Genomic DNA, 144,179 nt, shown 5'->3' on the forward strand with positions numbered 1-144,179 from the left:
CACCAGCCAGCTCCAAGGGCACAGGGCAGCAGGGAGCACTGCAGCCTGAGGCTGGCTGCTGATGCCTCAGGATTTTAAATTTTATATTTTTCATGTATTTGTAATCCTGCAATTCTTTAGTGTAGAACTCTAAACTCCATACACAGTGTGAGCTGCTGCTTTCCCATTTTGGTCAGACACAATTCCTCTCCAGGCTGGGAATCAAGGACACCTCACTGCCTCAGGCCCTGAGAGATGGAAACAAAAGTGAGTTGGGGGGAATAAATTTGGGGTAAATGACTTCATTACCTGGAGCTGTAATTGGAAGATTAACCCCCAATGTCCAAATGGACCAAATTCATAAAAGTGTGATAATCTGTGACCTGTCATGGATTTTTGGGTGCAGCCCTGGGGGGCTTCATCTTCCCAAAATGTACCTGAAGGCCCTTCAATAAATATAACTGCTTTTTATTCCCTTAATTATGTCTGGCCTCTGTTTTTAGGTAGTCCCAAAAAGGCATCACTACCCTGGCATGCACTGCTGAAAACAGAAAATCTCCTTTCTGGGCTGAAATATTTGATTTACCACTTCTTTCAGGCATGGTTTTTATGCACAGAGCAAAAATTTATCAATATTAGAGAATTTCTTGAGAAAATATTAATCTGAGTATAATTACACAATTTTTATATATATATAATATATAATATATAATATATAATATATAATATATAATATATAATATATAATATATAATATATAATATATAATATATAATATATAATATATAATATATAATATATACATACATACATACATACATATATACATACATATATATACATATATACATACATATATATATATATATATATATATATATATATATACCTTAAAGTGTCCAGGGTGGGCTGGGGGCTGGTAACAAGGGTCAGCAAGGCCTGGAGGCACAGGCAGTGTGTTCTAGTGGTCTCCTTATTCCAACATTCTGATGGCATCCATGGTGGAAATTAACTCAGCTGTAGCAGAAAGGATTGGGCAATCTAGGAACAAGCCAACAATTGCATAAGATTAAAATAATTTTTCTTCTTTTGTAAAAATAAAAATATTTTAAAATGCTAGTAAGTTAATTTTCTAGCAGTTTTTTTTTTTAGGCATGATGACACAGTGTTTCTTGCATTTACAGGAAGCAGAGACACAAGAAACAAGTTTCTGTTTCCTGTCCAAAAGTAAAACCAAAGGAAAGGAAAAATGCAATTATGAGATTTATAAACTACTTGAGAGATATTTCCATGGTAAACTCTTGAAAATCTTTTGTAGCACAGATATTTCTACACACTCAAATAGTACTGAGCTGTTTATTTGCCTAATAAACAGTGAGACAATAATTTCACAATCTGTCAAATGTAGAAGCAAATAAAACCAAACTGCTTGTTGAACCAATAGAGAAATCAACTGTGAACATCACTAATTTTGGCTTCTTTATTCTGTCAGGCTTTAATATGTGATCACTTATTGCCAGGATATTTCAAAGCAAAACATAAGGAAATCTACTTTCTCCTATCTGTGGGACAGCAGAAACCTGTGCAGGATTTTGGGAAGGCCAAAACTGCAGTTTGTGGAAGTTAATGAGCACATTAACTGGGCTCCACACCCACAGAACACTGACAGACATCTCCAGCTCCAGGGACAGGGAATGAGCATCTTCAGCAGATCTGATACCAATTCTTACTTCATTTTTAAAGCATTTCTGAACTGTTCCAGTCTCTGGTTTGATAAATGCCTTTCCCTCAGATCCTCCACCATTCTTAACCCCTGGGTGGGAAGATTGTTTCTTTTGGCAAATTAAACGTGTTGTGGGTTAAGACATCCTCGGTTTCCCCAAGAACTGACTGACCTTTCTATTTACAGCCACTACTATTTTTGGAACCAGCACTCTGAGCCCTGGAAAGTGAGGGCTGCTTTCTCCTAGCATCCTATTCATCCCATGAAAAACTTCATTCCTTTCCCAGCATGACGTACCATTTGCTCACAAGATGGAGGCTTACCAAAGAAGGGGTTAATTTCCCATAATTATTTTTGTTTAAAGCAACTCAGCCAAACGTTGAACTAACCCCTGATAGATTGAGTAGATGCACAATGCATGAAATTTAAATAATGATGTTTTTCTTAAAAAAAAATTCCCTTGAGTCGAGAGAGGTCATTGTCAGAAACTGTAGCTAATGCAGCAAAATGGGAGAGCATCAGAGGAAGGGAATGGTCCTTGGCAGCTGTTTAATGCTGCCCCTCTGCTGCAGCACTCAAGGATGACCAGCTCTGATTTTGCTCCTGATCTGTCACTCCCTCTGCTCTGCTGTGACTCAGCCACTGAGCCCCCTTAGCCTGCAGCACAGCTAACTGTGATTCACTCACTGGCTCCCAGAAAACAGCCTGAAAAGTTAAACATTGTGAAAATAGTCAGTCTTAGCATGGAGGATCCTTTGAGGTGAAGCTCCTCCTTTGCTGTCCCTCTCTTTTCCCCTTTCAAAATGACAGCTACTGAGAAACAGAAGGCTAAGTGTCCTTACCCAAATTTAATATGGTTAAATTAACTCTGGAATCAAGCATTTCTTTTCTTTGGACTCTACCTTTTAATTTATATCTTCATAACCCATTCCTAATGATTCTAGGCCCAGTGGTTTCTTTCCCCAAATCTGATAAGCAGGAACTGATGTTTTATTCTCCATATGCTGGGTGACCTGCAAGATGTGTGAGTGTTTTCCTGCTCAAGGCTTGCTTTGTTAGAGTAGTTTCCTCCATGGGTTGTAACCATATTTTTTTGATTTTTAAACATCTAATCATCAGGAAGATGGCTGAAGCATGAGATCTCTGCTCTGTGTAATGGTTTGAAAACAAAACCAGTCAGAGACTACAAGTCAGAAATACAATTTAATATGGGGGGTAAAAAAAAAAAGAGAAAAATAAAATACATGCAATAGTACAATAGAAAGACCACTGACAGAGTCAGAATACAACCTGACACCTGCTAGTTAGAGTGGTGATAGCAGTGCAGATGAAGTGGTTTTGTTGAAGCAGTGATCCTGTAGAAAGGTCTGGCAGTTCTTGTCCTCTGGAAACCAGTGGGTAAAAGCAGCTTTGGTGTTCCAAATTTCAGTTTTTATCTAGGTAGGAAAGGCTTGACTCCTCCCCTGGGTGGAGCATCTCCCAATGGGATGATGTAATTTTATCAGTCATGCACTGGGACTCAATGGCCCATTAACAGGAGATATTTTCCTTGAGGAAGGATGGGTTGTGGAAAAGATAAAGATGATTGCCCCACCTGGTTTTAACATGTGGCCCATTAGCAGAGGATATCTCCCCAGAGATAAGGATCACTGCCCCACCTGGTTTCAGCCGATGGTGATAGAATACACACTTTTGGGCACAACTTTACATTGTAACCCAGGACATCTTGCCATCAGGCCATGGACTCCCTTCCCAACTTGCAACAAACAGTCCCAGAGGGGAATGGACCTGTTTGGGAATGGTGGTAGGAGAGGGAATAGCTGTTTTCCATCACTTTTGTCCTCTACTGCAAATTTCAGAGCTGATAAACAGGCCAATACCTCACCAGGGTGAAGGAGCTTGCAGGCTGCCTGGGGTCTGGCAGTTTCCCAGTGGGTTTGGGGTTTCTCTGGGGTCTCAGTGTGTTTGGGGTTTTTCAGGGGTTTGGCAGTGGGTTTGGGGTTTCTCAGGGCTCTGGCAGTGGGTTTGGGGTTTCTCTGGGCTCTGGCATTTTCTCAGTGGCAGAAGCCCCAGCAGAGGCATGGCCCAATCCTGCTGGACGTTATGATATCCTGCCACTGTTGTGCTGGAGGGAAGGAAGGTTCTGGTGGTGTCAGTCACTTCCAGCTTTCTGTTTGAACTTCCCCATATACATCCGGGGCTTTAAGCCCACCAATAATCAATTCAACACCTTCCTCTTGCCTCTGGATCTCTCCCTCTCTCTTGCAGCCTTTACCAGAAGTTGTCTTGCCAGCCTTCAAGCAACAGGAAAGCTTCACCTGCCTCATCTGAAGGAATTACTTCCCAAGGCAGGTGCAGCAGGAGCCCTGACCCTGAGCAGGGCTCTGAGTGGCACTGAACAGGATGCCAAGGCCAAGCCCAGGGCTGCAGCCTCCTCTGCCTCCTGACAGCCAGCAGGATTGCTGCTGGGATCCCCTGTGGACACTTCAGGAGGAGTTTGATGCTGCCAGGACAGCACAAACTTGTTCCATCCCCTGTGGATATATTAACAACCACAATAGTTAATCCTCACTGCCAGAGCACTTAGGCTGTCAGCACTTGGGGATTTAGAAGGGGCTGTGTGCCAAAATTCTTCAGGCTGCCTCAAAAACACAGTCAGTGTTTAATCTTGCACTGGGCTCTGGGAATTGCCACTGGCTCTGCATCTGTCTGAATTCCTTTTCCTTTTCCTTTTCGTTTCCCTTTCCCTTTCCCTTTCCCTTTCCCTTTCCCTTTCCCTTTCCCTTTCCCTTTCCCTTTCCCTTTCCCTTTCCCTTTCCCTTTCCCTTTCCCTTTCCCTTTCCCTTTCCCTTTCCCTTTCCCTTCCTGCAGGCTGAAGAACTAACCTGGTTCTCACCTTGACTCAGTTCTGGGGGTTCAAGGTACAAGAAGGAAACCTGTTCTTTGCTACCTACAAAAGCTTGTGGCTTTGATCCCTAGGAAACTCCCCTGAACAAAACCCATGGGTGATTTCTTGGCTTCCTAACAGGATGCTGCCACTAAGACACAAAGGACACACAGGTGAGACAACAGGATGAGCTGTTGGTCTCTCACTCTGCACTCCTGCACCTTTCACTTATTTTAAAGTTTCATTTAAACATTTCACATGTTTATTTCTACCCAGTGAGGACAGGAGCTGCATTCCAGTTTGCTTGTGCACTTAGGGCTGCCTGGAAGGCAGAGCAGCTGTAGCCTCAGAGCAACCTCAGGCACACTTTGTTCAGCAAGCATTGGCAGCCTGCCTTCATCTCCCGTTTCCCAAAAGGAGCATAAAATCGAGGGGTTTTTTCAAAGAGGTGAAATTGCAATAAATAGAAAACATGATGATGAGGGACGTGCCAACAAGGCCTTTTGGGCTGGAGTTGGACACTGAAAAATTAGGTACATTAGAAGTTCATAAAGGACCATTAATAGAGACGGGGGAAAAAAAGGGGATTTGATTTTCTCTGGCTTGCTGAGCCAGTCCTCATCAGCAGAGGTTTCTGTACCAGAGTGATACCTTAGGATTTTAACTTTTGTATTTTTCATATATTTGTAGTCCTGCAATTCTTTAGTGTATAACTCTAAACTCCATACACAGTGTGAGCTGCTGATTTCCCATTTTGGTCAGACACAATTCCTCTCCAGGCTGGGAATCAAGGACACCTCACTGTCTCAGGCCCTGAGAGATGGAAACAAAAGTGAGTTGGGGGGAGTAAACTTGGGGTAAATGAAGCTGGAGCTGTAATTGGAAGATTAACCCCCCATATGCAAATGGATCAAACTTCTAAAAATGTGAAAACCTGTGACCCATTATCCATTTCTGGGTGCAGCCCCTGGGGAGCTTGGTCTGCCCTAAGTGTACCTGAAGGCCCTTCAAAAATTATATCTTTTTATTTTGTCTGTCCTCTGTTTTCAGGCAGAGCTCAGCAGAATGAAGGTGCCTGTCAGGGCTGCTCTGCTCATGGCACAGGCTCTGCAGCCCCTTTAAAACTCTGGTTTCTCAGAAATTACAGGATGTGTAAAAAGCAAGAGATTTAACACGTCCAAAAAAGTTCTGACAGAATTCAGTTGAACATCTTTAAGTATCTGATGCACTAAAAAGCTTCCATAAAAGCCTTGTAACCCAGGGACAATGTACCATGAACACAGTGGGTTTTCATGCAAATCCTTAAAACATTACAGCTCAGTTTATGCATCATTACAGACAGCTTAAAAAGGTTTTACAGAAATATATTTCAATTTTGAAGTGCTAGTAGTCAACTATTCAAAGAATGATGAGATAGGAGAACTCTTGGCTGCTTTAGTATCATTTAGGGATGACATAAATGGCACTGAACCATAGAGGGGTTTTTTGGGAAGTTAAATAGTTGGAATTAGCAGAGTAGGGCAGAAATAGTCTCTAGGGTAAGCACAGGCTTTACCAACATTTACTTTATTTCTTCAAAAAGGACATTGTTGCTATTTCAGATTAGTCAAATCTATTTGCATTTTTTAAAAAAGGGAGTGGGAAAAACCCACAGAGAAAATGGAAATTCTATAAATGAAAGGGGTAACACCAGCTGTGGAGGGCCAACAGAGTAAAGAAGGCATTAATAAGCCTGGTTCACTACTTGCATTTAATTCATGGATTCTGGGAAAAAAAAAAACAAAAACAAAAAAACTGATGCAGAACTTTGGTCAACAGAGTTATGAATATACAAAGGTAGATGGCAAGATTGAGAACCAGTCAGAATTTATCAAAGTGGAAGGTGAAACAAAAAGACTTCCCAACAAAATGCCACTGACATTTATATTAAAAGGGGGAACAAAGCCCAGGTCTGACATTTAAATATAATGCCACCTGTGTAAAACCTAAACCACATTTTTTACAGGCAGTGGGAAAGCTTCAAGGCAGCTCCCCTTTTCCATTTACTAACTGTGCAGCCTTTCATCATAAAAGGTTTTACTTTTTTTGCTTTTTCATGTTCTTTAAGAGGGATATTGAACAGTGACTGTGCAAAAGGCAAGGCAGCAAGAATTAAGTGAGTTGAAGAGACCTCAGACAGGTAGCAGAACACCACTTTTAATTCTTTTGGTGATCATTTTAATAACATTTATCATGATGAACCCTTAATTCATTACAGAGTATAAAATATGCAGTGCTGTGCTTTGCCATTTAACATATAATTTATCTCCTCATTGCTGTGACAAAGACATTATTACTTTTCTGGAATAACTTCTTATCAGGCAGGTTCAGCCACATACCACTGGTTTTATTTCAAAACCCTTCACAACAGTCACCATCAGCTACTGATGCCCCATTTTTTTTTCTTCACTACTAAGAGAAAACCCCAGGCCACTTGTCAGAATCACTAATCAACAAAGTTACCTGCAATTGAAAGGTAGGGAAAGGAGATCTCACTTATCACAGACCTTGCTGCCAGGATACTGTCTGTCCTTATCTGGTTAAATGCTTCACAGATCCATGGGGTAAAGGAGAAGGAACATTTCTTTAGGTCAGAAAGGCTGCTCCTCTGGCAGGCTACACACAAGAACTGCACCATGCCACCTCTATACCAAACCCATCCATTTGTGACCAAACATCTCACCTTGATCTGAAGTGACTAAGCACTTATTTAATCTCTAAATAAATGACTATTTTCTCTCCTTGTGCAAGTATTTTCACTTCCTTTTCATTTCCAGCTACTGGGCTTTGCAGGGAGGGAGCAAAGAGCCCTGGGTCAGAAATCTCTATGTGTCCTTGCAGCTTTCTGCCTCCAAGCCCACCTTGGCAAGGCACAAGGACTGATGTCCTCTAATGCCTCACTGAGAACATGGCTTGGAAGTCCTCTGCAGAGGACAGTGGAGGGAACTGCTTAATGTTCCTTAAACCACTGCAATCCCAAGATCTCTGTTTGTCAGTTGTGGGGGTTGGGTTGTTAGAAATCGCTGCACAGACTCAGGAGCTCACTGTTTTCTGTTCTTCAGGTTTGCAGTTTATTATGAGGGTGTGGGTGTAAGAAAGAGTGTAGAGCATGGAGATAAGAGCAAGGGGCTAAGAGAGAGCTAAGAGAGAGATTGGAGAGGTAAGAGTGTGATTTCCCATTTACAATACAATAAGTATTTTTCTATGATGAATATTCTAATTTCCAATAACCAATCTAATACAATATACTAATTTTCTAATATTTGCATGCCACCTATAGGAACGACTAAATTGCTATGTTTTATGGCTTTCTTATCTGTAATCCTTATTTTCAAACCTTTCCTGCCAGGCTTGGGACAGGATGTCTGTTAGTTCTTTGGTATTTGTGGCATTTGGTATTGTCTAAACAAAGGAAGAGGCCTCAAACCTTAACATGACTGTTTTCAGCATCTATATCAAAATATGCCAACATCTCAATTTCATCTACTGTTTCAGAACTACTTGCTAGGCATTTATAAGATTTCTCTATTCCCTCCCCAACAGCTGATCTTGCTTTCAGTGAGACTCACCCAGGGGGAGCAGCAAACACAGCAAAGCTCTGCACCTCAGCAGGCTCCCAATCCACTGCAGGGGGAAGCAGTGGTGGCAGCAGGAAACAATCAGACCAGAAAATGAAAGATGAGCAGGAGTCAGAGCTCATCAGCTGCTTCGACTTGAAGCATTTTATGGGCATTTTGAGAGAAGCAAGAGTTGAAAAGTGTAACAAAGTTCAGAGTGGTGTTATCATCATCATCATCATCATCATCATCATCATCATCATCATCATCATCATCATCATCATGTTTGTTCACAGATTGCTCCTTCACTAATTTTGATGATCATTTTTTCAGCAAAGTAGACGCTGAATAAAATCAGCTACACAAGCTGCACTAACATGTCCTAAAAGCAGTGGCAATGACTCAGGAGAGTTCAGGTGGCCAGTGCAGCACTGTGCTCAGAAGATATTCATAAAAACACATATACAACACATAAAAAATCATCAGGAAGATGCAGCCAAAATGGGCACCCTGCACTTCATGTAATTGAACTGCCTGGCTGCAACTCTGAATGTCTCAAGATGTGATGGAAAGTTGGGAAGTGCCCTGAGGACAAGGAGCTGGAGTCTAAAGCAAAGCACAGCAGATCAGGATAACTGAGGCTAGACTAGATCAGACAGAATGGGGTTCCTCTCTACATCCTCGTGAAGTTTAAGGCTTCAAGATAATGAGAAAGAGCTTTTTGATTTCAGCTGCTCTGATTTTAGCCCCAGGTGGTGTAACAGCATATAGATTTTGATGACTCAAAGTAGACAATTTGTTAGATAAACTAAAAGGCATCACCTTGCTCTCTGCAGATAATTTGGTGAAACAGCTGGAAGGGCTCAGTTTTGGATTTGCAGCAACAAGACAGAACTTCATTAGTCTGTGGAACTATTGAACTCAGCCCTGGCAGGGCACTCCAGAACCATCTGGGGGGGCAAACCACTTTTATTCCTCCTCCCACCTCACACACAACAAGCTCCAAGCACTCCTTGCTTTACCAGCTTAAAACCCCCACTCCTGACAGATATTTAAAAAATACAAACTTCAGTCATATCTCCTTCTATTGGCAACTAAGTGGTTGGGAAAAAATCTGGAGTATTAACTTCATTTTTGCAATTGGCTCTCGCCCAAAGGTACTTGGGAGACTGTTCTATTTGTCACAGTACAGTAACCCAGCACTTTGGGAATCATAATGTGTCATTTCAGAGCTTTGCTGGATAAATAGCTGTAATTTTCATTAGTCCTTCCTCAATAAGCTTTCCTAGAGCGTGAGGTTTTAACTGAAAGCCTTTGACTTTGTTCTGCTAACTACTAAGAGATGATGAAATGGCAGAAATCATGAGGAAGCCCATCAGCCCATTACCCTGTGTGTTATACACAAATTATGCACAGCAGAGGGAAATTAAGTACAGCAGAGGGAGGACTTCACTGCCAGGAAGTGTTTGTGGGTCTCTGTGTATAAATGAAAGGAAAGCTGTGGGGACAGCACCATGGGTCCCACCCTGGCACCCACAAATTTATTAGGGAAGCAGTGGAAATCTCCAGTTGTGCAAGAAATGAAGAATCCAACACCAAGGTGCAGGAAGCAGTAAAATGATATCAAGCCTGTGTGCTATGAACACAGGCAAATACCCTTCTGTCAAAGACAGATGCTCTTTTTTTTTCTAAAATAGTAAAAACTGAAAAAAATTCAAGTATCTCAACCACAGGAAAAATTTATAATGCCTTCACGTGCACTTTTCCTCAATTAAAAAGAAAATTAAAGTACACAGAAGTGACATGGAAATGAAACACTGGTGAGATTATAAATTGCATTCTAATATGGCTGTTTATTCTTGTAACATGAGTTAGTCCTGCTCTCAGGCAAGCTAAGTTATTCCATCCTTTCTGAACCACTGTTGAAGGTTTACTTACAAGCATTTTCCTTGGCATCTGATCCAGAAAAACATTGATTTATGCCTATACCATGCTGGTAAAACCTATCACCCATCTGCTGCCCCTACATAAAACCACCTTGATGCTAAATGTAACCCAAACCTTAAAAAATACAGCAAATATGGAAAAAAAAAAAAGTTAACTAAAGGCATTTTCTTTCCAGACACGTCTGAAAGCAGAGAAAATGGATCCTTCCCCAGCTGGAGCAGATTTCATCTTCAGCATTTGTTATCTGATAGAGCACTGTAATTGACAAATTATCATGGAATAATTTTTGCCACTAAATATATCTTTATAGATTTCTCAAGTCTTGCTGTGTTTCTAAGGGCATTAATACAATCTCTTAATATCTCAGCTATCTCTAAACAGAAGGCAGAAGCCCTTGATTAAGTAATTAGTTATGTCAGTAGAAGAAATCATCAGCAAAATCATGGTATGAAAGAAACAAAACCCCTGGAGAATAGATTTGTTGTACAAATTAAAAGATCCATTTGTCATTCATCAATAATTCACCTTGGCACCCTGCATGCTGCTTGTGCAGAGGGCAAATGGCTTAGAGCCCCCTGGAACAGAAAGTGGCTCCCAAAGTGGGGAAAGGGCCCCCTTCCACACTTTTATACAAATTATATATACAAATACATATATACAATATATACAGTTATATATACAAATATTATATATAGAAATATGTACAAATTTGTGTATAATCTTCTCCACACACAGACACTTCCACCTCCCTTGCTTCTCCTGCTGGAACAGGGGGAATGTGTCCCTCCCCTTCTGCTCACAAAATCAAGAAACTCTGCCAGACTCTGTGGTGGTGTTTGCCTAATTAGCTTCTCCTTGGCCAGAAGGGAAGATGTGGTCTGGCCTCAAAATCTGTCACAAATAAATTGAGACTGCATTGATCAGCCAGCCCACACTCCCAGGCAGGGGGGATCACTGAATGCTCCCTCCTGCTGAGGAATTCACCCAGCAGAAATGTAGCTAACCTTGGTGGTTTTTTCCATTCACTTATGAAAAGCACAATAACCACATCTTAAAGGCTGAACCACTGCAAGAGCAATCTTGAGAACCAATAACATGAAAGCCATTATTGATGAGACTGGGGTGGGAGAGCAGCTCTGCAGCTGCTTTTCCTGTAAACACAGGGAGCAGGAAACCTGCTCATTTCCTTGGAGGCCAAAAAGGATGCTCAAGGGATACAAATTCCACCCATTCCAAACCAGAACCAGATCACATTGGCTTAGACTCCCTGCTGCTTCATCACATCACTTTTTATGTGATGTCAGTTTTATTTCCAGCCACTTTACATAACAGCAGCTGATAATTCATTGCATATTATTTTGACTCAGTGCATATGCTCCCACACTGTGAACATTCTCATGTTGCAGAAGCAGATCTCCACCTTCCCCTCTGCTTTGTGCTTTTCTTACTTAGCATTCTACAGGCTGTGGGCAGGCTGTTTTCTAAATGCACATCATCCAGCTCCTGGCCCTACACAGGGAATTTCTGCTTTAACATGGCTGTTTTTACATAAAGCTGTGGTTTGTCTGAGATCTGCTGCATCTGGCAGCTAGATGATGTGTGCTTGTCAATGATATTTTGTAGTCTAAGACCACCTACTTAATATCAGGGTTACATACAGCTGGACAATGAATGGTTTTATAAACCTGATCCTGTTCCTCACAGCACCATCAAGGAGAAAGGAATGGAATGGAATGGAATGGAATGGAATGGAATGGAATGGAATGGAATGGAATGGAATAGAATAGAATAGAATAGAATAGAATAGAATAGAATAGAATAGAATAGAATGGAATGGAATGGAATGGAATGGAATGGAATGGAATGGAATGGAATGGAATGGAATGGAATGGAATGGAATGGAATGGAATAGAATAGAATAGAATAGAATAGAATAGAATAGAATAGAATAGAATAGAATAGAATAGAATAGAATAGAATAGAATAGAATAGAATAGAATAATTTACACTATGTGTGTTTCCTTTTCCTTTTTTTCCTGGACTAACACTGCCCAGATGAATGGGCAGCCCTTCACAGAGGTCATGGTGAGGTGGTCAAGAGCATCTCAAGTTCTGCAAAGACCCCTTTTTCTACTGTACAGCAGAAAAGAAAAAAAAAAAATAGAGATAGAACTGAAATAAACGTTTGTCTAAATTCTGTACATGGGATATTTTCAGTATGGTTGTGAAATGCCTTTAGAATTGGTTTCAAAGGAACATAAAATGGCTTTGTAATTACAAAATAGATTTGGAATGATTGAAGTCAAGTACATGTTCTGAAAAGCATCCTAAAAACTTCTTGGCACTACAGAGCCTTAGATGTCTGTTTTATGTTCTATCTCAGGAGCAGTGAAAATCTGTTTTTTCCCAGACATTAATGTGTGCTCTAAAGTGTAATGAGAAAGTTAGCAGGACACAGCAGAGGAAGCATTGCCGTGCTCATGAGCAAACTCTCTGAGCAGCAGCAGGCTCCCTTCCTGCCTCCAGAGCTGCTGGGCAGGGAATGCCAGGACAGCTGGAGAGAAGAAAGAGATGGGAATGAATGCTCAGGAGTCAGGGAGGCAAAGAAGCAATCACAGAACATGCTGAGTGGGAGAGACCCACGAGGATAATGCAGTGCATCTCCTGACCCTGCACAGGACACCCCACCTGTCTGAGAGTGCTGTCAAATGGAGAATCATGACAACTAATTATGAAGTTATTTGTGTCTCTCACTGCTGTTACCTGAGTGTTCAACCCTCCACTGACCCCAGAGGGAACATCATCTTCTCCACCAAGCAGAATGCAGTTACATGTCTAAAGCTGATGGTAGAATCTGTGCTGCTGTAGCAGAAACTGAGGCAGGTGGAATGCATTCACTTCCTCACACCCCACACAGCTGCACATGCACACCTTTGCTTCTCACTAATTAATTCCTGCCCTCATTTGGCCAATGAGTTCTTTTTCCAGCTTAGGAAGAATTTGCAATATCCATGCCTTGGTCACTTGGACTGGGTTACTTTGGACAGCTGACAGGACAGCTGGGGCAGTCCAAGCTCCATGCCATGAAACATTTCCATCTGCTTCAGCAGAGATCCTTGGATCTTGGTCTCAGTGATTTTATTAGTCAGACTCTGGGGGGCACTAGGATCTCATGATGGAAGACATGGGATAGAATCACTGCTGCTTCCCACACTTGTATTTGCAGCTATTTGGATTTTGAACATAAAATCAGGGCCAGCAGTGATTAAATTTCAGCTGAGTCCCATCACACTTCAGAATTCCCCTACTTCCAGTTCCACAAACTCTCTCTGGACCTCTTCAGCTGGGAAACCAGCACAGAGATCTCAGGAGAAGATTGCTTCCCTTCATTTCTGAGTGAGAAGTCCCCCACAGCCAGCTGGCAGAGCATGGACATGGGCTGAGGCCCTGGACCCCAAAACTGCTCCCTCTGGACTGCCTTCCCCTTCTCCCTGCCCTTCACACTGCACTAGCTCAGCTCTTGATCCAAACCAACCCAGAGAGCACAGGGACATGAGCAGGTTGCTGTTTTTTCCCCATGGCTCCTGCTCAGCAGTGATTTCCTTCCCTCAGAAGCACAGGGTGGGGCTTGTGTTCTCTTAAAATCCTCATTATGTTCTTCTCTGTAGTCATCTCAGCTTACAGGACAAAGCAATATCCAAAATTGCATTAACTGCAATGAAAAAACAGCTCCTGGAGAGAAGTTAAGAAGACAGGGGCAGAAAAATCATGATTTGAGGTAGGTGCAGGGAAGCCTTCAAGGGTGTCTGGAATACCCACACAGTCATTTGCCCTCTTCCCAACACCAACAAGCAACCACTACCATAAAAACAGCAATAACAAATAGATCCAATTGCAAAATGCACATTTCAGCCTGCTACTTATATGGATTATGTGATACCATCTCCTCTCCCTGACTGCCTGATATGGTTAGCCAAAATGGCAAGAATGGCAAACATTATCATCAAACATGTGACTTGCAATTTAAGCAATAAAACTATCTTCATGAGACTCCCTATCATGTAAGGCAAAAATATCACAGAATGTATGGAATTTGTCTATAAATGGAGGATTTCAAGTGACAATTGCCTGCTAGCAGTCTCAAGACCAAACAATTACAGTGAAATATGTTTAAATAAACCAAACCTATGGCTAAATGTGTGGATTTTCAAAGAACACTGAAAACCTTGAAAATCTCTTCAAATTACTCATTACAAATTATTCAGTCAGTTACAATTCTGGTCATCTGTGCTTGGGAGAGTAAAAAGCATGTAATTTATTTGTCTGACTCTCACAAAGTGTCCACCCATTCCTTTAAGCTCTATTTTCACCATGTTTTATGGGGACTATTAGACAGCTCTACAAAAGCATTTTAACATCAAACAGAGCTTCCCAAAATACACTGGGCAGAGACCAGAACTCCTAGGTGAAGCCCCCAGGAGGGAATATTATGTGGCATCTTTGATAATTGCAGTCCCTATTGTCTTTAATTTCTAGATTAAATGCAGCTGGAGGTGGGGAAAGAAAATCCTTTTCCACAGACTGATATTGTCATCTGAGGATATTATCTAACTATAATTTATGCTTTAAAGCACTTCAGAAGGAACTGATATTTTTATAGATGCCTGAATTCTTATAATCTGTAAAGATGCCAGCTGTTAATACTCTGGAGAAATAGAAATTCAGTTATTTAAAACCACAAAGAAACAAACCAGAAATCCAACCCACACAGCAGAAAAAGAGAATTCTAATTTGACCTTTGTCTTTAACCCAAAGTCAGAAACTGCTCAGCTAAAAATTGGGTAAGTGCAAGACTCAAATCAAACTTACTCAGAGGCTGAGAAAACTGGTGTGTATCTGAACTGAGCTAAGAGAACAAGCAGCCACCTTCACAAGCCTTGAACAACCTTTATTGTGGGAAGAATCTCTCCTGGTTTGAAGGATAAGTGTCTGCCAATAAAGGCAGAAGCTTCTGTTTGAAATGGAGAATGTAAACCCCCTCCCTCCAAATTATTATAATTTTGAAATTAAGAGGCTCTCAGGCAAAGATATGGGAATTAGGAATAACAGTTCTTTACTAGGAAAATTAAAATAGAAATGCAGTATTACAAAGAACAATCCCAACCCTGCCAGAGTCAGAATCCAAGCTGACACCCGTCAGTCAGTCAGGGTGTTGGCACAGTCCCATTCAATGGTGGCTGCATCCTCCTGCAGGGGCAGATGTGGTTCAGCTGGAGCAGTGCTCCTGGAGAAGGTGCAGTTTCCTCTGAAGCTCCAGGGATGATGTAGAAAGGTCTGGCTTTCCTCTGGAATCCAGTGGAAAAGGCTGCTCTGGTGTTCCAAATCTCAGTTTTTATCTGGGTAGGAAAGGCTTGGCTGCTCCCCTGGCTGGAGCATCTCCCAGTGGGATGATGGAATTTTATCAGTCATGCACTGGGACTCAATGGCCATTAACAGGAGATATCTCCTGCCCCACCTGGTTTTAACAGATGGTGATAGAATACACAGCCCTGGTCATATCCTGTATTGCAACCCAAGACAGAATCCCACAATCCCAGCCTGTTGCTCTGTCACAGCAGTGGAAATGAGGAGCTGAGCACATCTGTGCTGCCCCTGCCACCACTGCACATTGATCAGTCTCTGCTGTTGATACATAAGAAGCTGCCAAGCTTTTGGCACTCTCCAGAGCTATTTGGGGTCCTGAACTACTGAAATGATCAAGAGCTGGGTTTTGCTGCCCTCCACTTCCCTGGACAGCCCAGCCCACCCCACTTCCCACGCAGACCAAAGGGGTTTCTCAGCAGATGTGTGTTATTCAAAGTGGGGCAGGTGACCGTGCTCTGCCTGCAGAGGGGATCCCACTGCACCCCTGGCTCTGGCTGCAAGAAGACTTTGTGCTTTGGTGGTGTCCAGATATATCTGACCTTTCCAAGACTTTAAGATTTATCCACCACTGCTGTCATTTTTTGGGTGCAACTGGTCTTGAAAAGAAACTCAGCTGGTCCTCAAAGAGCAGCCACTAAAGGAGCTGAAGCAAGCAAGCTGCTCTGCTTCTGCCCACCACACACCCATCCCATACTTGGTCCAGATTTCTCTGAGCCTTCCTGTTTCTACCCCCAAGGATGATACAAAACCAAGTGCCACATCCTTCTCAAAACCCCTCAGCTCAACACCTCTGTTTCCTTTTAAGGATATGAGAAAAAAAAAATCCACATTTCTTACAGCCAAACAAGATCATTCTTCAGTAAGTCCAAGAGAAACAAGACTCTCCCAGCAACTCCCACTCTCCATCCTGACCCCAGTGGGTCAGTTAAGCCAGAAACCTGAGTGAAACAAAGTGCTCCTGCTTCCCAAATGCAACACCTGCCATCCAAGGGCAGCTCCCTCCCACCCACTCACCTCTGCTCCCCTCCACAGCAGGAAAACAGCAAATCCACACACCTTGGCCTGATTTCCCACTGACTCCCACTACAGCAGGATCAGTTTGCTCGTGCCCAGGAGGTATTTGAGATAAACTCAGCACAAAGCATGGCAGGGTCCCATCAGGAAATTCACTTCTCCCCACCTTCCCCTGCTGCAGCTGCTGAGAAACAGCAGCCACAGCATTCCAGCTTCAATCATAGTTGTGTTCACTCTCCACAGAGCAGTAATAAAAAAGTTCAACTGGAGGGGGGAGAAGAAATAGCACAACTAGTCATTCCCACCAGCCATACATCTGGCCCTTAATTACCCTATGGTATTTATATAATCAACAAAATATTCAACTTGTATGACTGATCATGCTGGAGTAGTGGAATGCATTAGCAAATAAATAGCAAAACACACAAATTTGTCAACAGATGGATTACAACCCAACCTAATTAAATGCAAAATAGTTCTGCTTTTAAAGCAATTGCTCATAAATTAGCCTGTCAGCAAATGTATGCAACTAATTGCATGAAAAAATTAGGCTGTAAGACAATATTATCTGCACATAGTCTTTCCAAACAATGTAAAAATGATTGGGTACATTATTAATTGAAAAGAAGTCAAACTGCATTAGTTTAATTTCTCTTTTTTGTGCAAACCTATTAGAATAATTTATACCATATTTACTCCTCTTTACATTTGATGATAGGTATTTAACTCTTGTTTGTAGACTAGCAATGATGATTTTACCTTTTTCTCAGCTCCATAAATGCAGTAAGAATTTTGTTTGCCCATGTCAATGGTGTGCTGTGTCCCAAGAGGGTGTAAGGAGAATGGCAGCTGAGAGCTCTTTTTAAATAAATCAAAGGTGGCAAGAAAAGCAGAGAGGAGAGATTAAAGAACTGTAAAACCCATTCTTTAAAAAGTGAATCCACAATGCATAGGAAGCTTTGCTTAAGTTCTCTAACCAAGAAAGATCTGTACTGAACTTAATCCAGGTGTAGTGCTGCTACAGATGGGGAGAGCTGCTGGTGACACCAGAAAAACTATCCCAAAAGAAAGGTCACAAGGGTGATGCATTTCATGGACCTAATCAAAACATCTGCAATTTGAGCACATGAACTGCTCATAAACAACTGGTGAACTAAGAATCATCCAGGTAAATTATTCAGTTTGTCATAAAAGAGAGGAAATTTATCTCAAAATTAGCTTTGCACATCCCAGAAGGAAGTTCAGGGTTAAGATTGCCTCGTCCTACTCTGCAGATTTGGAATATACAGCTTGACAGTGATGGATCCAGATAATGTTAATAAATACACAAGTATATTTAGTATTAATATTAATAAATATCAACATTTAGTATTGCAAAGAATGTCTCTGTTACTCCTACATTAAATTTCCTAAGTATTTTAGAAAGATACAAAATCAAGGCTGTTAATTTCTTGATTCAGACAATGCAGGGGAAATGGAGAAACTGAGCCAAATGAAAAGTGAAAATAAGAACAGCAAAATTTAAACTCTTCACTCCAGGGCTTGTAAGCTTAGAGCATTATTGTCAGGATTCACCTTAAAAATCTTTATTTCACTCCACTGGAATTACTGGTTTCAGCTTTTTCAAAGTGAGTGCTTGCTCCTGAGAAATTTACATTACATGAAGTTTGTGAACATGATCAGAAATTTAACTTGGCAGCTCAGCTGCTGTCTCAACCTCCTCAGACCTGCAGGGTGAGGAGGAGCAGAGGAGCACCTGGAGCAGTGTCCATCCCCTCTGCCCTCTCAGACCATTGGGGAAAAGCTTCAGGGTGGTGGTGCAGGGCCCTCTGTGGGGTATGCACTGCTGGAATTCCCCAGAAATCCTCTGGCTTTACCACTAATGGCAATGCTAATGGGGAAAAAAAAAATAAATGCACAGAAGAGAGGCTTCTGTGAGCATTTACAGTATGCATTACCCTTGCAAAGATTTTTGCTTAGGGCATATCCTGTTGTGAGCTATGAAGGATTCCTCATGTCCTGAAGGAGGCACTGGGGAACTCTTCAGAAATCTCCCATTGCCCACCCAGTGCTGCTGAGCAAAGGAAACTCATTGATCCTGAATCTTCAGACAGTCTTTGCAAAGCCAGAACAAAAAGAGGATGTTTTTTTTCCTTTTTCACATTAGATCCAACCAAATAGTTGGACAGAAGCACAAACTTGTTTCACAGCTGGCAACTTCCAATTATTCCAGCAAATACCTCAGGATGCCTGTTGATTACAGAAAGTGAGGAGCAGAAGTGCAGAGACACCAGCAGCCGTGGCAAACACGAGAGAGACAGAGGAATTTCACAGCACATGAGGTGTCTCTGTGGCAAAGGCAGGCCCTGCTTAGAGAATTTTAATGTATTCAGCAAGTGGAAGATAAATGAACACTCAAAGTAGGACAGTGCTGAATTATTCCTGAATTGATAATCGCCTGTGCTTTCTTCCCTGATTTCAAGCTTTGCCTCACAAGGCTCGCTCAACTTTTACAAGAAATGGCACAGAGCATTTGCAGACGATGGGGAAAGATCTGCTGGTAATTATCTGTGTTCCTGTAGAGCCCAGGAGCTGTGGTGGTGGCCTGGGAGCATTTGGAGCTGTGTGCTGCACACAAGGAGCAGGGACAGGCTCTCCCCTCCTGTGCTTACACAGCAACAGGACAGCAGGGCTCAGGCAGGGAGGCAAGGCAGCAAGGAGAGAGCACAGAGTGGTGTTAGCAGCAGCCAGAAAATGCACTAACAGGGGGGCAAAGCAAGACTGGAATACAGAGGGGGATGGCACATGCTGTGGGAGCCTCCTGCCAGATGTGGGAGGTGAGGGAGCACAGCTGCATCCCCTGAGTGGCTGCCAGAGCTTGGGTTTTGCCCCAGGCTGCCACAACAAGGAGAAAACATTCCATATGGAACAGTGTCATGGGCTGCAATACAGGATGTGACCAGAAATGTGTATTCTGTCCCCATCTGTTAAACCAGGTGGGGCAGTGACCCTGATCTCCTGGCACATATTATCTGCTCATGGGCCATCTTTAAACCAGCTGGGCAATCATCTTTATCTTTCCCACAGCCCATCCTCCCTCCAGGAAGATATCATCTGCTGCTGGCCCATTGAGTCCCAGGGCATGACTGATAAAATTCCATCATCCCACTGGGAGATGCTCCAGCCAGGGGAGCAGCCAAGCCTTTCCTACCCAGATAAAAACTGGACAGTGAGTTATCCGTCCTTCCACTTGATTCCAGAGGAAAGCCAGACCTTTCCATATCATCCCTGGAGCTTCAGAGGAAACTGCACCTTCTCCAGGAGCACTGCTCCAGCTGAACCACATCTGCCCCTGCAGGAGGATGCAGCCACCATTGAATGGGACTGTGCCAACACCCTGACTGACTGACGGGTGTCAGCTTGGATTCTGACTCTGGCAGGGCTGGGATTGTTCTTTGTAATACTGTATTTCTATTTTAATTTTCCTAGTAAAGAACTGTTATTCCTAATTCCCATATCTTTGCCTGAGAGCCCCTTAATTTCAAAATTATAATAATTTGGAGGGAGTGGGTTTACATTCTCCATTTCAAACAGAAGCTCCTGCCTTTATTGGCAGACACCTGTCCTTCAACCAGGACAAACAGCTTCTCCTGGCTGCTTCAGGCAGACTTCAGCCCCAAGGTGCTTGGATGCAAGCAATGCCCAAAGCCTAGGCTATCAGCTCTTTTGTGATTTTCATCTTTGCTTGCAGAACCATCTTAGCCAGCAAAGAAGAGACTGAGAATGCTGCAGGATGTTCTGTAGGCACTTCATTTCCATCCACAAAGGGGTCCTCACAGCAGTCTGAATGCATGAGGTATTAAAGGGGTTTTATAAAGTTAGGATGCCTTAGAAAATGAACCAATGATATCAAGGATTGAAAAATATCCAACTACTTGAAGGTTTTAGGTGGAAGTGACCAGTCACCCAAGGGATCAAAAAAGGAACCAATTAAAGAACAAAGAGATAAAGCAGAGGTCTAAAATATTTCTAGCATTAGTCATTCTAAGTAAGCAATTTCTTATCTAGGGGATGATTTTCCAGGGAAGCTCTGTCAGGGTTTCTGCTCCTTCCACACCACTGCACTGGCAGCTCAAGAAAAGGGAAATGGGGACATGGAGAAATACCTGGTTGTGGCAGGAAAAAAACCAACAAACCACAAAACAGGAAAAGGGAGGAGCAGGGGGACACAGAGAGGTCCCACAGCTGGCAAAAGGCACTGGAGGAAGCACAGCTGAGAGCAGGAACCTCTGTGAATGCTGGAGAACACAAAGCTGTAGGAATTCAGCTGGAGAAGCCCCAGTGAGAATCAGAGCTGCAGGGAAAAGAAGCTACACCAAAGGTTTGAGTATGAATCAGGCACAGAGATTAAGATTTAGAGAAAAGATGGCCAGAGACAGTGTCCAAATGAGGGACTCAAGTGTGAGGGATAATTCTGGGACTTCCCATGTCAGCTGCCAAAGGAGAGACAGGAGAGTGCTTGTGTTATTCTTGGTATGACACTTCTTTCTGTGCTTTAAGACATGTAATCTGGATGCATGCACTGAAAAAAATAAAAAAAAAAAATCAAGATTTGCCAATGTGGGTGGATAAACCTGTCATTATTAAAATGAATCCATTAACTATGATGCTTTATAAACTCCAGATGATCTCTCTTCTATTATCCCATAAGGAGATTAGAATTTTTCATTGTTGCTTTTATGCAATTTCTTTGTAAAGGGAAATAGCTCAAGGTTAAATTGAAAAACCTTTTCCATCCAGTAAAGAGGCCATATTAATTTTCCCTCATCTTAGAGAAAATATATGGCATTGTGAGGCACAAAGGCTCTAAGTGTGCTTCTTTCCAGGCTCCTAAGTGATCTGTTTAATAATGGAGCAGTGCCTTGGCCAGCCCATCTGCTCTCCTGCACTGCTCTGGTAGGAGCAAGGCTGCCCATGTCACTTCCAATCAGTTAAATTCAATCCAAGCAGATAAAAGTTTGCAAAATACATTTTAAATCCCAGGAACAAGCAGTTAAACCCTCTCTTGCAAATTAGGTGTTCGGTGACTCTGATCTCCTTTTCAATTTAGTACCTCCAAGAAAACAACAACAATGTTCCATTCCTGTTTAGTTTATGTTTAGAGTATGAATATTGTGAATTGAGCACCCATGGCAGAAAGTTACATTTTGGCCTGCTGTGCACAAACTCTGCATTGGATTTAAGCACAATACATATATTTACACACACATATCATCCCACCTGATAGAAATCCTGACCTCTGCACGAGGTAACTGGTGTGGATTTACCCTGACCTGCTCAGGTAAACTCCAGGTTCTTTCATTGTCACTTCCCAAGAGCCAAAACAAGGCTCAGAGTTTCTCCTGGAGAGCACATCCACCCTGCTCAGGGCATTCCTGGCCTGTGGCTCCACTGGGGACAAACCTTTCCTGCTGCTTTCAGAGGGATGATTAAAGTTTATGCTGGAATGAAAGTCTCCATTAACAGCCAAGGTAAGTGAGCATCAGGAAATTACACGAGTTTTATGAGCTGAAAGATTTGTTGCTTCCACCCACACAACTGAAGGCATTATTTTAAGAAAGTGTTTAAATCCTTAAACCTTATTCTTCATGTAACAAAAAGAAGCCACAAGAAACTCCCCCTCCCCCCAGTTCTAGTATGTACATCCCTAGGTGCCTTTTAGAGTTTTTTGATGGATAGCTTAACTCCTAATTGCCTCTTCAAAGGCTTTTCTGATTCTAAAATCTGCTGGATTGGCAGAGCTGCAGCCAGGAGTGAATGTCTGTCCCCAGGACTCTCAGGACACCAAGCCCCAGATGGAGCAAGGATGCACCACCCTGGACCAGGCATGTCCCACCTGGCCACCACCTCCCAGGACCTCTGCTCCTGCCTTTGCCCTGATGCCTTAGGATTTCAGCTTTTATATTTTTCATATATTTGTAGTTCCTGTAACTCTTTAGTGTATAACTCTAAACTCCATACACAGTGTGAGCTGCTGATTTCCCATTTTGGTCAGATACAATTCCTCTCCAGGATGGGAATTAAGGACACCTCACTGTCTCAGGCCTTGAGAAATGTAAAAAAAGTGAACTGGGGGGAGCAAATTTGGAGTAAATGACTTCATCACCTGGAGCTGTAATTGGAAGATTAACTCCCAATGTGCAAATGGACCAAACTTCTAAAAGTGTGAAAACCTGTGACCTGTCATCCATTTTTTAGGTGTATCCTTTGGGGGGCTTTGTTTGCCCAAAATTGAAGGGCCTTCAATAAATATAACTGCTTTTTATTCCCTTAATTTTGTCTGGCCTCTGTTTTCAGGTAGTTCCAAAAAGGCATCAGCCCTCTACTTAATAAAATCAGGAACAGTCTAAGGAGTTGCTCAAATTTTACAGGGCATGGTCACTTCTGATGGTGTGGAGGAACAGACCTGGCAGAACACCAGGGCAAAAATAAACATAGCCCTTCCCAGTTTTCCTCTCCATCCTTCCCTGCTCCCCATGACACTACTGTAGATTGTTTTAAAACACATTTGTTATTCATCCACACAACCACAAATCAACCATTCTTGCTCTGCTCACTTACTAAAAAGTGTTTTCTTTTAAAGCACATAAAATCCCTAAACAAGTGCTCAGGACACCAAGTGAAATAACACAGTTATATACCAAATGGTTTATAAACATCAGACACTGAAAAATAAAACTGGTTAAGCAAGGGTTCTGATCTTCACCACAAGTCTCTGTAGAAGGCTGGGGTTGTTTTACTGAGCTGTGCTTTTTTGAGTATTTGATGTGAAAATGTGCCAGTTTGGGAGACATGAAAGGGTAACCTGCCATCTGAAGTAGCTGGAAAAAGATCAATAGGGAAAAATTAAGTTGAAAGCCTTTCCATGAACTGCTCAATGTCATAAAAATACTCTTTCTCACCTACAAATGAAATAAATATGGGGATCTTCTGCCTAGAGATATCCTTCAAGACTTCTATCTCTTCAACACAGGAGCTGTCTACTCAGAAGGATTCAGGCTCTGAATCAAACAACTGCTCTGAAAGTTGCAGGAATGGAACTTGGGTCAGTCTAGAAAAATAACCCACTTCTGCAACACAGACAACATGTCCTTCCCTCTCAGCAACACTTCTGTGAATATTCTGTAAGTATTCCCTAAGTGTCTGGGGCTTTTTTAAAGCCAGGTTTTTATGACAGCCTCCTGCAATTTCTTCTCCTGGATGAGAAGGAGGGGAATGAAGCTTTTTTTTTTTTTTTTTTCACAATTTGAAGGTGAAATCCCCGATCAATAATAGTCACAATCTCCCTTGAGCTATGACCAAGGAGCATTGGCCAAAATCTCTGTTCCTTATTTTTCTTCCTCTTCTCCATAGCAATCCTCCTAAAAACTCAATCTTGCAGTTCAAGTTTAAATTGCTCACTTTGAGACAATCCAAACCTCTAGGAGCCCTGCATGACTGAAGGATTTGTAGTAACTTTGATGTTTTTGTAGCATCAATGCTCAGAGGTACATTTCTAAAAAATGTATACAGACCCTGTCTCATCATATATTAATAATCTAGCAAAAAAAATGTAAGACTTTTGCATAATGTGGAAAATAATGAGGCCTAAGATATCTGTCCCTATGTAAGTTATTAGAGTACAAGGATCTACACACAAAAATCAATCTTAATTGTCCAGAACCACCTTTCAGCTGGATTTAAGAATACATCATTCTAATTCATTGCAAGTAAGAGAATCACAGCAAGTGACAAATACCCTGACCAAAAGCACATTTGATGTTCTGCTCCCTTTTTTTTCTTTGAATCAGACACATTCTTTTAATGAGATGCTCTGCACGTGGGATGTAAGAATGTCTGACCCTAACCCAGCCAAGGACTTGTTCCCAATCCAATTAATGTCTGTGCTTAAGAGCAACCTTGAACTTGGAGGGGACACAGAGTTCCACTGACTTTAACAGGCAGGAAAGCTGTGACAATATGAGGCAGAAATATCCCAGAGCCCACAGAGGCTGGGAAGGGAAGCTCAGCTCTGCATTTGTCTGTCTCAGGTGCCTCTAGTGGGGATCCATGTGCACCCCAAAGGGGATCCACTGCAGTGCTTTGCCCCCTGAGGCTGCAATTGTCCTTCTCCTTAACTCCCCTCCTGGCCTTTCACTTTTGAGGTCACAATTCCCTTTCTAAGTGTGATTTCTGCAGGGGATTTTTGACCCCACTTCCTAGTGATGCCATCTTGGTTTTTGCCTTCTTTCCCCTTTCCCCTTTCCCCTTCCCTTCCCCTTTCCCCTTCCCTTCCCCTTTCCCTTCCCCTTTCCCCTTCCCCTTTTCCCTTCCCTTCCCTTCCCTTCCCTTCCCTTCCCTTCCCTTCCCTTCCCTTCCCTTCCCTTCCCTTCCCTTCCCTTCCCTTCCCTTCCCTTCCCTTCCCTTCCCTTCCCTTCCCTTCCCTTCCCTTCCCTTCCCTTCCCTTCCCTTCCCTTCCCTTCCCTTCCCTTCCCTTCCCTTCCCTTCCCTTCCCTTCCCTTCCCTTCCCTTCCCTTCCCTTCCCTTCCCTTCCCTTCCCTTCCCTTCCCTTCCCTTCCCTTCCCTTCCCTTCCCTTCCCTTCCCTTCCCTTCCCTTCCCTTCCCTTCCCTTCCCTTCCCTTCCCTTCCCTTATGTTCTCTGTATTCTTCACACATATACTTGGAGCCCTGTTAATTCCAGCTAGTTTTCCCAGTGTTTTTCCATGCCCCTTCCCTTGGCAGGAAGACAAAACAAATTCCAGAGCTCCAATCTTCAGGGGTACAAGCCCCCTATCCTATTTTGGTTCTTCCTGCAAAGCAGGGTTGAGAACAACTCTTCCAGATGAATTTTTCATGGACAAATTACAGCTAGTACCAAGGGGCATGGCTCCAGAGAAGGGGCTTGACCTGGAGGGGGAATTGCATCACCACTTGTCCTCCTAATTGCTGCTTTTTATCAATTATGCTAATTTCCTAAAACCTATAAAAACTGTAATTACCCTGTGTGGCTGGACTTTTGTGGACACCCTTCCATAACTGTGCCTGGAGATCTCCAAATAAAGATCCACTTCTATATTGTCTTCTACACTAAAATTTCTCTCCAGTTTCATTTCTGGGTTGAAAAAGGCAACATTGGCACCATGACCCTGATATCAGCCTTGGCAGCGGCTCCCACTGCCCAGATCTGCAAAAGGACAAAGGAAATGTTCAAGACAGAACTACAGTCTTCAAAAAAATCCTCAGAGCTGTAGCTGACACCTGGTCCAACAACTTCTCCATTTCCTAAATATCCCAGTGCAGACAGGTGATGCTGCAAGGCAATTCCCCACAGGGCAGCTTTTATTTCACCTGATGTGTTCAGACATTGATGTGGGATGGAGTGGGAATTCCAGTGCTATTACTAGTCACAAATGAAAGCAAGCTCTGACCTCTTTTTTCCACCATTCTAGCTTGACAAGTAAGGGAATTAAGGAATTAATTCCAGGAAAAGACAGGAGTTCTTTTTCTGTCGAAGGAGCTGCTTCAGTTCCTGGAAAAAACCTCAACATTTTCTACAACTGCCTTTATCAAGCCCTCCCTTGTTTTTGTGGTGCCAGTAACTTCACTGCCTAGAGAGCCTCAAGTCTAAAGCCAGGACTGGGAATTCCTCTGTTGTAGCACAGGTCCTTAAGACAGATCACACAATGCTAATCCCCACTCTTGTATCTTCTGTGTGTTTAGCCCAAAGTGCTTTGACAAGGAGAGAAGGGTGTTCAACATGTGCTGAAAGCCAAGTACATGCTCCAGTGGGCTCCAAATAGAGCTCTTTAAGTTTGAAATAACACATTTTGTAAAGCTCTGCTCCAGAAAACACTCCTCAAGTTTTCACACATAAATACTTCACAGATCCCCAGCAGCTCCAACATTTCCCATATGGTCCTGTGCACATTTCATTCATTTCCTTTGCTACTGGTCATTTACACATGAGCACTCCTATCTCACAAAATCATGCACAGAGGCTTTTGTTTTCATCATCCCCTCCTTTTTGGCTTTAGCTGGTGGGAGGGTCATCAGAGAGTTCAACTGGTAGGTAATGAAAGGCTTCAGGAATATTAATTTTTTAAAATGAAGATGATAAGTTCCAAACACAAGCACAGCTGGTTGCTCTCACCCTGACACAACACTGTGGAGAACTATTTCTTGTTCTAAAAGACAGAATCTCAAATTATTTATGCTTTACTTGCTCCTGGAAAGAATTTTTGTATCTGTCTGAAGATTCTTTCCTAGAAAAATCTGCCCCTTTACAAAACTCTGCTTTGATGCTGAGATTAAGTGTATCAGCTTTCTTAGGAGAGTGCTCAGGTTGATTTTTGAGCATTCTTATTGAAAACTTCTTTTCCTCTGTTCTTCTCATAGTTCATTAATTTTTTATTTTCAAGTCTGATCCAAGGCTTTACTGAAATGAGCAGGAGCAATAGTATTTGAGATTGCAGACATGGCTAAAGCCAGAGCCAGCTCACGCTCAACTTCTTTTCATTTTTAACAGTCCTTGCCCTGCAGGTATAAAAAGGGAATTAAAGCCATAAGGCACTGCTACAGATTCCTTCTGTTAATTAGCTGCTGCCATGGTGGATTAATTCCATCTGCAATGTGCTGCCATCTCTGCAGAAGTTTATTGTAGTGGAATGGGGGATTAATGAGGAGAGTGGATGCCTCGACATCCCAGCTGTCCCTAAACTGGCTGTAATGGGATCAGTGCAGATGGCACCAATGCTCCCCTTAGCTCTCACTGAAGCTGAGGAATTCATTTTCCATAAACCTGCCACGTGCAGTTACTCATCCTCTGCAGAAAACAAAGGGTCAGGGCTGCACATCCAACTTAAAAATAGCAGGCAGTGGATCTGATAATCTCAGAAGACATGGCCTTTGAATTTAGCCTTTGAATTTTAATATGAATTAGAGAGAGTAACCATATTTTCTCCTTTTGTGTTTTAAGTAGAGTAGCTGAATGTAAATACATTTAAAAACTGGAGGGTTTCTTTGTTTCTTTTGAAGCTGGGAAAGCTGATGCTGGGACCCAGGCAGCTCAGCACTGGGATCTTATCCCTGATGAAGGAGTCCCTGGGACAGGCTGCTGGGGCAATATAGATTTTTCCTTAGTGTAGTTTAAAACCCAAATACCTCCAGTAAATCCAGGGAACACCAGAGGCAGGAAAGTGGTAAAGGACAATTAAGTATCTTTCTATTCTAGTTACAGGCTGCACTTTTCCCCATGTTAAAAATGAAAAAAAATCTTTACTTGCTTCCTAATGTCCATTCCTGTGAAACATCCCCATGAAGTAATATCTGAATACATTACCCTTCTTTCCCAATACCTGCATTACTTCATTTTACACATTTATTATTAACTGACATAAATTGTTTCCAAGACAGCAGCAGCTATTCTCTTAAAAAAACTCTCTGCAGCTCTAGAGTTAGAGGTTCAATGACTATGACCATTATAGACTGTGTGTAACTGCAAGAGGCTTCATTTATCCCATGGCCTTACCTATAAATGGAGATAATACACCTTTTAGTGCCTGTTTTGTCTATTTTAGACAGCCTGTTACTTGGGGCAGGTGCTGCCATTCTCATGCTCACTTAGTGTCTCACATAATAGAGCTCCCATCTCTGTTGATGCCTCTGTGTGTTATTAAAATACAAAGGATGTCAAATAGAAAAAGGCATTTAAGTGCTCAGGTGCCATGGGAACAATGCAGGTGTGCAGGCATTTCTCTTCATCATTACAAACCTGCTGCTAAATATAAAAAGCTGCCTGTAGCTGTTCTGTTCCTTACACACCAACCAGGGGAACATCAGACACAGTCACAGTGCTGGATAATGCATGGTGGGCACCTTCCAGAAGAGCTACCACAAAATGGAGGCATCAACTCTGATTCCTGGTTGCTAAAGGACAAAAAGTAATTTGAAATCTTATTATTATTTTCTTATGCATCACCTAGTAAGTTTTTTGAATGCAAAATGCAGTTCTTCTCCATTCCTATGGCTTCAGTTCTTATTCCTTACCAGTGTCTCTTACTGAGAACCTACAGCATTATGTAAAAACCTTTCCTCTAGCACTAAAGAAAGGAGGAATCCATTCATTCTGGAATCTTCAGATCAAAACACTTCAAAAGAAAGCTTTAAAGTCCCATTTCTCCACTGGATTTGTGAAAAAGAGCTGGAGAGACAAAGTAGAACCAAGAGCTAATAATTTCAAGGAGAGTGCCCTAATGCCAGGGGCATCCCAGGGGATGTAGGATGAGCACAGAGAGAAGAATCAGCACTGGCTCAGAATGAGGACATCAGAAATAATGAGAGGAAGGTCTTCCAGCAAAGGAGACATGGCTGTGGATAAATCCCTCCTGCCACAAAATCCTCTGGGGGAGGTGGGGACAGGAGGAGGAATGCAGAAGGAATTCCAGAAGGAATCCAGAAGGAATCTGCATGGCTCCTCCCAAAGTCTAAAAGGTCCCATGGCCAATGTCAGCCTAACTTCTCTGTAGGGACATCCAAATTCAGACAGCCTTGAACCAGGACTTTAAGGGTAAAAATCAGTCCCCAGATGTCTCCTTCAACATACACATCTTGTCCAACTTGCATTCAGTTGGATGTGAGTTGGGCAATAATTTCCTATCATAAGTCATAATTTCCTATCTCCAATTATCATGTAGAAGCATTAAGGGTGAAATCTTGCTGGCAGCCCAAACCCTGGTCTGATTCCTGAATGGCTCTCAGCACACTGTGCCCAGCAATTCTTGCAGCAAAGATGCTCTTCATCCTCCTCCCCACTCCTTTCTGCTGTGCCAAAGCAATTATTTTGGAGCTCAGGGTGAGATCCCACCCCACACACCCCCTCCACAACTGTGAATACAGGGCCAGGAATGAAAACTGGAAGAAATCTCTAAATGGCTTTGAGATGAGTTGAGAGGTTCTTCATACCCTGAAAATGTGTGTCATTTCATTTTGGTGAAATTAAGATTTCCAAGGCATTGGGATGGCTTCTTTTTAACATTTAATCCTTAACTGTAATAACACAGTGAATGAAAAGGAATAGTTTAAATCAAGTCCTGTCATTAAGGTGAATAATGGTTCTCAAGTTGAAAGAGGTGAAATTCAATTTGGTGATTAAGAAAACTGACAGGGAAGTTTGCTCAAGAGCAGTCTCCTCAGTGAGGTGGCTGTAGCTAGTTCACTAGAAAAAAATGAAGTTGGTAGGAAGCATTCTGCAGTTTTTTGGTTCCTGTAGCTGAGAAACCCTCTTCCATAAGGTTTTGAAAATCCAAGACTGATAAAGGTACATGTTCTGGTGCAGTTTTATATCCTGAACCTCTCCCTTAATTAACAAGCTGTTTTAAAGATTAGTCAACTGATTTACCCACTTCTGCATCTATAACAGGATGTGATCACAGCTTTGAGGAAACCCAAGCCCTCTGCCTTGATCAATAGAGTTCAGAGCTTCTGTGTGACTATCCCACTCCTCTGGGGAAATTCCACGGGTTGCTTCAGTGCTTTAATTTGTCTAATTTTACTTTATGACAAAACCAGCCAAACCGAAAGAAAAACCCCCAGGCTACAGAACAATAAATTCGTTTGAATGTAATAATCTGTTTTTCACTCAGTTCTACAAATTACATGACAACAAGCTCTGAAATAATAAATTGTTTGGCTGGCTATTGTGCATTCATCTTTGCTAGAAATCATAAACTTTAAGTCATCAAGCATGGGTTTAATTAAAAAATTTCCAACTCAATACTATTTTACTACCCTTTCCTAGATTAGGCAATAAACCATGGACTTTTATATGAAGCAATTTTATTTTTCCCCCTTAAGTGGCTCATGTGAAGGGTAACTTCCTTGAAGCAATTCTGCTTTCCTATTTGTCAGTGTACAGCTTCAACTGCCTTCTACCCATTAAGATAAAACAGGAAAAGCTGGATTTGATCAGAGCTGGGAGAGGGAGAAGCAGGTAAAAATACCCATTATTGCTGGAGGAATTATTTGAACCCTGTTGGGCTCAGTGGTTTGTAATTTATGGTTTTCAGATCCATGGAGAGCCTGTTTCCAGTGGTCTTGCACAGACTCAAAGAGCAGCTCTGCCACTTGTCAGTGGGCCTGAAGTAATTTTTAGAGGTTCTAACAGAACAAGGTAATCCTCCAGCCTGAGCTGAGCTGTGCAACCCAAAATTCACTGAAGGAAGTGCAAGGATTAACAGGCTTTGGATCAAGCCCTGGCAATAAATGCTCAAAGTTGCTCAGTATAAAGAAGGGTGAGGACAGGCAAGGAGAGCCCTGACTCCCAGGGGCAGCCTGTCAAACACAAACCTGAAATTCTGGAAAACAAAACCAAGTCCCTAGCACCAGAACTGCTTTGAAACCATGCATCAGTTTCTCAAGCTAAGAAATTGTCTCTAGCAGAACTTCTGCTTTATCCACCTGGCCTTAGCTCAAGCTGTGCCTCCAGCACAATGACCAGTGAACTCAGTTTATTCTGTTTATTCAGAGGGAGTTCTGCATTTGCTTTTGAGAGACTGCAACACCAACAGCTCAGTGACTAAACAGAAAGCAGATGGAGTTCTTGCACATTGCCCTTCCCTGGGGCACTCACCAGGTTGAGGATTTCCATCCAAACTCTCACAAGTTTTCCCACTGCACTGCCTCAGCTAATTCCTCCTTGCTCTGCAGCCCTGGTTTTGGCAGATCTTCTGCAACCTCCAAATGCAAAGTCCTTGTTTTTGAGGTTTCCAGACAAACTCAAAGGCACAGTTCATCCCAGGAGCCTTGCAGCAGTTCAGGCTTTGGCTGTTGCTGAGAGTGGAAGCACAAGAGCAGGAGCTGGCTGGCAGAGAGGGACACAAATCCAAAATATGACTCTGATGGCCTTCTGAGGGTTGTTGTAAAGGTGGTGTCAGCACCACTTAATTAGTGACTTGTCTTCATTTTCTTCTGCCTTCACTCAGAGTCAGGATTAAAAAACACAGAGATGAATTTTCTCATGTTTGGGTTGGTTGTTTATTAAATCTTATCTAAAGTACAGAGAGTTCTTCAGCACCTCCAGCTACCAGCTAAAAGTGAGCAAAATGGAGGTGAATCCAGCTAGTTACAAGGTCTTTTAAAGCTCAACAGTCCAATAGAGAATTAACACCTATATGATTTATACTTTTGACCCAATAACCAAACTCCTGTGACCTGCAGTGCAGCACTGACTGTCCAGCCAGAAACTACTGCCTGAAACCATGAAGAAGGAAGAAGACAGAAAGAGACAACACCCAAAATCCCCCATCTTGTCCCATACCTATTACTTTTTTATAAAAACCCCAAATTCCAAACCCTTCACCATGTGAAATCACACACCTCTATTTAATTACACACCAGTGATTTTTAACTCCATCACTCAAATTTGGAAGCTTCTCCAAGGCCTCAGGTCAAAAGCAGAGTTCTCCAGGGGGTCAGTGCCAGAAAGCACAGAAAGCTCAAAAATCCCAGGTTTCTGGGATCCAACAGTTTTGTATTTTTGTGCAGCTGACACCAGAATTTGGCCTCTTCTCTGACCTAGGTCCTTTGTTCCTAAAGGGCTGCATCTCATTTGAGAGGCAATACAGTAACAGAACAAGCACTCGTGATATCCACTGAAAAAGGACTTTTCTGAAACTGCAGAATTAATTTTACTGGAGCAGTATGTTAAACCACAATGGTTTGGGGGTTATGTTTTATTGAAAAGCACACAATTAACAAACTTTACCCAGAGGAGAAAGAATTCCTCATCTTTCAGACCTGATGTGCAAAAAGGTTCCCTTTCATTTGCCCTCTTCCTTTCTGTTCTTCAGGTAGGAGAAATCCCTGTAGCCCCGTGGGAAGGCTGCATTTACATTTAAATAAGGATATTCTCAGGTGAATCTTGAGAGACAAACTGTAGCTACTCATGGGCTCTAATAAGAGAGTTAATTTATATAGTTTCTGATCTGTAGCCCTGATGAAGGAACATCCTTGAAATCACTTGTAAATGCAAGATCTCAACCTAGTCTTTTGGGACTGCTCCAGCAGGGAAGCAGCTCTCCCCAGGAGAATCAGCCCCAGCCCAGTGGCACTTTCCTGGGGCACTGCCAGGAATGGCTTTCTTCCCTCTCTACCTTCCTGGAATAGCAAACACCACTATTCAAATTATTTTCTTTCTCTTTGTCCTGTTCCTCCCCACCTGTTCCCTTGCCCTCCTCCTCCCTCCCATAAAACCAAGAGCTAAAAGATGGAAGACAAAGGCAACAAGGTTTAAGACAGTTTTTCAAACACTGCCAGAAAGTCATCTCTGGAGAAATGTGGGTTATAGTCACACCTGCAGTCTAATAACTGCCAACCTCAAGAGATGAGTGCTGTAATTGAGCAGCACTGAAATGCCAGTGCTACTTAATTACTTTTAATATATGCCTCCCTTCTGTAAACCAACATATCAAAATCACAAGCATTATCAGCAATACTCAATTTCCAAATGAGCCTTCTTTCAACTAGGAGTGCAGAAAGTCAGAGTTGTGTCTTTTGGGTATTTCTGAAATACCACTATGCTTGAACCAGCTGGGAAAAGTCATCCTAATTTTAGTTTTCTTTGTTTTTCAGCTGTTACTGGACTGTATGAATCCAGCTCCTGTTTCTTGCTCACACCCTCCAAAAGGCAGCAGCAGCAGCAGCATTTCACTCAGTTTGTGCTCTAGGAAAGGAGCAGCCAGCAGACACCTGCTGCTGACTTTTGCAGAACCTCCCAGGCTCACCCCACACTGCAGCAGAGGCTTCTCCCACTTGCCTGGGCATTGAAAATTTCCCTTTCCTGTGCTTCAGCCTTGCTCACTTACATGTAATCTAACGTGCATTTAACCTGTGTTGTCCCCTTGACTTGTGCACAAGATTTATCAGGCTCTCAAGTCTTTGGTGCAGAGGGTCAGAGTTGTCTGGCAGAAGCTACTGCACTGTTCTTTGGTAAGCACTGGTGTGAGATACAACAAAAAATGCACTCAAGTAACTCAAATGTTCTTGTAAGTTGATAAAATACACTTCAGCCTTTTTCTCTTTTCTTCCTCCCTGGACCTTCCCTGCGCTCCATTCCTGTGTGCATTTCCTGCTCCTGATCCACCAAACTAAACTCATTAAATGTGTACCAGTAACACAACAACCAGGAAAATCCTTCCTGAATTCCAGGTGGTTTCAAACCCCTCAGGTCTCTGGCTGTCCCTGTGAAGCACTAGAACTGAGCACCATGGTGCTCACAAGCCAGAAAAGCAAAAGGTGCTGAGCAGAGACAGCAAGAGCTGGGTGAAGTGGGCAATGTGTGCAGCACAGGGCAGGCACAGCCCTTTCCTGGGGGTGGTGATTCTGTGTGAGCAGGGATTCTGCCTGCACCCAGCAGCAGCAGGAGCCCCAGGGACAGCAGCACCCTCCAGGTGGGACCTGTCAGCCCCTGCACTGCCCTGAAGAGAGGAAGAGGCAAATTAAAGTTAGAGCAACACTAAATTCTGGGGAGAAAGCCAGTAAGAACAGAGAAGGAAGCAAAAGCACTGTGTGCTGTGGCCCCATTTGTCATGAGAGGTGATGAAGTCAAAGCCTGCAGGAGAGCAGCCAGGGATGAGCCTTTCTCCTGGAAAGAACCTGCAGTGAGGCTCCTCTTCCATCACAGCCTTCCACCCTCTCAACACAGAAGTTCAACAACCTGAATCTAAATGCTTTAAAGACTGCTTTACCAAGCACAGGCTGGGGAGAGAGCAGATCCAGGGCAGCCCTGAGGGGTGGGATTTGGGGGTGCTGATTGAGGAGATGCTCCACACAACCCAGCAATGTGCAGGCAGCCTCAAAAGCAGCTGTGCCCTGGGCTGCACCAAAAGCAGCAGCACCTGCAGACCAAGGGAGGTGGCTCTGCCCCTCTGAGACCCCCCTGCAGTGCTGCATCCACCTCTGGGGCCCCCCAGGACAACAGGACATGGATCTGCTGAGGGGGTACACAGAGATGAGCAGAGCTGAGCCAGGGCTGTTCAGCCTGGTGAATGGAAGGCTTCAGAGTGCCTTCTGATACCTAAAATGAGCTGGGGAGGGACTTTTGAACAGGTACATGGATTAACAGCACATGGGGAAATGCTTTGAACTGACAGAGGGCAGGGTTAGGTTGGATAACAAGAAGAAATTCTTCCCTTTCAGAGTGTTGAGCCCTGGCACAGGTCCCCCCAGAGATGCTGCAGCTGAAAACATCCAAGGCCAAGCTGGACAGGGCTTTGAGCAGCCCTGTCTAGTGGAGGAAACTACTGCCATGAATGCACCAACCTCTGGGCAAACCCCTCCATCCCACCCCTGTGGTGCAGCATAAAGCATAAAGCATAAAGCCAAATCTCTGGCTCCTGCCAGGAAGGATGTGCTCACAGGGAATGCACCCAATTCCTCACTGCCCAGTTTGTTACAGCAGCATTTTTGTCACACTAAAAAAGCAGAACAGCCTTCAAACTTGCTGCAGAGGGAATTAGCTGCTGGTTTTGCTTTACATCATTAAATGAAAAATACTTTGAAATGCCAGTTTGCTCGTAAAACCACAAAATGGAATTTTACTTTTGGTTTCTTGGAGAAACTATCTGATTGCCAGAGTCACATCATGGGATGTGATCTAGCCATTGCTACCTGCAGATTCTTCAAGGTTATGATAATCCTGCCAAGGCTGTTTCTATCTGGTAGCACAGCAGTGTTATTATTTCAGCACTGAATGGCTTTGTGCATTTCAGAAATTGCCATTCCCCATCATAGACTTCAGAGTACTGGGGATGAGTGCTATGCTAGCAATAATATACCTGCTAAAACCAGATGCAAAAAAACCCCACTCAACTCTGTGAATGAGGCTCTGAAAAGAATTTGAGCTCAGTTAAAACCCCCAATTTTTTGTTAGTGCCAAAGGAAGGGGAATTCTAGGACTTGGATGAGAACTTGTTGGTTTTTTTCATCAAAAAACTTTTGATGAAAAGTTGCTGGAATTCAAAATGCAAGGAATTCTCAGAATATTGAGCCTGTAAATCAAAGTGTGGAAAAGAGCACAGGGTTTGACCTGAGGCCTTGGGAAAAGCTTCCAACCTTAGGTGCTAGAAACAAAAATGTAGATTTAAAGCTTAAAGCAAACACATGTTAAGGTGAGAAAGATTTAGCTATGGAGTTTAAGATATAGAAAGAATAAACTAGTTGTAAAAGTGATAAAAGTCTTAGAATAAGTCTGTGTGTCAGAACAGCATTGGCTGAGAAAGGTCACACTGTAATTAAAAGAAATTTCTTAGTTTTGGATTAGAAACATAAATATCTTTGTTGGCAGTGTTTTATTGGCTAATAAATCCTTAAAAGACCTTGTAACCATAAGTCTTGTGACTTTTAGCCATGCTCTCAACACCTGTAACAAGAACTCACACTTTCTATAGAAGGTAAGAAAAATAAACCACATTTTTTAAAGCAACCAGAAGCTCCATCTCTCTGCCTCATTCAGAAAAAGAAAGAATTCCCACAGAATGTGACAACCTGGGAGCAAAAAGCCCACAAAAAGTTGGTTTAATTTTGATTTCTACATGTAAAAGTAGACTAGTACCCATAAATGCATAACCTTGTGCAGTTTTTCCTGTTGAGAAGTAGGTTGAAAGGTACAGAAAGGAGAACTGAGGTTTCACAGCTTAGATTTTCAGTGACAAACCTAAACCCCCCAATATTATAAGGGGCACACCAGAACAACAGGAATTGTTAAAAAGCTATTAGCAGCCAGTTTTGTCAGTGGATTCTTAATTAGAGAGAGACAAACCACACCAAATAATCTAAGAGGTTGGATTTGTATCAAAAGGAATCCTGCATTGACCCTGAAAGAGGAAGAAAGGAAATGTCCAGCCCCAAAACACTGACTGCAGATCCAGCTCCTTGCAACTTTGCTGATGAACCTTTAAAGACCAAAGAGAACCTTAGTAAATCCAGGGATAAATCTAATTGTTTTTTAAGCATTTGAGCTGGCTGGGCTTTGCCCAGAGGTTGTTAATGGATAATTTGACCTGCTGAAAGCCAAAGGAGAGTTAAGTTTATTGCTTAACCTTGTAACAACAGTAATTGTAATTAAGTGGTAGCCTGGGAAAGTCTGTTCCCAGCAACCTGCTCAGGCAAATCAGAAAAAACTCAATGGTTGAACAGATAACCTTGCCACAACTTTTGTCTTGCACTCACAGTGGTTTTCAGTGCTCAAGCACCTTGCCAGCTGATGCTGATGCTGGCACAGCACAATTGTGGGCACAGCAGTGCATTCTGTGCTGCACTGTTGTTTGGAAGCACCTGGTGGCTCTGCCCAAGGTGAGACTCTTCCCAAATTCCCAGGTCTGACACATGTGCAGTGCAAGCCCCCAGAGCAGGGGCAGGAGTGTCTCCCTGGTCACACAGAACACCTCCAAAAACAGCTGCCATTCCAATCATCACCTGCTGCAGGAGACAGGCAGGGGGATCCCCAAATTCCACTTTCTATTACTATTTCCTTAGAAAAAATCTCTGTTTGGAGCACAGTGACCAACACAGGTACAAACAGCCCTGTACTTCACCTTTGCTTTATGGCTTCTTGGAACATTTTGGTTAGTTGCTATGACTTGTGAGCATTTCTCAGCTACATCACTGCTCCTCAAGGCAGGGGCTGGACTCCAGCTGACACAGACAGCTCCCTGCCTGACCTGGCAGCAGGAATTGCCAACTTCACAAGGAACAAGAAGGAAAAACTGCTTAGTGTGAATTTAAGGTTAGTGCAGCATACTCACTTTTAGGGGTCACAGGGTACAGGATAAGCACTCTCTTAAAATGAGCAGCAAACCCCAGGGTTGCAAGGGCTGGTGAGTTAGGAATGGAAATGTGTCCAGACAGTTCATTGGAGTTTGTTTTAAAAATTATATATATGCTCTGAGGCTGCTTCTAGCAACTGGTTGTTTTATAATGGCCCTTTTTGTCCCAGTCCTCAAGGGAAAAATATAAATTACATATGGTCCTGGCCACACAGATCAAGCATGGCTTGGATCCTACTCTGCCACTTGGCATGGTTCATCAAAATTATGCAGTTAATCAATTTTTGTCTTTGACAATGCAAAACCAAACCAAACTCACACATCCCAAAAACCAGATTATTCATCATGGCTACGTGTGAGGACAATTCTCCAAGCCAGCAAAGCTGCACAGGTACAAACCAACCCAAGGGAACAAATGTTCTGGCACAGAAACCACGCCAGTGTTCTTTGTGATCATCTCTATTAATCACTATATGCATAAATGGGCTCTGGCTCCCTATCCTACACACAACAGAGATGTCCACTTTCAAATTAACCTGCAATATTGTGCCCTGGAATTGTCCATTTGCATATTTCATCAAAGCTGAACATAAGCAAATAGGAAATCAATTCACTCTGCAACATTTCTGCTTAAGAAAAAAAAGGCAGCTCGTTGATCAGCCAGGGTACAAAAGAGTTAATTCCAAAAAAAGAAAAAAAAGGAGGAGAGAAAAACATAAAAGGATAATCCTTGAAGATTATAAAGGTTTTGTGTCATGCTTAATTTTAATCAATATATAGGACTAGACAAGGATCATCCTCACAAAGGGTGACATAAAAGGATTAGTGACTTCCATCCAGCACAAAACCTCTCAGAGACATGGTTATTACAGTCTGGAGTTGTTTCTTTTCCAAAGAATATTTTAAAATTCAAAAGAGATGATAAAGAGAGATACAGGTAGAAAAGGGGTTGGCTTTTATTTTTCCTATTTTTTTTTTTTCAAGATGCTAAGTTAAAATGCAAATGAAGAGATTTGAGAACATTAGTGCAGAGCTATAGAAAGGGTAAGACCCCACAAAACTTACAAGAATATTGAGATTGTTCAACATAAATAATTGTGCCTTCCTTCATTAAGGCAATTTCAAATATGTTTTCTTTTCCTTTCAGGCTTGAATTATTAGAGTTCACTTCTCAAGTTTCCAACCAGGTTATGCCAGCTTGACTCTTTGAAATCAAAACTGGGATTCACACGACCATGCAGTTCTCTGGATGGGACTTGAAGGAAAAGGGATAAAAATGCACCTGAAGGAATGGTATTGTCCAGCTTCCAGGCTGCACAGCAGTGAAGAAATGAGCAGAGACAGCAAAAAACTCTGCTAGCCCCTTTCATCATCCCTTTCCCCTGTGGAAAGTGAAATATCTTTCTTTATGCACAGGCAATTCCCCAGACTTTCTTGTGTGCTGTAATCACTTCTCTTGTTCCAATGTCTCGTCTCCACATATTCTTGCCTCTTTTTAGTACTTTGATCCTCTCCCCTTCATTCTCATTCTATCTTTCTGTTTCCTTCCATCTCTGTTCCCAAGCTCCACCCCAGACTCCAGCAGAAGGGTGTAATTTCAGTTTCCTGTTCTTCTGTTAGTTATGCCACCGGTGAATCACCCTAATTGCAAATTAAAATCTGCTCCCCATCATTTGTGAGTTTGGCTCACAAATCTGATGGAGTGCTGGGAACAAACAAGACACAGACTGAATGTGCAGAGATTAGCTGGGCACTGTCAGCAGCACCAAGGCTGCTCATTCAGGCAGGGCATCCAGCAGGAAATCACAGGCTGCACATCCCAGTGTGGTGTTCCACAGCCACAGCTCACAGCCAAAATGGGATCTGGCTCTGCAGGCAGCTGTTGGAACTGTCTGCTCTGCCACAAGTGCAGACACCAAAGTCTGAACAGATCTGTGGGTGTTGAACAGAGCAAAGAGAACTCAGTGCTCAATGCTTGGCCATAAAGAGCAGCTCTCCCATACAGCACCCCAGGTAAACAACTGCCAAGGAAGCAGCAGGTTAGGTGATAAATGTGGATGGACATTACACAGAAACTGTCAAAGCCCCCAGTAAGCTGAGTGTGGCATGAGTGGTTCAGATGTCAACATCAGAGCCAGGAATTCCACATCCCACTGAGCAACTCCCTGGCAAAATCAGGAAAATGCCATTTGCTCTTCCTTCCAGGGATATTGTTAATTAATTAATTCTTAATTAAGTTTGCAAAATACAAATATCCTCAATTGAAAGAAACTGTAAAAGCAAAATTGTTGTTAGGAGGATAAGAACTCTAGCCTGGAGGAAACCTTTGGGTGTATTTTCTCATTAATGCTAATGGAAATTAACAGCTTCATGCAAGCCAAGCTGAAAATAAGATAATTTACATTTGCATCTTGACTACATTTGGTTCATTACTTATTTAGGATCACTGATGCATGTGGGAAGGTGATTCTCAGGACTTCAAGCCATGGTTTTTGAGTGGTCCTACAGACACAAATACATCCCAGTAAAATCTGGGCAGCTGTTGTGACAGTCCTCTCCTTCTGGCAGCACAGCCAGCAGCACACTTTGCTGAAGGGACACCCCAAACCAGCAGAGAACAAGAGACAGCAATCAGAAGAGGCCAAAGACTCATCCAGAAAAGAAAACTGGAGACTGTTGAGAAAGGGAGAAAGGTACATGTGGTGTTTGCATTTAACTCCAGCCCAAAATCACATTTTGAGAGCTTCTGCTGCACCCTGGACATGCCCAGGTGTGGTGGAGGTGCCAGCTTTGTCTGCACACACACAGAATTTCCCTTCAGTCACTCCCACTTGCCTGTCCAGCCTTGGCATGCACAGGGCTGGCACCTCCTGCCCTGCACTCCAGCCTGGTGGGGAGGGTCCCCCCACACACAGGGACACACAGCACAGCTGTACCAGCACCTCTGAGCTCAGGCAGGGCAGGAGCAACAGGTTTTCCAGCTGCACATGGAATGAGCTGCTCCTGAGAGATGCCAAATCCACCCTCCCAGGGGATCAGCCACCTCACCCTACAAACACCAGCCTGTCATTAGATTTTCAGCCACTGACAGGAGCTTCTATTTTTCCTTCTGAAATGCAGAAATTCAAAAATTATTTTTTTGTTGTCTGTAGCACACATTCCATTCTATTTGAATGCCAAAGAATGAGAGGCCAAAATTGTTCCCAACAGGAATCATGGGGATTTAGAATAATGTGTGCCCTCTTTGCTTAGGAACATCTGAGAGTATTCAAGAGTTAATGTCTTCTGCATTTTCAATTATGATAACAGCAAAGGCTGCAGAAGTCAGAGCAGCTAAGGTATAATTCCAGGAAAGTCACTTTTTTTTTTTTTGTTAGAGTGATTTACCACACCAATTTATGCCTTTACCAATAATTAATCTGTCTGAGAAAGATGTCATCTGTTTTGATGAATAAGATAATCACCAGATTTCTCAGGCTGTGATAGACTGATAATGGCAAAAAGAATTACTTGTGCTGCCTCACCCAAACACAGAGTCACCTGTTCTTTGCTAAGAAAACACACATCAGACATAAAGCTGTGGAGCAGGGACATTGCCAGGCACAAACTTCTTCCATGAGCAATATTCTGAACTCCATGCTGGGTGTGAAACATTCCTGCAGGGTGGTGAGGGCAGGTGGGCAAACCAGGGGCAAACATTTCCCTTTGAGTGCGAGAAATTTTCAAACCTCTTTGTCCTTTTCTGTGCCCAAACAGGGGGACACAGCTGTATTGTGCAAACTGACTTCCATGGATTTCATTGGCTTCTGCCACTGCAAAGTTTGTGCCCTCTTTCCTTCCTGAGGTGTGCACAAGTTTCCAGTATCCAGGCAAGGCTTCCTCCCTCTTGGTTCAATAAGCCAAAGCTCTGTTCTTCATCAGAAATGTGGTTTTATGAACTGCTGTGCCATGGGTAGGAAAATGTGCATTCAGATGAGTATGCAGAAGATGTACTTATGCACTATTATGGTTTTTCAAACTGCGGGGTCTAGGCATATTATGCCTAGAATTGGCCTCAAGGAAATATCTGGAGACAAGAAAAAAATTATCATATGAGGTTATGGGTGTTAAAAGAGTGTTATTTTATGAAGCCACTCAGTTTGCACTCCATGTCATAAACAATGATAAACAAAGGAATGCCCAAAGGAAGGGCTACATAAATTAAAGGTTAGTATTTTGTACAGGTTTACTTTACCAAGCCACAGATTCATTTCACATGTTAAAACAACTGTTCTGCTAGACATTAAAGAAATACAACAACAAAAAACCCAAACCCCACAACTTTCCAATGCCAAGGATTAGCTGTCTTCCTAAATCACTCTCGAGTCCAGATCAGTAGCTGATGTGGAGAGAATTCTCTGCTGAAGAATCTGCTTTATTGTTGAGTTGCTGTTCAGAACAGACCCCTGAGTCTCCTCCTGGGCAGCACAGAGCAGAGGGGCTGAAGAGAGAAGGGCTGATTACTTCAGAGATGGTGGGACTGTGCTGGTGGGAGCAAGTCTGTCAGGTCTACAAGACTGGCCCAAAAGGGTTTTCTCTTCAGCAAAAATATTGAAAGGAATCAGAACTAGAGAGACAGAGTCTGCAATAGCAAGTAGCATTTTAGGAAGAGAATCACTGAGAGTGCAAACAGGAAGAAGCCATCCCATTCCACAAAATCACCTCAAAGAACAATCCAGAGGACACAGGGGGAGCCCCCTCCATTTCCCAGTGCCTTATCACAAACTAAAGAAAGCACTCAAAAATACAGAGGTGGAAAAAACGAAATCTCAGACAGGTTTTTCCTGCCTGGATCATCACAAGTGGTGTGCAAGGGGCGATGAGCCAAGGGTGAGGCACAGGGCAGCATCCTCTTCATCCCAGGGAGTGGCCCCACAGCACTCAGGCTGCAGGGAGGACAGGCTCAGGGACAAGCCAGGAGGTCAATTTAGCAGGACAAGCCCAGGATCAGCCAGGTGTGAGCACAGACAAGGAGCTGGGCTGGGAGCTGAGCTCAGCTGCAGCTCCTGAGCCCCAGGACCCAGCCCAGGGTCAGCTGCAGCTCAGCAGAAAGAGCTCAATTTGCCAAGGAAGGCAGCACCTCCTGAAAACATGGCTTTACCAAACATCAGGTTTCTCATGCACTGTTCAGGTGTTGATCTCTGTTATTAATTCCTTCCTTCTGTTTTCCTTTGAGTAGCTTGGGAGAATCCAAGCTGCATCTTTCCCCCAGTCTTCCCCAGTATCCACATTTTCTCATTCTGACACAAAGCTGCCAGGAGCAGCAGTGGTGGGGAGGCTGTGCCCAGATGAGCACAGCCAGTCCTCACACGTGCTGAGAGCCCCTCAAGGTTGAAATACTGAAAACACAGTATTTTACCTAATAAATAGGCCTTTCCTGTCCCTCTTTCCTCTGCCAGGACTCCAAAGCTTCACACTGCAGATCAAAGCCCACCTCATCCCCAGTGTGTCCCCAGCAGCAGCTCCCCTTGGCAGCATCCAAAAAACAGCAGTGTGCCACATGAAGGTTCTGCACAGGGTCTGTAAAAGACTCAGAAAAGGAACAGATGTTAAAAAAATGATCAGTTGTTAAGAGACACACAGCTCCTTCTTAGCCATCTGTAAGACTTTTTCCTGATCATCTTATAATGGTCCATAAATACACAGTAGTCATGTTATAAAAATATTGGACATTTCTTTCTCGTTTATTAACTTGTTATAAGTGAAAATCCTCCATAAAAAGGGACTTTGTTCTTATTCAAATCCGCAACCTTAATTTCCACTTTGCTTTTTTAACCACCACTTGTTTTAATAAAAGGGACATTAACTATTTTGCTTCATTTCTTTTGCTCATTGAGGAGTGTTCAGCTACATCCTTCTTCCTTCCTGTGCAGCAGAGCAGAGCAGGATCTAGCACAGCACATTGGGGATGGCACTTACAGCAGCTTGTGGTGCCTCCAGAGATTCCATGTTTTCTGTAGGGCTGGGTGGGCTGAAATCACTGCTAGTCCATGAGAATGGGCAAGGAGCACTCCCAGTATTCCTGCTGACAGTTCTGTGGTGAAACACCCTCCCCCGTCCTCTTCACTCAATTTCTACCCTGCCAGCCTAGAACCTGATCGAGCAATAATTGTCCTGCTCAGCCAAGAGTGGGATGTCACACCAAGGTGGCTTCCTTTGTCACCATTTACAGCAGAAGGACTTGTTTAATAGGATTCCTCTTCAGAGCCCTGGATCTGACTGCTCCTGAGGGAAACTTTTGGACAGTAGCTCTTTCAATCACTTTCATCCCAGCCTTATTCCATTCCATTCCATTCCATTCCATTCCATTCCATTCCATTCCATTCCATTCCATTCACCTTTTAAAAATCCAGCCTATCTGTGGTGCTGCCTTTGAACATTCCCTCATAGGTACCTCAGACAAATCCAATGGTGTAATGACCATTTTCTCTCAGATGAAGGTTCTCTCTTTTGTCACTTAGTGTTAATTTCCAGCCACTACAGCTTCTGATGTTATTGATTGCCTAAGAAAAAGCAGCAAGAAAGCAGTCCTGAAATAACCACCAGAAACATTCATCCTCTCCCAGTTGTTCTGTAACTCTTAATCTTAGTCAATAGCAGAGTCATTAAATCCTCCCATGACGACTGTCCTTGGCTCTTTATGAACTGCAGGAGCACTGCATGCTCTGCTCTCTCTTGCCATCCTGCAGGTCTGTTACAGGCTCATCCTTTCCCATCATTTTTATTCTTCTCTTGCAGTTCTCTCAATGAGAGCAGCCGAGTCTGCTGTTCTGCAGCCCCACTCCCAGGCTCACCCCCTGCTACCATTCCCCTCCTTTCCTGTGGCAGCTTCCCTGTCCCACAGGCTGTGGTTGGTGGCAGTGGCAGTGCAGGAGCACTGCTGTGGGCAGTGTGAGCCCCACACCTGGAGTGCAGCTTGGCTGTGCCCCAGCTCCAAGCACTGGAATTACCCCTGTGATGGTAGCAAAGCCTTTACCACTGTGAGAAGGAAGGGAGTTCCACTGCTTTAGGGGCGGTGCACAGCACACAGGAGTTTATCCTGCTCAGAAAGAAGGCTGGCACTGCCACAGAGTGCTCACTCACCATGGCACCCAAGGAGCAGCTGGGACCTGCTCTCATTTTTGGCCAAAGGGAACTCACCTGTGACCGAGGAGTATCGTCATTAATATCTGATTTCTGAAACCTTTGTGTACAGCTAGCAACTTCCTTCCAGGAAAAGAATCTCCACTGATATCATTGAGGCTGCCTAAAGAGTAAATTGCCACTTCAGGTCATCAACTTTTGGCTCACTGACTGATTTCTGGAAAGGTTGCATTGCTTTTCCTTGTGTTCACAATACAACATGAGAATACCAAACCTTCACTGTGTTTGCTCTTTGTGAGAATGATGTATGTAAATTTGTAACTTTTGGTTAATAATTGCTGTTCTTAATTATTTTCTAGTCTAGAAAATCAGACTTTATTTTCTTATCTTCAGATATTTAGTTGAAATTGCTTTAATAATGAATTCCACTTTTCATTTGTATTCTGTTTCTCCTGCACTCTCATTAGTGATTCATAATTTAGGAATCAGGAGTGATTAATGGCTGCCTACACCACATAATGCTATTAAGGAACAATGCTGTAATTCAGAAGGTTTGGAGGCTCCCCTCATTCCATGTCCACGTGTTAATCTGCACTGAAACTAATCTGCTTCATCCAGACTCAGGAGGCAGAAGGATGTGGTCCAAAAGCCCCACTGGAAATGGAGGGAAGCTACTAGAGGAAATGCCCAGCAAATATAATGAAACAAAAATCAAAAAGGAGACACAGTGTTAGGATTTAATGATAAGCTGGCAGACAGCACCTAAAGTTTTTGTCTCTTTTTTAGGTCTGGTTGGGCTGGTGTCTCTTTGGTGTCCAACAGATATGAGCTGGAAGGGAGCAGGTGGTGTTGGATGCTGCTGGGAACCAGGGAAAAGTAGCCTTGAAGCCTTGGGTTTCTCAGCCTGCACAAGGACAAGAAATTATAACAATGATTATGCACCTGCAGGGTGGGTGAGAGCTGTGTGAGTGTCTTTGATATTTTACAAAAATCATGTTTTCAAAGAGGTGTTGCCTTCTTGGACCAATTCTCTTTTGCACAATCTACCCTATATAGATGTGTAGTGTTTCTTTAAATAAAGCTCTCTTTCTGCTTCTCCACTGCACAAAGAAATACGTTGCCTTATCCTTTTTGCTGCTCTCCTATAGCCAAAATGCAGCAGTGCCTTGTCATCATTTGACCTTGGGATCGAATTATAACACCTTGTAATGCAATTTGCAGATGCAGGCCCTAAAATGGAGCATCAGCACATTCAAGTCTGTGCTGCTGAGGAGTTCTCTGGGTTCCTCCAATGCTGCAGGGTCAAGGAGTGTTCAGCTTCTCCTGGGGGACTTGCCCTGCTGCTGCAAATCCAGCTTTAATCCCAAGCCCTCTGAACTTGCACAAGTGGGGTCTGTGCATGTGAGTGCTGAACCAACTGATGTGACAGATCTGATTTGACAAAATCCAATGATCTGACACAGCTGAGTGACAGACACTGACCACTGAGCCCACCTGGGCAGTCTGGGTGGGGTGAGGGTGGCCAGCTCAGGGTGTGATTTTTGCTGCAGTACTGTTGTTAAAGCTTGGCCATGAGGAAGGCAGGGCTGGGTTATTGTGCACATATCCAGGCAGCCAAACACCTGCAGGTGCTGGGAGTTGCACTGCACACAGCTGTGTCTAACCAGTTTGAGGTGGTTTTGCTTACTATATTCTTTATTTCTGGTGACTGTCACCCTAAGAAAACTTATCTCCTTACTTTGCCACACCAATAGCAGCACTCTGCTCTCTCCATAATACCCAGACTGTAAAGAAACTTTCCATAAGCAAACACCAAGCTCAGGAGTTTTCCAAAGATCCTTCCTGTTAAGAGCCTGCCCACATGGAGGGTGGAAAAAGGCAGGACAGAGCTAAATCCAGTGCTGCTTTGAAATATGCACTGAAGAAGTGCATATATAACCTTGGTTTGGAGAACAGTGGTAAAAACTGGGATATTTACCTTGGTAAGGATTTGCAGAACCTAGAAACACAGCAGATTGATAATGACTGAGAATACTGATCACAGTGGAGTATTGCCTCACTCCTGTGGCTCTTCAGGCCATAAGCAATGACTAAGTCCTTTGCTCAGGAGGAATTCGATTCAGTTTTTATTAATTTAATTTTCTGAAAATTGAGTAAAGGATTAATTTCTTATTTAGTTTTCTATCAGCTCCCATGGGAGCTGCCATTCCACTATTTTACTGGAGTAGGGAAGACAACTGCCTTCAAGATCTACTGCTGTGTATTAACTGGTGACTTAAAATGTCCTGTGTCACCTCCCAAAAAAGTTAAGAGAAATGATGTGTTGCAGGATTGCCTTGGTGCCTCCTTAAAAGTGCAGCTGGGTAGGAGATGACAGTGTGATAAAAAGCTTGATTAGCATCCCCTGAGAGTCTGTGAACAGGCACACAGCTCCTCAGACAGGATGATGAGCAGAGCCAAGTTTGAGTGCCATCACAGTGAGAAGCATCCTACCCTCCTAATTCAAGTGGGATTCATGGAGCTGATGGCTCATTTACAGCATCTGCCTGTCCTCACTCCTCCCTTCCCATCACCAGGATCACTGCTGCCATCACTGAGATAAATAAATATCAGTCACTTTTAACTTTAAAAATAATTTAGCATGTCCAGCTAAATCCACTGAATTTGGGGTCATCTTCTACATTTACTGTATGAAATTGAGTCTGGTACCAAGACTGGATCCTCACCCAGACACTCACAAAGGGACATCTTGCTCCTTTGCCTCTTTTTACTTAAAACCTCCATTTTCCAGAGCCTATACACTATAATGACAACAATTTTGAGTCCCTTCAGCAGTGTTCCAGTGCTGTGTCCCCCCATCCCACCCATTCCCCCAGACCAAAGCTCATTGCAGCTGCCCCTGGGGAAAAGTGGGTGCAAAATGCCCTGTTGGATCCCAGAAACCTGGGATTTTTGAGCTTTCTGTGCTTTCTGGCACTGACCCCCTGCAGAACTCTGCTTTTGACCTGAGGCCTTGGAGAAGCTTCCAAATTTGAGAGATGGAGTTAAAATCACTGGTGTGTAATTAAATAGAGGTGTGTGATTTCACATGGTGAAGGGTTTTAAATCTGAGGGTTTTATAATATAGTAATAGGTATGGGACAAGATAGAGGATTTTGGGTGTTGTCTCTTTCTGTCTTCCTCCTCCTCCTTCATGGTTTCAGGCAGTAGTTTCTGGTTGGACAGTCAGTGCTGCACTGCTGGTCACAGGAGTTTGGTTATTGGGCCACAAGTATAAATAATATAGGTGTTAATTCTCTATTGGACTGTTGAGCTTTAAAAGACCTTGTAACTAGCTGGATTCACCTCCATTTTGCTCACTTTTAGCTGGTAGCTGGAGGTGCTGCAGAACTCTCTGTACTTTAGATGAGGTTTAATAAACAACCAAGCCCAAACACGAGAAAATTCATCTCCTTCATGTTTTTAATCCTGACTCTGAGTGAAGGCAGAAGAAAATGAGGAGAAGTCACTAATTAAGTGGTGCAGACAGCACCTTTGCAATGCCCTGGTGGTGAGCAGGGGTGGCCCTGCCTGAGAGGTGTCCCAGGAGCAGTGAGGCACCCAGCAGGGTCACCCTGCCATCCTGACCCACCCAGCAGACAACACACATCTCTTGTTCCTCCCCCGTTGCTCCATCAGCCCAACATTTTGGATTTATCCCCAGTTCTGACTCTTCCTGGGGAAGTCCTGAGGAGTCACAGCATCTCCTGCCTGCACAGAGGGCTGGCTCTAAAGGCTGTGCCTCCAGCCAAGCAAGGAGCTCTTGGGACTTGAACAGGGAAAAAAAAACATTCTCTTGGGAGTGGGAGTCCCAAGTATTAAGCAATTATATTCAAGTTTTAAATCTGGGGGAAGAGGGAAACAAACAGAAAACCTTTGTTCACATTCAAACTGCTTTGCTGCTTTGTTCCTAGGCAAAGAAATTAACATTTTGTCTCTTATCTCTTAAACCTGCAGCATTGATCTTGTCTTTTAATTATTTAGAACTTCTGAGCTGCCATGAATCTGCAAACTTTGTTCAGTACCTTCTCTGGGGTCACTGAAAAAAATATTGCAGGACCTCTCTACAAGCACACAGCAGCATGGTAATGACTCAGTTGCTCTCAGAGTTCATCACCTATCAGCCAGAAATAAAACTTAATAGGAATAAAGGTCATCTTGTGTCACTTCTTAAATATTCCAAGGTATCAAGAAAAAGTAGATTATGCAAACTATTAATTAAATCAAGTAAGTTTACAATACTATTAAAAAGCTAGTGTAAGAGGATCCATTTTTCACAAGCCAATACCAAGCAGCAATTATGAAAGAACTTACATATTTTTAACCATTTATTACAAGATTAATATATTTGTCCTCCTTTTGTGTGAGTCAGGTATCAATTTTTCATTTACCTGAATTTTATTTACACAGATCCATTCCTTCTTTGAATTCTTAACAGTAACTCCCCTTCAATGCCTTGAATCTCTTCTAGGAAAAACAAAACCAACAAACCCAGCAAACAAAAAAACAAAACAAAACAAAACACAAACAAACAAAAATCCCCTCAAGCAAAAACCCCCCTTAACATCAGTCTTGAGTCAGCTCTCTTACAGCTACAGGGTGTGAATTAATTCACATCTGCCAAACTGAAGAAGTGTAACTCCTGTAGCTGGGGTTTAACACATCCTCAGGTGAGTGATGAAACTATGGCACTCTCATATGGAAAGGATACATCATTTTGCCTTTCCTCAGCTGGAAGATAGAAATTTCTGCTGAAAATTGCCTCTTCCATGCTTTCACTGGCAGTGTTCCCGCTTCCTAGGATTGGACTGTGACAACTGCTGCATATTGCTTGTGCTTTAATATACCCTCAGCTCTCTACCCCAGGTCTCACAATTTCTTGCTGATGACTTAGATTTCAACTTCTATTATGCCTTCTGTCCCTGAGTCCCCAGTTAATGACTTACAACCCATCCCCTTCCCCTTTCTTCTCTTTGGTGTGCATCAGACATTTAAAAACTTTTTCCTTTCTAGTTGCCTTGCAGCCCCTAACTCAGATTGCTCTGTGAGAGTGACCCTCTTTCTCACTGTGATGTTTTTGGAGCTTGTAAGAGGAGCTGAACCACTTCCAGAGCACCCTTATGTGCTCTGCAATTTTGCTTCAGCTCCTCACCACTACACCTCAAAATTATGTGTGATAGTGCCATGACACAGCCAACACTCAGGGAATATCCCCTGGCTTGGGACTTGCAGATAAGAAAAGCACCAAACCCAGCAGTTTGGCAGTGCCCCCAGTCACCTGGGGGGAGTGTGTCTTGTGTGCCAGACTGGAGCAGGGAATTTTCCAGAAGCCCAAAGGAACCCAAAGGAATGATGTAGGGTGCTCAAGTCACTCAGGCTCTCTGGAAAGTCTCCAGCCTATTGCACAGTGAAGGAGCACAGTCCCTGCCCCAGAGGGGAATGAATGGGCAGAGAAGGCAAATCCCACTGCAGGGTGGGCAGACTCAGTGTCCTGCAAGCCCTGACCCTTAACAGGATCCCTCCTGGTCCCACCGTGCTCTTTAGGGTGCAGATCAGCTCTCTCCTCTGTGAACCTCACTGATTTTCCCTTCTGGTTGAAAGTGGGAGATGTGGGTCTGTTTAGGCAGCTCCATTCTGGTGCTGGTATTTCCAGGCTACAAATGGGCTGAGCAGATTTACAGAGGGAGATTTACAGATTTACATATTTACAGATTTACATATTTACAGATTTACAGATTTGCACCTTGTGGCAGGGGTTCCCACAGTGATCCTGAGCTGCCTCTGCACTGTCCAGCAGGGTTTATTAATCCTGCTCACAGAAACAGGAATATTTGCCCAGCTCCCAGGCAAAGACAAGGCTGATGGATGAGGGGAGGGTTTCTTGGGCTGTTGACATCATTCCCAGTGGAGGAATCCCATATCCAGTATTCTGCCTCCCATCCTATGCTACCTTGCAGTTCTTTTGCTGGTCATCTTTGGTTTCACACTCTACAGTCAAATCTTTACACTTGTGATTGAAACCCCTCCTAACAGTCCCTGCAGCCTCAGGGAAGGATTCAGTCCCACCACAGTCCAGGCTGGAAGAACCTTCAATGAGATCATATCAGGTCTCTCAGTGCTTTACTCAAACTGGGCTGGGGAACCTTCAGAAATGGACATGGACCAGAACCAGAACACAGGTTCTGTGCCTGACTATCCTTGTGGGGGACAAGCTTCCCCTCACATCCAGACCCTCTCTTGACCCCACTGATGCCTGCTGCCTCTTGCCTGCCCTGCACAGCTGAGAACTGAGTGTGTGTGAAGCTCTAAGACTCAGAGATGGGGAATGGAGGAGAGGTGGCAGGAACAGGACAGAAAATCCAAGGCTTTATGAAACCTCCATAATGGCAAACCCTGCCCACAGCACCCTGTGCTTGCACTCAGGGTCTGCAGGGGTGCTGGGGTCCCTGCAGGAAGGGGAAAGAAGTCACAGAGAGAGAAAGAGTCACAGAGACACAGCTCTGACAAAGCCTGTCTCAGAGGGAAGCACAGCCCCGTTCCACAAGCTACCCATTAAGCATGTCTGCTTCTCCATTTACTTTGTGCATATTGACAAACACTTCTTCACAATTCCCCCTGAAGGGACAGGAATTTTGTTCTCCACAGAAATACTGAGCACCATACTTTAGAGCCATTCCCACTGCCCTACAAATGCATTAGCACTTCAGATTGCACTGGGCAGCAGATACAAAGGAGTGACAGTGGAAGGGGCTGCTCTCTGATGTCCCAGTGTCTGATTTTTCACTTCAGCTTGCACTTTATAATATTCTTCAAGGATTACTGGACACTTGGACACATTTCTTTATAACTGCATCCATTTATCCCTGCTAACTGCAGCCTGCAGCTCACATGCCCAGCACATGCAGCTCTGCCTGTGCCACCCCAAAAGCTGGGAAGCAGCAGGACACAGCTTTTTTAGTTAAACCAGGGATGGTTTTAATATGTAACATGCCAAAGTGCTGGCAGACAGGCCATTTAAAGTCCCATTTAGCATTTTAGTTAGCCTTACCCCAGGTGGAAAGGGCTCATTTGCTTTATTCACATCAATGGTCAAATTGAAAGGGGAAGGAGAAAAGTAGGAAGGAAAACAGGCTTTGTTCTGTAACTGCAAGGACAGATAAAAGTATTATTTTTCAGTTTTTTGTGCTTCTCCCCTTGTGGAACTGGCAGCCTGGGGGTCCAGCTCCAGTGTGAGGGGATGCCCATGGCCTGAGCTAACTCCAGCCCCTTGGGGAGGGAGCCACTGCCTCTCACCAACCTGCCTTTGGCAGAATTTTAACCACACACAGTCTGAAATTATTATTTAATAGAGAGCAACTCAAGGAACTTAAACCATAGAAAAGCAGCACATAGCCTGGAACTTCTGTGGCTGCCACCAAAACGTGGAATTTCCCCTTTCTGTCAGCAAAAAGAGAATTTTAAACCTCATGTTCAGCCTTTTATTGACTGAAGGCTTGACCTGGGTGCTTTGGTGGGGTTTGAAGCAGGTGGTGCCCAGAGTCCCTTCCAAGCCTAGAGATTCCATGACTCTGTTTTTTTCCTGTGCAGTCTATTCCAGCACACAACTCAGTGCTTTGTCCCACATCTCCCCTGTTCTACCCCTGGACATTTTCTCCCTAGCACAAAGTGCAGGGCAGTTTATTTCTCTTTTCAGTCTATACATGAAGATTAGTGGCTTCCTTCAGTCTCACCTTACTTGGACTTTCAAATCCCAATCTTCTCTCATCTGTTTATGGCATCTTTGCATTGTTGGCTCTATCCAAAATTATTTGCATGGTCAGAGCCTGATCTGCAAGAGAGAGAGAAATGTTCCCTCCCAAACCATCCCATCACTGAGCTCAGCAGAGGCAAATGGTATTTTGCCACTTCTTCCTGCTGAGAAACTCAATATTCAGAGCACTGAAAGAGGCTGGCATATGTAGGCAATGGGAAATTACCCAAAAATTCAATTAGTGCTGTGTCTCACAGCACTTTTTAGCCCTGCTGACTAAACAACTTACCAGCAGTGAGGATGAAATAGATCTGATGACATGATTCATTGACACTGCACTGTGTTTGGGATCCAGTAATATATTCATCAAATGTCAGTTTATAAGGACAATATTCATAAGCCCAGGCCATCTTCATGATGACTTCCCCTTCCATAATTAAGTTCTCCTGTTTTGTCCCAGTGGTACTGAGTGGAATTCTGTAATTAGTAAGAAGCACAGCACACACCTGGGGTTTATTCTCTTAAACATTACCTAAGCTATGCTGTACATTTTATTACAACAGAACATTGCAAACATTGCAATGCTTGGGAAAAAAAATGTTAAAGAACAAAGAAGATCTAAGAGAACAACATTCTGTAGATTATGGAAATGTGTTTGACTGAACAATCCCAGCTGAAAGCTATCAACCACTGCCAACATACCCAAACCAATTTCTGATAAAGCTGCAATGAAACATGGATTAGTAAGAACTTGGAGAAACCATCTTGGCAGGAAAGCTCTCCTCACTCTTTCTCTTTCAAAGCTTGCCAAGGAAATGAACCCATGGAGAGGTAATTAAATGCAGCATAAAAAAGTCTTCTAGGAAAAAAAAAACAACATCTGACCAAACAAGGAGCCATATTTAAATCTGTTCTGTAAAACTTTGTAAAAAGTAGTTTTTCTTTCCTCTCTCCTCCAGGCTGGTCTCACAGATAAACAAATAAATTTAATGTAGTAATATCAGCAGTTTTTCAGACTTTTATTTCATTTCAGGTTCAAAAGACAGAAGGGTTCACAAGAGTTTCTGTACCAAAATACTTATTTGTTAATTTGCATCCTCGATAAAGAACTTCTCTGTAACAATTTGCATTAAAAACACAGAAAATATAATTCTCCATTGGCAGGTAATGACAGAAAGGACCTTAAAACCTCAGGAGATTGGAAATCCAGATGTTCCTCTGGCCAGATATAAGTGTAGTGGTTGTTCTCAGTATCTGCTAGGGATACACAATATTTTAGAATATCTGGACTAATGCAAAGACCTTTCAAATGACCAATATAGGATTTACTAGCTGATGAATTATTATACAAATTATAGTAGAGCAAAAGGAGAAGAGTAATCACAAAGTTTTGGTTTCAGATTTTTTGTCTTTCTCACCTGCAAATGTAGACAGCTGTAGAAACACCTACAAATCTGTACAAAAATTTCAGGAGTATTGTCCCATTTATGCTGCTGGTTCTGAAAGATTTTCCTTTTGGGAAAACTATAATTGCATAGTCAAAATGGATTAAGGTAATTCTTTAATCATGATTTTCAACAAGAGAGGGAGCAAAAGTTGCTGAGAAACAATTCCAGTTCCTCATGGCTTTTAATCTAAACATGTTGATGAATGTTATGTATCAGAGGATAAACCCCACTGAAATTCCCTGGCTGAAGCTTTCCCTTCAGGACCAGACAAGTCTTTTTGTGGTCTGTATGTGCCACTCATTCTGTGCAACCCAAAATCTTGACTGGTGGGACCAAGTTATGTCCACTTCACATATTCCAAATCTGAGGCTTTTCCCTTTACTGAGATGGAGAAACTCAAGATATATTGTCATACTGCATTGAGCTTGCCCTGAACTGAGTGAAGCAAATTATCTCTTTCAGAATACACAGGAAAAATAGAGTTTCTGGGTGGCTGGGGTTGCCAAAACCACTTTGTCTTCAATATTTAGCTGGGACATTGCACTAAACAGGTGGGAGATTTATACGGGCAAGAGGGAAAAGAGAGATGGACAACAAAAGCAAAAATGTTGTTTCTGTGCCAGCACAACAAGTTCAGAGTACAAAAGAAGGTCGAGTGAGAGGAAGAACAAATTTAGCACTTGTGATTCTCTCCTAAGGATGAGCACATCCCCAGATGTGTCCAGCACAGCTTCCAGCTGAGGAAAGGCAAAATGATGTATCCTTTCTACATGGGAATGCCACAGTTTCATCACTCACCTGAGGATGTGTTAAACCCCAGCTACAGGAGTTACACTTCTTCAGTTTGGCAGATGTAAATTAATTCACATCCTGTAGCTGTAATAGAGCTGACTCTAGACTGATGTTAAAGGGGTTTTTGCTTGAGGGGTTGTTTTTTTTGTATGTGTGTTTGGGGGAATGTTTTTATTTGTTTAGGGTTTTTTTGTTTTGTTTTTGTTTTTTTTTTTTTTTTTTTTTTTTTTTTTTTGTTTTTTTTTTGTTTTTTTTTTTGTTTTTTTGTTTTTTTTTTTTTTTGCTAGGTTGGTTGCTTTTGTTTTTCAAAACTTCTAGATACCTGGGAGAGTTTCAAGGCATTAAAATAAGTTATTGTTAAGAATTTGAAGCAGGAACGGATTGATCCGTGTAAATAAAATTCAAGTGAATGAAAAATTGATACCTGACACAGAGAAAAGGAGGACAGACACAGTTTTGTCTGGCCTCTGCTCCAGGTACCACCCCTGGGTGTGAGCACACCTGGATGCAGCAGGGGCAAAAGGCAAGCAAATCTTTCTTCTCCAAGAAGTTCCCCTTCACCTACAGGGTATTTTCCTCTGTTTGCTCTCTAAGAAAACAGGAAGGTGAAATTATAATTATAATACTGATCCTTTTAAAAAAAGCACATAAGTACATTTGGCTTATTTCTGTAAATATTTGGTAGCTAGAAATGCTTAAAGCTGTACAAAGTTAATGCCCAAAATGTCACAGGCAAAACTAAATGCAATTGCTTTGTTCCAGTTTTAATACAGTGAATTACAATAACATTAATTGTCTGGTCTCATTTCAAAACAGATTTGTGATAGATCAGCATTAGAGTCAAGTTGACATTTCCCAGTAAATCATTTCTCCAGCTGAAAAATGTTTCAATGAGAATAAGATTTCCAAAGAAAAGAAATTAATTTGGACTATGTGTTGTGATTTGGATTTGTCTTTAAATGAAATTTAGAGTTCTGATAAAATTAACTTTTAAAATTCAATTCCAATATCTTGACTCAAGTTTACTGTTCATTTTTTAGATTATTTTAATAACAGAAACGTATTAGAAATCAAATTAAAAATGAATAGCTTTGATGAAAATGTATTAACTGTTCTGACCCCCTGCTATTATAAATTGTTGCTGCTTTAGAAGCCCCATGAAGGCAGAAAGTGAAAACTGACATTTTGGCATTTAGTACAAAAAAGAGGCACATGTGGCTGCAATTGAGGAGATAACATTAGGCAGATAACATTAGCTAAAAGTGGCACTGCTTTGGTCTTTCTTCTGCAAATACTTCAGACAGCTAATCAAACACTGAAATTTGAGCAAGTGCTTATGTGCTTTGTTGAGGAGAGTGATTTGAGCACATTCTGAAGGTTAATCATGTACTTCACATGCTTTACTGAATTTATTCATGTGGGTCTGATCCAAAGCCCTTGAAGTCAGTGACATTTTTTTCTGATTGAATTTGTGTATCACACTTTAGAAGCTGAAGCTAATTTCTTTCTCTTCAAAACCCTTTTTCTCTGTAAATAATAATTTAAAACAGTCTAGTACAAGCTATTAGTACAGTAAAAAATATTAACATAGTAATTATTATGTTTAAAAAGTAATACAATTCCCCCATATTTTTTATGGTAGGCATCTCTTGACTTTTTAAATTAAACTTACCTGCACTTAGAAGGCTCATGGAGTATAGGGAGCAATGGAGTCAAAATGATAAATTACTGAGTGTAAAGTTTAATTTAAAAAAGAATCACTCTGTTGACAAAACCTGCAAAGTAATTACATAAAAAAAAATCTATCTGCTCTTTAACCATCCTGCAAGGGGTTGGTTCCCAACAGAGCAGCACCTTGTGATCCCTGTTCTTGATTTCACACGACTGCATCTGACAGGTGGAACAACTCTCCTGTTTTTAGGTGGAAGACAGGCAGTGAATCATTAATACCTGTCATTTATACAAATAAAACATTCCTGGGCAGCAGGAATGGCAGGGCCAGGCCAGAGCTGTGAGTGCTCCTCGAGCCATCCTGCCTGGAAATTCAGAGTGTGGCAAGAACAGAGGAGCCTGGCCCTTGCTGAGTGCTTTCCTCACTTCAGGATGCCGTAGGAAAAGCCATTCCAATGCAGCTCTGCTCTCTCAAATCCCTCTCCAGCCATTCCTGCACAGCCAGGCATGTGAGAACACGCTCTCAGCTGCCCCTGGAACATCCAACACAGACCAGTTTGGAGGTTCTTGGAGAGAGGAGAAGCAGACCACAGGTTTTCTTACATGTTCCTAGCAGATTCTGCCCCAAAGCTGCATTTCAGTGAGCTTGTGCTGAAAAGGAAAAATCATTTCAGCATCAGAAAATCCAGAACTGCTCCACAGATACTGGAGCAAAGTGTCTCCTGCCCAGACAAATGCTTAGGAGAAATAAAATTGAACTCTGAGCTTGCAGGTAATCACATTACACATTACCAGAAATCTTGCTTAGATTTCATTCAAACACACCAGCTTAATTCTCATGATTTATAGAACTGCAGAAAACTCCACAGATTTTTTCCACCCCCTCATCTCTCTGTTTTAAATATAACACAGTAAGTAAAGCTGAGAAACTGGGAAGGCAATCTACTTTACTGATATTGAACCAAAGGAAAAAAAAAATCAATTTTTTGTACTCTAGAAGGAAAAATAGAACCAGACTGTTCCTCTATCTTAAAAGCTAACAGAAAGGATCCCTTATCCCTTCCAGGTATAACCTATCAGCAAGATGAGTCTAAGTTTCCCATCTGCCTTTGGCAAAGCAGAATCACTGTCATTCCAAAGGATCCTGGCAGAAATCACAAAATGCAAAGCACAAAGACATTACAGAAAAAGTCCAACATGTCAGGCAGTTTTATTGAGTAAGTATAGTCCACAGAAAGAAATCTCTGCAAGGACAGAAGCAGCTAGTTAAGGGGAAGAAAACTTAATTAAGTTCTTAGGGAAGTTCATGCTGCCTCTCCCATAAAGGGCACTCTACCCCCTGTGAGTGGAGCCAAAGGTTGCCAGAACAAATCCAAGGATTTCATCAGGGCTTGCTGCAAACTTCAAAGCAGTACAAGGCATCAAGATATCCCTGAGTCACTACACAGCCACAGCTTGGAAAGGTCATTCATTATCAAAGAATCAAAACCCCCCACCATAAATTGCCTCTTGCCTTTTATCTGCTAAGTGAAATTTAGTTGTGACTAGACACAACATTACTTATCCATCAGATATGCCAAAGTGCCCTAAAGGCCTGGGGTACATTATACACTTGCTGTTGCCATGGAAATAATGATTCTGATTTAAGGAGTGATAGGCAGCAACCTGTCAGGGTGTCATTCTTCAGAGTCCCAGGGGAGCCTTGGCAATGAGTGCTGGGCTGAAATGCCTCATTGCCATTCCTCTGAAATCTCTATCTCCAGGAAAGGTTTGCTGGTGCAGTCGTGACTCCACTGTTGTTTTCTGATGCCTCTTGTACTATCATTCTGTGCAGTTTACTGTGGGACTTACTAACACTGATGGCTGGAAAACCAAACTTGTATTTTACACTTTATAAAGCCAGTAAGCCTTGTGTCCTGGGTTGCAATACAGGATGTGACAGAAATGTGCATTCTATCCCCATCTGTTGGAGCTGGGTGGGGCAGTGACCCTGATCTCCTGGCACATATTATCTGCTAATGGGCCATCTTTAAACAGCTGGGCAATCATCTTTATCTTTCCCACAGCCCATCCTCCCTCCAGGAAGATATCATCTGCTGCTGGCCCATTCAGTCCCAGGGCATGACTGATAAAATTCCATCATCCCACTGGGAGATGCTCCAGCCAGGGGAGCAGCCAAGCCTTTCCTACCCAGATAAAAACTGAGGTTTGGAACACCAGAGCAGCCTTTTCCCACTGGATCCCAGAGGAAAGCCAGACCTTTCCACATCATCCCTGCACCTTCAGAGGAAACTGCACCTTCTCCAGGAGCACTGCTCCAGCTGAACCACATCTGCCCCTGCAGGAGGATGCAGCCACCATTGAATGGGACTGTGCCAACACCCTGACTGACTGACGGGTGTCAGCTTGGATTCTGACTCTGGCAGGGCTGGGATTGTTCTTTGTAATACTGCATTTCTATTTTAATTTTCCTAGTAAAGAACTGTTATTCCTATTCCCATATCTTTGCCTGAGAGCCCCTTAATTTCAAAATTATAATAATTTGGAGGGAGGGGGTTTACATTCTCCATTTCAAAGAGAAGCTCCTGCCTTTATTGGCAGACACCTGTCCTTCAAACCAGGACACCTTGGCCCAGAAGATGCAGCCACAGAATAGCTGTGCTTGGAACAGAAATGGTTCTTTTCTGCTTTGTAGTGTAAAGTGATACTCAAGAGTCACCATATAGCCAAGACAAGACTCCACAGTTCAGCTGGAGACAGAGTGGCAGGACTGGGATTCTTCTGTTTGTCATGTTTTCAGATGATCATTTTCGTGGTCCAGACTCCTGCCTTGCTGTACTAAATGTGAAAGTGTGAGCATATGGGCCATGACACAGTAAAAAAATGCAACTTCACTTTCTCTCAAAGTACTGCCCAGTGGCATAAGAAGTGTTCCTTATTGTAAAGACAGTACAAATTGGGATGCAAATCCTATTTGTGAACACATTGTTGCAACTTCTTGAAAATCTTATTTACCATTTTCACGTTTTCTTGTTCTGGATCCTTGCCAGAATCATAAATTTCCCCCCAGGTACTTCTGCCATAAAACATTTCACCTTGTGCAATGCTGACCACACTACACAGAGTTAAAAACTTCCCATTTGGATAAAAACATCTCTGACAGCCCAGAATCTGTGCACAGAGGAGCTATTCTTCCTTCCCAAGCACATGGCAGGCTCAAACTTCCAGCCCTCTCCAGCTGAAGATATCAGATCCTGCTATATCCCAAATAACAGCCTCGTTTCTAACACGTGGGAAAATGAGTAAACCACTATGAATGGTTCTGCTTTTCAGCCCATTTGATTTCTCTCTTTCACTGGACTCCACTCCTCAGTCCTGCTGATGCTGCTGTAGCTGAAACCACATCAACACTTGCCAGGAATTCATTATGTAACACCCAATTCTCAGCAAGGGAAAAATCAGCCTTCGTATTTCTGCTTCATTCTATTTTGCAAAAGTCTGCTTTAACAACAGAGGAAGGGACAGGCACACACAAGAAGCATTTTCCTAGGCTCAGGACACTGATCTGATGAGATCTGTGCCATGTTTCTGACACTGCAGAGTTCATTTCCTTGCCCCAAAGGTGAGTCCTGGCTGCGCCTTTCATTGCGAGCTCTCCCTGCTGATGCTTTGAGATTTCAGACTTTATATTTTTCAAATCCTGTACACTATTAGTGCATAACTCCAAACTCTAAACAGAGTGTTGGTTATCTGTCTATTTTGGTCAGACAAAAGAATTCCTCTGGGCCTGAGATCCAAGGACACCCTACAAATGCCACAGAAGAGTACAAACAAAAGTGAATTTTGGGGAGCAAACTAGGGGTAAATGACTTCATTACCTGAAGCTGTAACTGGAGGATTAACCCCTGGTATGTAAATAGACCAAACTTATATCTGTCTGAAAAGCTCATGACCATTGTCCATTCTGGGTGTAGCCTCTGACTGCCCCAGGTGTATCTATTGAAGGCCTTTAATAAATCCCCACTTTATTCTCTTAACCCTGTCCAGCCTCTGCTCTGGGTACCACCCCAAGGCATCAGTTTCTTTGTCCCTGCAGCTCTGCTCAGCCCTCCTGGGCATCTTCTCTGTCCTGGGAGGCCACACTCCATCCCCTAAGCAATGTTTTCTTTACAACCTTCAGGGTCTTTCAAAAAGAGCTTTGATGTTCACTTTTCCATTCAGTGTTAAGCCAACTCTCTTGTTCCTCTGTCTTTATTCACTGGGTTTTTCTTGAAATCCTCCAGAGCTGTAAAACTGTAGAACCCCCTGGCTTCAATGGGACTTTGTCATTTTTGTATCCATTGAAGGCTTGACCTGTCTGCAGAGGATAAATTTTAAATCATCTTAACGAGAAAAAAAAAAAAAAAAAAAAAAAAAAAAAAAGACTGGATGACTGGTGAACTTATTTCTCCTTTTCTCCAAAGTCATGCACCCTGGAGGAAAACCTTAAACACAGAATTATAGCACATTGAAAATTTCTATCTGTCCAGCAATTCAATAGCCTGTAAAATTACCAGAGCTTTATCAAAAAGCAAACAGAAGGAAATAACACAGTTCCAATCAGGTTTTCCCAACTACTCTGCTACTTTCCTGTTAACATCCAATCTGCAGTTTACATGCACAGAAGACAGAAGTTCATTTCATGGGTTGGAATCAAATAATGGCCTCAATGGCAGAGTACAATAGTATTTGATTCCAGGGCTTTCATCTTCCCTGGTTTATTGTCCCCTCTGCAGAGAACATGATCTGGCTCAGCTCACTTATTTGGGGAACAAGGAAGAAAAACTGTTGGTGTGTCCTTTAGCAAGCACTATTTCCTTTTGATATCAAGGGTATCTGAACTAATATTTACCTTTTTAATTTTTAACCATAATAAAAATCGCCTTTAATTTTCAGTTTAACTATTTTCTTGTGTATGCATGAAATTTTGATTCACCTTCTTTGCACTTTTTGGGCGTCTTTCCAAAACACCTGGAATGTGTAAGGGCTTTGCACTCAGCTGTTTATTTGCTGCAGAACACCAGAGAAAGGACAATGCAATAATGTTCCAGCCTGGGAACAAACCAGGGCATTTAACACTGATATAAAACATCACTACCCACTGCTCTTCTCTGGCAAGGGAAGATGCTTGTCCCAAAAATCACAAAAATGCCCTGCTCCAAAGAGGGTGTGCCATGCTCTGGATGATGCATTAGGATTTTAGATTTTATATTTTTCAAATCCTGAACTGCATTAGTGCATAACTCCAAACTCCAAACAGAGTGTGAGTTACTGTCTCCACACTGTGTTCAGACACAACAATCCCTCGAGATTCAAGGACACCCTACAGCCTCAGGCCCCAAAAAGTACAAACAAAAGTGAATTGGGGGAGCAAACTGGGGCTAAATGACATCATTACCTGAAGCTGTAATTGGAGAATTATCCCCAACATGTAAATAGACCAAACTTATATCTGTCTGAAAAACTCATGACCATTGTCCATTCTGGGTGTAGCCTGTGACTGCCCCAGGTGTATCTATTGAAGGCCTTTAATAAATCCCCACTTTATTCTCTTAACCCTGTCCAGCCTCTGCTCTGGGTACCACCCCAAGGATCATGGCCAGGGACTGTGAACACTCCCACTCCTGAGGGCAGTAAGTGAGAAAAACCTCACAGATGCAGCTATTTGATGAATAAGGAGCATGAGATTCTGTCTTTTAACTCGTCATTAGACAACTAAAAATTTTTGCTGATTGCACAGGATAGAAATCTTAAAGTAAGAGAGTTTAAAGCAGTATTTAAGACTGGTATTAGGAAGGGGATAAAATGTACTGCCTAAAAATATAAAAGAATGAAGCACTCATTTTCTGATTTATTTATAATATTTAAGACAATTCTTAGTCTTTTCTCAGCGTGAAAAATTTTACATCATTGAGAGCATTTTGGAAAAGAAGTTTGCAAGCTCTCCTATAAACAAATAAATGTAAGGTAAGCATGATTTTATTTTTATTACTTTGTAGTTATTAAATAATAAAATGCAATGCTATTATTTTGCTTAAATCAGTGACTCAGACACTTCAGGTTACAAGAGAAAGATGAAGTAAAAAATTCTGCACTGACAATGTAGTCAATGGATTCTTTCCTGAAAGAATATTTGTAGAGCATCTGAGCATTTCAATTTGTCCTGCAAGTTCAAAGACTCTGATACAATCCTTTTAAGTCTGTGGTGTCAATACTGATGAGATAGTTTAGGAGTAGATATAAAATGTGTTTTAATTCTATGAACTCTGGCAGCCCACTGAATTATTTATATGGTGTCCTTTGCTTACTAAAATCAAGTTTGACACTTCCAGATTTAGTATCACACAGGTGCAGTAAATGTGCCTCACCTTTGGATCTGCAGGGTAGGAGGGGCTGATACAGCACCATGGTGCTCCCTTTTCTGTCAGCTTGCTGAAAATTGTGTGCACAGTTTAGGAAAATGAACAATCCCAGCTGATAAAAACCTGGTGGTGACACAACTTGACCAATTTCCTGAGCTTCAGGAATGTTTCTTGGTTCTGCTTTTTTCCCCCACCTAGTATTTGGTCTGGGTTGCAGCTGTTCAGCCCCCTGGATCCAGGTGATCTGGACAAAGTTCCAGCCCTGGTCCTTGCTGGATCATACAAACAAAATCCCCATGATTTTAATAATTTCTTCAGTGAGGAAAAGAATGTGGTGAAACAGCAGAGATGTTCCTCTGACACACAGCAGGTGAGGAAAAGGCCAGTGGAAGGAGTGTAGTGGCTTTAACTCTGCTTTCAGCCTCAAACACTGCATGAGGCTGGGAGAAAGAACTCATCAACCATCACATTTAAGGCTCAGCCTAACACAGAATTGAAAAGCAATGTTAACAGAATGTCAGGCTTGCTGCTGCCTTGTCAAAAAATGGTGCCTGCTGCTCTTGTACTAAAAATGGTTCCACTATTATGGGTGAAGCAGCTCAGTATTTCCAGCACTGCTGCAGGTTTAAAAAGCCCTCAGACATTCATTGTCTAGCAGGGCTTAATTGGTACCAGCAAACAGGCAGATCATTTGGAAATCTGGGCCCCAGTTAAAACAGAGCAAACACAGACATGCTAAATTTAAACATGTTTAAAGTACAGTTCTGAAGTGCTTTTACTGTCATGGAACAGCAGCAATAAGGAAGGTCATCCCACCAACCCTGGCTCTATTAAATGCAAGCACACACCACCACCATCATCCCTGAATTGTTTGGGTTACAAGGAACCTCAAAGCTCATTTTGTCCCACTCTCTGCCATGGGCAGGGACATTTTCCACCATTCCAGGCTGCTCCAAGCCCTGTCCAGCCTGGCCTGGGACACTGCCAGGGATGGAGCAGCCACAGCATCTCTGGAAAACCAGTGCCAGGGCCTCAGCACCCTCACAGGGAAGAGTTTTTTCCTAATATCTAATCTAAACCTACTCTTATTTTTAAGCCATTCTGCCTTGTCCTGTCAGTGCATCCTCTTGAAGTCCCTCTCCAGCAAGCACCTGCTGCCTTTTCAGTTATCTTGGACTTAAAGATCAGCATCACCTAAGAAAGTATTTCAGAATTTCTGTACAGGCAGGGACAACAACCACTAAAAACACTAATTTAATTTTGCAGACAGAACACATGGTTCATAAATATCTCAGCTTAAAAGCTGCATCACGTGTAGTTGCATATGTTGGGTAATAATTAGAAGACAATTATGTTGGGCACCAAAGGAATCTCTGTAATTTTATTTATGATATTAACTTGGAGAATTTTTTCCCCCAGCTGTGTAAGAGACATTAAGGCTATTTATCATCCTGGTAGCAATATGATAGTTTTCTGCAGGGACACATGGAACTAAACTGAGCCTCTATTTTCCAGATATGACTTTTAAAAACCAATTTATTCAGATTTGGTTTTATTGCTATCAAAAATTTTCAGCCATTAAATCCATCACTGCTTTCCTAAATGAGCTACAGATCTAAATTCACCCAGAGTGGGAAGAACTATTTCATTCACAAGAAGCACAGTAGCAGTACCAAGATCCAAACAGAGAATAAATACAAGGATGTTTCCCTAACTGGAGCCACAGGCTTGAATCATGAAATTCTGCTAGATTTCCTTTCTTTATCCACTTTATTTTTGGAAATCAGGCTCTTTCAATCAGCTTTTTCATTTATCTTTTCTGTTCAAAACAAAGAGAATAAATTTATGTGATAGAGTTCTCTTGAAGACACTTTTTTGATCCCAGGTGTAGAATACAGAGCTCATGGTATTTATTGGAGTGACCCAAATAAGACTAAAGTATGAAGAGAATACTTTCAAACCCAAACATTTGTAGGCAATCTGTTCTAAATTAATAGAAATATTTTCTCAGCAGCACTGGTTTGGCCTAAAGAGCAGACATAAATTATCAAGTTCAATTAAAAAATGGTGACTAGAGGATAAAATGCAGGAATTTTGATGAATTAGAAATGACTTTATGTATTATCACTACTCTTAATGTCTTCTTCAGCTTCTCTGTTGCTGTGTCACTAATGTCACTCTATTACTATGTTGCTAATGTTGTAATAAAAATTTCTTTCTGTGATTATTTAATCCTTTCATTTTTATTTACCATGCCAACACTTGCACTGTAAACAAGTAGAACAAAGCTGAAAGAAAAGCCAAAGGAAAGGAAACTTTATAAAGAAGGAACAAAAGTGGATATGCCTTAGAGGACAGAGATTTCTGAGGTACTACTTGCAGTTGGGAAGAGAATGCTGAACTAATAAGAGAAACAGAACTTCTTAAACAAGATTGTGCTTTTCAGCACCTGCATCAGATGCCCAGGTATATGGGTCTTTAATATAAACATTTCTAAAAGTCTAGAGGTACTTGGAACAAATAAAAAAGGCACATGAAAAGTTCTTTTTTGCATCCCATGGACTTGCAAAACCCACCACTGATTTTAGAAATTTAAATAGATACATACATTTCTTAAAAATTAATATTTTTAAGACAAACCATTTCAGGATTTATAAATCCTTGAAGCCAGAGACTTATGATGAAAACAACATCAGACTCATAACAAAAGCAGTGTAATTGCTGGAGCTACAAGGAAAAAAAAACTCTGTACATGCACAGACATGTCTCAGATGGGCCTTGTCATGGCTGGAACTTCCCTTGATAAATATTGAATTTGTAGTGCAATTTCTTTGCTGCTTCCAATGCCAACACATGAATTGTCTCCTGCAGTCTGTAGCTTGTTTATTTACTGCAGGAGCAATGAGAACTTTTGGAGATGAGCACAAGGTAAAGCAGGCTCCCTGTCCAGCTTGTCACCAGATTTTGCAATCTGAGACAGCAGAAAAAGTCAATTAGAAGAACATACCCTACTATCAAATTCCACTCCATAAAATCACCCATCACAAACACATGAAGGAGGATAATAATTATTATAAATGGTGCATCCAGCTAGGTTTGTGGCTTTGCCAAAAGATTTGTGTAGGAAGAGATGTAGAGGTACCAGAAGGCAAAATATCCTTGGAGCATGAATTCCTGCTTGCCCTGGTAGATCCACAAGGAAGGATCTCTGGGAAATCCAGACCTCTCAGACAGAAATTGGAATAGATTCTCTAAATGAAAAATGGTCTCAGGTTTCTCCAGCATTCATTTAATTGTCTTTCTTCCCCAGATCAATTGTTTGGGATATGAATTTCATTGATTAAGTTAATTAAAAGTCATATAATCAGAGAATAAGGTAATTTTGGCTGCATTTGCACTTTATAAATAGTTGGTAATTTGCTAAACTATGAGAACTGTTCAAAATGCTTTATTACCTTTTTATTCTCCAAGAATCTAGTTACATATTGAAATTACAAAAATAATGGTACAGTTAAAATAAGATTTATTATACAGCCTTATGAAATACATCCAACAAGTTTTCAGAAGCCACTCACCCACAGATAAACAAATCTTGCACACACACCTCCATCTCACCAGCTCCAATCCATGTCAACAGTTGAGTTCCATTAAAAAGAAACATGTGGGCAAGTGCTTACAGGGATAGAACAGAAGTTCCCCAAGCAAAACAAAAAAAACAAAAACAAACAAACAAACAAAAAAAATACAGTTGGAATATATGCAATATATCCTTACTACAAAGCAAATTTAAGTTCAACTGAAATTTGGAGGCTGGAGAACTGTGACAGTGAGCCTTTATTTTTTGTAGATTCTCTTATGGCCCAAATGCTAGCACAGGAGTACTAACAGTGTCTCCCCTCAATCTGGCCAAGTGCTGAAATTAAGGTGTCCAGAAAAATAGTTTTGTCAGAAAAATCTCAGAAAAATTTGGAAATCTGTTTTCAGCCCATGTTTTCTGTGGAATCCTCATAGATGTTAAAGCTTAAAAATCTAAGAACACTTTTTCTTTCAAAGCATTTTCACAGAACATTAAGGATTTTTGCAGTCTGAAAAACTTAGGGTGTATTTGACAGCTGCTCAGCTTAGTAACTGATGTTATTAGACTATGCACAAAAAAAAAAAAAGAGTGCTAATTTTTCTTTTGGCACAGCCTGAGTTTATTGTATTGCAGTTCATCATTTACAGAGTTTGGAGGAAAATAAAGTATAATGTTCATTCAGGCAGTATCAAGAGATAAAAACTGAAGTTGCTGAATTACTAACAAGAACTGAATCAGAGTCAGCAGGAACAACTTTTCTTCTCCAAAGACTTCCTAGCAGTGCAATTGAATAGCCATTCAGGTGTGAATTTTATAGTTTCTGGCTATTAACTTGCTTTCTTCCATGCATACACACTTCAAGGAGCAGAAAAGAAAGAAATATTGCTGCAGCAAACTCCAGGGGCAAAAAAAACTCCTTTAAAGAGAACATGGGTGAAAGAATGCATGTGTGTGCACACAAGGGGAAGGGAAAGAGGTCTAATATTCAAATGTTAGTCTCCTCACTGCAAAGATACAGGGTTTTTTGTTTCTTTCTCTTCCTACAGAAGGGTAACAGTGCAGAGAACATGCTCAGGACTATTCAGGTGCACCACTTCTTTCTGGGGAGGCTTTTGGTGCTTAGAACAAACCCCCTGGATTTTTAGCTCTGCACAACACTTGTAGCAGTAAACAATTTTCACTTTACTGGGGTGGTGCTCCAGTTTCAGCCTGCTGGAGGTTGCTGCCTGCACCTCTCTCTCCAGACAATGATGGTTTTTGTAGATGAGCTCCCAAACCAGCTGTGCAGCCCCTCAAGAACCCAAACACTTCATGGATGAGACTCATCTCCAGCTCTGAAGGAACAGCTCAGGCTCAGTTTTTACCTACAATGAGCATTGGGCTTTTAACACATCACTCCTTTCCCTAAATACTACTACTACTATTATACTACTAAATACTACTACTTATATTACTAAAGATATACTTTTTTATTATATAATATATAATATATAATATATAATATATAATATATAATATATAATATATAATATATAATATATAATATATAATATATAATATATAATATATAATATATAATATATAATATATATTATAGTCAGGAATATATATTAAAAAGTCAGGACTAATATAACAAAATAATATTAATTAATTAAAATAAATATAATAAAAATATAATATATAATATAATAAAATATAGTCTATAATAAATATACTAGTTATATTACTAAAATATTGAAATTCCCTACTTATATAATCAGATAAGCATCCATTGCAGCCCAACAGTCTTTAATGAGTGGCTGGAATAGGTTACTCACAGAAATTTCCAACATGTTTATATGTGTGAATAAAATTAATAGAAAGAAGAGTTAAATAAATGAAAAACTAGAGTGCATCAGAATTTCCAGTTCTCTGAAGTTTATCTTGGAGGAAGTGGTTTTGTCCAACCTTCCTAAGTGGAAAAACCTCTTTTAACAATATTTTTCCCCTGCTTCTCCTATCTGCTTTCCTTAAATATTTGTGGCTCTAGAAATTCTCCACATATCCATTCATCTTCCATACGTTTTCCTCTTTGTTTGCATGCCAGTATATTGAAGCTATTCATGACTTTCAAATCCAAACTCAAGCACAGCAGGAAAGAAGAGAAAATCCAGTTGAAGGAGCATCCCAGAAGAGCACAGCCAACCTGTCCTCAGGAACACCTGCAGGTTCTGAGCCCACATTACAAATCACTGCTTAATTATGAATAAGTCTTTCTCTTCCAATTCCTTTAACTTTATTCCATATCCAATAAACACAGCAAACCTTTTTTTGGTTTTTTTGTTTTTGTTTGTTTGGGTTTGTTTTTTTGGTTTTTTTTGCTTTTTTTTTTGTTCTTTAAACAACATTATTCAAGTTTCTGTTAGCTACCCCTTAGTCTTTACACATGACAAGTTCTGTTCTCATAGATGGCCATTTCCTCATTTAGATTTATGAATTACTGTCATTCACAAATCCAATTAACTCTCTAGCAAGTTCCAGTAGTTCAGAGGAGCAAAACATTAAGAGGTCAGATAACTACATTAGTTCCAAAACACAAGGGTTACAGGACAGCAAGAAAACAGAAACCTTTGTGACATCCAGACCACAAGCCACAGATGAAAACTTCCCTGAGCTTTGGTGATAAAAGTTTTGTATTTCTGTGTTGTTGAATACTGCTGGGAACCAGGAAAAAAGCAGCCTTGAAGTTTTGGGTTCTCGGGCTGCTCAAGAAGAAATTATAACAGTGATTAAACATCTGCTAAAAACGTGAGAGAAGTAATGTTTTACAAAAAGCATGATTTCAAAGAGGTGTTGCCTTCTTGGACCAGTGAGTCTTTTCTATTCTCTTTTACATGAACTATCCTATTTATAACTGTAATGTTTCATTAAATAAAGCTCTCCTTTGCTTCTCCATTACACCAAGAACTGTGTTGCATTATCCTTTTCTCTGCTCTCCTATAGCCCAAATTACAACATTTCTGTACCAGAGCTCTGTTGCTGCTCCAGGATTCAGGACTGCTCCCATCATTTCTATCTAGAGAAAACACCCTCAGCCTATTTCAGTGCTCTGCTCTAGTACTGCAGGAGAAGCCCTGCAGATCAGTTTACTTTTGTATTCCCTGTAAATGGTAACCTGGAAATGACCAGCCAGTTCCTCAGAGTGCCAGGAAAACAGCTTTGAGCAGAAAAATTGCTCAATTTATCTGTCAGAGTGAATTTGAAAGCAGGCTGCCCTGCTGGTGCCTGTTTGGTGTCTGGGAGGCCACGTTGTCCACATGTTTTAGTTTGTGTGGCACCTGGCCTTCCCTCCTATTTCTGCTCTGAGTCCACAGGGAGAAAATCTTTTATATGACCACAGAGCAACTCATGAGGAAGGAGATGAGTTTTGTCTGTCTTAACCCCACACTTCAATTTTTGGAAAAGCCATGATTCTGCCTATGCTTCTACACCTGGCTCTTTATAAAACTTTGCTCTAAAATATGCTGAAAATCAAGTCCCTGGATGAACAGGAAAATACTTCATTTAATAAACTGGATGGTTAACTAGGAAATTAATGGAAAAACAGTTCTTCTCTGACCAGAACAACACAGATCTAATAAAAACCTACAGTTACCCCAGTTTGTCTATATTAAAAAAATACTGTTGTCATCCAACATTGTGTAATATCTATATCTATCTATATCTATATCTATATCTATATCTATATCTATCATCTATCATCTATATCTATATATGTTAATGAAGTTAATGTTTGCACCTTGACTCCCAGCTCAATTTCTGTCCTTTTAAACTCTTTGGGAATTTCCATTCCCCAGCTGTGCTGAGCTAGAAAGAGGCAGCCTAGGCAAAGTCTGAGATGACAGCAGGACTCTCTGCAAAACAAAACCATGGGGTTAAAAGCTGACATCTCCTGGCAAAGCACAGGCCAGGGGTGCCAGATGGAAGATGACCATTGTTACTAAAGAACAGTAACACAGAAACTGCACAGAAGCTTCTCCATGCTGGCTTAGTAAGCAGAGGGAAATTTAAAATCAGTTTGCTTTTCTAGATGGAAAAATAACTGCTTATTCCTGTGCTGCTTTTAATGCTGAAAACAGTCATCCACTCTAATTGATGAAAGCAGAGAAACTGGCAATTTTAGGGCCTTGGCAGGCATTCCCTGACAAATGCTTATATCAAAACTCATTAGTCTTAGCACATAATCTATATGAATGCTCTTTGTGGCAATGATTAATTGGTGCAGGTCCTGTGGAAAGATGGCACTTTGCAAAGTACATTCAAATGAATTTAAATAGGTGCCCAGTAAGCCAAAGCAGCAAGGCAAGTCACATAAGAGAGGGGAATCACAATAAACTGTTTGGATAAATAAAGCAGGGCTCAGAAAGAAGTGCAAGGCACAGAGCCTGACCTTCCCTACAGCTGAACACTCTGGGCTGTGCTCTGCCCCTCCTTCAACTTCATTCCTCAGCTGAGAAGTGTGCTGAGGCCAGATTTCACACACTGACATTAACAAATCTCTTCTTAGAGCAGAGGGAATAACTCCAAGCCACCTTTAGCTACACTAGTCCCAATACAAAACAGAGCAAAATGAAAAAAAAAACAAACAAAAGACCCAACCAAAAACACCTCCAATGAGCATCAGAGCAGAAGTAACCAGATGAGGTCCAAAATTAGGAGCTCCCCAAGCCAGTAAATTGTAATGCCACATACAATATCAAACCAGATTTTCCTTTCTGGTGTGTTATTCATTAGTGTGCAATACTCCTGAGGAGCAGGATTGATTTTTGGAAATAGACCTAACAGACCTATTTTATTGAAGTACATTTACTGAGCAGGGTTGGGACCAGTTCCTGGAAGTACATGTATTATTGTAACAGCTTCTCAGTGCCTGGCTCCTAATGGGCTGGATGTTCTCCTGGGAAAGCATCCTGAGGAATTATCCTAGGAAAGACAATGCAATGGAAATGTCATTTCACCCTCCTCCACCCTCAGACTGCAACAGGGAATATGAATTTTCTAAAATGATCCCACAGTGAATTTGTGGATTTCCATCCATGCCCCAAATCCATGTGTACTTTGGAATATACTTTCCTCTTTTTTTAAAATGGCTGAAAAAACTAATTTTATAAAAATATGACAGGTGCAGGTGAAGGAGAGTTTTGGGTGTTTTGGGATTCAAACACACAGAGATCCTGGAGAGGCCACTGCCATGTGCCTGGGTCTGAAAATTCACCTGATACCATGGCCTAGATAGCAAGAAAAAAGAATAAAACTTAAAATTAAAAAAAAAAAAAAAAAAAAAAAAAAAAGAAAGAAAAAAAAAAGAAAAAGAAAAAAAAAAAGAAAAAACAAAGAAAAAAAAAAAAGAAGAAATAAAGAAAAAAAAAGAAAAAAATGTGGTTTAAAGCATGTGCCCACCTGCAAAGGGCTATGTTTTGTCAGAAGGTGATTGTATAAAAATAGTGCTGATGGGCTTTAACAGACAAATCCATAGCCAGAGGACAAAGATAAATAGAACAATTCCATAAAACTATTTACAAATAAATACAACAGTCAAAACTTGGTAATAGGATTAGCACAGAGCAGAACACAAAAACAAACTCAGTCAGCTGGGGGCATGGGGTGAAGAGAGAATTAGAGGAATTTCAGCTATGGTTAAAAAGAAAGGAATAAACCCCAAAACCACTCATCATTGAGTGTTCCACTCAATAATCCCTCTGGGATATTTGCTCAGCAGCTTTTCTTGGAAAGGAGTTTCTTCATCTCTTCATCATCACAGGATATTTTGGTTTAACTCTTTTTAAAATATCAGCTGCAATAGCCAGAGCTGTGAGCAACCCAAGTTGTGCCAAAGACATTGGCACATTAAAATGACATTAAAATGACATCAATTAAAATTACAAAGGCCATGCTCAGTGGGAAGGTCCTCACTGATCTTCCCAGTGGGAATTTCCTGGTATTTGTCAGGAGTGGAGTCTCTGTCCTGGCAGAAACGTGTGAGGGATTCTCATGGAAACACACAGCCCCTCTTGAGAGTGACAACTGGCAACAAAAGACACAAAGACACAGGAGGGACCTCTCACAGCTGAGATTCTCCCCCCAAAGTTAAATGCCCACTTGTAAACAACTGGAAAAAAAAAATAGCAATAGTTTTAAACTGTCCCAATTTTTTAGCATTTCAGTAAGATTTAATTGGGAGAATGATGACACATCTGAGTTCTATTGTATTTGAGAGTAATTTGTTCTAAACTTCAGAGCCTGTTTTCAACTGATGCAGAAATTACCTACTCAATGAGATCTTGATACCCTTATGGGTCAACACCTTCAGAGCTAAAAGGAGATTCTTTATTCTTGACATGCAAAAAAAAAAAGCCAAATTTCCCACAAAGGCATTTTTTGCTTTTCAATATTTCAAGCAACATTTCAGCATTTAATGGTGTCACACAGAGGTGTCTAGGATGTCAGAATATCCTTTCCTTGCTTTAGAGGTTTCTCAGTTGTATTTCTCATTGTCTTCCTCTGATTTGATTGGCAATAAGCCAAGCCAAGCCTGTTTTGCCCACAGCACTCAGTGAGTGGTCCCTGCCTGTCCTTGTCTCAACCCAGGAGCTTCTGCTGTGTTTTCTGGCCCCTGTCCAGGTGAGGAGCAATGGAGCAGCTCAGGTGGGCACATGGCATCCAATCCTGCCCAAGGAGACCTGCAGGGAGTGGGATACTGCACATCAAGGTGGAAATCAGAGCATCCAAATTATGGCAGTCCTGTCCTGACTGGCACAAGAATGTGTGACTCAAGTGGACTTGATCTAGAACACAGCTCCTTGTAATCTATAAATCCTAATTAATGAATAACTGATGCAGTATGAATCCTGCTGTGGTGTCTTGAAACTGTTTGTGTTGTCTGAAATATTGTGGATGGGATTATCTGACTGTTCCTTTCCTGAGTCTCTCACAAAAATGTTGTTTCTCAAGAGGTTCTTTCAAATAGTCACATTTCCAACAATTCACCAGGAGGGTGAGGCTAAAAGCTTTTTCCCTCCAATGGGTTTCAGCATATCCATGCTACTCCATTAGGTGTGAGTGCAAAGGATGTATGAACAAATTCTGCTGGTGCTGATGCCCCTCCTCAGCTCACCACAGTCAGGACAAACCAGAGAAAAAGTAAAATTTGTAGTCTTTGCTCTGTCCTTCACAGGGGCACTGTGGCTTCCTCAGCATCTCTTTTCTCCTGGTGTCCTGCCAGAAGGTTCTAACCAGAAACTTTGCAGGAAACCCCAGGAACATTTGGCACTGACTAGAGTCAGAAGGTGGGGAGGGAAAAAACTACAAATTAAAACTGAGGGAAAGGATATTTCCAGTGAAATGGCACCTGCTGTAACATAAACTTTGACATAAACACCCCCTCTTAGGACAGCATGGCCATGAAACAGGTCAAAGCCAGTCCAGACCCCAAAAGCTTTTGTCCATCTGGTGATGGCAAAAGGATTTAAATGGCATGTAGAAACACTCTGTGATTATCATGGAGAGTCAGGCAACAATCCCTGAAATATGTTCCAACACCTGGAAATGTCCTCACTAATGAGTAATCTCACTGTTCTCTCCAGTGTGGTCCAGAAGGGCTCAAACACAGTGCAGTAAAACCCAAAGGGGTGGGCAGGTTCCAGTGGTGGACACAAACCAAATCCTCCCATCACCTACCACCCTAAACTGCAGCTGCAAAATGTAAAAGTTGTCCAGCACTTTAATCTGTGACACACATGGTTAACATTCATTACTGTCTATGTAAAACTGTGATAGAAATGTTCAAAAAGCTAAAAGAAGCAAGTAAATATAAATGTGGCCACAACAAAGGCACAAGGTGTATTGCTGTTTATTTGGATTTGGCACATTCCTGTAGTGATTTTAGAATCATGGGAACGTTCTGATTTTGCAGGATGTTTGCACAATAGTCCCTTGCAGACTCCCCTGGCAGTCTCTGAAATTAGTAACAAGCCACTGTGGCTAAATTTAGGAGCAAGGACTCATATTTCTGTGACATCTTCTGTCAAAAACCCAGAGAAATATGAGAGTGTTTATAGCCATGTCTTTCAGCAAGTTCATAATTTAAGACAAAACTGACAGAAATGCATGCTAACAATCAATAGACTCAGTTTTGAGCAGGGGAGACAGAGGTACAAAGAAAACCATCTTTATTTAGGTATCTGTAACCACACTGTGTTCCAGTCACAAGAACAGCAGAATCTACGTATTTTTTTCACAGAATATTTTTTTAAAATATTAAGTTCAGGTCCTGTTGCACAAGTTATCCAATCTGATGCAGTCTGGAGCCCTCCCAGAAGACAAGGACACACTTTTAGTGACAGACTGGCAGCACTGAACACAGACCCTCGTTAGTGATTCCCCCACAGAAGCTCTCCTGGGAAAGGGCACAACTCTCTCCCACTCTGAGCAGAGGGCAAAATCTGATACAGAATTGTGTGCTGCATTTTAACTTATTCAGTCAAACTGTGTGAGAGGGAATTCAGGGGAAAGAGTTGCTGTGTGTAAACATTTATCCTCTCCATTTAAATATGAAGATTTCAGGAAGCACACCTCTTATTGTCAATCTGCATGGTTGTGCATGGAAACAATTGATCCACAAGCATTTATATTCACAAAATGACACAGTGACACAGCTGCATTCTAGCTCTGTCTAATCTAGGAGTCCATTAAAAACAATTCTGGGCTGCACTGCTGAAGTTTCTGTTACCTCATGGTCCTTGTGACTACTGCAGCATCCACACATGACAAATGAACACAGGTTGTGCAGGGAGATTTGCCAGCCTGAGCCTTCCTGCCTGCTCAGCTCTCAGCTCCCTGATTCCATGCACATTCCATGAGGAGCTGTCCTGGCTGGGTGGGGATGCAGAGAGCTGCCAGGCACACCCCTGCAAGGTGCTACAGCCCAGGTGTGCAGACCCTGTTGCTTTTACCACCTGCTCTGCCCACAGAGCCCTCTCTGACTGCAGCACCACCTGGGGCCCATTTCCTTCCCCTGCCTCATTGTCCCCTGGACACTGTGTGCCATCAGCCTTGGATCTTAGAGTCACACCCTGAGGTGATCTGGAAGCAAAGTCAGTGATGGGGAAATGTGGTGATGATGCCTTGGGATTTTAGTTTTTGCATTTTTCATCTATTTGTAATCCTGCAATTCTTTAGTGTATAACTCTAAACTCCATACACAGTGTGAGCTGCTGCTTTCCCATTTTGGAACAATTCCTCTCCAGGCTGGGAATCAAGGACACCTCACTGTCTCAGGCCCTGAGAGATGGAAACAAAAGTGAGTTGGGGGGAGCAAATTTGGGGTAAATGACTTCATTACCTGGAGCTGTAATTGGAAGATTAACCCCCAATGTGCAAATGGACCAAACTTATCAAAGTATGAAAACCTGTGACCTGTCATCCATTTTTGGGTACAGCTCCTGGGTGGGCTTTGTCTGCCCAAAATGTACCTGAAGGCCCTTCAATAAATTCAACCACTTTTTTATTTCCTGAATTTTGTCTGTCCTCCGTTTTTAGGTAGCACCAAAAAGGCATCAGTGACAACACTAAGCTCTCTGGGATATTACATATAAATACTGCAAAAAGACATTCCCAGACTGAACAAATATGGAAACAATTAAGAAATGAAACTATATATAATGAAATGTGAATTCACACACATGGCAGAAAGCAACTCTAACTTTACATACATCATCAAGGTCTCAGAGTCACTCTCCCCTCTTAGTACCTGTAAGTAATCAGATTAAATTAGCAAAAGGCAAACTCAAATCCAAGCAAACCTCAAACACTTTCAAGGATGGAATTCCCTGCTACAGGGCACTGCAAAGGCCATGAAGCTTACAGGGGGTCAAAACTAACTGAGTATATCAACAGAAATGCAGTCTGATGTAGAACTGGAAATACCATGGTCTGGAAAGGCCAGAAACTGCTGGAGGCTGGGAGATGGTTCATGGTATTTTACAGGCTTCAAGCACTGCCACAGCCAGAAAAAAGGATGGGCATGACCTTGCCTTTGGCCCCATCTCCTGCCAGCACTTTTGTCTCCACCCTGAGCAATTCCCTCTCTCTCTGCATGGTTTTGTAAATGTGTCCATAAAACCAACTTTCCTATTTTGCTTACTTACCCAAAGAAGGCATAGCCATCTCTCCCTTTATTTCCCAACTATCTATTTTCTGAGGCCTGTTAATAATTATAATAGGACACATTCAGCTGAGAACATCTAGTTAATGCACAGATGTAACTTTAAACTGCTGCAAGTGGGATTGCACAGACATTGCTCAGCACACAAAAAATACCACACTTACCCCTTCTTGACAGAGCAAGTGAAGCATTAAATAATTTGAACACTTAAAATAAATGTTATTATTCAAAAGATAACCCTGTAACAGCAAAAGGCAAGTTCTTAAAGGAGTAGGTGGAGGTTTAGCTGTGCATTTCCTGCTGCTATTAGCACAAGTCATGTGGTTGAATCCCCACATAATGCTTTGGAAATACAGCTGTCCATATGCTTCCAAAAAAAGGGTCCAGTGCTGGCAGGGGATCTCCCAGCCAGCAGTCCCATTTCACAAAGAGTGAAGGAATCAGGGCATGATCCAGATCCTCCTGAGCCACAGAATAGGCAGAAAACTCTGACTCCCACCACAGTAAGTCTAGACCAATTTCTCAGACCAATATTTTTTTTTTAAGCAGTCAAACCAAAGTTACATCACTTATGATCATCAGTTATGAGCAGAGTTTGTTGGGCTAATGTCTTGGGGGTTGCAATACAGATGTGACCAGAAATGTGTATTCTATCACCATCTGCTAAAACCAGCTGGGGCAGTGTTCTTTATCTTTCCCACAGCCCATCCTCCCTCCAGGAAGATATCATCTGCTGCTGGCCCATTGAGTCCCAGTGCATGACTGATAAAATTACATCATCCCACTGGGAGATGCTCCAGCCAGGGGAGCAGCCAAGCCTTTCCTACCCAGATAAAAACTGAGATTTGGAACATCAGAGCAGCCTTTCCACTGGATTCCAGAGGAAAGCCAGACCTTTCCACATCATCCCTGGAGCTTCAGAGGAAACTGCACCTTCTCCAGGAGCACTGCTCCAGCTGAACCACATCTGCCCCTGCAGGAGGATGCAGCCACCATTGAATGGGACTGTGCCAACACCCTGACTGACTGACGGGTGTCAGCTTGGATTCTGACTCTGGCAGGGTTGGGATTGTTCTGTGTAATACTGCATTTCTATTTTAATTTTCCCAGTAAAGAACTGTTATTCCTAATTCCCATATCTTTGCCTGAGAGCCCCTTAATTTCAAAATTACAATAATTTGGAGGGAGGGAGTTTACATTCTCCATTTCAAAGAGAAGCTCCTGCCTTTATTGGCAGACACCTGTCCTTTAAACCAGGACAACTAATGAACCTTTGCTGATTATGGCTAAATAATTTTGCTAAGGAGGGGTCACAGCAGAGATGTGCTGACATCTCTTGGGGGAACATGTTCTCCAGCTCCCACAGAGACTATCCCAGAGCTCCATGGCTTGAATCATGAGAGTTCCTCTGCTTCAAGCAGGTCAGAGCAGGACCACAGGGCTACAATCACTTCTCAGCCCTGTCTTTGGTGAGGAAGCTCAAAAGAAGAGGAGGAAAGAAGGAACAAGCAATGAAAAGGAGATATTATTTGCAAGCAATCCTGGAAATTCTTTTGTGTCCACTGCAAGCAAAACCAGTCCTGTGAAATGAATGGGATACTTGCTCCAAACCAGTGCTCTGGCATGGAAAGGCACAACAATCCCTTCCAAAGCATCATAAAGCAGAGCAAGAGTGTGGCAGCCACACCTGACAGGTACTGCTGCCCCTTCTCCAGCAGCCAGATGGAGAAGAGGCAACATAAAATATCAAATGCTATGGAGTACTTTTGAAACCACAATAACAGGATAACCTACCTCAGCCATTATCTTAAATAACACTAGCAGGAGCTCAAATCAAATGAAGATGAATGTAGTTAAGCTTTGTCCTGCTACAAGCCTGCTGCAGAACCACAAAGGAGGCACCAAACACAGGAACAGGTACTCAGGGTCTGACTGTAGATTTATCTGACCCTGCAAGCTACTCCTCAATGGCTAATAGCAATTTTTTACCTCTCCTTTCTTAAGAAAAACTCCTTACACATGTTTCTTTCCCTGCTACACACTCCAGGAATCAGCAGCTGAGGGATTTCTGGGAGCTGTATCCAGACCCTCAGGCTTCTTGTCACTGATGGAAGTTTTCATCCCTGAACCTGCCAGTTATTTTTCTAAATCCACTTCCAGTCTCCTCTACAGCCTCTGGCAACATTCCAGACCTATTGCAGTGCAGTGTATGACAAAATACTTCCTCCTAGCTTGTTTCAAACATGTTCATATCATTGCATCAGAGGCACTCTCTGAATTCTGTAAGGTAAGAAACTACAATTTCCCCATCCCCCCTCTCCACAGCACTTGTGACAATGGAGATGTCTGTCCTGAATCCATCCTCTCACCTCTTCAGCTGTCTCTCTCTCTATACAGCTCTCCTAAAACCACATCCCTCATTTCTGATGCACTACTCTGAGCTGACTCCACTATATCCAAACTTCTAATTCTCACACTGTAGAAGGAACCAGGAATTCTTGGATTCAAACCTACACCTCAACTTCTCTGACCTCCCAATATCAAAGCTGAGAGGAGAGAGCCACCTCAGACTGAGCAGCAGAGCAGCACTGACACACATTTGGGGGGACCAGTTCATTATCCTAAAGGGAGTGGAGAGATCTGTTCCAAGAGAGAGAAGAGAAGAGAAGAGAAGAGAAGAGAAGAGAAGAGAAGAGAAGAGAAGAGAAGAGAAGAGAAGAGAAGAGAAGAGAAGAGAAGAGAAGAGAAGAGAAGAGAAGAGAAGAGAAGAGAAGAGAAGAGAAGAGAAGAGAAGAGAAGAGAAGAGAAGAGAAGAGAAGAGAAGAGAAGAGAAGAGAAGAGAAGAGAAGAGAAGAGAAGAGAAGAGAAGAGAAGAGAAGAGAAGAGCAGTTTAGAAATGGAGTCCCTGCATTCAAGCCAACACTTCAGCATCTCTGTCCCCAATCTGCCACTATCTGGTAGAGCTTAGTCAAACATGAGCATCTGACAGAAGAGTGGAGAATATTCCAGTGTTGTGATTCTGCAGATGGAAATCACAGGCACCTGCAATGAGGAGGGAGCTCACTGTATGCCTGGATGAGAGTTTGGGACTGCAATTAAAGAGCATTGTTTGGATGGGAATGTGTTCTTGAATACTCAGTGTCTGACACACTGCAGGTGTAAAAAAATCAGGCACCAATAATATTAAAGACAGTCTAGACTGCAAGAAAAACTCTTTGTTATTTGTAGAGTGACTGAAAAACCAGAATTTTTACTGCATCAGTGATTCCTGTGGATTAAGTAAAAATATAGAAATAGAAAATGAAGTACATAGTACAGTAGTACAGAAGTGGTGAAGTAGTGACTTAATAGTAATAAAACCATAAAAATGATTGTTCACATTTAATGGTAGAATATTTTACATTGCAATTCACTGCAGAAAAAGAACAAAAAGAAAAATTTCACTCAGCATCTTAACTTGGGTTGGACCACTGATTTAAACAGAAGGCTGTCATGGCCAGCTGCAATTCTATGGAAAACTGACCCAGAATTGTTTCTTCAGGAGCAGGACCCTCAAAGGAAATATCCAATGGCATCATACTCAAGTGCAAGAGACATCATTTCTCCCCACCACTCAAACAGACAGCAGCATGAGCAGGCTTAAGTTTGAGATGCATCCCTAATAAGAACATGGTATATGAACACTGTTTACATCAGTGTACTAAAGACTGCATGAAATTTGCATTAATGAATATAATTTTACAAATGCAGTCAAATGTTAATATTTACCAGTGCAAATAGCTCAACAAAAATCAGGTGCCTCTGCAAAACAGCTGTTTCATTAAACAGGATTTGGAGTTTACAAGTTCTCAAACAGATCTTGTCCATAACAAACCTGAACAGAACCCACCTGGAGGCCAACTCTTCTTGATAGCATCAAAAAGATAAACATTTAAATGAATGGTGAACAGGCTAACTGAATAGGGCACAGCAAGCTTTATGTTTCTAAAAGATCACTTTATAATATCCAGGTTTGTTATTATGGTTACATCAGTTTGTGATTCTAGTCTCTTTCATTTGATTTTATCTCCAAATTTATTGATTTATTGAGCAATAAGCAGCTTTCAGGATATTGGTCTGAATCAAGGAATGCTAAAATGTTTTCATCAAGGAGATTATAATCCCAGCTCTGGCCAAGACACTCTGGTTAAATGCCAGGACAGAAATTGCTTTATTGTGTAAAAGCATTTTTCTTAGACCAGCAGCTCTGACCCCTCCTGAAGCCTCCCAGTACTATTATCTTGATCTTCCCCATTTTGCATAGGGAGATATTAAAGCAGCACAGGCAGAATTTCTAATTTTCTCTGCAGTGCAATGTATCACACACCACAGGATCAACTGTTGCATTACAGCACAGAGAGACCAGCTGAACAGCAGCACCAAACCACTCTGTGAATGTGGACATATATCACATATATCATATGTAATATTTCTATTTGTAAATGTGAATTAACTCTCCATTTCAGCTTTGCACTGCTAGGGCACACCCACACACACATATATATGTATAAACACACTGAGGGGAATAGAATGAATGTGAATTATTATGCATATATATAGATATAAACCGAGGGAAATGCTATAGTATAAAAATAAAAATTTGGCTAGATGAAAGGCACATGTAGAGCAGACATTCAGGCCATCCTGCACAATTTGAAGGCCCTAAAAGCATCCTGGTCCCTAGATGGTGCTATTCACTGCACAAAGGAGGCAAACACAGCTCATTTCCAGCACACTCGGGGACAAAAATTGCTTCTTGCTTCAAAATGACAGAATTATCTGAATACAGATATGAGTAATGCTGTTCTGTATTCTGTATGTTTGCCATGTGCCTTGAACCCCGGGCCCATGTAATTTCTGTGGGTTCTAAGGGCAGTAATTCCATTAAGGCAGCACCAGTGAAACAGGGGCACTGTCACCAGGGCTTGTGAGGAGCAGCATCTGCAGTGCTGGCTGAGCTTCCTCTCCCTGCCATAAAATATTCCCCATCCTCACCAGGGAGGTGCATTCCACATTTTACCCTGTCCTGCATCCCTCAGGGGCATCTCCCTGTCACAGTGCCCTGTCACCCAAACTGCCTCCTTTTGGGCAACCCATAAAGTCCCAATAAAGTCTTCAATTCAAAGGCCATTGAAGTTAGGAGGAGTTCCTCTATTAGTTTGAAGTAAGTTTTATAGGGGACATTTTGGCTCCTGTGCTATCCCCACAAGGTGGGAATGTGCCTGTGACTGCACAGCAAAGAAAAAAAGTCAGTATTTTTAAGTTTCTCAGGCACAGTAATATTGAATAAATAGATACATTAAAATATATATATATTTATTGTACTTTGTTCTGATTCCCAGCCTTTATAAAAGGGTAGCTATATCTGGCTAATTGCTTAGGCATCTGATTCTCATAAATGCAGTATTTAAGCATCTCTTAAACATCAACATTTCTGAGATTATGCTGTTGGGGTTTTTTTAGGGCTTCTGAAGGTGATTAGATTGACAGTGTGGGCTAGTCACTGTCTCAGCACAGACAGATGAACTGCACACATCTCTTCCAATACACTTCACATCAGATGCTCCAGGCATGAATTTCTTAAAGAGAAAACAACAACTGTGATGATCTGTCAACAAAACTTGAGGTGATGTTGTGGCAAACAATTGCCCTCCATAGCCCAACTGCCAAGCTGGCAATCAGTTGGAACTATAACCATATATAAATTCTTTAGCCCACTGAACTTTCCAAAGATGTTTCACACACCTCTGTTCTGGACTTTGCTTAGCATGTCATTTGTCTTTACTCATTGTTGTTTCCTAACAACCCACCCTGACATTTTGAAAACCTCCTGGAGGTTTGTCATTGAAGACAGGAGTCCCCACACTCCTTGAGCCTGTTTGAAAACTTCTGAAGTTATAAACTTATCATAAAATGTAAAAGTCTTGATAAGAGCTGTTTAAAAGTTTCTGAAGTAAAGGGTGTCAATTGTTAAATGCACAAAAAATGCCAAAGAATTCTCAAAGATGAGAAAGAAAGGGAGTACCAGCTTGGAAGAGAGAGCCTAGGATTATCTTTGCAAGGTACCAGAGGGAGTGCTTCATGGGGATTACACAAATTTAGTGTGGAGGAAAGATGAGAAAGACAGAGATGATCATGCTCCTTGCAGCCCCCTGTTTGTGGGGAGATTTTGGGTGGAAGGATAGACAGAAGATAACAAAAAGCCATCACCCAGCTGGCACACTGGGCTACAACATTTAAGAAATCCCCAAATGGACAGGCTTCATCTCAATTTCAGGAGGAAATCAAAAGGAGCATCCCTGGCTCAGTGGTTAATCCCTGGCAGATTTCAATTTCCTCCCTTGGAGAGTCAGGGCATTAGGCTTCTTCAAAGGAGAATTTTAGCAGAAGTGAATGTATTCTGTCCCAGCTTCATCCTTGACAATGGAGAAGCTTTCCTGGCTCTGTGCTGCAGATGTCAGCCCCTCTTCCCCTCCAGAATAACTCCAAACCAAACATCCCTCAAAAAATCAAGCAATTACTCTTTAGAAAATACCTTACCCTGAAAATCTCAGTCTCTTGATGTTCAAAGTGGCAGATCATGGGCAGTAAGACCTTTTCTCAGGAACTGTCTGGCACCATCACTGGACAATGCTCTCAGCTGCTCCAGGGTGCATTTTACAGACAGACATACATACAGAACTTACAGCAAGTCTAAGCCCTCCAAAAAGCCCAATAAGCTCTTTGCATATTGAAGGTAGTTATTAATATTGTGGTCATGATGAATAGACACCAATGAGGGAACATTTTAAAATATCCAGATCACTGAGGAGCCTAAATTTTAAATTTAATAAGGCTGCTTGAAAGTCCACTGCTACATCAGTCAGTCATTTAGCAAGTGACACTGGCAAAGAAGCTGAAAACAAAAAGAACTTCTCCTCATTAAAATAAGCAACTGGAATTCTTTTCAGATTTATCCTTGAGAATCAGTTTAGATGTCATTCTCCCTGCCTTTAACTGAAATCCCACACTTTAAAGGAATAATAAACTCTGATAATTCATTGCTTAGTGACTATGGAATTCCTCCATAATTGCACATTACATGCATCCACACTGATACAAGATAATTTCATTAGGTCTGTTACTACAATGAATTCCAAATACAACATGTGGGTCCAGAGATCATTTTGCTAATCAGAAGTATCAGACCCCAGGAACTTTCAGACAATGGGGCTATTAAAATGTAAATAGATTCTTTGAATTTTAAATTGTCATTTTCAAAGATGGATGTTCTTCCTGATCATTCCCTGTATAGAGATCCAAAAATTTTACTCACAAACTGAAAATCAACTGGATATTAGCTCAGAAACTCTTCCTACAGCAATTTCTTTAGAATACACGCCTGCATTTTATCAGGACTTTTGATGAGGTGGTTTAAAACTAATAAATCATGGATTTTATTATAATGCATGCACATCTTTCTCAGCCAGCCTAAAACCACATACTGTGATGGGGCAGAAAAACCTCTGGTATGACCCAAAAGCACTGGACAAACTGTGTCAAGTTAAAACCACAGAGCTGAAAGTTGCCCAATATCACCATTATTCATGTCTGCAGTGAGATGGGAGAAGTGAGGAGGAAAACTCCCTTTTGCCACAGGAGAGAGAGGGCTCAGCTCTGGGTTTGGGGTCAGCAGTGGGCTCCAGCAGCAGAGGTGGCACACAGCTCACTCAACAAGCAGGAATTCCCCAGCTGAGAGGAGGCTGGATGGGGAGGCTGTGCCACGGGCTCTGTGCCAACAGCTGATGAAAAACTCCAAACCAAGGAGCTTTCTTTTATGAAGTGCCCCAAGACTCTAAAATCTGGCTCAATAATTCTCTAGGATCACACTAGGACATGATTTTGGCTCCCTGTTGCTTTCAGGCCATTATGTGTGTTATTTAATATCATCTGCAGAGCAACAGCTCTTTCAAGTTTTGCTTTTTGTCAAGCACTGCTTTTCCTCAGACATCAGTAATTACAACCTTTGAAAGCACTTCATCCAGAGTGACTTTTTATTGCTTAGCTTCCCCACCAGTGGCAGAACTGAGCTCCCAGTGACCTTTGGTCTGATCTCTAACATTCCTGCTTCTTACAGCACGGGCACTTCTGCAAATTAGTCTTTAATTGTGCCTGTACATAATATTTGCTTTAAAGGGGAAAGCTTTGATATGGGTCCACAGCCACCAGCTTTCTGTGCCTTAAAAACAACTTGAACCCCAGTCTCCATGGTAACAGATGCCACCAGTGAGCCCTAGCAAATCTTGGTTATTTTTATGGAGAAGATGAGCAGGGAAACCATAAGGTTTCTATGAAATCTCTCAGTACTGCCAGAGTTTTACTTCTTTAATCCTCAGCTAATGGTGGGTACTGAAGGGTTCTGTGCCTACACAGAGCCATGTCTAAAGGACATTATCCTTCCTGTACTTTCATTATAATGACAACAATTCCCTCAAACCTTTTATCCCGTTAAAAACTGATCAAGACACACATCTGACTCTACTCTGTGTATCAGAGTGACTTCACAATGTAAAATAAAAACCTCTGACTTGTTAGGCTTTAGGGCAATTTGCTGTCCCATGAGCTCTCATTTCATGAAACTCATTCAGGAAAAAAAAAATCTGTCAAGCAACAAAGTTTTCTCACATGTGTCAAAGACACTAAGGTTAGCCCAAGAAAATGCCATGCAGATTTTTTATTTTTTTTTTTATTTTTTTTTAAACTGATACTGATTCTCTCATGGCTGAACCATTGAAACAGTAGTGAGTATGTTCCCCAAATTTTACTGGGAAGCCTTTCTGCCACCACAGCTTTCCAGCTGGAAAAGAACCAGCATTAGGACACCTGAGGATCTGCAGGACAAGGCTCAGATTTCAGGTTCAGATTAAGCAGGTTTCTGAGCTGCAGTCCAAACCTTTTTTTTACTCAGCCACACAAAACTCTGTAGCAGAATGCACTACTGATTCTTTCATTTCTTTCATTTTCTTTAGAGCCTTTAAAAATGCAGATACTTTCAGTGCTTTAGAAAACCCAGCCTATAAATGAAAGTTTTAGTTAGAAGAACATATGTTCTCACTTGGTTTTAACTGAATATACTATCAGTAACTGCAGGGTAAAATTTAATCAAGAATTATATTGCTATGTCTAAAATCTCATCATCCAGCCTAGTCCCAGCCCCTGCATGCCTTGAAATCTTGTCCAGCTAAGTGGCACCTCAGCAATTTCTCCAGAATCAGTAAATCCAGGGTACAGCTCTTTGTTTGCCACTGCAGAATTTCCTGCTGTTTTTAAAGTGCCTGTCTCTGAAAAGCAGCACGAGTGAGCCTCAGATTTTCAGTTCCCTCTCCCAGGCAGGGATCCTTGCAGACTCTTCTTTCAATGCCACAGAACAGCCTGTGGTTACATTGCCACAGGCAGGAACAGACACAGGATGAATCTACCCCCCCAATGTTTGCCCACGGGAAGAAACACAATGATCCAAACCCTACACAACCATTAATTCCCCAATTTGAGGTATCCAGCACAAGTGTAATAAAGGTTCTCAGACTGTGCTGCATAATTTATATGGTATTCACAGGCAGAATTCTCTGCATAAAGTTCTTCTTGGGTTGAAAAGTACAGGAACAAATCCTAAGGAAATAAACTCTAAATTGAGAGACACTGGTGTGTTCATGTAACGCTGGGAGTGGCAAAAAAAATAATCAGGATGGGAGATGCCCAAAAAAAACCCCAAAAAACTTTAATAACAATGAAACAATAAAGGACAAAATCTGTGCATGGTATGGGGTGATCTCAGAAGACAAAGACAATGGGGTGAACACAACAATATATAACCTTGGGGCCAGGGTGGGGAACTAAGGAACAAGAACTCAAAATATTATCTTATATGTAACATGTAACCAACCAATCCTCAACTATCTCATCTACGTAACCTCTCCCATGAGCCCATTCTTCTTGCCCTAACTCTCCTGGTGTCTCCCTTCTTAGCAATAACTTAGAGATTTTTAAACAACTATTTAAGAAATAAAAAAAAAAATAAAATAAAAAATAAAATAAAATAAAATAAAATAAAATAAAATAAAATAAAATAAAATAAAATAAAATAAAATAAAATAAAATAAAATAAAATAATGGAAAGAAGACAGAAATCCAGTGGTTTGTTTAAAACTTGACTCACTTTGGAGAGAGCAGCAGAAACAAACAGGAACTTACAAGAATATAAATGGACTAACAAGATTTAAGCAGCCTCATCAATAACTTGTCTGCTGCATTCATTTAGACTGTAAGTTCTCAAAGGTAAATCCCTTTTTTTACCACACATCTGTGCAGCTCCCAGCATTGTATCCCACCAGCAGTCACCAGGCTTGTGTGGAACACAACTGAGCCATGGCAGTTTTCAGCTTGGACTAATAGAAAGAAGCACAAGAAAGAAACATTATCTTTACATTCCCACTTTTGGCAAAAAAAAACCAGTTTTCTTCCGTTTCCATGTTAACAAGTAGGTTCTGTTATTTTTTACTTTCTTTTCAAAAGCTTGAAACTCAGCCACCAAGGGTATGAAAGAAAGATGCACTCAGATTGGCAGCCAGAGAAGAAAAGATACAAAATATATTGCTTAAATAAGCTCTTATTAAAAAAGCCTTCAGTTGGTAAATTGAAATGTTTGGGTAAGAGCTGTCATATCTGCCCCCAGTCCATTTCTATGATAAGCAACACTAGTCTTCCTGATTTGAACTCAGTTAATGATAATCCAGAAGGTTTTTAATCTAAGAGCCTCATTCATCATTTCCAGGCTACCTGAAGGTGCAGTCAAAAGCAGGGAAGAGATGCCATTAAAGCAGATGTGTTCTGTATTGTCCTTTTAATGTACACACAGCTCATTAACTTTGATTGGTGCCCTAGTGTGGGTCAGCTTCAAAGCTATTAACATTGCAACCCTTATCCTAAGGTGCACCAGGCCCATCAGTCATGTTATGTACTTCTTATAAAGCAAAGATTTATGTCTTTGCACGTAGTGCTTGTTTTTCAATCCCTTCCTTTCTGAGCTCTTTTATTAAGCACACAGAAAGATCTGCCAAGGTCTGGCACAGTAAATAGAGAGGATCCTCCTGTGGCAAGCACGAGAAAGAACAAGCATTTATTTCACCTGGTTTTAACAGGTAATTTTTCTTTTACTTTCCAGAAAAATCATAAGTGAGAAACCCCACTGAGGAGTCCCCAGCTTGCTCACTTGTTGGATGGACTCTGCTGGTCTGCTTGCAAAGGTCCCACTGCTTCTGAGTCTGGAAATCCTCCCTCACATGTATTTTTCACAGCCCTTCATCTTTGCCCAGCTAAACATGATTCAATCTGTGCCTGCCTGTCAGGCAGTATTTCTATTGAGTTTCTTTGTGATGGACATTAAACAAAGGGAAACTATAAATAAAGCACAGCACAACAGGATCTTACTGTTTTCTCCTCTCTGACTTGGACAACTTGCTTTTTGCCTTTGCTTTTCCTGTTGCCTTCGTGCTTTTGGTTTTTATTTCTGTGTATTTATCACCTTTAGAGCACAGTCTTTCTTTCACTTTGTTTTGCATTATTTTGTGACAACAATTTATTTCATATTCTACCATGTTAAACAATCCCTTCTCATAGCTCAAGCCAAGAATTAGGAACACTGAACCCAAACACACCTAGTGGCCAATTCTCAGCTCATTTTAAGGCACAAATTTGTTTCAGCTAAATTTTTTAAGAAACAGTTGGTCATTTAGAGACAGTACAGACTCAATGGCACTTACAAGCAAAGAACTCAGACACTTGGAGAAGTGAGCTCATGCTCAGATAATTGCAGGTTCCAGAAAATTTGCAAGGATGTAACAGATGGCCATGTCTCAGTCTCCCTCTGGCTTCTCCAATTTTATTCATGTAAAGCTTTATCACACCATTAAAAACACATATATGAGGTCTCCCACTTGCCAGGTATATATTTAGGCAGGGTCAAAGAAAGGTCAATAAGAACAAAGAGATTTTGAAAAGAGATGACGGGGCAGGTTGGATGTCTACTGTGAAATAAAGGGTGACAAAAACCTCCCAAATTTCTGGGACTGAAAGGACACACACAATTCATATTCCCTGTCACACAGAGGAAACTGGGTCAGGAGTCAGCACACCTTGCAGACACCAGCTTTTAATGCCTCAAAGGAGCAGCTTGCCAGCCAAAAACTGACTTTATAGTTATCCTGCATTCATGGGTTTTTTCTCCTCTCTGACTACACACAGAAAGCTGGCTGTTGATTAGAACTTTATTCAAGTGTCCCTTGGTATCCAGCTCATCTGAAGCATGAGAAGGTAATTTAATTTTCACTCTTCTAGTCCCACAAGCTGCACTCTGGAGGGCAATAGAAAAGGAAGCAGTCTGTGGGTCTCAGCTATTCTCCTTATTATCTTAGTGACACAAAGAAGAGATGAACTATCAATGAATGCTGCCTTTCCCCAGCCAATTCTCTTCAGTTTATGTTTTCTGTACACCCAGGAGACTGTAATTTCAATTGCTTAGGAGTTTCTCACATTGAATATGTCACCTTGTAGTACAGAAGTAGCAGTAACACAGCAGCACAGCTCGTCTCTAAAATATCCCAGCCTTTCCTTATCCAGTGTTTGGTTAAAGGGGTCATAAACCCCTCTTTTCACCAAAAGAAAAATTGCTCATTTAGTAGTGACATGGAGGGAAATGCCACCAAAATCAGACCTTTATGAAATGCTAGATTAAACTCATTCTGCACAGAGAGGTCCTGACACAAAAAGTCCCAGATTCACAGAGAAAACAGACTGCAGATATCTCAATTCATTAAATGACAGGAGGTAATGATAAAAGAGGGTAAGGGGCCCCAGCAATGAGGCTACAAAACTTCTGCTTTCATTTATGTTTGACAGTGAGTGAAGAACATTTTATCTGTCAAGTCATTCAGCAAATGCAATCCTTGTGGATGTAAAAAGAACTGGCTTTGCTGCCAACAGAATAGAAGTGGTGTTGGCTGGAAGAGAAGCTCAGAGTTGGGTAAACCATTCCCTGTGTTCAACAATCCCAGTGTCCATCCTCCTGCTAAATCCTACTACATAAGTTCTGTACTTAAAACTGCTTTTTTTTCCCATTCTCAGAAAGTCTGAAAGATGTTTGTTTCAAGCCTCTGAGACAAAGTTGGGGTTTTTGAAATGTTCTTACAGTCTGTGAAAACTCTCAGGAAGGTATCAGGTCACTGCTTGATTGGTGCCAACTGTGTTAATCTCACTCTGCAAAACTGCTGCAGCATTTTCAGAAGGTGCATTATCCTCAGTGATTGCAGAGACTAATCTGTGTTTTGGTGCCTTCTGGGTTTCAAGTGCTGACTGACAAGGCCATGCAGGTAAGTATTAATCAGCAGAAAGCAAAACTGCTGCTGAAGTGCTCTTGACTTAAGATGCAGATAACAACTGAGGTGACAAACCTGATGTTTACTGAAAATTAGAATTGTGCATGTTCAGAAAAGTGGCAGAGACAACTTCATAGTAACACTGCCTTGAAATGGAGTTTATATCTGTTTCAACTTTCAGAAGTCAGCTCAGGGACTTCAGGCAGCACATGAAGGGGAAGTAAGAATAAAGACAATAAACTGAGACCTTCTAAAAGTACCTGCAGGATGACCTAATATAACTGCATTATGGTTTTTAAACCACACCTTCAACTGAAAGTTGCCCATCACTAATGAAATCAATATTATTAAGTTTGTTTCACCTTACCTCAAAATTTGTCACTGCTTTGGAAAATAAACCATGACAAATCCACCCATCTGCATAATAACTGAATAATTAGCTAATTAGCATGAAAACAGATATCCAGTGATGTGTGCCTGCATGTTCATTAAAGCAAGCATTTCCTGATACAAGTGACTGAAAGAAATCCCAATTTGATAAATAAAATAAAAGCAACATTCCTTTCCCTTTGAAGAGACTGAACATGAACAGATTTCAGAGAAAAAAAAAATCAGCAGTGATTAACCTAAAATAAAATGCCTGTTCAAAAAGACCAGCTTAAACATGTGATGATGCAGAAGTTAATTTCCTGAAATTTATAGGTTCTTGTAAAACCTATAGATGCACATCATGAGTTAGATTAACTTTATTTTAAAGTGATATTGTGCAGAACGAAGGAGCTGGAGTTCTTTAACATCTTTTGGGCTTTGCTGCTCAGTATTAAACAGGTTTTATGGGCAGAAAAAAGAGCCCACTAATTTAATGTCTAGCCACTCACCTTGTCTTTGGTGATTGTTTAATACAAAGTGTATTAATAACAGTACTAAAAACATCAAATGACAAAGAAGTGGACTCCCATGTTTTAATTTCCCTTTCTAGCTGCAAGTTATGGCAGCTACCAATTGGCTGGCTTCCCATAATCTAAAATCTTTTGTCACTTATACTCCCCCAGGAAGCACACTGCCTAAATTCCCATTTCATCTACTCCCCACGAGGTCTGATATGGTTTGTAAAACATGCAAAGCCCAACTTCCAAAGCAGACAGTCCCACCTAGCCCAACCACCCCCTCTTTTCTGCAGGGGCCACTACTGCAAGATTCTGTGAACTGCAGCACAGTTCTTTACAAATGTGCATTTCAGACACATTTTGTTCTGGTTTTCTTTGCTGAATCTTGCCCTGCATCCAGGGCAAGATTCTTATTAGGCATGAGATGCAAACCTTGGACAGCAAACCCCTGTAAAACCTTAAGGAGATAACCCTAAAGCCCCCACCACACCTGCACTTAGAGCACATCCCCCAGTTTTGCTGTGCCCAGGAGGATTCCATATTTTTGGAAAGTGGACCAGTGTCAGATTGATACAATAAATAGATTCCATCTCCTTGTCATTTATGCAAAAACCCTTAAAGCCTGTGCTGAAATTCCCACACTGGAATGCATCTTGTGCTTGGCACCTTTTAAGCACAAAGCCAAGCTTTGGGAATTTTTCAAACTGGAAAGATGAGACATTTGGCATTTGTCAAGGTCACCCAATCCCTCAGTGCAAATGTTGAAAGAAAACAGAAATTATACCAGGATCACCTGATGCTGATCTTCAGAGCCATTCAGTATTCCATCAAAGAAATAGTGCTGGGGAGAGACCACTCCTTCAATTTCCAAACTTCAGGAATTTAAGAAATATTACCATTCATACACTAAATCCTGTAAGATAATTCTCCAAGGTTTAAAAAAAAAAAAAAATTCCTCTAAGAGGGAAAATTGTAAAGATCAACCACAGCAGAAAACCTTGTCAGATTAATGAGATACCTCTGTCTGTAATACAGTCAGGGATTTCAGCTGGATCACACTAATTGCCATTAAATGAAATCATCAGCTTGCTCTCTATTCCAGACTGTATGGCAAGCCTGACAATGAATATATCCCATTGAGGAAAGCAAATGACAATATAAGGACAGAATGGAACAGAATAATTTCCACTGCAAGAACTATTTCCCAGCCTGTACTAAGGAGAGATGATTACCAAATGCAGTGTGTGCTCATTTATATTGGTCTTCCAGGAATTTTCACTCCATCCAGATGTGTTACCAAGAGATTTATGGTACCTGAACACAACAGCAGCACAGACCCATATTTGGGATGATATCTGGGATAATATGGGTTATTTTAGGATTATTTGTAATTTTATATTTACTTAGATATGCCAAATATTAAGTGGGATTTTATGAAGAAAATATTCAGCATTTGGACAGAACATGCAATATTTGACATCACAGTAAACTGCACATTAGAGATGCAAGTTTTGCAATAATGCTGCTCACCTTTCCAGCCCAAATTCTTTGCATTCCCATTCAGCATTTGGTGTGGCACTGATGCTAACTGAAGGTCCAGTGAAATTCTCAGAAATGACAAATGAGGACAGTCTTGTAACTAGAAAGAAGATCTGGGCCCAAGGCAAATGAGGAGACCATGGAGTCACTGACTTAAGAACTTTCTTAGTGGGTTTCAAATCAGATGTGGCTTGTCTTTGTCACTGATTGACTTTGGCACATGGCAGCTGACAGCAAGTCACATCAACCCAGATTTTCAGAACTTGCATTTCCAAAATGAACCTCAGGCACAATTCCCAAAAATCACATATAAAGTCCAGGAAAAGTCTACTTGTAAAATACTTTGCACCCCAAATATGAAATTGTATATCAAAGATATAAAAAATACCAAACTTTTTTTTAGAAACATTCAGATCTGATCAGATCCCACAGGCCAGATCTATCTCAATGCAAGTTTTTAGAGACCCAGTGAACTTCTAATACCAAGTAGATCAGGAGATTTGGCATAAATGTTGCAGCATAAAAATAGAGGTTAGAGCAGTCACAGACACTTCCAAAGAGCCAGATGGTGAATTGAGGACAACTGTGTCTGGAGTGAAATAGTAAAATAGAGATTCTCTGAACAAATGTACACCTGATTCCCCACCCTTACTGGACAATAACATTTTTTCACTTAAGGAACCTACAGTTTCCAGAGATAGAGAATGGATGGAGGCTTGGAGCAGCTGAACTGACTAATGGAGACATTGTCAGTTTATTATTCTTTGATTATTTGTGCACATTTTTAGTATCCTGCCATATTTGTACCTTATACAAACAAGAAAGGACCAATCTGCTTGGAAAGGAGATGCTTGGCATGTCCAGCTATCTGAAGATACTCTGGGCTTATCAAACTGATAATATCAATATTCTCTTTGAAGGAATGCACACATATGATTCTCCAGAGCTCATGAACATGATGGAACCTGCTCCTGCACTGTGGATTCTCCAAACATCCCTTTATCCCTTGCTCCATGAAATATTTCCTTAGCTCCAGCAGGTGGGTCACTAAGCCAGCTCACCTGGAGAGCTCTGCTTCCCCTACTGAGAGGCAATTTCACAATCATTTATGTACCAGTCCTGTTATTCCAGGAAAAGCACACCCAGAGAAAACAGAATTGCAGTGATTTTAAATCAGTGGTCTTTGGTATGGTAAAAGCTTTAATGGCAGGCAGTGCTGAAAGGCTTGAAGAAATAACAAGGGCTTTGCTTTGCAGTTTACTATTCCATATCTCAGACTTGGCACTCTGGAGAGAAAAGAAAGCAGAAAAGAAGGAAAATGTGAATAGAAACCTCAGAGAAAACTTCACTTCCATCTTTCTTTCAACAAGACTAACACCCAATAATAAGAAAAGCTAAATGCCCTTTTCCAAAAGACAAATCTACCTTGCTGTAGGCAAATAGTGGGAATGGGATCATGTGGAAGGTTAGGGAGTGTTTGGCTTTAAGGCTTTCTGTGCATTGTTGGTGTTCTCCTGGCATGGTCTGCTGTCCACACAAAACCCATTCCTCATGACACAGTTGTTTGTTTTTATATTTTTTTTATTGCCCATTGTTCACCAACAGTCTCAGCATCAGCAGCATACATAAATAATGTTCCAGAATTTCCATTTCCCTTGAAATCCATGGGCTGTAAGATTTCATATACCTTTTATCTGCTGGCATTCAGTACAGCAGCTCGTATGTAATCACAAAGAAACACTCCAAATACAATCAGAAATTTCATTGTTAATGCAAAGCAAATGTAAACATCTTTAAAGGGCAATTTGCTGTTCCTAATGCTAAGGGGCACCCCAACAGTCAGAATATGCAAGTCAAAAAATCATGAGCTCTTATTTTGATCTATTTGGACTGTGAAATTCCTGGTTTTAAATGAACAATTCCGTGCTATCATGCTTCTAAAAAATTTAAAAATCAATGATGTGGATCAAATGCTTTTAACAAAAAGAAAAAATAAATCCCTTCTGATATTTGGTAGCTCATCAGAAAAGGTCAAGTATTCTATGCAAATAAAAAAAATATAAAGACACCTTCTGCCAGTCCCTAAGCTATTAAAATGTAAAGATAATGAAGCAGGGCTGTTTTTTGCCTTCTTTATCATGTTCAATTTTGTTAAAACCTTTGTGTTGTCCTGGTTACTGCAACTGTGGGCTTCAATCTGGCTTCTTGCAGCTGTCCCCATTAAAATATTAAAAAAAAAAACAAAAAAAAAAAAACCCTTCCTGCTTTGATTTATAGCTTGTTCTAAGCTTAGTGAACTAAACTCATCAAGTATCAGCTGACAAATTCTAGAGGTCTCATTTTATTTTGTCTTTAAGCCCAAGGCAGAAGCTCCATTTTGCTTCAATTGTTGGATTTTCAGCCAGAAAAAGCCATGTAGCTCCATACAGTCAGCACAGCTCAGCCTGTTCATCTCTGCCACCTCCCTACACACACCCAGAACAGCCAAGGCTCTCTCAGCCTGAGCTGAGTCCATTGTGCTGGCATTTCCTTGTGCCATATATTAAAAAAAAAACCAACCCTGTAAAATATGTCAGTGACATTTGCAATGTTCTGAAGTTTAAGTCATCAGTTATTCAGCCAGTCCCTTGTTTATTGCCTCAGTAACCCACGAAGGAAAGGTGAAAGGCTAACCAATGAAAACACTGAATATTAAAAAGGTTAAAGTGCCTTAAAAGTTTATGGTTTTGCTACTGACTACACTGAGGAAATGAATGATGTTGTCTTGTTCTCATGGCAGTGAGAAGAAAGTGGGACAAAAAATCTGTTCTTCTGGTGAAAACTCTACAATCAGGTGTTTCAAATTTAACTCTTTCTGCAGGGTTTCACCTCTTGAGATACACCAAATGTCATAATCTGGGTGAGATGATTCAACAGCCCCCAGTCACAATTCAGGTGATATCCATATTGATTGCATTCCTCCTATATGTAGTTTTAATTCTGAATATGTTACTGGATATCTGAATGAATATTATCTGCAGTGAATAATGCATTCCCATTTGTCTCTCCTTGATCACTTTTATTATTATTATTATTATTATTATTATTATTATTATTATTATTATTATTATTATTGCTGTTGTTGTTTTGTTGTTGTTGTTGTTGTTGTTGTTATTGTTATTGTTATTGTTATTATTTCATGTAGGAAAGTGTATTGAAACTTATTATCTCAACTACTCCTCAGAAAAACAACTTCAGAGATCTTATCTGCTGAGGACAGAAAAATTGGTTAAAAACATTAATATAATATAATATAATATAATATAATATAATATAATATAATATAATATAATATAATATAATATAATATAATATAATATAATATAATATAATATAATATAATATAATATAATAATATATATAACAACATAACATAACATAATACAATACAATATAATATAATACTATATAATATAATATATAATATAATACAATATAATACAATAGTTCCTGTGGAACTTTAAAGCAAATGAACAAATATAGTGAAGTTTTGCAGGTGTTTTGATTGGATTCAGTTGTACATTTTCCTGTCAAAAAAATCAGAAACAAAGTGAGTTCTAACAGAAACACAGGCCTGTTACTTCAGTTTAATCATCTCCATTTAATTACATATTTAAGATGAAGTATTTAATGACTATTTAATTTATATTCTGAGAAGCAATATCATGTGCTTCTTCCAACTTAGCTGAAAATGGTAAAACCTGTAATCTCAGGCTTTGGTAATACACTTGAAAGTCACTTAACAGTCTAAATAGTCTAACCCTGTATCATACCTGTTAAATGGATTACAGGTAATGAAAAGAATTAAAGAACTCATTTTCAGTGAGAAATCCTACTGGAGTGTGAGAGCTGCAATGACAAACTGATGCTAATCAATGTATTTTATTCCATCTTCAAAGGTCAGCAGGTCAAAGATGAATGAAAAGATGTGAATAAAATTATAGGTAATTTTTCAAAGTAAAAAAAAATCATTGTTAGTAATCATTGTTAGTGTGATAGGTCAAATTAAAGAGATTAATTTAAAAACCAAAATATTTTATCCTAAAATGCATTTTAGCCCTTCTTTGTCACTAGAGAGCTGTAAAAGTGACACATTCCCTAAGAGTGAGCAGCAGTTGAATGTATTGTCCCTAATTGCTGCAGGACCAGTAAAGTCACAGCAAACAGGATCTGATAAATGTTTTTATGCTGCTTTACAACAGTGCTGGAACAACTATCAAAATATTGTGGCCACCTCTCATGCCCACACTCCCAAAATAAATATTTTAAATAAGTGAAAAGATTTCAGAGAAGAAAACTGCATTGTGATTTTTAAAAGATATGAGATAGATCAGCTTAAGGTAGAAAAATATCTGCTACTGAAGAACTCTTGTATTTGGTCAAAGGGGCAATAACAAGAAACTCTAGGAGGAAGTCACACCTAACAAATGCAAACTCTGCTTCAACAGTGAGAGTAATTAACTAGAAAAAAATGAAATAAAAAAGAACAAAAATCTGGAAACCATGCCTTGATCCTGTGTCTTCTCATCAGGAGTCTGGAAGCTGGGCAGGGACAGGTTATGCAGTGTCATCATGACTAGAAAATGTAATATACAAAAAAAAAAAAAAACTTATTCAGTTTTCAACTCCATGGAAGAGGAAATTCATTTACTGAAGACAGGGGTTATACAAAGGATCTTATTATTTTATGAACCACAGCATTTTGAAGAGCAAGTGTGGATTGCACACAACTGCATCACACTTTCAGGGCAGAGGTAAGCCTCTGCATTTTCCTGTCAAGCTGGTTTTGACTAAATTAACAGAAAATTAAAGCATGAAAGGTACAGTTTTCTTTCCTCTTAAAACAACCTCCACATCCTGAAATTGCTCAAGCAGAGAAAAATGAGGCATTAGGAAGTAGAGCTGATATAAGCCACATCCCAAAATTCAGCCAGCCAGTCTCAGCTCCCTGATGAGCACTAACCAGGTGAGTGTCAGTCCAGCTGCCTGAGGCACCAGGCAAGGATGCAGGTGGAGAGGATTAAGCTTCTCCTTCATTTTTGCTCCAGAAAAATGGGCAGAGGCTGCTGTGGTGGCAGCCAGGAGAGGAAACCCCCACTTCAGCTTCTCAGCCAAACCATAAATCCTGCTAATGGGGTCTAGTGCCACAGGTCTTTGGGCTGCCCAAAATCAGAGGTCAGACAAAATCAGAGGAAAAAAACCCAGATATATTCATTGAAGACTCTTCAGGTACATTTAGGGCAGACAAAGCCCCCCAGGGGCTACACCCAAACATGGATAACAGGTCACAGATTTTTCACACTTTTATAAGTTTGGTCCATTTGCACATTGGGGGTTAATCTTCCAATTACAGCTCCAGGTAATGAAGTCATTTACCCCAAGTTTGCTCCCCACAACTCACTTTTGTTTCCATCTCTCAGGGCCTGAGACAGTGAGGTGTCCTTGATTCCTGGAGAGGAATTGTGTCTGACCAAAATGGGAAAGCAGCAGCTCACACTGTGTACGGAGTTTAGAGTTATACACTAAAGAATTGCAGGATTGCAAATAGATGGAAAATACAAAAGCTAAAATCCTAAGGCATCATCATTCCAAAGCTAATGGAAGAGCCAGGCCCAGGGGCTCTGTCCCTGCCAGCTGTGGGGGTGTCACTGTCCCTGCCACACAAAACCCACACTGCAAGCAGTTCCAAGAGTTCAGGTCCAGCATTCCAGAGTGGCTGAAAAGACTCATTTGCACCAGGTTTGACTAAAGTTATCCCTTTAAAACAGCTGTATTTTATCTTTATAACTTACAGGATCACAGCCTTACCACTAACTGCACTATTTCACTCAGCACTGAAATCCCTGATTAATTAGAGATTTGGAAAGCAGATTTAGATTCTCAAACACTATAAAAACCCTGACAGAGGCTCCAAAATCAGTTAAATGTGACTCTGTTAAATGCTGCAGTATCTTTAACTATTGATTACATCATTGTTCATGCCAAGGCATATCTGCAGAAGGCTGAGAATAAATTCCTGAATTTAGGAATACTCCACAAAGCTCTCCATCAGTCTGGAGCTGTCTCTCATGCTCTTCTTTAGCACAGCACACCCACCAGTGGCTGTGGCTGGCAGGAGGGCTCTGAGGAGCCCAAAGCTGCTGATGCTGTGATTGCCTGTGAGGATCCATCCATGGATCCCCAGGGCAGCAGCTCTGCTTTGTCTGGAGGCTCAAAGCTGCATGAAAGGCATTAAATGCACATGGCTGAGCTAGGAGAGAAAAGCACAGGAATGATGCAGCTTTACAGCCTCTCAGAAGAAAAAGGTTTCAAGGGGAAAAGCACAGGATCACAAGTTTTCCCTGTCACCTGCTGCTGAATGAGCTCTGGTTTTTGCTGTGTTTGGGGTGTGGTGGCTGGATGAGCACTCAGCACCAGCCTGGTCCTGCTGCTTTGCCAGGCATGCTAAAGCACCAGCTGTAAGCTCTCCCTGAGCCCTTCAACTCAACTCACACTGCTCAAACACAGGGAGTGGATCCAGAACAACCTGCAGCTGTGGTGGGAGTGGAGACAACCCCTGTGGACAGCTCATGTCTGAAGTAGAGGATAATTTACAAGAAGTGGAGGAAAAGCATGAGTTAACACAGGTCAGCTCTTGGTTTGTTTAAGTGGATGCTTATTTTATTTTTTAACTTTATGATAATGCAGATTTAGGAATGCAAAGGGCTCCTACAACAGTCTGAAAACGATGCAGTTAAGTACATGCAAGGCTGCAGTTAAGCTCATGCAAATCATTTTAGCTTGAACATCAGGACTATCCCCTGTTCATTTTAGAATTACAGTTCCATAAATCAGTCAAGAGGCCATCTGAGAAAATATAAATAACAATAGACTGGGGAAGAACCTCCAGAAGTCCAAGAGGTAAGCTCTGCTTCTGTAAATCTTGCTCACACTTTATCATATTGTTCCAAATTTCCAGTGGCTGGTTCAAATCAAAGCAAAAGCAGCTTCTGGCTTTTCTCTGTCAACAGTTTAACCTTGAGACTAGAAGCTCTTGGAATGTGAAAGTGAAAGTTCCTCTTTCCCAGGATCCTTCTGTGGTGAGATCAAGAGGTGTTTTTGCAGCTTCTGTCACACCCAGCATAGAGGAAAAGATTAAATACTGAAAACTGAGCTTGTCACAAATAATATTTGAGGAAAAACTCACCTGTGTTACCCCATGCAGTGCACAGATCTGTTGGGATGGTGAGGAATATCCATGTGTACCCCTGATATGTTTTCTTCCTGTGTGCAGTGCATGTGAAAATTTCATCAGAAGAAAAATTTAAAATAGCAAAGAAGCATCCAGTGCTGTGCAGATGGATTCATTTCAGCCAGGGATATCCCCAGGCTATCTCCAGCAACCCAGACAAGCAAACCTCAGCAGCAAAACCTTGTTCATCACTCTCACTCTGAAATCACACAGCTACAGCTGCTAGAAATCCCCTGCACAAGTGTCCAGGGCAACTTTGGTGGAAGCACAAGTCCACAGAGAATGATAACTTAAAATAAAGTATACAGCTGATTACACTTTTAATTGGAAAATATTTTTTGTGATAATAGTCTAATTGGTAAAGCTCTAGGCTGGGCATCTCTGGGTTAAATTTCCACTTCTAAAGCTGGTTTTTGTATGTCCCTTAAAAAAAAAGGCACCCAAATGTGCAGCTGCTCACCCACACACCCTGCTGAGCATGCAGGAACATAAAAAAGGAAATATTCTAACCCAATGGATTTGTAGCAAAGATCCACATGCTAACCCACCAAACCAAGCATGAGAACCACAGCACTGGTCATCTAAAAATCATCAGTTATTAGAAGTGCTTTTCTGCACAACATTCAAAGATTTGGACCCCACAGGGACAAAACTGATCCCCAGTGTGTTACAGGATTTTTAACCCCTTGTGTCTCTGGCTTCTGGAATGTTTTGGTCACACAGAGCCCAGGGACAGAGCCCTGGCCCCTCTCTGCATTCAGCAGCCAGAGAAAAGCTCTTTAAAGCTCTGCTCCCCCTCATTCCCCTCACTTGCCTTGTCCACTGAGGCTGCAGGCTTTTGAGGGGAGGACTTAAAGGACTTGTTTAAGATTTTATGCTCCCTAATGCAGCCTCAGGTACAAAACACTCTCTTTAAACACAGCTTATGGATCCACTGTATTAACCTTTCACTTTATATCTTGATTTAACCTCAAAGCATAGCATTTCAGTGTGTATATTTGTGTATATTAACTTTGGTTCTGGTTCACAAGGTAAGCTTTCAACTTACTATTTTCTATTTGCACCACCTAGTCAAAGACAAACATATTTTAGTGAGGGGGAAATTGATGAATGACACAAGCTGAAAGGGCTGCTCAGTACCAGGCCCAGTGAAAAATTCACCTCTCAGTGACCTTAAAGTTAAAAAAGAAAATTAATCTGTACTATTTTTACTGATGGCAGACTGAACAAGAATGTCATGGACTGAAATACTGTGCCCACATGTGTGCCACACTCTGTAGTAAGAGAAGAATGGATGCTGAGAAGAAAACCAAAAAGAAATCCCACATGTGTTGTACACCCAGCATGTTGGAAGTTCTTATTTATAATATTCTGGACTGTAAACAGGGTTGTAAGGCAAAAGCACACACTGTGGGGTGAAGTGTTTTGCAATAAATTCATGGAACCAGCGCTGACTTCCCATTAATGGGCTGCCCCAAAATCCATGTAAAGCAGTGGTTTGGAAAGAAAGCTCATTTTCTAGGCTCAGTGATCTGGAGCTGAAGGTTTTAAGTTTAATTTTGGGAAGATAGGTATATGACTTGGGTATGAGCTTTCTCCATTTGTATTGCAGATGGATTTCTCACATATTAAATTTACTACTTGGTTGAAAAGTTGCTAAAAACAACTGAAGGTAATGAATTCTCCAAGTCATTGCTGCCATTGTTATCTGTGATATAAAAGAGGATTTTTAAGTAGGTTTAATTAAAAAGCTGATGTCAAAGCTTTGGGTAGAGTAGAAATAACAGGGTCCACTCTGAACTTTGTTCCACATCAAGATCTGCCTCCAGGGAAGGGCAGTTCAAGCCAAGTTTTATCAGTGTCAGAAATCCCACCTGGCTGATCCCACACAGGCATCAGTGAGCCCAGAGCAGATGAGGGTGTCAGGAAAAGGGATAAGATTCAAGGTGTTAGAGGAGAATTTTCAGGAGCATTCAGAGTCACTGTAGCTTTGGGAAAAGACCATGAAAACTACACCAAGCAATGGCTCCAGCAGAACTGGTGTTTTAAATGTCTTTCACTTTGAAAAGGGTATTTTTCTTATATATTTAATATATTTTATATATATATATTAAATTAGATAAATGGAGTTTCAGGTTTGATATTCCTCCCAGCAAGTATTTGGGTCTTTCAATGAATACAAGGGACTGGCAAAAGAGTTAAGATTTTTCAATGTTTTTTTCTAAATTCTTCTCTATCTGGGAGGAATGAACACCCACCTGGCTCCACCCCACACTGCACTGTACTTTTAAACCCTCAGAAAAATAAAACCAGTGCCATGCTCCACGTTCTCTGCATCAATCCAGGCTTGCTTGTGCAAAGAGTAAGAGCACAGAACAAAATCAGAAGCCTTCACATGGCTTGAAGGTGAGATTGAGAATATGAAATGTATTATTCTACTAGAAAAAAGGAAGAAGAGAGATTGGAGTATGAAAATACTAATTATAATGACACATTTAATTATTTGTACTCATAGAATAAGAAAATAAGTGAAATAACAGTGTAGATAGCCAAAGTCCTCCTATTCCCCACAGCATCCCAGCAAGGCTACCACAGATAACAAGGCACATGCTGATCAATAAGATGCTCTCAGCCTGCTCATTTCTGCACTAATGAAATGTGTGCAGCAGTTCACTCAGCTGATAAAGGCTCCCACAGGGGACTATGTCCAGGGGAAAACAAATTATCAAAATGAATGGAAGTGATTAGAGGAAGAAGAGAGCTGATGGAGAGCAGCCAGGGGAGCAGCCAAACCCAGCAGTGACTGCTCCTCTCACCCTGTGCATCCCCCTTCCCCTCCTCCAGCTCACAGGGAGAGCAAGGAAATACCCCAGCACTGAGCTGTCTACACACAGGTTTCACCCAGTCTAACCACTTCATTTTAACAGTGTCCTGCACGTGCATACTTCTCTCTAACCCAACAGGAAACATATTTATGAGCAGCTTCTGAGTGCCAAAAGCCTGGCTCTGGCTTTGGAAACCACATTTCCAGTGCACCTGTGGCATTAAGGGCACAGTGAGAATTCAGGCTGTGTCCAGGGCTGATGTCATTATCCTCTGCCAACAGCATCAGGTCAAACTCCTGAATGCAGGGAGTTGCTGTGCAGAGCCCTAAGCTCAGCTCAGAGCCAGTGATGCCTTTTTGGGCTGCCTAAAAACAGAGGCCAGACAAAATCAGGGTTAAAAAAAGCAGATATATTCATTGAAGACCCTTCAGGTACATTTAGGGCTGACAAAGCCTCCCCAGGGGCTACACCCAAAAATGGATGATGGGTTGTGACAGGTTTTCACACTTTTATAAGTTTGGTCCATTTGCACACTGGGGGTTAATCTTCCAATTAAAGCTCCAGGTAATGAAGTCATTTACCCCAAATTTACTCCCTCCAATTAACTTTTGTTTCCATCTCCCAGGGCCTGAGACAGTGAGGTGTCCTTGATTCCCAGGCCTGGAGAGGAATTGTGTCTGATCAAAATGGGAAAGCAGCAGCTCACACTGTGTATGGAGTTTAGAGTTATACACTAAAGAATTGCAGGATTACAAATAGATGGAATAATACAAAAGCTAAAATCCTAAGGCATCAGCAGCACCACATCCCCAGAGCTCAGGAAGAACTGCCAAGCTTCAATTTGCTTTCTGTTCTCAGCTCCTCAAAGAAACCCAACCCCAATCCAGCACCTTACTGCCTCCTTCAGCCTCTGCAGAGGGAATGAGCCTTTGGAGCACTCAGAGCAGCAGAGGATTTCTCTATGGGAAGCACATATCCTGAATTCATCATGGCACAAACACCTTTGTGCAGCATGTGAGGGAATCATGCTGCTGCATATGTGGGGTATGGATTTTTAATTCAGTGATTTGGCACTGAGGAAGCTGCAATTTGCTATTAGAGAGGTCGTGGCTTCTCACAAATGAGGCCAAGGTCAATAATTCTGGTCACATCTGCATTCCAGCTTGGTTTCTGCTTGTTCCAATTCACCCTGTCATTGCCTGTGACAATTGGGTAACTGTGCTGTGGAATAACATAGTTTTACCAAAAAAAATCAACTGCTCCAGCACTGAATGGAATAATGATATATTAAATGATATAATAATTAATAATGATATATTAAAATAATCTCTAAAAACTACATGGCAATGAGAAGCTTGTTATAAAGAGATGACCTTATTATAACAGAGCTTGAATATCACGTTGCCCTAAACAGCAGTATAAGTATATATTACATATAAAATCTATGTAATGTAGAATCAGCTTCAGCTGAGATCAGATATAACAAACCTGCATGTGTAGGCTGCCCAAAGCAGTAAAATAAAAAGGAGAGAAGAGCAATGCTCCCCATCTCTTCCTGATGGAGCATTTTACAGCTCTGTAGGTGAACATATTATGTGTAGAACTGTGGGGCTTTTCCTTCCTTTTAGGGAGCTGTGCTTAGAAATAAAGGGTGTCAGTTGTGGGGAGAGATAACTCATTTCTAAGCTGCATCAGGAACGAGCTGCCATGGCTTCCCAAAGGAGAGCAATGAATCTGAGGGCTGAGGAGAGCAGAGCAGCTGAAGTTACAAGGAAGGCACTACTGGGACCAGCACAAGGGGAATTTGCCTGCAGATTCCCATCACTGAGTCTTTCCCAGCTGACTGAAAGCTGAGGCAGCAGCCCCATTAGCGTTTTATAGAGTTCACAAATCAATGTGAAATTCCATATGCTTTGCTGAGACACCAGCACAAACATGTTTAGGAGTATTTATTCACATCCACAGTGTGTGTGTAAGTGTACAGAGAGATGGGAGCCCCTCTTCTGCCTCCCATTTGCATGAAGACAAACAGAATTGATGTGGTATTGGCAAGGGATGTAGGAGGATTCACAGAGCCATGCCACTGAACTTGTCAGCCTGAATATTTCATGCTGTTATTGGAAATCATTATTCTCACTCTCCAGAAATCTCCCTGTATTTTGAGTGGTTTGTGAAGCAAATGGAACTGCACCAGTAAAGCCATTCAGAATATAAAGTGTCATAGCAAAAATAAAATGTATCTTGAGAATTAAACGTTGGCATTCAGCTCCTTGCCAGGTTAATCACTTTTCTGCCAGTAGTTGTATTTCATATTTCCAAACTCTGTTAACACAGGTACACCTTCCTTCAATAATCAAACATGGAGAACACAATCTGTTTCAGCTGAAGGAAACTTATGACTTCCAGTGCTCAGAAGTAACTTGTAGTGAGCCCAGAAAGGGAAATTCCCTTTGTTTCACTCTCCCTGTGCTGATCCAAATAGTGCCTGCCTGGCTTCCACTCTCTGCTAAAATCTTTAGTGCTTTGTTTTTTTTTTTTTTAGGATCAGGGAGATACATGGAAGCAGCAAAGATGGACAGTGAAAACTAGCTAAACTCACAGCAAAGCTGTGAACTTTCACATACTAGACAGAGACATAAGATGAAAACAAACATACAAGTTGTCACAGGGATGCCTACTCAGATTTTCCCAGCATCTTTTTAGTCCATTCCCATATGAATTCAAAAGATGGGTTCATCTCCTAGAACACCTCTGATGTAGCATTTCCTAAAGCAGCACACTGAGCTGTAGGGCTGTGCTGCTCCTCAGCAGGGCTGGATGCCTACAGCAGAACACAGCTTTGTCCTCTTCTCCTAGCTGCAATGCAGGATGTGACAGGGCTGTGTATTCTGTCACCAGCTGTTAAACCAGGTGGGCAATCATCTTCATCTTTTCCACAACCCATGGCCATTGAGTCCCAGTGCATGACTGATAAAATTCCATCATCCCACTGGGAGATGCTCCAGCCAGGGGAGCAGCCAAGCCTTTCCAACCCAGAGAAAAACTGAGATTTGGAACAGCAGAGCAGCCTTTTCCACTGGATTCCAGAGGAAAGCCAGACCTTTCCACATCATCCCTGGAGCTTCAGAGGAAACTGCACCTTCTCCAGGAGCACTGCTCCAGCTGAACCACATCTGCCACTGCAGGAGGATGCAGCCACCATTGAATGGGACTGTGCCAACACCCTGACTGACTGACGGGTGTCAGCTTGGATTCTGACTCTGGCAGGGTTTTGGGATTGTTCTTTGTAATACTGCATTTCTATTTTAATTTTCCTAGTAAAGAACTGTTATTCCTAATTCCCATATCATAGCCTGAGAGCCCCTTAATTTCAAAATCATAATAATTTGGAGGGAGGGGTTTACATTCTCCATTTCAAAGAGAAGCTTCTGCCTTTACTGGCAGACACCTGTCCTCCAAACCAGGACACCTTTGTCACAGCAGCATCCTGGGCCAAGCTGGTGACCTTTCACCTTTCACCCAATAAGAGGCACTTTCATTAATTTAATCACCACTGCCAGCAGCATCAGTGCATCAAAAAATAATTCACTTGAACACAGAGAAATTTTCCAGATTCTGTATTTCTATTTTCTTTTTAAATGCTCAAGCTTGCTAACAATATGCTGCAGCACAATGGAAAATTGTCACTTATAAAATAATGTGAAATCTGGCTGGTCTGTGGGAATAAGATAAGGGCTGTTTATCAACAGGGATAAAATGACTGAACTTGGAAATAAGATGGTGGATATCCTTCATGTGCAGGCTGCACAGATGCAATTAGCCACACAAAGAAGGTATTCAGCATTAAAAAAAAACCTTAGTGCACTCATGCATCTTACTAAAACTATCTGCAATGAAAGGTTCTGCCTCAGAATTCTATTAATTTTAAGCACATAAAATTTAATATTCATCTAAAGTGATGTATTCTAAATAAAGTTGATCTGTTTAAATGATGTATATGTTCTTGCACACAAATATATATGCTTGTACTACCCTGTGATAAGATTTCAGTCATTTTTATTTTCTATTAAATATCTGTGTAATTGACACTAACATTTTTTATCTCATTTCATTCAGCATGCACAGTCATTTATAGTTCTGTACAAATAGCATCTGAAGTGAGAATACAAAATAAAGCCTTTTCTCTTAATGTGAAAATTTAAAAACTCTTTCTATAATTTATTTTCTCATTTCTTTTCTACCAGATTGTACTTGCATTTAGTATCACTTCAGTTGAAATATAAAGTAAATTTCTCACCCAGAGACTCCATCTTCAGAAGAAATGTCTGTTTCCAGGCTTTGTATAGCCTATTTAACATTTTTCATATTAAATCTCTCCTAGATGAATCCAGTATATTGCTCAGCAGTTATTGAAATTTATGAACATGTTTAAGCTTTTTCACACTGCTGTTAACCATTGTGATTGCCTCCTTTAAATCTTTCATTTTATAGCTATCACTTCAGCAGGCTGTGTTGGTGACATTCATGAATTTCTCAGATCACAGCCATATTTAACATTTTGGGGTAGAGTTTTGCTGCCAAAGCCATTCCCACACTCTCTGTTTAAACTCTGGTCTGAAATCCAAAGCACTGCAAGGGCTGTGTGAGGAAAGGCAAGTCTGCCATCAGGACACTTGCACTCACTTCCCAGAAACCTGCATTAATTTCCTGGGAAACTTGTGAATTCTTGACAAACACCCCTCACCAAACACAACCACACACATCTGTGCACATAGAGTAGGAAAAACCACAGAGGACTTGCCAGATAGGTGGAAAAGTCTCTCTTTTTCTCCACATTTTAGGCTTTTTTACAGTTCAAATTGCAACAGAAAATAGAAACTCAGGTGAAAACAGTTCTGTAGTCAAGTATGTGAATTCAGGCTTGCCCAAATATCAGGGCTGGAAGAAGAAGATTCACCTTCCCTAAATACAAAATCCCAGTTCTGTTCTCATTCATACAACCAAGCCCAAAGATGATGAAGACACAAACTATACAGTGAACATAAATTCTTCTCTTCTCCCCACCTGCCCCAGTCCTCAGCTCACAAATATATTCTTGTAGCTAACCCTGCAGAGCAAAGCCCTGGTCTTTTTTAAAATGCAGGCACACCAGAGCTCCCAGCAAGAAAACACAGAATTCCTATGCAAAAACTATACAGAATCCAGATTGTTGGTGATTTTTATTTGTTCTAAATGCTAGGGCTGCTTCACACCAGGGACATATCATGTTGATTCCTGCCTGAGGACTTGATTCAGACCTCAGGGCTTGAATGGTTCAGAGCCCAGGAGAGCTTCTCACTTGTTCTGCTGGAAATGCTAACAGCTCTGAACACACTGGGTTTATAATGGTTTATAATTCTTCCCAGCCTCACTACCCCTAGCTTTAATGCCTAATTTTTCCTGGGTATAAACAGTGGTGAATCAGCACTGAAAGAAAAATTAAGTTTATTGATTGATTGATTGATTGATTGATTGATTTATTTATTTATTTTAAAAATTTAATTTCTTTTTAAAAGCCAAATTACATACTAATAGGTCGGTCCCATTAATTGATAATGATATTAAAAATTTTTCATGAGAGCATTTTCCATTTTTTCTTGTTATGTCACATGTACCTGGTGTTTAATTAAAAGAAGTTTTGTAAGGTAATTTTTTTTCCCCAGATTCCTTGCAAGAGTGATTATAATTTGTTCCAGCTTATTTAACCAGCTCAGTGAAAGGAGCAAAGCCCCTGCAGTGAAAGGACAGAGTGCAGCTGCTCTGTTCTGCCAGATTTGGAAGGATGCTCATTCTTTTACTCTTTAAAAGTGTGAAGATTTAGGGGCAAATAAACTGGCAGAAGTATTTGCTGAATTAGCAAGTACCAACAGTTTTTCTAGATGTGGCCATTTCCTGAGTGGCTCCTTCACAAAAGTAAATCATTTACTTAGCTGTTGGAAAATGCACATTTTTGAGGAACTTTTCCTGATCAGGCACTTCTCTTGGGCCTTAAAAATAAAATAAAAAGGTCAGCAAGAGCAGATAGGTGATATGCAACTTTTGGAAAGCAAGCACTTGCTTCAACTTTCAGCATCATCACAATGAAAGAACAAACTCACTGCAGCTTCCTGCTGTAACATTTCTATGGGATAAGGTAAAGCACTATTAATTGCAGAGTGAAGATCATGGAAACTGATAAATTATAAGAATAAAGGTGGGGAAAAAAATTGCCTCTTGGTAACACTTTAAAAGTTTTATAATTTGTGTTAGTTAATAAAGATTGCTAAATATAGTATGCACACAGGCACTTGGGGCCCAAATCTACTTTAAATACATATTTAAATCAAAGTTTTGCTTAAATAAATTGGTATATATATTGGCTATGGGCTGAATACACTACTAGGGCAGTCAAATTTCTGAACAGAAAACTTCTTGTAGGAAACCTCTGACCTACTTCTTCAGCTAGATAGGAGCTATAAACAACATTTGTGATTCTGCTGCAGAAGAATGTTATGTTTTCCAAGACCCTGGCAACCTCCACTTCCTAATCATCCAGCTCTCATACCCAGATTATTGATTGCCAGGTAGATTCTTTCCCAATTTGGACAGAAAGTTTCTTTTGGTTGGCAATTATGGATCACAAGGCAGTTCTACTGTTCATGGGCTCTCCAGCACCATAAATGCAATCTGATTTATATATTCCCATTTTGAATGAGCCAAGGTATTTCCCTGCCTTCTGATGCTGGAAGAGAATTGCAGTCTGTACACACAGGTACAGCCAAGGGTTGGGTTCACTCAGGGGCTGCAGCACACTCCAAAATCTGCCATGATTCCTCAGCCATGCAATGAGCCCAGTGCCTGTGTCAGAATTCTCACAATGAAAATGGGGTTTTGTTTGTAATAACAACAGAAGCACAAAAATTTATGGAGTCTTTCCAGCTTAAAATAGCTTGTTTTACTCAACATCAGGAAGGGAAGGGGCTTACTTAACCATGTCAATCACAAACCATAATTTATTACATGCCCATTTGATTTTCCAAGTTAGTATAATTACATGCTGCTGCTTCTAAACACAATTTGAGAAAAAGCAGGTATCAAAAAAAAAATACCCACACATTCTGATTCATTGGTATGCCATGCAGCCAAAAACTTGTAGAAGCTGTTAATGATACATGAATTATGTATGCTACAGCTCAATATAACGTTTGGTGTGATTTAAACAGCATGAACTTTTAGTGAAAGTCATTTTGATTCTGTGATGTATTACACTTCCAAAACCCTTAGCAGGAGGTGGGAATTGAATGATGTTCTCTGAAAGCTTTTATTTGTTAAGCATACACAATGCAGCTGCAGCTAGATCCTAAATAATGGCAAGGAGCAAAATGGAAAGCCTGATGTAAAATTGGGTTGCTGCACAACTTGGTGCTGAGGGTGTCACTGGGGGAAGGGGAGGCAGGAAAGGGGAAGAAAAGAGGCAGGAATCACCATCCCCCTTTTTCTCTGGAGCTACCCTGGCAATGCTTTTCATCTCACCACTGATCACCTGAATATTTCTCTTTGCACCACCACCCAGCTGGCTCCCAGTGCCCTGGTCAGGCTGCCAGCTCAGGAACAGAGCCAGGGGAAAAAGCCATCCAGGGGCTCACAAGGAGTGAAAAAGGGATTTGTCTAAGCACATTACTCATTTAAAAAAAATTTAAATGCAAGAAAGAAGAAAGATTGAAACACAGATGATCTTTATTTTTCTCTTCAAGATGCCCAAGATTTTCTGGAAATAATTTAAATACATCTGGACATGGCAGCTCCCATTTCTGATGCCCAAGCAAAGCTTTGAGCAACAGTCCATTTCTCACATAAGTATCTTCAGCAGTCCTCCAGAGGAAACTATTTTTAAGATTTACAAAATATGTCAATGGACAAAGATGCTTCTTTACAAGCTTTATTACTGCAAAGTGTGGGTTTATTACTGTGGTATTATAAAACAGCCTTTTTAGCACACATCCCAATATAGGAACCCATTTTATTAAACTTAAAATGTTTCAAAGTGCAGGAGTTTCTCTCCTTACTGAAATATTTTGTAATTTCCTTTCAGCAGCATTTAGCATTGACCAATCTGCTCTATAATGTATTAAAGAGAAACTTGTCACTGACATGACATATTCTGAAAACCTTTCCTTGGAATTAGCAGGCAAGGATAAAAACCAAGTTCTGCCCCTGTTTTATGAGTGGAAATACAAACAGTCTCCCTCAACATCATTTAAAAAACTTGCACTTTAGCAGAGAAATAAGTGAGATCTCTGTCATGCCACTCACTAGCTCTGACAAATAATCTACCTCACTGTGGAAAAGTTTACATTTGCTCATAAAACAGGATAATTGTTTTAGGGTGGACTTTGAACATGCAGAGGGGTTCTCTGGCTGAATTAATCCCTCCTCCTGGAGACAGAAGCATAAATGTTATGGTTTTCTTGCCAGATATTTATAAACTGCCACAAAGTTAATATCAGTTCTGTCTCACACCAGCCCCTAACAAGGGCAGCCTCTTTTAATCCTGAAAATAATTTTTGTGAGGGATAACATTGCTCCAGCATAATCTCCTAGGAGCTGACCACTGAGTACAATCTGATAAAATAACACCTGAAATTATCTGTCTACTAGGAACATGATTATAGTCCCAAAGGACAGAATGGCACAGAAACTTGCTCAATAAAATGAAGTGAAAAAATAATTCAGGTCTAAGCTCCCTGTGCCTAGAAGTGTTTGGTTATGCACTGTGGAAAGGACCTTTCTCTAATGCCTTGGGTACACACTTCAGAAAATCTTCCAGGATTTTTTCCAGACACACAAAGCATCAATTGAAGGATTAAAATGTGCATACAATTACTTGCTCTACACACAGGAAGAATTACAGAGAAGGTTTATAAAATCAAGTCAATGTGAGCACAAGTAGATGTCAAAGAGAATCAGAGTAGTTGGATGTCCTGTTCAAAGAGAATAGAAATTCATCTGAGTGTGCTAAATCTCACCACACTGGGTAAAGGTTCCAGGCTTTTTGTGCAAGGAGTGCTGTGTTCAGCAAAGGCATAAGAGCACCTGGTCTGCAGACACAATTATTTCCCATAGCAGAGTCTGTGTTTTGCCACAATCTCATCATCAGAAGATGCAGCTTCTCAGATACAAATCTCACTCTGCTCTTGCCTGCTTCCAGAAAGCAAGGAAAACAACTCCTTCTGGGAGGATTTTCAAGATTTCAAAAGCTTTCTGGTGCTGCAGCCCCTGTGACACTGTTTATGGACTCTGAATTGAGGAAGCTCCTTCTGCTTCAATGATGAGTCACTTTCTAAACTGAGCTCAGCCAGAGAGAACCAAAATTGTCATTGCTAATAGTTTGGTCCTCTCAAAGAGAAAAGCAGCTGAGCAGTAATCCTCAATCCATTGCAGAGCAGTGCACTCTACCTGCTAGTCTGAAAGAACATGCCAGTTAGGATCTTGGCTTGTGAAATTAATACATTTCTGTTCTGACCATGGAGAAATGGGAAGTAATAAAAGATTCATAAGTCCCAAAATGACAGTGACACAACTGATTGGCAATTGCACTGTTTGCCAGGGTGATCCACACATGTAACTGGGAGTCTTCTTTTATTAGAACTGAACCCTGCTCACATGGGCCAGACTTCTTCAAAAATTCACTCAAGTTTGCATTAAAAACCCAGAATTTAAACAAATATGTATCTCTAGATATGTACTATAGTCGTAGCATGTAGTATGTGTAATGACTTCAACCTTTTCAGGTTAGCTCATTAAAATTAGCATGTTGAGCTAGAGACTCATTGTATTGAAAAACATTAACCTTATACTTAATTTTAGAGATCCTGTAATAAAAAGTAAATTAAATGTGTGATTTTTGAATGGTGTCCTTATAGAGAAAGCACTTTTTCTTCCTGAAGGCAGTGGAGCAGAGGGCAGAGACAGCAGGACAGAGCAAGAGGAGAGGGTGGTAAGAGACCTGATCCATCCAGACTGCAAGAGGCAAATTCAAACCTGCATTTACAAAAGGAAAACAACACTGTTACCCTATTAAAAAAAAAAAAAATGTTCTTTACCCTTGAACTGCATGGCTGGATGCACAAATTTCTGTGACTGTAGTTGCCAATACAGGGGAATGCTCAAAAATAGTTGGTTGGATGTTGTTAGCACAGGGTTTGTTAGTGCTGTGATTAATTCAGTTATCCAAGTCATTCCTCCCTGGGATGAGGCTGAACTCAGAATTCCTTTTGTCCAGGTGTCAGTTCACTCCAGACTAGCATGGGATCTGTCAAGGCATCCAACACACAGAAAAACTCACCAAAAAAAAAGAGCAGTACTGACTATGGCAGCATTCCCCTCTAGGCCTCATGAAAAGATGGATTTCTTTTTTGTTTTGTTAAATCACAGCATTCTAAACATAACAAGCTCAGTAACAGGAATTGAGATGCAGTAGAGGAAGGGGCCAAAATCATTAAAAATACAGATATCTCATCTGCAGCAGCATACAGACATAACTACTGCCAGGGTGGGTTGTTAATGGGATAGCAGTCACAACCAGGCAAAAAAAGAGAAAATTATTTTATTGATTTTCCTTTCTCCTAATGCAAACTTGTTTGTCAAAACCACTCACTTCAGAAAAAGAAAAAGACACTTTCATTTGCTTTTAAAAAAGGAAGAATTGGAGTTTTGATGTTTTTTCTCCTGCATTTTCTTCTTCTTTGTCTTAGTGCAGTAAAAATTCTGCAGGAGATGTGTTTTCTTCCCATTCTCCTCCTTCTGTCTCAGCTTTTCCATTTTCAAAGCTTTGCCAGCTTCAATAACTTAGTGGCAGAAGGCATAATTTCATTTCTTTTTTGTCCCTAACTTTTCCAAAGCTGGATAAGTTTTTCAATACATGTGGGAGAACAGGGGGAAAAAAAGCTCATCCAAAGATCAGGAAAAGACATTTCTTCTTGCTCCCATCCTGTCACCAGAGGTACAGATAATGTCACCAGTGTTGCTTCTGACAGTAACCTGGAAAATGTGAGACAAGTGTCAGAAATTAGGGAAATTAGGGAAGTTCCTGGAAGACAACCAGAGCTCTTCCTCCTGCTGTTTCCTCTGCAATCAGTGGGGAAAGACAAGTTTTGTGGCTCAAACTCACCCAGACATCTGCTTGTCTGTTTCAGGAGAGGATAAACCAGATTTTGAAAATGTCCCTTCTCTCATTGAAAATCAAAGCTGAAAACCTGAGTGGAGATTGGTGAAGTTACCCAGGGAAAATCCTGCCCTGAGTGGTAAAATGAGGAGAGCACAACAGGGCAGATGTTTCTGTGCCACTGACAGCTCAGTGTCACCTCCTGGAAAAAACAACAAATAAACAAACAAACCAACCAAAAAAAAACAAACCAACCAAAAAAAAACAAACCAACCAAAAAAAAAAAACCAAAACAAAACCAAACAAACCAACAAAAAAACACAAAAAAAATCCAAAAAACCAGAAAAAACAAAACCAAAACAAAACAAAACAAAAAAAACAAACAAACAAACAACAAAAAAAAAAACAAACAAAAAAACCAAAAAAAAACAAAAAAAACCAAAAAAAACCCAAAAAAACCCCAAAAAACAAACAAAAAAAACCCCCAAAAACAACAACAACAACAACAACAACAACAACAACAACAAAACAAAAAAAAACCCCAAAAAAACAAACAAAAAAAAAACAAAAAAAGAAAAGCAGAGGGAATTGATTTTGCCTATGACTCTGTTCTGCATTTCAGTGCTGGCTGTTAATGGGAGGACCCTTCTTTCAGACAGTAATTCCACTGGGAGATCATCTCAGGGGAAAGGATGGGGATGTGTTTCTTCCCAGGCTTCAGAAAAAATGACTTCTTAAAAAAAAATAAAAGCTTATTGGATGTATTGGAAATATAAAGGCAGTTGGAAAAGTTTATTAAAAGCTTTGCTCTCCCTCTTTTCTCTTAACACTCCTTCCACGTTCTCCTTCCCTACTTCATCCTTACAGCAGGCCAAAAACTGAAATAAACCCTGTAAGCCCTTAAATATATCTGCTTTTCTTATTTTTTTTTTTTAAGAAGAGTAATCAGAATTAAATCCATGATTATCAATGCTGTGCAGAAAACAATTTTAGTCTTTCTTTCTCTCTGCTCTCATCCAAATCTGGGGCACAACCTGCATTTCCCAGCTGGGGGGTCTGGGCTGGCAGCAGCTCAGCAGCCTGGGAGCAACAGGAAAACACCAAAAATGCCAAGAGGCATTCACACAGGAGCACTTGTGCCTGGGACTGCCCTTAGCTGGCCCAAAGCTGCCAAACAGAACAGCAGGTCACAGGAAAAAGAAAGAGTTGAAAGCTGGAGAAGCAAAGACAGCAAGTCTACAGGTGAAAACTGCTCTCAGGCTGTGCCTGGGGCTGAATTATATATATATATATATTTTTTTTTTTTTTTTTTGTATTTACATAGACAGGCAGACAACATTATGGGAAAACTAAACACAAGCCAGAGCATGGTGCTGTGGGAAAGCATTGGGATCCTTCAACATGATGTCAGGGAATTTGGTACACCCCACGAGTTTGGATAGAATAAAAGGTTTTGCTTTCATAGTTACATGGACAGTGTTGAGCAAAGAACTCATAAACTGTGCTGGAGACAGTTGGAAAAGATAAGGATTTGACAGCAAGGTCTCACAGATATGTAGGTATAACAGAAAGATTTTTGAACATAGAAAATGAAGAAGGAATAGAGATGATGGTAAGTTTTGATATAGAAGAAAAGAATTGCTGAGCCAGTTTTAGTGGATTACTAAGAAGGCAAAGAGCAAGTGAGTTAGAAGAGGTTTTTATGGCTCAAAGCAAAAGATAAATCCACCTCAAACAGAAGATGTTTTTACCAAGCAAAAAGATTTTCACAGGCAAACAAGAGAGTAAATGTTGCAAGTAGGAAGGTCTCAAAATTCTCCTTTGGAAGAAAACCGAAAATCAACTTTTAGCTTTAACTGTAACACACTAATTTTTGTGATTGGAAAGTAATAACATGAATATGGTAATGTTGTTAATTATGAGAGGCTATGGGTAATAAATAATAGGTAATATAGGTAATATATAGGTAATAAATTGATTGGTTGTTATGTGTTAAAAGAAAAGTATATAATGCATTGTAAGCAGAACTAGAGTTGGATTCAGACAAGCCTTCAGCTGAGGCTGGGCTCTTTCACCCATAACCTGTGAACTGCTGTATCATCAGCCCTTAAGGAGCCACCTGGAGCCCTGCATCCCTTTATTTTGGCTCTTACAGGAAATGCTGGCATTTCTTCCACTGAACTCTTGAGAGCAGCCTACAAACCTACAGCCTGATCAAAACTCCTCTCCCCCAGGCAGGGTGGTGCCTGTACCCCCAGAGAGAAGCCTGGCAGCTCTGCTCCCTCCACCTCTGCCCCAGGAAGAGCCCCCAGACCTTGCCAGGCTCCCCTGGCTCTCCTCAGAGCCAGCTGCAGCTCAGAGCTGCCCAGAAAAAACAGAATTTCTCTTCCCATGAACACAAGTGAGCAACTGTGGCCCCTGCTCTTTCAGCAGATGGCCAGTTTGTAGCTCTCCCAAGTAAAGATGTAGATATCCTTTTCCCAAAATATCAGGGAACTAACAGGCTGCACAAAGGGCCCCTCATTTATTTTTTTCTTTACTATGAAGGCTTTTCAAGCACTATTGCTGCATAGATGAGAAAGGAGGGGAAAGAGGGGTGTTATGGTGTGTTGCAGCAATTAAATCCAAATACAAAGCATATCCAAAGCATGGTCAGGTTTTTTTGGAAAGCAGGAAAGCAGCCTCCATTGGTAACAGCTAGCCATTCTTTATATCAGGATTCCTTCAAACTGCAGCTGCTAAAGATTTATCCTTTATCCATATCAAAAGATGCTGACCTAAAGTTTGCTGGTTAGGAGGAAAAGAAGCTCAAAAAAGCCACAAAAAGTTTTGTTTTCCTCTGAACAGGCAGAAGTCTAAGCCTTAGAGGATGCCTGATGATATTCTCAATTAATCTAGAAGTAAATGCTCAAGAAACACAGGAACAAACAGCCATGAGGAGCACAAATGGCTCCTGGGGATGGCACCAGCACAACTGCTCATAAATTGCCCAAATTACATGGATGGGGGGCAACACTTTAAGCACTGACACACTGAACCTTTCTGTGATGCTCAACAACATCCTGAAACCACTCTGAGTGAACACAGACCCTAAAAAAATGGCTCTTCTGAATAGTGTGGGGATTTTTTGGTGTGTGAGGGCTGCACCAGCTTCTTTCTTACAGGAAATATCTTGTTTATGGCTTCATTTTTATTTCCTGTTTTAACTATGAACATAATACTAAAAAGGCTGTAAAAAGCCAGTTCACCAGATTTAAAAAAATGGCCACATTTTTTATAATAACTATCTTGTTCTTGAAATTAGGTATTTTGCATGGATTTGCAGCATATTTCAGCAGTAATGTGAATTATGAAAAATATGAATGATCAGCTGATGCTGGATTAGTTTTGCATTGCAGTAATTCTGCAAGGATACACACAGTGTGGGCAGCTCTCAGTATGGATTCAGGAAACCAGATTAATATTCCCACCCTCACCCAAGGCCCATATAGGGCTTTACATTTCAGGTTTTATTGCCACGCCCTCTAAAAGTACAGATAGAGAAACCTGTAGAAAGCTGGCAACAAGTTCTAGTGATAATGAAAATTACTTTGAGTTCAAGTTAATTATGTTAATTGGGAAATTTGGGGAAGAAACATGGCTGCTACCAGAGGGAGAGGAGAATTTAGGATCTGTGCAATGGGAGACTTGGCTGTGGGTCACAAGGGGTTAAGTGGAGCTTGCAAGAGTGGGGAGCAGTGAGAGGAGGGACATTCTTATGGCTAAGGCAGCCCCTCTTGTCCCAGAGCACACAGATTACTACTCTGAGCTCCTAAAGATCAAGGGAAGAGTTTTAACAAAATTTCCCCCAGGAGCCTCTCACCCCATTGCTCATTTCTGGGCAGGGCAAGCCAGGGCAGTGTCACATCAAATCTGGCAAGCAGAAATGAGCTGCCTTTTTTATATTTTATTTTATTTTATTTTATTTTATTTTATTTTATTTTATTTTATTTTATTTTATTTTATTTTATTTTATTTTATTTTATTTTATCTTATTTTATTTTATTTTATTTTATTTTTTTAAATTCCATCTGAGTCTCAGCTCTCCATCTGCAGAGGGAGAATGCCCACCATGCTGTCCCCTAATGGACATGCTGAGGATCAATTAGCATTCGTGAAACACTCATCTCAAAATGATGAGAACAGCCCATGAGGAAATCAATACTTCTCTAACCAGGACAAGGTGTGAGTAGCATGCAATAAATAAATCAGAGTGGGAACCATCTCACAGATTGTGTTGGGTTGCAATACAGGATGTGACCAGAAATGTGTGTTCCATCCCCATCTGCTGCAGCCAGGTGGGGCAGTGCCCCTGATCTCCTGGCACATATTATCTGCTAATGGGCCATCTTTAAACCAGCTGGGCAATCATCTTTATCTTTCCCACAGCCCATCCTCCCTCCAGGAAGATATCATCTGCTGCTGGCCCATTGAGTCCCAGGGCATGACTGATAAAATTCCATCATCCCACTGGGAGATGCTCCAGCCAGGGAGTATCTAAATAAAAACTGAGATTTGGAACATCAGAGCAGCCTTTACCACTGGGTTCCAGAGGAAAACCAGACCTTTCCACATCATCCCTGGAGCTTCAGAGGAAAACTGCACCTTCTCCAGGAGCACTGCTCCAGCTGAACCACATCTGCCCCTGCAGGAGGATGCAGCCACCATTGAATGGGACTGTGCCAACACCCTGACTGACTGACGGGTGTCAGCTTGGATTCTGACTCTGGCAGGGTTTGGGATTGTTCTGTGTAATACTGCATTTCTATTTTAATTTTCCTAGTAAAGAACTGTTATTCCAGTTCCCATATCATTTCCTGAGAGCCCCTTAATTTCAAAATTATAATAATTTGGAGGGAGTGGGTTTACATTCTCCATTTCAAAGAGAAGCTCCTGCCTTTATTGGCAGACACCTGTCCTTTAAACCAGGACACAGGTGAAGGAAGACAGGCTGTCCTCTGGATAGGGGCAGCATTTATAGGCAGAAGAGGCAAACTGCAGCTCCTGCAGGTGTTCTGTCAGGGCTCCACTGCTAATGCCAAAGACCAGAGAGAGCAAAACATTCCAGCTGCTTAAGAGCAGCTGGCAAAGGCTCGTTTGGGAGTGAGAAAAGGATGTGGTCAGTGAGAGAAGGATGTGGTCAGTGAGAAAGGGGGTCACAGCTTCTGCAGCAGCAGGAGCAGCCTCCAGGGACACCTGCTCTGGAATCAGGGTTTGCTTTGCAGCCAGAGGAAGTGGAGGGATGACAAACTGGGGAGCAACACGAGAAGGATGCCATGGGTTTGGGGCCCTGTGACAGCACCAGCATTCTGGGGAATGGACTCCCTGCTGGGTGCAAAACACAACCACAGGTGCCAAGTGGAAGTTCCAGCTTGAGGAAAGATATTCCCATTGAGAATTTGTTTTCAGTCCACGAGGCAGCTTGATCTACTTGAGCTGTGCTGGCAATAACTGCATTTTGAGAAGATTTATATGATTCTAACTCTGGTTTCATTGGAGAGAATTGGCCAGGAGCTGCAGGTTGATGTCCAGGCTCCCAGAACCCAGTTGTTTTGCCAGGGTCAGAACATTATTCCAAGTCCACAACTATGAATAGGCACAGTTCAGCCAGAGAGTATTGTGGCAGTAGTAGCTTCCTTCTGCAAATGCATCACTTCTTGAAGAGAAATGCTGAGGGTCTGCAGGCATTTTTTATTCATTTCATTCAATCTTAGAAAAGAAACAGACACATAGGAGCAGCAGAGACACTCCCAGTTAGCTCACAGTACAAGAATTCCCTTGTTCCTGTTCCTGGTTTCCATTCAGGCTCAAAAACTGCATTTCATGTTTGCTCAAAACCAGAACAGTTGGCTGAAGCCAGGTCACATTGTAATCATGTTCAACAAGCCTTGATTTGTTGTACCTTTAGGCTTAGTCTCTCCTGCATCCAAGCCCCAAAAATTCACCCTCCTCAAGCCCATGTGTCTTGTGTTAGCTTGAGTGTACATAAAATTCCATATGGAATTCACTAATTAAAAGCATCTGCTCCGTGGGCACACACAAAGCTAATTATGACACAACAAGCATGAAGCTTGGGAACAACATCATGGGGCCTGCTTTAGAAGTTTGTTACCTTTAGGAAAGCAAAGCAGGTTTGGGATATTTCTGGTGCAGAACAGGATTGAGGTTTGTGCATCCCAGGCAAACCTCACATTCACAGTCAGCACATTCACAGTCAGAGCTCAACCCCTGCACAAAGAGGTGAGTGTGAGGATAGAAACCCCAAATTCTGTATTTTATCTGCTTCCCTGTGTGTGTCTGGGCATTTCACAGGAGCACTGGAACAGCAGAAACAGAAATCAGCTTCCCCTGTGTTCCAGGTGAAGAGGGAAGACACTTCCATCTGCAGAAGATGAAGTTTTCATCTCTTAGAATCAGAATAATCTGTAGAATCAGCCCAAAGCTTCAGGGCCACTTTGGGGCTGTGTCCTTCCACTGCAGTAAAATACTCCACTGCTCTGCACAAAACTGGAGGCCTCCAATTGTCCAGGGAGTCACCAACCTCTCAACCAAGCATTAGGAGCTCTCTGTCTCCTCCAAAGATGAATGGCTGCACAGCTGCTTCTTACACAAGAGGGTGTTGTCTTCACAGATGCTGATTTATGAAGAACAAAATAATTACATTTTGATTTAAACTCTGGAGTACTTCAGGTGCTGCAATCCAAGGAAAATGTTACACAGAGCTTGTACCATGGTGTGGATTTGTGTGGGTTTGAGAATCAATTACCATTAGGAGAACAACGAGTGCCAAGTGCTGTTCAAGTGTATTTAACTTGGAAGTTCTACTGGGGATATTATAAAGGAGCTCATCTTCAGAAGACAAACCCTGAATTACTTTCCAGTATTTTAAATTTAGTGGCTTTCTGTTGTTGTGGGCTTTTGTGTGGTTTTTGGTTTGTTTATTAGTTTGCTTTTAATGAAGAAAAAACAAAGAGTCTTGCCAAAAGAAAAAAAAAAAAAAAAAAAAAAACAGGAAAGAAAATAAAAATGAAAGGGTGCCAGCATATAATGTTAGAAAAATAAAATTTAATAATCTATTGTTTTCAAAGAAACTTTAGCAAATGTGATGGTGATTTTCATACTACTTGCTGTTTGACTGTCATCTTAGGAGCTCAGAGTGGCATCAGGAAGTCAGATTTAACCAGTTAACTTGATCCTCCCCCCATTTAAAATTTAAATTTAAAGTATTTCCTAAGACAACCTGCCTCTCTGTTTTAATAATTACTATTATTATTATTATTACACTATTTTATTTTAATTATTAAAATGTTCATACCTCAATCCATGGGGTTTCCCTTTCTTTTTTTTTTTTTTCAGATTCTCTTCCCCATCCCACTGTAAACCACATCACAACCTTTATTTCTGTTCATATCAGCCCTGCAGGAGAGGGAGAGCAAGTGAACATCTGTAAAAATCCCTTCTTGCTGCTGCTACAGTTGGTGCCAATTCCTCCCTTCTCACCACTCCACTAATGCCCAGCTGGCTCTCCTTCCCAGAGAGCTGCTTGACAGGGAGGTCATAATGTGCAAGTCTGAATTTATGCAGTTCCTGCCCTGAAGGGAATTAAAGATTTCAAACTGGGAGAAATGCTGCTTATCTCAAGGTGCTGTTCTGACAGCACAAAAAACATGCCCTGGCTGATATCCACTGCTTCAAATTGCCTCTAAAAGTTATAGGCACCTATATTTATGGGCACCTTTATTTTTCCAGTGTCTTGGTGCAAATGACGAAAAAATTTCCAAATTCAAAGCATCCAGCCAGCCTTCCCCAGAAAGGAGCTGCTGCAGGAACTGGGAATGCAGGATGTGGGAGAATAAGTTTATGGCACTCCAACATAAATGATTCCACCATTTAATGCCCAGGTAGGGCTTTGACTGGAGCAAGCCTCAGGTTTTTTTCTCTGCCTAGAATCACCTGCCCTGCAGCAAGCATCCACTACAAGTGCTGAGAATATCTTCTGCTGGAAGATGAAGCACTCTGTTCTGCTTGCACTGAGCCTTCCCCTTGCTGCTCTATATCTCATTGCAAATTCCCTGAGAATCTGTTGCAGTGAGATATTCTTAGGGCCCTTTCTAGCACTAGAATGTTAGCTGCAAATGAAGCCATTCTTTTCTTCTCCTCCCCATCCCCAGCCACTCCCAGGAGGAGCAGTCTTCACACTGCTTGTCTCTAAGTTTCAACAGAAAATAATTCACTGTATGAATTACAATTCCTTGGAGTGAATCCTAAGGGCAAAGTCTATCACCAATAAATGACACATCTGAAAACCAGTCCCAAAAGGATTAAAAACTATCCTATGATTTTAATCACACCTATGTATAAAAGTTACTTTTTAATTTCCTTTTTCTGCATAACTGATCTTTGCATTTTTATATTCATTGCTGAGGAAGCTTCCAGTGTTTCATTTGCAAAGCTGACATCCACTGCATGTCAAACTCAGAGCTGGCTGCCTTTTAGAATTCACATGATTATATTGTATTCCAGGATTTTCTTACTCTTTTATGGTCCCCTCTAATAATATTCTCTCCATACATGTTCTTGCACTTACCATGCCAACTAAGCATAGCTCCTGAATTATTGAAGAATCACTTTCTGTTATGAACATGTATGAAACAGTTGTCTAGAAATTATCAGGATAATGTAAATTAGTGCTTTGTACCAAATAGCCAAGATGTCTTCAGAGCAAAGTTGCTGAATTAGTGAATTAACATTTGTGAGAGAGCTGAACACAAAATCCACTGTGTACAGCCTACCACAGGTAATACACACATTTGTATTTAGTGTCTAATACAATATCTAGACTTTGTGTAGAAGCTTTCAGTTATGATTACAGGGCAGCTTCAGCATTTTCCCTCTCCTCATCACCAGAAAAATATGTTCCAAGGAAAAAGGTAAGTTTAATATTTGTCAAAATAGGGCTCATATTCAGTTTCTGCAAAATCTAATGGTGAGAATAAGACACCAGAAGAAGCAATATCATCCACCACCAATGCAGATTAATGTCTGGTATTACACTTCCTTTGCTATCCTAGGCATTGAGAAAAATATTCACATTTTTCTGCTCTGTAAAATTGCTGAGAGACTAATTGAGCAAGTATGCCTAAAAACAAAAGGTCACCTATGATAAATTTGAAAGTATATCTGCTTTTACTTTAGTGTAAAGATACACAGGTATAATGGATCACTGACAAGCAAAAAACTTTTTCCAAATTCTTTGGAAAGAGGCTAAGGACAGCAACTAAGCACAAGACAAATCTTTTCTTCACAAGAGCTTCCTTGAGATAAAATTCTCCCTTTTAAATGAAATGAGCAGCAACAGCACAACAGTCAAAAATAATTCTGACAGGAGAATGAACCAGCACTGGAACCTTATGATAAAATTTTGATAAGCAGACCTAGACCCAGAGTGGATTGTGCAGCTCTCAGACCTGAGCTGGGAATATGTTACCTGAACCATGGTGGGGTAAAAGAAAATCCCTTTCCAGCCATCAAACTGTCCTGACCCATCTGTTTCTCTTTAAAATCCTCTGGAAACAACTGGTGGCTTTTTGCATCTCTATTCAAATTTAAAAAAGTCAAGAAATGTCAGACTAAGAGAGAGAGCCAATAAATCTAAAGGGAATCCAGTCTGAGGAAAGGGTGAGTGGTGCAATAGGAAGGATCTGCAGTCTGACTGGAAATGCTCATGTTGGCTTAGAATTTGCATTTTTACCATTGAGGATAAAGGACAGAGGGGTTTCCACACTCACAAAACTTCTGGGGTGGCTACAGCTCAAGCTGAATTGAGCTTTACAGGGAATGGGCAGGTGAAGGTGCTTTTTGAGACGCCAAAACTGAACTGACATCACAATTTGGAATAATAGTCAATATGTGAATCAATTTTTATCTGACACAGTTTTAAAAATGTAAGAAGAAAAACAGTGATTTTCTACTGAGCCTCTACAGAAAAATTAAAAAACAAAAAACCCAAAACCAAAAAACCAAACCAAAAGCTAAAAAATAATAAAAAACCCCTAAAAAAAAAAAAACAAAAAAAAAACAAAAAAAAAAAAAACAAAACAAAAAAAAAACCAAAAAAAAACCAGAAAAACAAAAACCCAAACCAAACTGCCATTGAATTGTAGAATCCTGGCAGCTCTCAGGGCAGCTGTTTCACATTCTGATACAGGGCCTGGAGTGTAAGGTCAGGCTGGCACACAGAGAGCATCAAACACCCAAATCTGCAATTTGTACCTTCCAAAATAACACTTGTATACACATAATTTTTATGCACAAGGGCAGATTTGCCACACACAGCCGTGTCTAAACATTTTGCTTTTAGTCTGAGTGTTTTTCAGAAATAAGGATGAGTAATGTACAAGATGAGATTTCAGCAAAATGGCATTTCCACAAAATATTGATTACCTATCATGGTGTTATTTCCAGCTAATGAGAAGTGCAATTCTGTTGCAGGACAGAAGATTTGGAGACCTGTTTTGCCTCTGAGTAATACATGGTGCCTGATGACAGACCAGCACAGTTGTGGTATTAGTAATCACAGAAGGGCAAATGTCAAAGCTGAAAAATGAGTATATTTGGTCTTGTTTTTGAATATAGGAATGTTACAAAAATCTAAAGTCTACCCTAGTGTCTTGTGAAAGGAAGACTATTCCTAATATTTGCCTTATGGCATTAAAAATTAGTGTTTATTTCTCACCACCCTGGTTACATTAATCTCCCAAGTCCCTTAGTAGTTTCAGGGATACTAATTTTTACCAAAAAAATCAATCAGCAATATTTATTTCTTAGGATAAGTATTTGAGACATAAATCCTCAGTGCATGTGCATTAAAAAATCCCAGTTCATCCAAAGCCCTGAGTGCTCCCAGCAGCTACAGGTGATGGGGGAATATCTGCAATTATCCATCAGCACACTCAGCCTCAACAGATTCCAGGACAAATATGAACAAAATCCACTCAGGCTTTTATCCAGCTAGAAACCACCAGTACTGAAGTCAAGCTGTAACCTTTTCATTAGCTCAAAGTCATCTTTGATTCACCAGACACAGAGCCCAGTTTGAGGTTCATTTCCTGAGGACTCACAGGACAAGCAGTTTTTCATCCAGCTGGGGGAAAAAAAAATAAAGTTCATAGCATTTATATCTTTAATAATTCCAATTTAAGTGTTTCTGGTTCATGGGGATGGAAAACAGGTATGGAACCTGTCTGGTTGCATTTCAAAGAAGCTCAGTAAAGGAAAAATCAGAGGGCACTACAGGGCAGAAATCTGGTGGCTCAAGTGCCCACCCACAAAAATTCCACTCTGCCCTGACTCAGTGCAGGAGAAGAAACAGAGACACTGGAGCAGCTTCACCACAGTCAGTAAAACTGGATGTGAACAGCCCAATTTCCCTGCTGTGGACAGCACTGGAAGGGACCAGCCAGGCAAGTCTTGTATGCTCATGATTTTTTGAACATTTCTTTTGCAGAACCTGAGCCACCAATCATTGGGCATTTTTCTGACAGCACACAGGGAAAGTCAAAAGGAAAATCCTTTAGTTTTAATTAACTAGAATCAACCAGAATCTCTGTTTCGTCACCACTTACAAACAGAACCAAGCAATAGGAATTATTTTAATTTATAATTCTGTTATCAGCAGAATTTTGATAGAAACAACATTTGTTAAATATTTTGTGGATTTATTACTACATGTCTACTTGTACATAGATTTGCAGACATCCCTTCTGCACCCAACCTGTCTTTTCTGTAATTACCAAGGATTTTGGCTAATTGCAGAATAGTTTAGCAGTAAGTACTATCTCTATAATTCTCCTTGGCTGAACTTTCTCCTCCACACTGCCCTGGTGCAGGCACATGGCTAATGAAGCCATCCTGACTGCCATGTGTGTGTCCAGCACACCCAGAGATGGGAGCTCCATTCCTTTATCCATTCCTCTTTTCTCACCCAGTGCTCTCATGCCAGGCACTAAAACTGCAGGATGAAGTTTGGATGCTGAGAAGTCATTAAATAAAAACCTTTCAAGAGACTGAACTCTCCAGTGCTCAGGGGCCAAACAGGAGCTGGACTTTGCACCCAAGCACTTAAAAATCTCACTTTGAGAGATGGGGGAGCAAACTTGGGGTAAATGACTTCTTCACCTGGAGCTGTAATTGGAAAATTAATCCTCAATGGACCAAACTTATGAAAGCATGAAAACCTTTTTGGGTGTAGCCCCTGGAGGGGCTTTGTCTGCCCAAAATGCACCTGAAGGCTCTTCAATAAATACAACTGCTTTTTATTCCCTTGATTTTGTTTTCCCTCTGTTTTTAGGCATCACACTGCCATACAGATAACAATACTTCCTTTGCCTTCTCTCCCAAAACCTGACCTCCCATCACATGCCAGATGTTGTCTCCCTGCCCCATCCTGCCCCCTCCCATCTCACCTGTGCATTTTTGAGCTCTCAGGGCTGCAGTGATGCTGTGGATGTGACAGAATCCCACATGGACAAAGCACCAACGCCCAGTGAGTTGTGTCATTATTCCCTCTCCCTTGCAGGGATTCACAGCCATGAATCAACATTATAGCAACTGTAATTTATTGTCTAGACTTAGGGAAGACCTGAGACATGGAAATCATGTGGATCCTACAGCATCAATAATGCTGTGCTCAGTACAATAAAATATACCCACAAATATATTCAGAAACACCAATCCAGCACTTGGCTCCACCTACACAGAATAGTCTAGATAATATTTTTGAATACAACAGCAGATACTTAAATATAGATGTAAATAAAATTAACTGACTCAGTATGCAGTGGGTTGGTATTTTTAAAAAAACTGAAAAACTAAACTGTGCTCTTTACATAGAGGGTGAAAAGTTTTGAGAAAAATCTGCCCAAACTTTATTATCACATTCACAGTAATCTTCCTACATTTCAAAATAATTTCCAAAGCTCCATAAGAATCAGCCTCTTAGCTGTGAGGTTTAGTATATTAACTGGGAGATCCTGGGATGAAAAACATGTGAAGCAAGTTTAGGTCTGTCACCTGTTTAAGGTACATTTACACCACTGTTGCTTGCACTTGAAAAATGAAATTATTAAAACGTTTAACGTTATTAAAACATTAAAACATGTAATTTTAATAGTTGGCAATTCACTTACAATATCAAGCACATTTTCAAATCTGTTAATGAATGTTTAGTTGGTATGAATAATTGCCATTAGGCACAGAGAATTGAAAAACAAAGATAAATGTTGTTTACCAAAACTGCTTCCCATGACATCATCTGTATTGCTTGACAGTGAAGAAAAACCATTGATTTATCCCCATGATCAATTCTTTGCCACTGAACAATTGCAGGCAACATTTTACCTTTACCTTTTAGTTCAAGCCTAATCATTTCATGGTTATTTTGAAGGGCACATGATGACTCACCTGATATTTGAGATAAAAAGATATTTCTGAGTGTCTCACCTGAGATCTCTGGGGAGCAGCAGATCCAGAGTAAGGAAGAACATCAGGAAATGCTCATTTCTGGCCTCTCACCATCCCATCTCAGTCCATAACCACATTCCCTCACTGATGTGCTCCAGGCCATAATGAACCTCTCCATAAAAATGCCATTTCCTAAAAATGGCACCTAAAAATCCCATTTCAAAGAATTACAATTCATACAGGGAACTGCACTCCAAACCTACAGACAGGGCTCTGTACAAAAGTCTGGAAGCAATGGACAGAGCTGAGCCAGAAGCTGTTTTAGCACAAAATTGCTTTTCTCTGTAGCTGTGCTTTAGGAATTAAGTGTGAGCACACACAGGGAAGGTGTCTCTGCTACAGGGAGCTCCTGAAGCCCAAATCAAATGAGATGGAAGCTGGGATCCACTGCATAAGCTGTCTACACATTCTTGCTTAGATTTATTAGAAATGAGAATAGAATAGAAATACTATTCCTTGGAATGGTAACACACCAGATGAGATCAAAGGTCAGCTGTGCTTCTGCATGATCTAGAACAAGAGGCAGCTTTCAAAAGGCTGGGGATGGGGCAGTCTAGCAGGATATCAAGACAGATTTCTGGGATATTATTCTCTTTCTCTCAATCAATGTAAGTAACAGTCCATGGGTTTAATTCATTGATACTTGAGATTCTTAATTTTGAATTTTCAGCTTATCAGAGAGCATAACTGCAGCTTTATCAATTTACATCAGGCAAAAGATGCTTCTTTTTCTAATGAAAACATAGCTACCACCTTTTTAATTGCCAGAGCAAACTCTTTGGGACTCTGCTGGTAAGGAATGATCACTTTTAATTCATTACTAACCACTTCCATCCCAACCCAACCTTTTGCAGCTCTGCACTTCAGCATTCTGCACTCAAGGGTGCTGCTTGACCAGGCAATTGAGACTGAAAAGTTAAGCTGTAAAATCACAAAAACATAAACAGTTGAAGTGGGTGACTCCAAACTGCTCTGCTTCCCCCTATGAGAAGCCCTCTGTAAACTCAAAATCTGCTAAACTTCTTAAATCATTCCCCTTGTGCTTTTTTAATCAGTTTTTCTTCACATTTGTAAATGTTGCCCACAATTCCTTACAAGTGCAAAATACACACTTGCATATAATTAAGATCTAATCACTCAAAGCCATAAAGCAGGAATTAATTTCAGTGGCACACACATTCCAACAGCAACAGGCAGCTCCAAGCCACCTTTGGGATCCCCTCTGTTGATTAGTATGCAAACATGGTCACAAAGGCTTGGCACCTAGAAAAGCAGAACAGATGGGAACCACATCCAGATTAAGTGATTTCAAGGAACACTGGCACAGAGCTAAGAGCTAAGCACAGATCTTGCAAGTCCCAGGTGCACATCTTCTCCACAAGGTGATTTATTCTCTGTCAACAGAAACTTCTGTGTGAACCAAACCCAAAAAATGAAAGACAGATATTAGCCTGGACAACAGATCCTGGACAACAAATAGGTGTGATCTTTTTTCTTTAAATTACACAGGTTATTTAAAGCTGAACTTTTAAAAAGAGCTATTAAAGCAATTACTGGGTGATAGAAATAGCCCATTAAGTAACTGTACTGCAAAAACTGTAGTTGAACCACACCTGCACAATTTCTCTCTGGAACATTTTCTATTGGAAAGTTTAGTATTTCAGTTGAAATTCAAGCTTCCATAGTATCCTTCTTATAAAATTGACATTTCTCAGTGTTTGCATCCAGATTACAGCTAAGCTTATTCAGTAAGCTCAGGCCACCTGGGTCTGCCATCTGATTCTGTGATAAAAAACAGAAGGTGCTCCAGGTCAGCCCATGGCTGGTCTCCTCTGCCTCTCATCTCCTGCATAAGGTGAGCAGCCACATTCTGATTAAAAGAATTTGATCTTGGGCTTACTTAACAGGTATTTTTCATTTCTAACATCTTGTTTATCTGCTGCATAGTCTGGTCCTGCTACTCTCACTCCTACTGGTTTGTTTTTTGTTTTCTGTAGAACAGCCCCATCTATTTCAATGAGACCATTTGCAGAAAAAAAAGACTCCCCAGTGAGTGAGAAGAAGCCCAAAACATATCTGAACACATAAAGGTTCTTGCATCTGTCAAAACATTTTTCAACAATTCCTTGCTGTAATCTCTGGGCCAATGCTCACCCAGGGCATGTTAACCACCAGGTAACAAATCATTCCCTGCTGTTCATTTCTGGACACATCCAGCCACAGAATGCTGGGCCATTAGAGAATAAGGCCAGCTCTTTAAACATTTCAAATTCGACTAATTCTTCCACTGAGGTATTTTTAAAGACTCCATTTCTATTAATGCGTTTCAACTACTGAAAAAAAAAAAGAAACTAATACAAGGAAAAAATCCGTGGATTAATTTTAAGCCCTTTTTTCTGCCATTATGATTAAATCTTCCTTTTCTTCTCATATTGTGTAAGCAGTCTTGCAATTTTTTTTTTTTGCCTGTGCAGTCCCATTTGAGAGCTCCTTTAATTCTCCTTGTGGCACTCCCACATCACAGCACCCTGGGGGGAAGCTGCTGTCCCCCTCATCCTCACACTGATGCATGTTTGCACACATTTTATTGATGCCATCATGCCCTCAGTCACTGTGCAGAGGTGGAACAGGGAAAGCAGCAGGGCACACTCAGTTTAAGGGATAAATGACAAACATGCAGCAGTTTAAGTGTCCCCTCCCTTATGGTGGCACTTCCAGCTTGGAATATGTGGAACAATTGGTGTGGTTTCCCAGCAGAGCTCAAACCATTTTACACTGTGCATCTGCAGCCCCATAAAGTCTTCCTGAAGTTTTTACAATGTTTATGTGAGTATTTAACATTCAGCAGTGGAACACTGTTTTACAACTTTCCTACTTGACTTAGTGCTTGCTGTTTTATTTTGGCTCCTATATTGCTGGTAGTTTTTATTTGCATGAAGTTGCTTCAGTAAAGAAACAAAGATGTATTTCAACTGAAACAGCATGGAGTAGGAATAATTTTTCTCTTTTTTTCTGCCTTGTTTCCTTAAAAAAAATAAAATCTTGAATTGTTTGAAAACAAAAACAAAGAGAGATCCTGGTACAAAAAAAACCTTGTAAGAAGCACTTTAGGAAAAAATACTTCAGGGCTACCTTTAATATTGAAAGTAAAAGTAATTATCATGTAATGAATACATACAATATAATGAATTAGTAGATATCTAAACTGTTCCTTAAACTTTAGTGGAATCTTCTACAAATAGGTTGCAAATAATTATCTGTGCAAATGTCCTTATGTACTGTATCTGGATATCTCTACTACCTTCAAGAAAAAGGCAGAGCTGTCAGTCTTGCATCATCCTGAGGGGCAGGATATGGACACAAGTGATTTATTGAGTTCCAATACTTATGACTTGGACTGAAATAAACCCTCTATTAATAGTAGAAATATAATAATATTATTAATAATAGAAACTAAATCCTTCATATTTTTAAGACTCTAATTATTTGTAGTTTTTGTTTATTTTTCATTTCTCCACATTTATCTATTTTACTGCACTCACCTTCACCTACTATTTCCAATAGCATGGAAACCAAGTTTAAACTCACAGTGGCACATACTGCATAACCCCAACATGGAAGATTTTACATCTCCAGATATAACAAATTTCTCTGTAGCCAACAACTGTCCTAAAGATGTAAACTATTTATTTTTGTTCTTCTTGCAGAGGATTTTCCCAAGTCTAAACATGTTCATTGAAAACAAGCTGGAAAGAGCCACCTCCCTTGATTCATTCATACATTTCACTGAAACCTTTGGACCAGAATCCTGTTCCTGTATCCCAGGTGAATGAGCTTCCCCCTCCATCTCCTGTGTCATGGTGTCCCTTTCAGAGGCTGGGCTCATCTCTTGAGAGGATTTCATTTCCATGATCAGTGCTGAGTTTTTTGGAGGGCTGGCAGATAATAAATGCCATTCTCTCTATACTGCCTTTGCTCACCAATAAATTGAAACATCTGATTTTTCCAATATGCACCACAGAAAGAAGCATAAGGCAGAAACATGGGAAATATAAAACTATGCAATAATCCTATGCAGAATGTATTTAAACCCACACATAACTGAGTCTTGCTGGTACAACACAAACTCACTTTTTCTCCTGTTTTTTCATCATTTCCCTCAGATTAGACAGGATTTTCCTGAGGGAAGCAGTGAAGTGCTCCCAGGGTGCAGATCTCCTTCTCCTTGTCTCCAGTCTCCTTCTCCTTGTTTCAATCTCACCAGGTACAAAACCACCCAAAAATCTGAATCTGGACAGAAGATGGAGAGTTCAGCTTAGCTGCATTATTGTTTTATCCTTTGGAAATGATTCATGGATTTGCTAGAAATGTTTACAGAAATGCTTAACTGTAAGGAAGCATTAAAGTATCTTAAGGAATTCCTAAATTCTAACTGATCAGAAATCCAAATACTAATCCTGTGGTAAGAACAGAAACAATGTTGTGGAATTCAGTGGGTTTAATTTTTACCCAGGGATTTTGAAGGCATGGAAGGCACTGCCAGGCAGGTGGATCTAGTGCATCTCTGTCCTAAACCAAGGATATTTTTAATTAGCTGTAGCCAGGGATAGGGGAGAGGAAATCAACTTGACCAATATAGCAGGTGGGGAAGAACCCAGCCCCAGGAGGGTTCAGAATATCACAAATAGCAGCTAAAGACCATCCAGAGCTTTCTGAAGGCAAAATGCAGGTCATTCTAGCAATTCTGCATGCATTAGGCCAATGGAGAGATAATAATGCTCACAAACCTTCCTCCTCCTGCTCATAAATGACAAGATAACCTGAAACAAAAGAGGTTTGACAGTCTGGTGATATCAATTACACATGAAAAATATATCCTTGCAACTGCTTCTCCTTATGTAATGCATTATTAACACTGCTGACATGTTCACTCCAACACGATGGAGAAATAATTTAATCAGACTGATTGAGGCAAGAAAAAAAAAAGTCTGTCTTACAAGCAGAAGTTAAAGGCTGCTGCTCTTATTTGCTGCTCAGAGTGTTTGAGAGGATGTCAAATGAGTTCCAGTTTTTGCACATGAATGCTGTTGCTCTGCAGAAACCAGATATTGATAAAAATTTAGCTTCAGGCACAGGTACTTAAAGATACAGTAGGAGATTTTGATCATTGTGCAATACAAAATAAAGCTAAATGAAAAGCATCTTAATATTGATATTTAATAATGGGATTTACCAAAGAGGTCTATAGGGAAGGTGCTAGAAGAAATCTGTGCAGTGTTTATCAACTAGGACCCTCAACAACTGATCAGAAATGATTGCTGCAGGTGCACTAAAGCCAACAAGAACTTCCTGTCTTCCTGCACTACAGGAACTTGGTCAGGCACTAAAGTTGATTTTTTTAAGAATTACTGCAAATTATTCAAAAATCAAGCAACAAAGGCTGATTTAAAACCCATCAACACATTCAGCTAGTCAGGACAGTTTTCCTCCAGTTCTGAGTTTCATCTGGCATTGTATTGTTTCCTGGTGTTTTCTACATCTCCTGGCACTCACAGCATCAGGGCCATTTCAACACTTTGGAATAACTCAGTAAATTTTCCAGGTCAGTTATGAGCTAGTGAATATGATAACTAGTTCCACTAGTAATGAAATCTGGTCAGTAACAGGTGTAATTCTCTGGGGGAATTAACCTGTTTATTTACAGTGGATATCTAAATTACATTCTTCTATAAAAGCTTATTCTGTAACAGCCTGGATGCTTTAGAAACCTTCAGTGAAAAGACCTTTTTCTAGATTTTGGAAATACAAACACCACATCAAGCAGATAATTTCTCTCAATCTGCTCCTTCAAAGAGCTCTAACAGAACAATACTTCATCTTCCTTTGCAAAGAGGTAATGATTTTTTTTTTTTCCTACTGATATTATATTCATTCACAACTGAGAAATGTTATCATTTTCACTATTCATAAAAATATGTATTGGCTTAATGGAAATTGCCAAAGTTGGCACCTCTGAGAAAAGGATACAATTTCTCCTATCACTGGGATACTGTGATGAAAGCTCCATGGGAAGCACTCCTATTTGCATAATCTAATAAACAGAGATTGCTCCTTGAAATAAAATGAAACTTCTGAGAAAAGAGAGGGTGTAATGTTGAAGGCTCTTGGTGCAGTACATCCAGATTTTGGCATGGCTTGCTGAAGGGGTGAAGCACTGCTCAGTGGGTGTTCAATATCCACTGCTCCCAGCTTTTACAATGTCCTGTCAAGCTTGCTTTGGGCTGGCCAGCAACACTCCCACTCCCTTCATCTGCTGGATTTACACTGCTCCAGACCAAATGCACCTAAATCATGGTCTCATTATGCAGAAAATTGTACCCAGCTCCCAGTCACTCACCACAAAATGTTAGACCCCACACCTATGTGCTGTATAAACCTGGGAACAAGGGCCACATGAGCACCCCCAGTTTGCCATCAGTGCTCCCAGGTGTTATCATTTATCATCTATCACAGAAATGTGATTTGCCCTCCTGCAAAGAGCCACTGCAGCACTTCTCTGGGTCCCATTTCTGCCTAATATCAGGGTGTAGGACACTATAACCTGCAGGGAATGCACAGTTTAGTGCCTGCACTAGTGTTTTAATCAATGGCTAAAGGAACAGAAGTGTTCCTACTGATTATTACAGACACTCTTTTAAAGGGCTCACAATATTTTTCCTTAAAAAAAAAAAAAAAAAGGAAGTTTCAGCCATTTGCTCTGACTTGTTTCCAAGAGCACTCCTAAAACAGGATCTGAGTGCACTTAGTTGTGTCCAGGACACTGGCTGGAGGAATGACAATGGTATGGAAAAATTAGCACAGAGCTCTGATGGATCATGACTCAGTTTGCTCTCCAGAGCAAGAACTGACTTCATTGAGCTAAAATGGATCTTGAGTAAAGCAACTATTTACAGAGCAGCCTGGTGCTCCTGACACCTGCAGGGGGGTGATTTTCAGACAACCCTTCCATGCTTCAGCTCCTGTTCTCTCCCACATTTATCATATCCAAAAAGGACAAAGTGCTAAAGAGGATTCTGCAGGGTCTCTCTATTTTCCCCCATAAAAAATACACCTAAATCCTTTTTTCATCAACTCTTCATGTTAGTTCTGACCTTAGAGAAAGGATATGCAATAGCCTCACTCCTCCATTATTAATTAACAGGATTAGAGACCCTGTTTCCAGTATTAATATTTCTTACCATAGCTGCAGCTGGGGGTTTTTTTTGTTGTTGTTGTTTTTTGTTTTAACCAGGAGCTGAAACACAGAACATCAGCACAAGGGTGATGTAATGAATGTTTTTCTTTCTGTTAAATCAAAGTTCAACACTGAGCTCCTTGAAAAGCCTTAAAACACAGCAGCTCTTTTCTTCTGCTTTTGATCTCCCTGCAAGAGAGTGACCACTGCCAGACTCATTAAACACAGTGTGATGATTGCTCCCTGCCCAGGCTTTTCCAGCACATTGCCTCCACGTTAATCCTGCCATTCCCCACCGTGCCAGCAGCTCTGTCAGCTGGGAATGTGCTAATCAGGGCTGAGCACACACCACACACATGTCACAACAGCAGCCTGGATTCTCCTATTTGCTCTCCATTCCTGCTGCTCCCTTCCCCTCCTGACTTACAGTTCCTGTTTCCATCTGAAACAGAACAGTTTTTCTAGCAAGAACAGGTGTATCTTAGAGAAAAATATAACTAAACACTCAAAAACAAAAAAGAAAAACTGATTCTTTGCTAAGCATTCCCATGTTTTAGACACACCTGGTTTTGAAACCAGTCCCAGCCCAAAAGCACCAGTACCATGTTCCTCCTGCTGTTGAACACCAACATTTACAAACCTCAGTGGCAGTGCTTGGCCCCTGGCTGTGATGATTTTTGGCTAGCACTGGCACACAGCTTCTTCCCAGCCTCTGCTGAGCACAGGCTCAGCCTCTGAAGCCACCACAAAACCCTCAGCCAACCCCAATCTCTCAAAGTTTTGCCAATATTCACACTGGGTGCAGCACATTCACACTCTCTGATAATCCCTGGGGGAAAAGAAAGTTAAGGGTTCACCTTAAAGCCAAACAAAATCTGTAAAGGACAGGATCCTGCTCTCTCACAAGGGATGAAAAAAGCTCCAAGTTGTGCTTCCCCAAGCACAGGAAACCTGGTCCTGCCAGCTCATTCCAACCCACAAATTGTGGAGGAAATTCAGGCACACCTGCCTGGAATGGTACTTGGCCAGGCTTGGCCAAGGTTAAACACCACAAGAAATTCTCTTTTCAAAGTGAAATGCACTAATGGAGGCACAGGGAAGTTGGTTTTAATTTGAATAACCACATATGACTGCACTGGTGATCTACAGAGCAAAAATTGGTTGTTGTTAACCAGCACATGCATGGCTTACTGAGGATTCCTCTTTTCCAACCCACAAAATCACAATTTTCCTATCCAGCTGTTCATGCAAAAAAAAGAACACCCTGTATTTTCCACCCTTTTTATAGCATCAACAACCATTTGGGCATTTTCTGCTTTCTGTATTGCACTTACCTGATGCTTGACTCAGAAATCCCCAGCAAGGTAGTTCCTTAAAACCATAACTGGATTTGCATAGCTTTAAATATTCCACACTGCCACCAAAGAACACAGGCCATCCATGTTTAAAGAAACTCACCAAGCACAGAGCATGATCAAATTTCTGCAGTTCACAAGCACAAGCTGATAGTTTCCCTACAGTTTGCCAAAAAATTTGGGACTGGTAGGGGAGGATTGACAGCAGCATCCACATCCACTGCCAGCAATTCAGAGTCAGTTTAGCAAGCACTTCAAAAGATACAACTTTTTAGCACAAATAAATGAGTGACACATTTTCCCTGTAAAAGCTGAGGGAAGAGATGTCAGGACAGAAACGTAAATATCTGACTTTTCAAAGACTGGTTTTTTTTAGCAAACCACACCAAGGATGAATTGCCCATTTTGCAGAGAAATATAATGACAGAGATGTTAGCAAGACATTTCAATTATTACAAAGAAGTGAAAGCATGCTTAAGTTTTTTCTAGCCAGAAGTCTGAAACCTCAAGGAGCATTTTTTTAAGAACTTTGTTGATTTTTCTGCCACTGCTGAAGTGAAAAAGCAGATAAAGACAGAGTTTTCTAGCAACCATGCTCATAAACTTCACACAGCCCTCCTTTATCAGCTTCAAATGTACACAGGGTGGTGTTACATGCATAAAAGGGAACAACTATTTGTTGCAATAAATGGAATTACTTAGGGATTCTGGTAAGATTTCAGAGTTTTTCAAAAGCACCAAGTTGGAAACCTTCCCCTGCTTTGAAAAACCCCATACCCTGATAAATGGTACTGTTCTCCAGCCTTGCTGATACCCATCTCCTTAAGCTGAGGACTGCAGCAATGAGGTAGAATGGAAACTAAAACCTTTCCCATGCTTTTTTTTCTTTTTTTTTTTTTTTTTTTTTTTTTTTTTTTTTTTCTTTTCCAGCTGAATGCCATAGTATGAAATCCAAATACAATCCATCTCTGCTAGAAAAATATAACTGGACTACCAGCAGATTTCCCAGATTAAAAGAGCCTTCTGAAAGGAATTTATTCAGGTCATTCCATCCCAGAGCAATTTGCCCTGTTTAGGCAGAAAATTAATTTATTAAGAATCAGAAATAAGCCTTGATTCGACTACAAGTGTTACTTTGTCATCCCAGTTTATTTACTACATGTTGCAAACCCCAAATATATCTTTGAGATACATAATGCATTAAATTTTCAAACTGCTGGTCCTTGAAAACTGAGGATATTAGTGATTCCAATAATTTATTTAAATGAAGGTTTAGTCAGTTCAGACAAAGCCCAGTGATGTGTCAATGAATGATGTGTCATCTCTCTTCCAGAAATGGAAGAGGGTATGGATTTAAAATTTCTGTATATTTGAGGCTCACCCATTTTTGCTGACTTTCCCTTCTGGGCACTTCAGAGTAGTGTGTGCAAGTGGGTTATGAGCAACCTGGACTGTAAAAGCCACTTCCACACAACAGACCCAGCACCTGGAAAGATGAGCCAAGTCTTTCTCAGCCTGCTGTAGCAAGTATCCCAGTGTGGGATATTAATAGCAAAACCCTGCTAGCACAGCTGTGCCACAGTTTAGGGTGCAGAAGCTTTAAACTGCAGCTTCCTTAAATACAACACTCAACATGCCCTGCTGTAATTAATGGCCTCATCTGCTTACAAATGTGTCACTACTATTTTTGCAACTAATCTCTCAAATCCAAGGAAAATAAATGTTCTGTGCACAGAGATACTCTGGTTGGTCTCTCTAACACTCCATCATTATCAGTGGAGCTTCAGGTACCAGATCTGCATTTTCACCTGTGCCATTTCTCTGCTGCAAATTTCCTTACCAGATTCTGCACATATACTGGGATGTAGGGAAGGCCAAATTTAACAATAAGGGTGTTTAATAAAAACACCAACTAAATCTGCCCAAGGAGGCTGCTCTAGAGCTCAGGACTGTCTTGCCTACAGGGAAAGATGGACCCAAAATCAGACAGCATCCCTTGAGAACAGACCCTGCTCCTGAGTCTCTGCACGTGTGATGAGGCCACAGCATCATAAGCAGCCTGCACAGGGAAAATCAGGTCTGACCAAGACACTGCTTTGCTTTGGTTCATTCTGATCCCCACAGGAAAGACCCTGAAGGCATGATGAGGGTGACAAGCAGTTCAGAGAGCAGAGTCAGGACTGAGCTGCTGCTTGCTCCAGCTTCTCTCAGGGGGCAGCAGCCAGAGCCAGAGCACTGAGGGCAGGGAAAATCCCAGGACAGTGAAAATCCCAGGACAGCACACCCTGCAGCCACACATCTGTGTGCCTGGGCAGGTCACCTCTCCCCCCATGCAGATCCTTGCACAGAATATTTTTTTTCAGCAAGCTAACACCTGTTCTCCTATAATTCACACTGATACTGCTCTTGATAATCCCACCATGCTGTCTGGTCCTTTTCTTTCCTCCAAGGCACATTATCCTCTATCCATGCTGCTTTTATGTCTTGAGGTTTTTCCCTTGAGGTGTTATGGGTGTGAATAGCAAATATAACTTTGAAACACATATCTTAAGAGAATATTGGAGGTCAGAGCAACACTAAGACAAAGCTAGAATATTCCTAATTCAGTCTCTCCAGTTGCTCTGTAGTCTTGCAAAATGTCTGAGCTACAGTCTACTTCAAGCTAGGCCAAGCAGCCTGAAATCCTTACTGGAGGGATATTCCATCAGCAAGAGGCATGGGAAATGAATGGGAATCTTTCCTTGATAATTCCATGTTTGTTTTTCTTTCAGTAACTGCCCAGTTCAACAGCCTCGGGGGAATACTTATTTTTAGCACTTTGGATCAAGGCCATTTGTCCAGCATTCTCTATACTGCTGATGCCTTAAGACATCAGCCTTTATATTTTTCAAATCTTGTAGTGCATTAGTGTATAACTCTACATATAAAGTGTGAGTTACTGTCTTCACACTTTGGTCACACAAAACAATCCCTCTGGGCTGGAACCCAAGGACACCATACAGTCTAAGACTCCAAAAATATAAACAAAAGTGAACTGTGCTGGGAGCAAACTGGGGGTAAATGACTTCAAAACCTGAAGCTGTAATCAAAAGATTAACCCCCAACATGTAAATGGACCAAACTTATATCTGTCTGAAAAGCTCATGACCATTGTCCATTCTGGGTGTAGCCTCTGACTGCCCCAGGTGTATCTATTGAAGGCCTTTAATAAATCCCCACTTTATTCTCTTAACCCTGTCCACCCTGTGTTCTAGGGAGCCACTCCAAGGCATCACTGCCAAACTGGTAAAGATAATTTTTGCTGTACTGAAAGGTAATTTTAAGTGTTACTATTATGGTGCAGATATGCAAACATGCAGCCAGGCCTGAGTAAGCTCACTCCTGGCTGAGCACCCCAGAGAAAGCAGATGAGATGTTCAGGGAGGAGACACACAGTCCTGAGAAATGGAGAAATCATCCACAAAAACGTCTCTGGATGGTCTCAAGCTTTGATTGCTCCCTGGGGAGAACAAGTCAGGAGTTAAAACTCCATATGCTGCTTTCAGTAACTGTACAGCTAAATCAACAGTGCTTTTTTCTATATCCTTTCTTTGCTTTCCTAGGTATTTTGAGAAAATAACATTCACCTACAAAGAGAGCTCAAGGCCAAATTTTCAAGTTTAGGGACTGAACTTCAGGCTAGTCATGAAATAAGACTCACCTTCCCTTCCCTCCTTACTCAGCACTCTTGTGTTGCTTCCATCACTGCAAGTTAACAAACACATTTTATATTTGTACAAAATCCAACATGGAATTGTATACACACAAGTTTAGAGCAATGCCTCCTCAAATCCCCAAACCAAACCAAAACTGCTCATGCCAAGCACACAGCTACACCTCCTTCCCTTGGTATGGACCCAGACATAGAAATGTGGATTTTTACCTTTACAAATCATAATACTTGTGATTTGTACACAATATTTACATAATTGCTGTGCCATAGCTGCAGTTTTTACCTGAAACCATGTCAAAATTGATTTTGATTATTGTTGAAGTCAAACAATCAGAAAGCTAAACTAAAACAACTTTAAAATTGTGTCAAACATGTTAACTTGGAAGCATAATCAGTGGAGTAATAAATGCTTTAATTTCATAGAACCATAAAATGGTTGAAAGAACCTTGAAGCCCATCCTGTTCCAAACCCCCTGCCATGGACAGGGACACTTTCCACTATCCCAGGTGGCTCCAAGCCCTGTCCAAGCTGCTCTTGGACACTTCCAGGGATCCAGGGGCAGCCACAGCTGCTCTGGGCACCCTGTGCCAGGGCCCCAGATTAAATTTTCTTTCCTTTATCTGACAGAAGCCCATACAGTCTGATGGAACAGACTAAACTAGTAATTACAGTAATAATATTCCTGCTGAAAATTAAAGTTGTTTCAAACAGACTACAGGAACATAAGTAAGGATTACAGAAACATACAGCTGAAAAAAAAAAAAAAAAGGGGTTAAACCAAAATAGCATCAGGTAAACAGGAAACCTGTAGAAGCAAAAACTTCAGATGCAGGTGCACTTAGAGCAAGAGGCAAAGCAAAAACAAAAACAAAACCCCAATTAGGGTAACACAGTGAAGAAAGAAATAGCACTTAACATGGGCAAAGCCTACATACAAAAATTTGGATCTAACCCAGTGCTGTGATCAGTGAAGGAAGAGAAAGGTTTAACAATATCTGAGCAAATAAATAAAACCATAAAGAATGGATCAGGGAAAGGGAAAGGGAAAGGGAAAGAAAGGAAAGGAAAGAAAGGAAAGGAAAGGAAAGGAAAGGAAAGGAAAGGAAAGGAAAGGAAAGGAAAGGAAAGGAAAGGAAAGGAAAGGAAAGGAAAGGAAAGGAAAGGAAAGGAAAGGAAAGGAAAGGAAAGGAAAGGAAAGGAAAGGAAAGGAAAGGAAAGGAAAGGAAAGGAAAGGAAAGGAAAGGAAAGGAAAGGAAAGGAAAGGAAAGGAAAGGAAAGGAAAGGAAAGGAAAGGAAAGGAAAGGAAAGGAAAGGAAAGGAAAGGAAAGGAAAGGAAAGGAAAGGAACACAATGTGAGTTTTTACTCCTCCTGGCAAGGGATTCCAGCACTGTATATTTTATATATATATATATATATTATAGATGGCCCATAGGAGCAGTGGATAGGGGAGCACAGCACCCAGAAAAAGCCAGGGACAGGGAGGTATGTGTATCAGCTTTATCTGCATGGTTATATTTTCTGCACCAATTAGATCTATGCTTACAACTTAACTCTCAAGATTCCACTTGCAATAACCAAATTCCTTGCCTTTACTTGGAAGGAGGGGATTTCTCTGTGCCCATAAACAAGATTCTGAGTATTAGCTAGAAACAGTGGAAGTCTTTGATAGGAACACAGTAAAAGGACAAACCAACTCAATCCCTTTTTTTTAACTGTTGTGCAGCTCCCACTGAGAAGCCAGAGCTGCTCATAGCATTTTCTTCTTTTCAGAAGTGTGTCATTGAAAGCAACTGTGATATTCTCTCTTGCCTCACATTATCCCAAACCAATGTAGACAAAACCTTTCCTAGACTCCTTTCAATTTGCTGAGAGCTTAGAGAAATTTTCTTAGAAAGCAGGGTGAATATACACATCTCTGTCAAATGGAAAGATGGCAAAATATCAGTGAAGCATATAAACAACAACAAAGAAACTTAGGCTGGCCCAAAGGTGCAACTAGAAGGGAGAAAGGAGGATGGATGGCAAGCAAAGCTTTTCAAGAAATGGAAAGCATTTGGCACTCTCAAATCTGCTGTGATATCTGTTCCTTGAGAAATTAGACTCATTTAAAGAGAACCCTCTTGCGCTGGCAAAGAAATTCCATTGCCTATCCTCTCTACTCCTGATTTCTCTTCCTCTGAAATATTGCATTAAGACTAATATACTGTGAGTTCACTGAAGGCTGGAAATTTTCTGCTTTGCTGCTGCACTGCTTGCAGCTTCAACATAAATTTTTTTGTTTTGTTTTGCTGTGCTCACAGGCAGGAGAACAGGGACCTGCTCCACATCAGCAGGAAAGAAAATACTGCAGCGTTCTGGCTCTGCACAAAGTGCTGTGCTGTCACCACCTGCCTGCTCAGAGCTCAGCACTCAGGAGATGTAACTTCACACCTTAGGTTTAATCTCCAAACATTTTCTTTATTTACCTGTGTAAAATCTGAGCTGTTTGCTGCAGATCCAATGTGCCAGAAGGATAAAGGAGCACCAGGAGCACTGGCATGGCAAAGAACCTCAGAACTGGAAACAATTCAAAACTCCTGAGAGCACCTTTTAACTCCAGTTTCTTCCTTTAATAGCTACAGGATCAGGTTTTGTTTAAGAGCAAAAACAAGCATTTCTGGAGGAAATTTGAGGTAGCAGCTGTGATACATTAGATCAAATCTAATAAACCATAAAAATTAAAGAGTTTATTTTTATAATAAAATCCCATTGTTTTATCACAAGTGCAATTTAAATCTTCATATGTGATATGCTTGGGAAAAAAATTATAAAAATTGTGTATCAACCCAAAAGGTTAACATTAATTAATCTATTGAAAAAGCAGTTTAGCACCATTTACTGCCACCATGACAAATATGACAGGTCTGCAAATGGACACATTGGATACCTGATGTTAACACCCATGTTCTGTCAGCTCCTCCTGTGACTGATGGAAATGTAGCTCTGATTGCTGTGACTAATAAATAATCCAGGCTAATAAAATTGCTGTGTCCTGCAATTAGGACAGTGTGAACACTATCTTAATTATAATTCTTTCAGAGCCTCATCCATCAATCAGTGATGAGCAAGACTTCTAAAGGTTCACAAGAGGAACAGACCCATTGCCCAGCCAAAAACTTCATGGTCATGAATCAATATCTAATTTTTGAATGCAAAATGTGCTCAGGCTTGGCTTCCAGTTGTCTGAACTACTGTGCCACACCTGTTAGGATGAGCATAGCAGCATTCTGTCATACCTGGAAAGATAGAAAACAGTTACTGGGATACACAGCTTGAGACTTTTAGCACTGGAAATGCAAGGCCATGGATTATCCTGCCTGCAGAGATATTGCACCCTGTGGTGTCACTGACCCAGGCACAGCCTGACACCTCAACACCCTAAAACTTAATCACAACTGTGAGTTTCCACACATGGAAGGGTCAGCCCTGCTCTGTTAGCCATGTAAATTAAGTGAAATTAAGTATTCAGGCTTTGGAAGAATAAATTGTACCAACAATCACCTCCTCCAGTTCCCAAATACCCAAAATAAATGTTCCAGTTTCCCAATACATCCAAAATAAATGTGTTCATGGCATTGTGCTAGAGTTACTCAGTTTGGGTGATACTGGAAAAACCTCACAGCATATTAAGAAGCTAAGTGTGAGGTTGAGGGAGAATTTTTTATGCACTTGTGAAACCCCAAGCTCACCTGCAGGCTTTTCCACCCATTCTAATACTCTTGGAATTTAGTGGAACTTTTATGTTCATGGGATGGCAGTTTCAGGGAAATAAATTGTCCCTTCTCAGTGTGGGATATAACAACTTAACAGCAGCTTTTGTCTTTTATTTCTGTGCCAAGCACATTCCTAAAGACACCAGCAGGGTAGTGAAGGTCAAACTCAGCAAGAGACAATGCATTTTAATGAATATTTTTCTCAACTCGTGGAAGATTAGATTCAGCACATCTTTAAATCTCACCAATATATTAAACTGCTCCAAAAGAGAATTTATCAAACATACAAGCTTTGGAAATATCTTATTTTGTCCTGGCAGAGCTTCTCAAGTGCAAATATCAAAATAAGCCTTAGGACAGGTAGCTATAACCAGAAAAAAAAAAAAAAAAATCTCATGGAAGAGGAACTATCACTGCAAGGAATAGTACAGTCAGAAAAAAAAAGTATTTCTAATTTGTGTTGACACATGAGTACAAAATCTTTTGCTAATGACCACAGCTGCTGATTTAAAAGCTGGCAGAGCTGGAAGGATGGAATAGACCCCTCTGCCAGTGGATCAGATAAATGAGGGGTTACCTACATTTATTCCCTCCACCTACATGGGTTTAGACCAGCACAGCTGATCCACTGCTCACATTGTCCACCCAGACCCAGAGCAAGTCCAGAGATACACATAAAATGAACAGTAAAGAGCTAAAAATGGTCTTAAACAATCATGCAATTAAAAAAAAAAAAAGCCAAAACAGCAACAACAACAAGCAAACAAAACATAGTCTCAGAGGCATAGAAATTAATTCCCTCCCATATTTTTACTTTTATGGTCTTTGCTCCATCAGACATGGGGCAGAGGTGGGTGGAGGGTAAGAATTCTGCACAGGCAAGAGCTGTGACAGACACAAATCACTTCAGGAGGATAAAGAACTGAGTGCCAGGCCACTGGCACTGCCCCTTTTCCCAGTGTTTGAGGAATATCTACAGATTAA

Source organism: Oenanthe melanoleuca, chromosome 9 (assembly GCF_029582105.1).
Source record: "Oenanthe melanoleuca isolate GR-GAL-2019-014 chromosome 9, OMel1.0, whole genome shotgun sequence".
Lineage (NCBI taxonomy): Eukaryota > Metazoa > Chordata > Aves > Passeriformes > Muscicapidae > Oenanthe > Oenanthe melanoleuca.